Raw genomic sequence first — 138,260 nt, 5'->3', positions numbered from 1 at the left:
TTTTTTTTTTTTTTTTTTTAAATTATTTTTCTTTGCAATGCCCTGAACTTTTTACATACATCCCAGAAGACACACTTCCACTCCAGCAGGACTGAAAAATGAGGGGCAGTGCCTGACTCTGGAGGCTCAGGCATATTTAAGAGAAAGCCATAAGTTGAGGAGAAGTTAGGGTCAGAGCCCGAAAGACAAATTGGATTAGCAAGTATTGGATTAAAGGTAAAACGGAGGGATAACAAACAAGAAAAGCTGCCTGTGATCACAGGGTTTAATATATTTCTGTTCCTCTACAATCCCTTTCTTCTCTCCCTCCCCTTTTCTTTCTTTCTTTTTGAGTAAAGATCCCAGGCTTAAGACAGACTTATTAAAACTGGGATTAATTTGTAATGCTCCCCTAACCCTCGGGGTCAACCAAAGATTTGTTATCTAAAGCAAACAGGAAAAAATGTACTATAAAAACACAACGAGGGCTTTAAATCCATGTCCATGGGGCTTCTGGGAGATTTAGCTTTGTACGAAAGGTGTTATCCCTGCGATATTTCTTTGAGCACGGGAAGAAAACCCTTTTAGGACAATCTGAATGTGAGTAAATATAATAATTGCACAAAATCTTTGCAAATGTGAAGCTTTTTCCTAATAAAAAAACAGTAATAAACTGTTAGATACACCTTAAATATGCTAAATGTGTGCATTAAAGCAAGATGATTTGGTGTTTGTGGTGCTGATAACAAAAAAGGGAAGACACAAATACACTCCTCTTCCTTTATTTGGAAAATGTCCTGGTTTTAATCAGCGATGATGAGAGGTGTAGAGCGAGTGGCCCACTCTCATTAGCCTTATCTTTTTAATGTAGCCCCGGCTCAGATTGTGATCTTAATCTTATTTGGTTATGGAGGCTTCGTTCAAGCGCAAAGTCCTTTGGGGAACAAATCCAGAGATTGCGCAGAAAAGAACCGCTTTGTTTCCTGCGATGGCTTTTGGGTTTGTTCCTCAGGGTCGCGGTTCAAGGGGCTGAGTTGACCGGCCTCAGAGCTGCAAGGCCTAAACCTCCTGGTCATTTGCCCGGTCCTGCTTTGTTCCATCAAAACTCCAGTCTTTGTTCCCACCTCTGTCTTTGCCAAGCACTGTGTCTTACAAGGTCATTTCTAGGGCAGGAGTTGAATAAAATATGATGCTAACAGGTGACGCTGTTTGTTTTAGTTTAGTGAGTCTGTATTTTAACCCAAACCACAATGACAGTGACTGGTGCGGTTGATAACAGCCCTTGAGTGATGTAGGTGAAGGTTAGTCAACTGAAACACTGAATTCCTGTGTTAATAAAATGAAAAACATTAGGATCCACTTTTAGTTTGTTCCTCAGTGTTTCCATCACGCCACTTCCTGCTTTTTCATGTTGGTGCGGGATGTTGTTTGTGCAGAATCGGCCAAAATGGACATAATTTATGAACAACGGGGACTTTCCTGTCTACATCTCTATAATCTACCACAGTGTGACAGTCATAGCAATATGTTTTCATCCAAGGGCGTCCAATACCAAAGCTTCAGTGTTTGAGGCGTTAGGAAGGGTTAGGGTTAGTTACTTGCTATTTCTGCTGTGCAGCGGCGACTTCTAGAGCTTCACAGACGCCAAATGTGAAATCCATCATAGAGGACACGTCGGGGAAATTACCACTGTTTGGTTTTTGGACTCTAGATGGCGACGGGATGGGTTAACACAGTGCCATGCTTGAGCCATGCTTTGCAGAAACCCTCCATGGGGTTGGTGCTGGCTGCAGTGAACATAATGACTGAATGAACAGGTAGAGGTCTGCATGGTTACTTATGAGACTGTGTTAACACTGTTCTCACTTCACAAAGTGTCAGGGTTCGATGAGAACAGGCCCTTTAGCGATGAATAAATATCTGCAGCACCTCAGAAAACATCCTGATTAATCAGAGCTTTGTTGGTGCAATTAAGAATTAAAGGGATGTCCTGCACAAAAATCACGTTGTTATAAATCAGCTTATAGAAATAAGAACTTTTATGTTTTCTTTAATTGTCACATTTTGCTGAATGGCGTGGTTTGTTTTGTTGTTACACAGCTGATGGTGTTTGTCCTCTTGTTTCTGTCTTTGGGACTGACCAGGACAGATGAAATGGACATGAAACATGTCGACAGTGGGCGGCCTCACTGAGAACTAACCTTGGCATTGTCAATGAGATTTAATAATATTTCTGTTTTAGGTTATTTTTCCTTTTAAGAAGCCTCCTGCTGTCATCGTCTGTCCACGTGGATCTGCCTCGTTTCATCCCTGCCACAGGAAGTGTGATCGGTGACTTTTGCGTCCGTTTTCTGTGGGTAATCCTCCACAAATTGCCCTCCGTTGCAGTTTGTGTATCAGCTATTTGCACTGGATTAATGCGAGTCACTGGTGGCAAGTGTTCAAATCAATGTTTATTAATGGTTTCTTTAAGTGTTTAAAGATTAAGTCATTAACATATTGATGAAGTTTTTGAAGTTGCCCAGGGAGAGACAAGGAGCCGGAGCTGGAGAGGGTTCGACGAGCTGCTGAACCGACGCCAGCTGCTGAAAAACAAGAGGCTGAAGAAGAAGAAGAGCTGTAGGTTTCCTGAGAGCGAGGAAGCAGGTGAGAGTTTCTTCTGGTTATTAAAATTCGGCCCGTTGCACACACGTCAGTGCTCAGACACACCTGTAGATCCGGTAACATTGGCTGAATGACATTCACATGTAAACTAAATTATTACATGATGGAGTCGTTCTCCTTGAGATGTGGTTGCAGTCACGTCGGATTGATTTTACCATTCAGCGGCGACCTGCCGCAGCCCTTTGGCTCACCATGGTAATTCCCTCTCTCACCTGATAAGGCACCTGATCCATAATAAATCAATTCTAATTACTTTTATGTTTGGAGGGAAGAAGGGGGGCTGCGCTCTGCTCAGGGGACTCTGTTCACCCCACCTATTCCCATCATCCTTAGTTGTTTTCAGCCGCCAGTCATCTGCACACCTGCTATCAGTTGATCTCTGATTATTAAGTGTGGATTATTGATGGAGGGGAAGCTGCTCTATTTGGAGCTGCCTTGGTTTTGTTTCCTTGCGCTGTTTGTCTTTGGGTGTGTGATTTTGGGCCTTGTCCCCAAACTTCTCCTGGTGAAGGTTTCCCCGCCGGCCTGAATTGTAAAACTGATGGAACCTCGAAATGGGTCTGTGAATCCAGCAGGCGACCTTCTGCATTAACGCTCAGTCTGAAAGACGAGCAGGTGGACACGTCTTCTGAAAAGTCTGAGTTTCTTGCAGCTGAAAACAGCTGTGTTTAAACGCTGAACAACTTTTCAGAGAGTTTCTTTAGTTTTAGCAAAATAAAATAGCAAATCTGGCTTTTGTCAGTTTATCAAAGGGGACGTTATCAGAGTCCATAATTAACGGCAGTAACTGTACTGACATGTAACGAGGATCTCAATCTGCAAATCGCTTCAATCAGCAGTTATTGTATCTCTATTTGACGTTTCCTTTCAGGTTGTTGATGCACAAATTGAAAAGTGCTGTAGGTGAAATCAGATGAACGATGAGGTCAGATAATGTGTCCTGCCCACTTTGCCTGATTTAACCCTACTGAGTGTTTTGTGCATGTCTCAGAATAAACAGCAGTTTCTGAAGAGAAGATGAGGTTTGTTTTTACCTGAGTACAGTCACTTACTCAAAGATGGTTCTGCAGGGGCGATGCATAAGAACGGATCAGTGGAAGAGAGAGTGGTGCCTCTTCCCAGGAGAACATCCTTAATAAACCCGAGGCAGGAGAGCTCGTCTAGCACAGTAAAGGTGAATGACAGCCCCTTCAAACAGAATTTCATTTTGCTGCCTTTGACTCAACTAAACTCTGCGTCTTATAATTTGTGTTTGTAGAATTCAGGCTGTGACGACAGATTTCTCATGAAAACATGAGCAAACGCTTCAGACGTGGCTGAACGGCACATTGTGAGTAGTTTTTAAGCCTTAACGCTGAATCCTGTCACCTCAGCTTCTGCTCTGTTCAGCTCTTTCAGTATAAAACACTGAATTAGGTGGGGGTCCTAAAGGCTAAGTGCTAACTGGGCTAACAGAGGTAGAGGAGATAAAGAGGAAGCATTTTGGGATAAAAAGAAGAAGATCTGCAAAATAAAAGTAGATGAATGTGCTCGTGTTAATTAGCAGAAGCTGATTCATGGAAATATGAAGTTGGTGTTTGTTTCATGTGCAGAAAAGCCAAGAAGCCGCCGTGCAGCCTCACCCTGCCCCCACCACGAGAGAAGCCAGAAGTGATTCCTCGGTTAACAATAAGCCACCGCACCTCGGCCCTGCCATTGATTCCTCCTCCATTTATTTCTGTTTTGGTTCATGCTCAGGGTCTCTGGATTTGAAAGTTGATGCTCCTCTCTAAAAGACGGATTCATGCATAGACTCTGCTACTTTTGTAGTCTGTGGCGGTTTTATATGATAAGCTTTTTTAGACGTTCAAAATCAATATGTAATCCTGTGCAGGGGCTTATCCCTGGGACTGGGCCATTTGTGAGGCTCTTTGAGCTTTGTTACAGGTCTTCTGGCAGCTGCGTGCAGCAGATTGATTAGCTGCAGTGCCAGAATCCTATCAAACAGCCAGCTCTGATGATGGAGCAAACTCTCTCACCGCCTGTAGTTGACTGGACCTGGAGATAAGGCCGGATGACAATTCTCTCCCTCCTGCACACTGAGGACCGGCGAGGGAGTGCAGGTTGCTGCCCTCTGTTCCTCTGTGGCTCAGATGAGGATGAGACGACGCTGCACGTTCACATTTCAGGACGTTTAGCTGCGGTTCTGATCCAAAGAGACGTAGGAGGTGTAGGAGGACGTCTGAGCGTGTTCCATCACTGCTCGGTTGCCTCTTTCTTTGGTGCCGTTTACATGAATGTTTCAATTAAATGGACCTCACAGAATCATGAAACATGGGTTTTGCATCTCAGATAGTCTCATGATACTTTGTTGGAATCACAAAAAGAAGAAGAACTGCTCTTTTGAGATCTGACCACTAATATAGTCCAAAAGTATAACGTACACAACAGTCTGATTATCAGACAGACGTCACAGAATCTACGTCCACACCTCTGAACAACAAAAACATATCAGCCACAGACCAGTTTGGTCTTGGTGCCTCCATTTTTCTGTCCCTCCCAGAAACTCGTCCCATCACCTAATGTTCCCCCCACGTGGGTCAGAAAGAATCTGTTTATTCCAACAGGAGAGAAACGATGGATTAAGTGTTTCCATGTCCAATATTTTCCTATTGATCTGATTATTAAGGCTTTACCCCTCCTCCCCCCAATTTCTCATTGGAAACTCAGTCTGACCGGGCCAGACTGTTCCCCCTGAGGTGGTCACATGATCAGTTCTGATTGGCTGTCATCAGACTCCATGTGAACATGTGATGGAATTAGGTTTAAAGCTCAGTTGTCATTTTAACTGTGTGAGATCTGAGCTGCTGGTCGATTAAAAAGTTAATGGGATCCTGCATTTAGACCCGACAGATGTTTAGTTCCAGTGAAGTGCCAGCAGCCACTGGTGGAATAAAGTGACAAACATCTGCTGCTGTAAATAAACTCCTGTTTTCAGGGGGAAGCTCAGGTTTGCGTAAAAATTTCATCCTACATTGAAAAAGTACAGATTTTCCTTTCACGAGTAAAAACTAACGTGTTCAACGATCACATCTGATTTCAGGTCAGTTTTTATATGTGACTTTGTGTGGAAAGGCCTTTTGCTAAGTGTCCTTTTAAAACCAGCGATTTTCCTCCTGGATTTCTGGGACATGCCGGATGGCCTTCGATATTTTCCCTTTCTCGAGGCGGCAGCGTGATGGGGAGCAGTCGGTGCATTCCTGCGTGCTGTGCCAGCGCTCACATGGTTACCGCTGCTACATATTGTTAGAGATATCTGAATGAGCGCTGGCCATGCAAGTTTTAACGTGATTGCCCGAGGGGCAGCAGAGTGAAAGAGCGAAGAACAGAGCCAGAAAGAGGTGGGAGGGGGGGCATAATCCTAAAAGGATTGGAAGTAACCCCCCCCACAAACACACATCTAAGTAATTCCCTCCACACACACACACACCTCTGTGTGTCAGGGGGTGATGGGTACTGGATGGGGAATGGTTTCGTGGCTCTGGTGTCTGATTTCTCCCTCCTCGCCTCCCCTCCCTCCCCTCTCCTCCTCCTCTTCTTCATTGTTTGCCCCCTTAATGAGAGGGGCGGGACCACATGGCCTGTGATTGACAGCTCCACTCTGCTCTCTCAGGACTCGCTGCTGTCTGTACTGTACTCGACCCGTTTGTGCCGCAGCTCCTCAGGTGTCCTGACGTCGGCCTGGTCGCAGCAGTGGAAAATACACCACACGCTGAAAAACACTAAATCCACAAACCTTTTAAAGCTCGTCGGTGAAATGTGGCTGAGTTTGTGCAGAACGTTTGTGTCTTTTAACCAGACAACCCAAGACTAGAAAGGTTAAACAGCTGAAGTTGCGTTTTGTTCACATCACGTGTTTCAGCGTAAACAACCAAAACAACCTGTTCTGTTGTGTGTGTGCTCACCTGCTGCAAACAGAACAGCAGCTCCTAAAATCCTAAATTTCTTCACACAGATCTAATCATGAGGCTTTGACCCAAACTGAATTTGTCCAGTCTGTGTGAAGACAGACCAGGAGTCTGACTTTATCTACTGGTCTGTAGCTGCTGGGAAATGAAACACACAAGTGAGAAAACTGGCACTAACAGTCTGCGAACTGTCGCTGATAAATACGAGCCTGAGGCCTCGTTTCAAAACGGCCACAAATACACGTTTTACTTCCTTCTGTCTTTAATGCAAATTTGAGGCTTACCATGGAGAACATCTTAATGAACTTAATCAACCCCTTCCAGAGATTGTTGGTATGTCAGTAAAAAAAAGAATCTAGACAAACAGAAAAAGGTTTTGCATGTAGAGGAAACTGGATTTTTATCTAAACTACTTTCCCTTCTGTTGGTTCAGCTCATTGTTGAACCTGTTGTCTGTCAAGATTCCCCTGAAAATCACTAGTCCCAAGTAAAAAGGCTGATTTTAAGCTTGTTTCATGTAGAGACAAAGAGCTGACCGTTGGTGGCAGATTTGGGAGATAAAGCTCTGCTGTTCTGTTTGATTCAGCTCAGAGAAATAATCCCACATTAATAAACACACGACTGATAAAGAGTCCAGGGCGACATTAGTGTGTCTGTGCATCTGCATCAATATGAAAAGCTACGCACTAATGAATGAGCCTCATAAATCGAGTTAGACACAAACTAGTGCTGGATGTTGTTTTAAAAACAGCTCCCATGTTTCTGATTGTGTAAAAAAACTGATTAAAGGGCATTTTCACAGTTTTTTCTCTGAACCTGAACTAATTTATCATTGGAGCTCACTTTATTCCATTTGTCCAAGCTGTCACACCTGCACTATAACAACACTGAAGTGTGTTTCTTCAGTTTGAGTATGACCTGACTCGTAGAAGCTGTGGTTCTGTGGCTCCACCTTGAACTTCTGTTCACTACAGCTGTTTGTCTCCACTTCAGGTTGAAGCCAAGTTTCCTCTGAGCTGCACTTATCTGCTGCACCGAGTCGCCCTCATCACTACTGAGATGTGAAATACAGAAAGAATGTGGCCGCCGGTCATGTGACTGTAGGACCCACCCTGTGCACAGAAAAGCTTCACTGTCGGTCCGTGTCCACGTCGTAAACACTCATCATACCTGCAGGTCCACAGGTGACCTGAAGCTACGGTTCGTATTATTGGTTTTATATGAATAACACACTGTTGTACTTCTGTGGGCTCTCATGGTCTCCCCAGCACTGTAGCTCATTTCCACTAAAGCTCTTAGCATCAACTGCTGGGTCCAACTTTTTGTGGATGAAGGTATTTGTACTTGAGTATTTCCATTTTCTGGTACTTCATACTTGGACAATTCTTGTACTTTTTCCAGCACCACATCCCAGTTTCTTTTCAGAATCAGATAGACAATTAGCTACCCAGCGGTATATAAAGTACTTCACATTAGAAGTATATAAGGTAGTTAACATCAGCTACCCAGCGGTATATAAAGTACTTCACATTAGAAGTATATAAGGTAGTTAACATCAGCTACCCAGCGGTATATAAAGTACTTCAAATTAGAAGTATATAAGGTAGTTAACGTCAGCTACCCAGCGGTATATAAAGTACTTCAAATTAGAAGTATATAAGGTAGTTAACATCAGCTACCCAGCGGTATATAAAGTACTTCACATTAGAAGTATATAAGGTAGTTAACATCAGTTACCCAGCGGTATATAGAGTACTTCAAATTAGAAGTATATAAGGTAGTTAACGTCAGCTACCCAGCGGTATATAAAGTACTTCAAATTAGAAGTATATAAGGTAGTTAACATCAGCTACCCAGCGGTATATAAAGTACTTCACATTAGAAGTATATAAGGTAGTTAACATCAGTTACCCAGCGGTATATAGAGTACTTCAAATTAGAAGTATATAAGGTAGTTAACGTCAGCTACCCAGCGGTATATAGAGTACTTCAAATTAGAAGTATATAAGGTAGTTAACGTCAGCTACCCAGCGGTATATAAAGTACTTCAAATTAGAAGTATATAAGGTAGTTAACATCAGCTACCCAGCGGTATATAAAGTACTTCAAATTAGAAGTATATAAGGTAGTTAACATCAGCTACCCAGCGGTATATAAAGTACTTCACATTAGAAGTATATAAGGTAGTTAACATCAGTTACCCAGCGGTATATAGAGTACTTCAAATTAGAAGTATATAAGGTAGTTAACATCAGCTACCCAGCGGTATATAAAGTACTTCACATTAGAAGTATATAAGGTAGTTAACATCAGTTACCCAGCGGTATATAGAGTACTTCAAATTAGAAGTATATAAGGTAGTTAACGTCAGCTACCCAGCGGTATATAAAGTACTTCAAATCAGAAGTATATAAGGTAGTTAACGTCAGCTACCCAGTGGTATATAAAGTACTTCAAATTAGAAGTATATAAGGTAGTTAACGTCAGCTACCCAGCGGTATATAAAGTACTTCAAATCAGAAGTATATAAGGTAGTTAACGTCAGCTACCCAGCGGTATATAAAGTACTTCAAATTAGAAGTATATAAGGTAGTTAATGTCAGCTACCCAGCGGTACATAAAGTACTTCAAATTAGAAGTATATAAGGTAGTTAACGTCAGCTACCCAGCGGTATATAAAGTACTTCAAATCAGAAGTATATAAGGTAGTTAACGTCAGCTACCCAGCGGTATATAAAGTACTTCAAATCAGAAGTATATAAGGTAGTTAACGTCAGCTACCCAGCGGTATATAAAGTACTTCAAATCAGAAGTATATAAGGTAGTTAACGTCAGCTACCCAACGGTATATAAAGTACTTCAAATTAGAAGTATATAAGGTAGTTAACGTCAGCTACCCAGCGGTATATAAAGTACTTCACATTAGAAGTATATAAGGTAGTTAACGTCAGCTACCCAGCGGTATATAAAGTACTTCAAATTAGAAGTATATAAGGTAGTTAACATCAGCTACCCAGCGGTATATAAAGTACTTCAAATTAGAAGTATATAAGGTAGTTAACGTCAGCTACCCAGCGGTATATAAAGTACTTCACATTAGAAGTATATAAGGTAGTTAACGTCAGCTACCCAGCGGTATATAGAGTACTTCAAATTAGAAGTATATAAGGTAGTTAACGTCAGCTACCCAGCGGTATATAAAGTACTTCAAATCAGAAGTATATAAGGTAGTTAACGTCAGCTACCCAGCGGTATATAAAGTACTTCAAATCAGAAGTATATAAGGTAGTTAACGTCAGCTACCCAGTGGTATATAAAGTACTTCAAATTAGAAGTATATAAGGTAGTTAACGTCAGCTACCCAGCGGTATATAAAGTACTTCAAATCAGAAGTATATAAGGTAGTTAACGTCAGCTACCCAGCGGTATATAAAGTACTTCAAATTAGAAGTATATAAGGTAGTTAATGTCAGCTACCCAGCGGTACATAAAGTACTTCAAATTAGAAGTATATAAGGTAGTTAACGTCAGCTACCCAGCGGTATATAAAGTACTTCAAATCAGAAGTATATAAGGTAGTTAACGTCAGCTACCCAGCGGTATATAAAGTACTTCAAATCAGAAGTATATAAGGTAGTTAACGTCAGCTACCCAGCGGTATATAAAGTACTTCAAATCAGAAGTATATAAGGTAGTTAACGTCAGCTACCCAGCGGTATATAAAGTACTTCAAATCAGAAGTATATAAGGTAGTTAACGTCAGCTACCCAGCGGTATATAAAGTACTTCACATTAGAAGTATATAAGGTAGTTAACCTTCATTGTGCTGTTACCCATATTGACAAAGTAAAAACATGTTTTTAGAGACTGAGGACCCAGGGGTCCCCCTGATGGAGCTTCAGAAGTCCTCTGCAGCAGCTCCATCAGTCAGCAGGATCTGAAGGAGGAAACTGGTTCTCTGCTCAGACCTGAGGGAGTTTGACTATGGCCCAACACAGTTTTATCTGCGACACAGTAGACACCAGTGAAGGTGTCAGGACTTTCTGTGGTCCCTCTCTTATCTGTACTTCATCATCTCGGCTCCAGCCTGATGAGCCACGTGACTCGTGGCAGCATTACCCATAAGTCCCTGCGCTCCCTGAAGGGTTTGATTCCCAACACTGAGAAGGAAAAAAATGTCTTGTGTGTGCAAACGCATCAAGTCTCATCCTGCATGAATTTGAACAAAGTTATTTGTTGTGTGACTCGATTCCGATAAAGAAAACTACCAGACGTTTATAAGCTGCGAGCCCAGACCCAAATCACACAGAGTAAAACAGCAGGTGGGATCACACTCATAATTGTATTATATATATTAAAGATAAGAGTCTTTGCTTAGTTTTCATTGTCCCAAACCTTTTTTAATTTTTTTCTTTTGACAGAAAACCCAAACTTCCTGCAGTGCAGAATTGTCAGTTCTCACCACAGTTACAGGCCAAAACAATGAAACTAATATGTTTTTATTGTGTTTTCTTGTCTGTTTTTGAACAAAAGTTCAGATTAGAAATAATTTTATAATAATAATGGTTTAATGAGAAGTTTCCCTGCAGCAGGTGGAGCAGTGAGGTACATAACCTGCAGCCTTATTTCCATCTGCACGTCACCGTCACGTCACTGCGGCTCATTTTCTTTCCATCAGATCAGAAGCAGTTTTCTACTTTAACTCTCTGAACCCTTGGAAACTAATTTACATAAATCATATTAAACTCGTCTCCACCATATTCTAAACTAATGCGTCTAAATCTCATGTCTGCCGTTTATTTCCAGGGTCTGTTTATTTTTTAAATCTTAGCCAACAACAACAACAGAGTTTATCGCCAATAACAAATCAGCTCAAAGATCTAAATTTAGACGCACTGAAGGATCGTCTCAGATACAGCCCCGGGCCAGAGTGACTTTCAGTGTTTGGCTTGAACTCACATTACCCCGCCTGTACTTCCAGCACCTTTTAAACCTGATGGAGACCGGGCTTGTCTTTTTAAAACACATTTACCACACACGACTTTTTCTTACCTTAAAGTCCCAGTGGAGCAAAATCTTCTTCCTCATGGATCCAGTCCGACAGTAGTGTAGATCTGGATTCTCCTGGTCCATGTCTTTTTATCGTGTCCCAGCTTCACCTGCTTCCTCTGACCTGCAGCCTCAAACCATTATCAGCCTGTTGTGAGGACATTTCCTGCCTGTTTCTGTGTCTGCACGTCAGTTTTTCTCTGGAGCCTCCTGGTTTCTCACTGACAACCTGGGATTTTATGCATCATGCTTTTAATAAGCGCCAACAACACAGACGAGAAGCCTCTCCAAACTTAACCCCCACCACCTCCAACACACACACACACACATACACACACACACCTCTTTAGGCGCCTGATCCCTGGATTTACAGGCTTAGTATTAAGAAAATACTCCTGCAATTTGGGATTAGACCCCAAAAACCCTCACAACAACGACGACGAGTCCGTCCGTTTGATATCTTGATACTTGTGATCAGTCGCTGCCTTCGTTGTTTTCAGCCACAAACAATTTCAGGGAACAGAGAGGACGAGACAGCAAAGATAAATATTAATATTAATAATATTTTCCCTATAATTTTTTTATTTCGATTTTATGTTAACGAAGGTTTTACTTAAGGTCTTAACCCCTACAGGGTTTGTTTTACAGCAGATCCTTACTTGTAATAATTTCAAGTTAAATGTTGATTTATATTTATTATGTATTTTCAAGTACTGACATGTTTGTTTATTGTAAATTAATATATATATATATATATATATATAAATATAAATATAAAACTAAACATCTTGACTTTATTCCTAATTGATTTAATTGCAGTAATTCCTGACTTTGCTTTGTGTTGCAGCATTTTTTTTTTTGTTTTTTCTTCAGTATTTTATTATTTTTCTAAATTTACTTGTTGGTGTCAAAGTAAATTACAGGTTGAGTTTTATTCCAGTGAGTGTTAATAAAAACAAACGGCCTTAACAGCAGTTTGGAAGGTAAAATAAATAAATAAAACTATATTTTGTCTTATGATGTAGTTTATATAAACGTCACATTTCAGGCTAACTGTTGAAGCTAACTTATTCATTTATTAGTGTAGGAGACAAAAACTACATTTGGCGTTTGCGTGTTTTCTCCTGCCTTCCAGCGACTGTGTCCGGTCCAGCTTCTGTGCCAGTAAAAGCATAAAAACATTATTTTGTGGCTCAGGTTTGACCACAGACGTTTATTTGTCATATTTATGTCGGAAATGTGACGCTAACTTTCTGGCAGTAATGGAGGCCGATCCTTCTCCAACTTTCTCACCCGAACTTTTCTCTCGCGTCACGTGGTCCGCGCATTCGAAACGGGCGGGTCTTTCGTCGATAGGCTCGCGCTGATTGGCCGACGTCGTCGCCTGTCGGTTCTCGGAGCGCTGTGATTGGCTGAGACGGCTCAGACCCCGCGTGCTTTCTTGACTCATAGAGGCGCGGGCCCCGGAGACGAACATCAATCTCCTCCGGTGAAGAAGAGCGGCCGAGCGGCGGAGTCCGACCGAAACGCGCCTTTGTCGTTTTTTAATGTTTCTGACTCGAAATGTTCGCTTCCTGACTAAAGATCACCTGCGACCTGCACCCGGACCCGACAAACCTGAACCAGGTGCGCAGGAAACAACTTTGCTCCATGTGGATATTTCTCAAACTCTGGATCTCACTGGTTTGACTCTAAACAGGATTTTTTCTTTTAATTAAACAACAACGAAGACGCAGTAAAAGGTGAGACAGTTTAATTTAATTTATTCTGTGTATTTATTACATTTAGCTGTATAATATGCTTCCGCATATTTTATTAATAATTTAACTCACAGCTAGTTTTTTTTTTTACACAATATTTTATTTCCTATAAAGATGTTTGTTTTTTTTTTGTCTGTTAAACTTTTTAAAAATAGACTTGAATACTAAATTCCAGTTTTAATATAAAACCATATGAAACTAGTTGTTTGACATAATTCACAGCAGCACCTTAACCTTTGTGAATTCAGAGCATTAAATCCTGGTTTTATCGGACTCTATTAATTGCTGGGACTGTGTGTCCAGGTGTGTTTCCTGCGGGCCGGGCCAAGCCGCTGCCTCCCGTCCCTGACCCCTCTGATAAGGGCCCCGTGCTAATTGTCGCCCTGTAGATCTAATCTAAATTGCAATGCGGTTCATTTGCACACAGTTTTGATGCATTTCCATTGCGTGATTGGGCTCCTTCCTGCGGTGATGGGAACAAGTGGAGCTTTATTTGTGCTGTTAACGCCTCAGTCCAGGTCCGACAGGAGGCCCGCGGCTCCTTTCACCGCAGAAAAGGCTGCAGTTAGTCCGAAATGTGCGCATTTCCCTGCTGAGAGGAGCCCGTGGATTATGGAAATTCCTGCCTAAACACATTGTCTTCACCAACACTAACAGCCGTAATTAGGGCGCTTTATTAACGAGGCCGCTGATGTGTGAAGGTCTGCAGAGAAACCACAACAATATTGTCCGATAAAAGCTAAAATAGGCTGAGACGTATTTCTTATTTCATGTTATATATTCTCTGAGTTAAGACACCGCGTCAGTAAATATGTCTGTTGTTCTTTGGTCTGTTATTTGGCCTAATGGTCTGGATTTATTATGTTATAAATAAAATTGCATCCTGTAGTTTGTGATCAGGTTGGAGGAAAAAAGAACCGACCTGTGATATAAAAAGACTAAAGTGGCCAAAAAATCAGCACCAGAATATTAAAGCAGTTTAATAAAGTGATAACAAACAGCTTTAGTGAAAAATCAATAACTATATAGATAAAGTTCTATTTTCTCTAAACCCTCTGTATGAATAAATAAATAAAATGGATCGTACAGTCCAGCAGATATTTGCAAAGTGAGAAAGCGGCCTCGTATTTTCACTCCTTAGTTAAACTGAGTTAATTAAATTAATGATGAGGCAGGAAACACCCTGAAGATCCCAAAGTCCAATTTCTAGTCATTAATAACTAAATGTTAAAGGTGCTGGTCCTGCGGGGCCGAGACGTCACTTTTACTCCAGTGTTAGAAAGTTGGTAATTAAAAAAAATAAATAACTTGTAATTTAGAAATAAAAAAGTTGATATGTGTAATTTCTGAGGAAACCAAATGATGGATTGTGTTTTTCTCTTCGCTCTATTTCAGCTGGTTCCATTAATGTGCAGTCGGATCAAACTCAGGACTTTAAATATTTTCTGAAGATGCAAACGTGTGTTTTTATTTCCTGGTTATAAATCGAAGGTTCTGCAGCTTCACAGGAAAATTACAGTTTATTTAAAGTAACTTCAGTTTATTAAGGTACCGACAGAACCGGTCCGTGATTATTCCTGCCTGTCTCTGGGTCATGACCATGCGTGTGTTTCCCGCAGGGACCGAGCCGAACACCGGGAGATCCGAACCAGTTGTGTCCGTCCAGACTCCGGTCTCCCCGCCGTGTCTCTAGCATGATGTCTTATCTCAAACAGGCCCCGTACGGGATGAACGGACTGGGCCTGAGCGGGGCCGCCATGGACCTGCTGCACCCGTCGGTGGGATACCCCGGTACGGACCACACCGAACAAAACACACACTGGGCAAATAATCAATAATCATGTTTGTATATTAATTGTTCCCTTAGTGCTGCGGTGTTACTGTCAGTTTTATTGGTCCCGTTTGTTTCCTGTCGAAGGAAAATACTTCGGACTTTAAAACTTTTAATGAGGCCTCAGTCTGTGATAGTCAGTTTGACAAGTAGTATTTTATTTAGACTGTACTGCATTTTTGAAGTATATTTACAGCGTTAACTCCGAACGCGTTTAGGTTTTATTCGCTAAAATCTTTTCGTGTAAAAACGAAAAATCACGAAATAAAGAAACAAGAATTAAAGTGTGAAATGACTAAAAACCCATTTAAACTGGACTAATGGTCATTTCCGAGCTCGACCAGATTCCGGGGCTCAGTTTCTAAGTTCTGTCGGGGTCAGGCCGCTGTCAGACCCGAACTCAGTTCCCAGTGATGAACACGGATCTGTTTTCTTCCAGCCAACCCGCGGAAGCAGCGCCGGGAGCGCACCACGTTCACCCGGACGCAGCTGGACATCCTGGAGTCGCTGTTCGCCAAGACGCGCTACCCGGACATCTTCATGAGGGAGGAGGTGGCGCTGAAGATCAACCTGCCCGAGTCCAGAGTCCAGGTCAGAGCGTCACCAGGCCGCGTTACTGCGGGCCCCGTTATAAAAGAAACCAGGAGATGGGATCATAAAGCTGTAGACACGTTCCTCACTTGGCAGAGGGTTTTCTCTGCTGCTTTTTGTCAAACAATGTCCCGTTTTCTGCCTATTTAAGTTTTTTAAATGTAAAAGCCAGTGAGATAAAAGTCAGAAGTGGTTTGGAAGGGACACCAGGAACCAGGTTTCAGTTTCCTCTGCACACTGACTTAGTGGATTTGTTTTGCAGCAGAACTCAGGGGCTGGAAGTTTTGGTGCCACCTCAGGCCTCTGCATGCTTCGCTCCAGCCTGTGTAATCAAAGTGCAGATGGTTGTTATTGATCAAGCACAGACAAGTCTCTAATCCCAGGGGAGGGTTTGGCTGAGAGAGGTTTCCATCCCGGCTTCAGCGGCCGACCGCCGGGCCTGAAGCTGCAGCTGACAGGGTCATTCACCTGCACACACCTGACAGGCTGCAGCTGTCACTGTTATAAACTGTCGTGATGTGATGATGATTAATAATTATATTAACCTTTGTTATCGCTGTGGTTGGTTAACGATGTTTTTAGAAACAGCAGCACATCAGGCTTTTAGAAAACTGTTATGTGCTGGACCCGTTTCCATCCTCGGCCCCTGAAATTCATAACGAAACATAAAACTAGTTCGTCTAGTTTTTAAAAAGCAGACGAGCTCACATGAGAAATGCCCAGCCAAAAAAAAGACGTCTGATTATATAATTTCATTATGTAACTGAGGGAGTGGCACAGTCCTGAGCAGCAGGATCAGATGGTCTAAGTTACGTCGAGCAGGAAATCTTTAGTTTGTGCTTGTTCTGGTTTTACACTTTTGTTGATTTCTGGCCCTGACATGTGATGATGACCTTTGACCTCTCCTCCGCCCTCAGGTGTGGTTTAAGAACAGACGAGCCAAATGTCGGCAGCAGCAGCAGAGCAGCAACAGCGCCAAGGTGAAACCAATGAAGAAGAAGTCGTCTCCGACCAGAGAGAGTCCCGGCTCAGAGAGCAGTGGGCAGTTCACCCCGCCAGCAGCGTCCAGCGCCTCCTCCTCCACCTCCTCCTCTTCATCCTCCTCCTCTTCCTCCTCCTCCGTCTCCTCTGGCCTCCTCGGGCCCAGCCTGATCAGCACCTCTACCTCGGTCACGGCTCCGGTGTCGTCCATCTGGAGCCCGGCGCCCATCTCCCCGGCCCCCGCCCCGGCCACGCTGCCCGACCCCGTCGCTCCCACCGGCGCCTCCTGCATGCAGCGCTCCGTGTCATCCTCCGCCACCGGGGGGACGCCGTCCTACCCGGTGTCTTACAGCCAGTCGGCGGCGGCGTACAGCCAGGGCTACCCAGCCTCAGCCTCAGGCTCCTACTTCGGCGGCGTGGAGTGCGGCTCGTATCTTGCGCCCATGCACTCCCATCACCACCCGCACCACCCGCACCAGCTCAGCCCCATGACGGGCAGCTCCATGTCAGGACACCCCCACCACCACATTGGCCAAACATCAGGACACCACCACCATCACCACCACCCGCCACATCACCACCAGGCGTACAGCACGCCCGGCCTGGCCTTCAACTCCACAGACTGTCTGGATTACAAAGATCAGACGGCGGCTCCGGCCTGGAAACTAAACTTCAACGCCTCCGACTGTTTGGACTACAAAGACCAGGCTTCGTGGCGTTTCCAGGTGCTGTGACGTCCTGTTTTTCTCTTCTTCGGTCCTCTTAAGAAGTCCTCTTTTTGTTCTTGGTGGTTTATTTTGGAAGATCCTTTTAACCTGATAGTAGAGACGTTTTTAAAAAGTTCATTTGCGAACAAACTGAAGCGATGCACAGAAATCCACATCCTGAGCAGAAGGCCTCGGGCTCAGCTCTGTGGTTATCGGAGGCTCGACTCGTCCCGGATTATTTTTCTACTCAAGAGAAACTGGCCCATTTCCACCGTTTCATTGTACAGTTTCAGTGGAACCTGCGAGAGCCTGGGATCATCTCAGCCATCGGTGATCGGCGGGGATTATTCTTCAAATAACCGGACAAAGATCCTTTGAGAACGAGATAAATCTGACTCTTGAGTGGGCTTTTCTAAAAACCTTTTTCACACACATGAAGCTGCTTCGAGTTTCAGGCTGCTGATGTTCGTTTCTTTCTGATTTCCACCTTGAATCTTGTTCACAGACTCGCCGTCCGGCCTGTGGGTGTTGTATTTTGGAGATTGAATTGCAGCACTTGTTTATAAGGTGAAAGATTTTGCTATTTGTTCTTTGCTGAGGAAAGAAAATAAAAATGTGAATTAGACACGTAATGTCAGTATTCCATGGAAATGTGACAGATGTACATTCGTGTCTTTATAATAAAGTCCTGTTGAAACACAAAGCGCTCCGGAGGAAAGTTTCTTATTTCTGCAACCATCGGGTCAAGTTCAGTGGGTCTACTGTGTCTCATCAGCACTTTCCAACCAATCACCTGAACTAATTGCACTGAACTGGTTTAACTGGTTGAAAGTGTAAATAGCTGCACATTAACAAGTGGTTGGATCCAAACAACAGTTCAGAGCTGCAGGTTTGTCTGTAAACCACAAACGTCAGCAGTAAAATGTGTTTGGATTCATTTAGACCAGATAATTGTTTTATAATCTTTATTTATTCAGCGAGAGCTTTGTCTTTATGCTGCGTTCACATACACAAACGTTCACGCCTGCAGTCAGCGTGAGCTCCGGCCTTCACCTTTGTCTTCATGGGCACAATGCAACAGGCTGTTAAAGGACGAGGCCGCTGTTTTCTCCGTTAGGTCTAGTACCAGTAACAAAGCAGAGACCGTGACCAGTCGACTCGAACGTATGACCTCCAGTTTTTATTTGCCCTCCTCCGTCAGAGAAGCTACAAGCTGCTCCATCCAGGAGGTTTATCCACGTTAGGAGACAACGAGCCAAAGGAACCTGCTGCTGTTGGGGGAGTAAAGGGAAAACAGAATCCACCTCGTTGGGACCGACTGGTCGACAACTAAAATAATCAACACACACATAATTACCTTTGAAATGATTACTTGTCTCCTTCAGTACAAACTGGGTTAATGGATAAACTATTTATTACGCGATAACTAGTTTATCCCAAACGTTTGATGGCTGCACCAGAACACCAGGGTCATTTTATCATCACACTCCAAAATGACCATATGGTTTGGCAGCACCTTGCAAAGCAGCGTCTCATGGTGGAGAATGGTTTTCCACCGGTGATCTTTTCATAACGTCGCACACATTTCAAACCAATCAATTCAAATGATCAGTTTCAATATGTTCTATATTAAGACTGGTAGAGTCTAAAATTACAGATTAGTTTTGAGTCCCTGAACACATCGTGTTGTATAAAACATGCTGAGGCTCCCAGAAGGTACCAGCAGTACGAGCGTTATCTCTGGTACTCAGAGGAATATACAGGGTGTCAATAATCCAGCTCCTCCATCCCCCTGTGCAGAGGTGGACTCACAGCTGGCAGGTTAGTAAACATGTACGCCGGCGTCCCTGCTGTTTGTTTGGACGTGTCGACAGTAATATACAAGTCATTTGATCCGAGGAAAAAAGGGACAAATCACGATTTTAATTAACAGCCATCCCGCTTCCTCCAGGCTTCGCTCCTGCAGCTGGACAAACACTTTTTGGTAAACATGGCGCCCACGCTGTGTGTTTGCCTGCACCGCTTCCTGCTGGGCTCTACCAGCCTGCACCGCTGCTTCATGCAAACACGAGCCGGGATTTACCGCGTTAGGACAAACTAATCTCCAGGCCACGTTCAGCCAGTCTCTGCCTACTTTAGAGGAAGGACTCCGCTCTCTGAACAGCTGTTCTGGATGTCTCGTCATCCTGCCGGCCGATCCCGAAGGGCAGGAACTTCTTTCCCTTGCCTGTGTAGTGACAAAGCGTCTCTGCTGTTTGGCTTTGTAGTCGTCCGGAGGGTCCCTGTAACGGATCCTCTTACTGTTCCTGACGTGTCCGCGCTTCAGAAGACATCAGGTGTCCTCTCCGCTGCCCCTGAAGAAGCTGCTCTGTGAACAAGTAGCAGTGAACAAAGAAGCTTCCTGGACTTCGTGTGGACTCGCTGTGAGTGACAGGCAGGCAGTGCAGATCCAAGACATGTTATACCCAGAGTAACAGACACAAGCCCACAGAGCGTATGTCAACCACAGAGTGTTGGGACAACAATCAACCACAGGGATGACAGAAATAATACGGAACAGATGTTTAGACTAAAATAAAAGACAGATTCAGTCTGTTTTTACTCTGTTGACGCTCTGTCAAGTACCTTTGTCAACTCATCAGTGTCAGATGCTCAGAGAACAGATCCAGTTTTTAGTGACCAAGTATACGACAGCATGAAAGTCGAGGTTTTCAATGGTTTTAACCTGATCACGTGGTTTCGGTGCCTGAACCTAAGCAAAGTTTTTATGTGTAAAGCAGTTTCTGCACATCTGGTCAATACTTTGGTTTGGCTGTTCTGTCCTGACCTGTGACCCGTGTTGGCCAGATCTCACTTTGACCTGAGCAGACCAACCTCAGAGCGTCGTCAGGTTTTTATCAGTCAGCAGGTGTGTCGGGACGTTTCCTGCTGCTGAGGTATTATGTTCCACCTGCGTCAAAACCATAATGACAGTTCTCTAATTTTGGCAGTTTCTTTGTTTACACAGTGTCATTCAGAGAAATAAGTCCAGTGTTTCGTAGGAACTCAAAGGTCTTGTTCCTACAGATGTTCTGACAGGAACACGTCATCTTCTGCTCTACTGTGAGTGAAACAGGCCGCTCAGTGGAAACTCACAGAACAAAAACAATCACGCTGGAAAAGTGGGTGAGGAGCCAGTGATGAGTTATGATGTGAAGACTTCCAGCGTCTGTGTGTGTATAGTTTCATATGGAAATCCCTTTAGCATGGCGGGTAAATAGATTACGATACAGTGAGGGATTAGGGATTGCCTCGCCGCTGGCCCACTAATCCCGAGCACAGACTGTCAACAGCTCTGACATGTCCGGGACTCCTTCAGCACAAAATGGCTCCTCGGCTGTTTAAGAAGCCGATCTAGAGACACACACACACACACCCAGCGCCGCCGCCGCCGCCTCCACCTCCACCAACATGAATATTCCTATCAGGGCTGCCAGCGACAGGAAAAACAATGGCGTCCGTCTTCAAAGGGGGAGATTAGATGGTGCACGAGACAAAACCCGACTCTTTGAAGTGATTTCGCTTCACATTCCAGAAACTTTCGGGCACACGGGAAGGAAAGTTTGTGTGTTTTCAAAACTTTTGTCAGACTTTGCTTTAACAAAACTTCTGAACAGTTTTAGGGCACAAGTCACTTTTTAGGACTTTTAGATCCTCAACACGTTTACCTGCATTTGTTAGATGAGAATAAACTTTGTTTCCTTTGGAACCACCAACATAGACAGATATTAAATCTGCAGTCACAGTACAAATACCACAGAGTACAAATCCTCTGTTCCCAGTAAAAGTAGAAAAGTACCATCTTCCAAATGTATTTGAAGTATCCAAAGTACTTTCCATACTGCTGGGTAGCTGATGTTAACTACCTTATATACTTCTAATTTGAAGTACTTTATATACTGCTGGGTAGCTGACGTTAACTACCTTATATACTTCTAATTTGAAGTACTTTATATACCGCTGGGTAGCTGACGTTAACTACCTTATATACTTCTAATTTGAAGTACTTTATATACCGCCGGGTAGGTGACGTTAACTACCTTATATACTTCTAATTTGAAGTACTTTATATACTGCCAGGTAGGTGACGTTAACTACCTTATATACTTCTAATTTGAAGTACTTTATATACTGCCGGGTAGGTGACGTTAACTACCTTATATACTTCTAATTTGAAGTACTTTATATACTGCCGGGTAGGTGACGTTAACTACCTTATATACTTCTAATTTGAAGTACTTTATATACTGCCAGGTAGGTGACGTTAACTACCTTATATACTTCTAATTTGAAGTACTTTATATACTGCCGGGTAGGTGACGTTAACTACCTTATATACTTCTAATTTGAAGTACTTTATATACTGCCGGGTAGGTGACGTTAACTACCTTATATACTTCTAATTTGAAGTACTTTATATACTGCCGGGTAGGTGACGTTAACTACCTTATATACTTCTAATTTGAAGTACTTTATATACTGCCGGGTAGGTGACGTTAACTACCTTATATACTTCTAATTTGAAGTACTTTATATACTGCCGGGTAGGTGACGTTAACTACCTTATATACTTCTAATTTGAAGTACTTTATATACTGCCGGGTAGGTGACGTTAACTACCTTATATACTTCTAATTTGAAGTACTTTCCATACTGCATTGAAAAGAGGTGAAAGGCGTGAATATCTGATATTGCCCAAAGATCAATACAATCAAACGATCATTACTTTCAGAGTAAAGTAAAGCTAAAGTACCTCAGGATTGTACTTTAGCTTTAGCACCATGAAAACAGCAGATGCCAGCGTTCTGGTCTTTCAGTTGTTGTGAGGACCATAACTGTGTCCCTGCAGAACTGGAGAGCATCTTGTTTTTCGGGTCCTACTTTTGATGTATTTGCTTCCCAAGTGCCTCTCACTTCTGAGGCCGTACTGGCTGAAGCAGGACCTCTCCTTGAAACAAACGGCGATAGGGAATCTCTTTGTCGGGGCAGTGCCTAAGCCTAATCTAATGATTCAGATGACTGGGGGCCGTACTTAGGCGGATAGCCACTGGCTCGCTTCAAACGAGCCGCTATGGGTGGAAGTTTCCCAAGGATTAACACTTAAAGAAGCAGCAGAGGAAAAAAAGAAAAAAGAGAAGCAGTGCCTTCCAGGGAATCCCCATTAAGTCGAGTCTTGGAGTGCCAGAGAGGAATGTGTTTCTGCTGAGCTGTGATCCAGGTCTATTTCAGCGCTAATGGAAAAACTGGCCTCGTGCGTTTGATCCCTGACTTCTTACAAAACAACTGAAACACGCTGTTGTGGTTTAATCTCACGTCTAATGGAATCTGAGTGACTGTAGACCACTAGTATGGAGTATGTCGAGAAATGAAGACTGACTGCAGTCATTCTGGGTTCACATCAAAGTCAAACACAGTCTCTTACTCTGGCAGAAAGCACTGATGTTCAAAAAGCTCCAAGCTGTGATTTATTAAAGGTTGAGGAGTTGTTGTTGTGTTGTTTCCATTGAGGAGTGTTAACTTTAAAGCAAAAACGGAGAATCTGTAGAAAAATCTGCAACGAGATCCCTGATTCTGGACAAATCTGCAAAATCCTGCAGGGAACAGAAATGACAGCACATGTTACATAAAAAACCCAGAACCTCTTGTTGTCCTGTTTTGAAGTTTCTTGTATATTTATATAAAACTTGAACAAAAATCTTCACTAACTAACAAAAGTGTTCCCCTGATTCTGGAGTGAAAAACTATGCAGCATTTTGCTGCAGCAACAAAGAGGTCTGAACCTCCTGCTGTCCAGATCCTTGACTCTGAGGCTCATGGGTAATGTAGTATTTATAGCCATGCTAACATGATGTCTCAGAAACAAAACTGGCCACCATAGCATCAACCCAGAGATCCTCACATTACCCAGAATTTCTGTTTCCTTCCAGAGAGCACGTTCTTTAACCCTGTGGTTGTTATTGCAGACAGGATCACCTTAACTCAATCTACGACCCACTGGTGTCCATGTCTGAAGCCGACCAAAGATGAACCAGGATGTTGTGGTGTCCCTGGCCAACTGTGTTGTTGTGATCCAGTCCTGTTTCTTTCTGAAATCTGAAAGTAAACAGACTTTTCTTCTTGTTTCAATCAGAATCAGATCAGAAACACACAGTTTCAGTTGATCTTAAACTAAATTATTGTAACATGAGAACAAGTTAAGGCCAAATAAAATAGAGCGAGATGAGACAGAGTCTGGTGTCTAGTACTGCGACACTGAATATTTGAGTATTTCTGCAGCAGAGAGGACCAGACGTCGTCTAAAACGATAAAACCTTCAGTGTTTGGAGGGAGCAGAGGAATCACACCTGGACTGTTTGACGTATGAGCAGGAACTCATAAAGACCAACAACCTGAGTGTCGATACCCGATCGCTCTGAAGGTGTTTCACTAATTGAGCTTCACACAGGGAGTTTTTTTTCTTCTCTCTGTGTTTGTGGAGCTTCAGTAACGAGTCGGTGCATGTGCATGGGTGCAGGCTGTTTGAGGTGCCCTTCGGTGCTGCTGTCACCGCTTTGACTGACAGGCCTGTGCAACACAAGAAACCCGGGATTAAACTTAGCCGAGCGTAAACAAACACTGACGGTTTAGAGAAGAGCGAAGCAGCAGGCAGACTCCTGACCGACCTCACACCCCAGCATGTTGTTTCACTCCTGCACAAAGGGAGAGTTATAGAAAAGAAACAGCTGAACTCGCCCTCATCAGCACAGTCATTGGCCGAGCTACTAAATAAAGCTGCACAAGACACCCGGCCATCTTTACTCATTTATTTTCCACCTACTCCCCCCTTCGTCTGTGCTGTGTGATCTGTGACCGACATAAACATCCAGCTAAAAGACAAAAAGCCTCGTGTTGGGTCATGTTGTTGGATATTCCTGCCTCTGTAACTGGGAATTTTCTGTTCCTGAAGTTCAAAGTTCATGAGTTGCAGCATGAAGCTGAACTTTTGTGCATCATTTGAATTTTTCTCTGCACCTTCCTTGTTCCTTGCAGTGAACTGTTTTAAATCAGGAGCAGGACAGCACAAGGCAAAGCTAACACAAGGTCGACTTGTTAGCTCAGGGTGGAGCTTTAAACTGCATCTTGTCACGTTAGTCCAGTTTACTCAGGCGTCCTCGCTTAAGATCAGATCATATTCAGTCTTCGTTCAGAACTTTTTTCTTTTTTAGAACTTTTTGTTGTCAGTGAATCACCTTCTCTTATTACTTGACCTGAATATCAAAGGATTATTTGTGTTTTTGTCAAGTTCAAAGGTCAAAATATATAGATCGATATTATTATATTATATTTAATTACTAATGACTTTGACGAGCTGTGCAAAGATCTGCTGCTGTTTAAACAAACACAACTGAAAAGTAAGTAAAGTGCCTGTTGGGCAAAGAAAACATGTTCACTGTGAACACACTGTGCTGAAGTCCTGGGAAAGTTGTTGGTTTTGAAAAGTAAATGTAAGCCACGCTAGCAGCCTTAGAGTCCGTCAGTCCACTACTGACTGAAATATCACAGCAGAGACTGGCAGGATGGACGGACGGACTGATGGACAAAGGAGACAGACAGGGATCATTTGCAGGCTGTACTGGGTTCCGGCAGCAGATCTGATAGCACTGGTCTTATTCACCAATGTAACACAGGATATGCACTAATCGTATTTATTGAAGAGCTTTAGCGGCTCCCAGTGAGGAGCTTTAGTCTGAGCAGAGCTGCAGCCTTATCATTAGTACAGAGAGAAGGAGATTAAGAGCAAATTATAAAACAAAGAATTAAGATCTGAGAGCTAATCTAGATGAGATCTCCGTTAAATGGAATCAATTTAGAAAACAGCGACAACATCTGGACCTCGCAACGCAGGAATGCTAATGATCAGAAAGAGAAACACACACACCTTTTCCCTCCTGCATTGTTGAAAAGGTTCTGGTGTTGTTAACGGTATTAAAAGGTTCTGGTTAGGTTAAAGGTAGTAAAAGGTTCTGGTTGGGTTAAGGGTAGTAAAAGGTTCTGGTTGGGTTAACGGTATTAAAAGGTTCTGGTTAGGTTAAAGGTAGTAAAAGGTTCTGGTTGGGTTAATGGTAGTAAAAGGTTCTGGTTAGGTTAAAGGTAGTAAAAGGTTCTGGTTGGGTTAACGGTAGTAAAAGGTTCTGGTTAGGTTAAAGGTAGTAAAAGGTTCTGGTTAGGTTAAAGGTAGTAAAAGGTTCTGGTTGGGTTAATGGTAGTAAAAGGTTCTGGTTAGGTTAAAGGTAGTAAAAGGTTCTGGTTAGGTTAAGGGTAGTAAAAGGTTCTGGTTAGGTTAATGCTAGTAAAAGGTTCTGGTTGGGTTAATGGTAGTAAAAGGTTCTGGTTAGGTTAAAGGTAGTAAAAGGTTCTGGTTAGGTTAAGGGTAGTAAAAGGTTCTGGTTAGGTTAAAGGTAGTAAAAGGTTCTGGTTGGGTTAATGGTAGTAAAAGGTTCTGGTTGGGTTAATGGTAGTAAAAGGTTCTGGTTGGGTTAATGGTAGTAAAAGGTTCTGGTTAGGTTAAAGGTAGTAAAAGGTTCTGGTTAGGTTAAGGGTAGTAAAAGGTTCTGGTTAGGTTAAAGGTAGTAAAAGGTTCTGGTTAGGTTAAGGGTAGTAAAAGGTTCTGGTTAGGTTAAAGGTAGTAAAAGGTTCTGGTTAGGTTAAGGGTAGTAAAAGGTTCTGGTTAGGTTAAAGGTAGTAAAAGGTTCTGGTTGGGTTAATGGTAGTAAAAGGTTCTGGTTAGTTTTAGGTCTCCATGTAAGTCAATGTAATGTCCTCACAAGAATTGAAAACACGTGTGTGTTGGGGGGGGGGGGGGGGGGGGGGTGATTTGGTGACTAATTAAAGCAGAGACTGACCAACCGGGTGAAATGTCACCCCCCCACCCCCCTCGTCTCTTTGTCGTCTTTAAAGTAGCCGTAGGAGTGTTAATGATTTGACCCCCAAAGTGTCTGTTAAGTGATGGGGTGGGGGGGGGTGGGGGGGTCATTTGAAGACTGACCCTCCACTCTTGTCTCTTGCCCCCCCCCCCAGCCCCACATCCTTTCTTCTTATTCGGTCTTCTTCTGTTGTCTTCTTCTTCTTCTTCTATCCTCTTTCATGCTCCACGGCCTCGGCTCCTCCTTTTCAATCTCGGCTCAGCGGTCGACTCTTACAGGGCGAACCAGCTGGAACTGTTTCATGTTGGGGGGGGGGTTTAAGAGGTGTCTCCTTTCTGTCTTCCTTCCTTGTTTCCTCCTTTTCCATCTCTTTCCTCCTTCCTAACTTCTAACTCTGTTTCTTCTCTTCTGTGTCAAGACCGAGTCACCGTGTGAACATTTCTGGTCCTAAAAGCAGAACCAGAACTTTTGCTGATGCTGCTTTCAGCTCCTACCTGGAACCACAATTATTGGACCCAGACTATAAACACATTTTTAACGTGGCTGTGTGTGCTGTCTAAATATGAAGACTCATTAATCACTTTTCTATTGTCTGCATGTTGATCATTTTTTATTAGCTCAATTCATTTTGAAGTTCAGTTTTATTATCAGCCTGTCAGTCGGTTTGATTTGCATGAATTTGTACAAATGAGCCTTTAATTAATTGATTAATTGATTGATTGATGGACTGCAGTAGATGCTATTAGATCACCTTAAAGGAAACCAGACTGAAAACCCTAAAACTGAACCATATTTTGGTTAAATGGTCTAATGTAAACATTTATCTGGTTTTGTTTTAAACTGTTTAATTTCTGATGAGTGTTTTTATTATTATTTTTATTTTATTTTATAAAACACGCTCACAGCATTCCCACAAATAATCAAACCAACATTTATTCAATTTATTGTCAATGTAATTTAATTTCATTCTGTTTATTTGCAAAGCACCAAACCACAATACAACCATCTCAAGGAACTTTACAAAAACCCAACAAATCCCTTATGAGCAGCACCTGGAGACCCGGAGTGGAGAGGAAAAACTCCCTTTAACAGAAGAAACCTCCAGCAGAACCGGGCTCAGTTTGGACATCTGCCTCGACCGGTTGGGGTGAGTGGATCAATTTATAAAACATGTCACTTTTTTTTTTTTTCTCTGCCTCTTTCTTCCCTTTCTCCTGTGTAAAATCTAAATTCATTTTTGGCTTTAGGAGTTTGATTACAGAACAACTCACGGTTCCCTTATTGGGTTTTTGTGTGAGCTGCCACATTCAGCTGCATCTAAAGTGGAAAAGTAATTGGAGGCTTAAAGGAAAGTTGCAGCTGAAAATGTGAGTTGATGATGTTAAAATTCTGATCTTCCCTTTTCCTCCTGCTTTGGTTCCTTCCTTCCCTCCGTTCTTCCCCTGTTAGAAATGGCTTGTTAGTTCTTCCTAATGACTTTACTAATACAAATCATCTCCTGATGCTTCATATGAAACAGTTTGGGTGCCAGGTTGCAAACTTCCAGCAGACTATGAACAGTCTATTAACATTTGCAGCTCAGCCTGGATTCATGCTGGAACATTTAGAACAGTGAGCAAACAGTAAGTAAATATTAAGTCCTGATAAAAAAAAAATCCTGTGAGAGAGTTTCTTCCTTTTTCTTGTCTTACGTCCTCCGTCCTTGTTTCCAGACAGTTCTATATTTTCCTGAGCCTGGGGAGGCTGCAGGCGGTGCAGGAGCAGCAGGCTGGTCTTTGGCTGCCAAAAATGGAATTAAGTCAGTTGGCAGACTGGATAAGGAATTGGATTCTCTTCCTCTTCTGTTATCCCTCTGGACCAGATCCTGTTTCCCCCCGAGGGGTGTGTGGGGGAGGGGTGGATGTTAGTGGTGATGGAGTTTTGGGGCAGGTGGTAGGATGAGGTTAGGCCTCTGCCAGGTCGCTGTCACCAGAGAAACTCAGTGGGCCCACATCAGGCCACACCTGTCCCCCCAAACCCAGCAGCTGAAGCTGGCCGGGGGTCTGAGTGTCCGGACCGGCTGAGGTCTTCTCCACGCCACGCCGGCTTATTCATCTTCACGGGATGCAACACCTGGTCAGGCCTCCACCCAGCTGGACAACAACACTGCTGACGGGTATCAATAGAGACTTTGGAGTTTCATCCCAAATCTCCAAACGCCTGCAGCTGGCGCCATAATAGAGGAACAGTGGAGAACTTGCTGTGTGCATGGCATCCTGGGTAAATGACGAACAGCGTTATGTTGCTGCTTTGTTGTGCAGTGGGCTTTAGTGGAGCTTCAGGGGCGTGGCCTGCATGAATTTTATCTTTTCTACAAGCTAATTCTAGCAAATAAAGGCATGTGTGAAAATGCCACAATAAAAAAAACCTTCTGACGGCAACGTAACATGAAAATGGGACTCAGTCCAGATCTGGTCGCCTGTTTTCATTTGGCCAATTGATCAGTCTCCTCCTGTTCCCGACTCACTGGCTGTTAAAGTCTCATCAACGTAAAACAAGATTAAAGGTGTAAAGAAAAGTACAAATTAAGAAATAAGTTTCTTTAAATCTCTTTATGTTTTCACTCAACTCTACAGAAGAGTCTCTGAAAGTTCAGGAAATACAGTGAACTTGGTAAATACATGGACTGAGTCTAAGACCCCCTGTAGAGAGTCCATAAACGTGTCACGATGATTTATTGTTCTGACATTTTCCAAGTGAAAATCCTTTTGACTTTTGGAGAAAATAAAGGTGAGTTGTCTGGACTAGGGGATCCTGGACACAATGGGACCCCCAGCCTGAGCTCAGTCGTCCCAAACATCCGTCCATGTGAAGTTTGTTTGCAGATATTCTTGGTTCCCAGATGATGAACCTTAATAAGTTTCTGTAGTTTGAAGTGAATTGTCTTGTTTCCATGACTTGGTGATTGTCTGACTTTATTTAGCGCCATCATCAGGTCAATATTACACACTGGGTTTGCTGGACTTTCTCTTTCCCGGTGTTATGGGTTGTATGGCGTATACATATTTCATTTCTGTAAAATTCAAAGATTTGCAGAAATCAGATGACGCCTCACTGTGCATCGTCCCTCAGCTCCTTTTTGTAAAAGTATTAAACACAGCTTGTCGAGTCCCTTTGGGGGACGGGGGGTTGTTGGGGTTGAGTGGAAGGTTGGTTTGTGAAATGGACCGTCAGACCTCAAAATACATCTCCTCCTCTACTTTTTCATTAAAATGATTTTTCCATTCACCCAAGAATGATTTGGAATTTAAAGTCCTCTATAATTGGGCCTATATTTTCCCGGCCTGCTGCGGCTGTGCTTATCAGCGAGGGGTAAGAATTAAGACCACATAGGGAACCAAATAACATTTTTTAAAAGCTGGGAGACTTAAGTAGAAAATTGGCTTAGCATGCAGATAGCAAAGTCAACAATGGGAACATATATCCCAGCTCGGAGTGATTGAAGTCCCTGTCTTTCTGATGAACAAAGTGTTTGATTTTCACCACGGCTCTTACATAAACTGCTAACTTGATTTCACACCCTGGATCTGAGGCTGACAACAAACACTTTAATTAGAGGAAGATGATGCAGGGAAGGGGAGGGAGGAAAAGGTGATAGACGGTAACAAATCCCCAGCACACTCCAGACAGCCTAAATATACAGCCAGCAAAGCGAAATGGAAGATTTTTTTCTGCTACTTTTCATATCTTATTATTTTTCTCTTCATTCTCCAGCTTGGAATTGTGAATATTTTTGCATAGCTTAAAGCGCGGCTGCTATCTCGCCCAAACCTACGTGGTTCATTTGCATCGTTGAGGTTTTGCACAGGAGGTTTGGGGGTCTGGAGGGGGGGTTATGGGAGCCATTATTAGGCCTTTGTGGTTGAGATTTGGACCGGACAGTGTACCTGCTGTCCTGGCTTGTAGCTGCTGTAGCGGCGCAGTCTGACTGGCACCTTGTCGCCCTTTGAACCGAGCCTCTCCACACCGCGAGATTAGCTCCTTTCAGAGTGCCTCGTCTAAGTAGTTGTTTTTACGCTGATAGAAGAGAAGAAAGAGAAAGGGAATGAAAAAGAGCTGAACAAAAAGCACAAACCCCTTTGCACTTGATCCTGTGGATGTTATTAAGCGGCTGGACCGATCACCAGAAGTGATAAACGCCGTCCAATAAATGTGCCAATCAAGGCCTACACCTTTCTCTAGAACCCGCCAAACAAACGTCACCTTCGCTCTCAGTTTGGGGCTTTATTGGTCAGCAAATAATCAAAGAGTTTTTCCTCTGCAGGGGATTAGGAAGGTGAGGCTTAGCCCGCTGGACCAGAGACTAGCGGGAAGGCCAGGGGGTCTCCTTATCAGGGCTCGGCTGCTGGATGCAGCCCCCGCGACAGGACAGATTGCTTTCAGTGTCGCCCGTCTGTAAGGAAGAACAAAGACACACCGCCACCGCTGCCATAATGCCCCAGCCCTGATGGGACGCAGGGCTCCGAAAGACGCCTTTATATATTCATTAGGATGAGCCGTGAGATCATACCTCCACCTCCTCCCTCCTTTCTTCTCCTCTTCTTTTCATCCATCCATCTGGCCTCCATTAAACGGGGTTAATTTCTTCCTGGTAACCTGTTCCCTGTGACTGTGCAGGCGGAGGATATGTCGACAGATACACTCTGGGCCGTGTGTGTTGATGACACCTTCAGCCTCGTGCACAGACCGTCTGCGCTATAAGCCGAACAAAACCTGCGTGGTTCATAAAGAACCCACTTCCTCATTAGCAGAAACTTCTCGTGAAGGACGACGGTTGCGTTTCCCCTGAAACTGGTGCCATAAGTGACCAGTTTAGGTCTCAACATGAAGGACTGACATGATAAACAAACAACCCACCTGAACCATGAGGTTGTTTCTGCTCCTTATGTTGAGGTCTTAGATCCGTTCAGTGTCCAGTGTTACAGATTAAAACACTAAAACATTTAGTGGCAGTGATTTGATTCCAGTCTAAAGACACTCAGGGTCGTCCTCTTGTTTCTTTGTTTGTTGTTATTTATTTCAGTCGTGTCTGTGCTCAGTTGTCGTCATAGCTGCTGTGTGTAACATGCAGCCCTTCAAAATAAGACAAGAAGATAGAGGGTCTTTATCAATAACATAGAACCATCATTTGTAGGACACAGACCTAGAACTTCCTTGTGATTATCACGGTGCTTGTCTGAGGTCAGGATGTGTCATGTGACTCTATTCAACTCACCTGTTTAACCCGAAGGTCTGATTCATTTTAAAGTTACAGTCCAGAGACTCAGTCTATGGATCGACACATGCACCTCAGACGTGTGTGTGTGTGTGTGTGTGTGTGTGTGTGTGTGTTTATATGTAAGACCTTTTGTACAAGCAGAGCTGACAGGAAATCTCTGTAAACACCAGGTCTATTAATTCTCTTGCTGGCGGCCATTTTATTGCTGTCCTGACATCTCACACCAATTTGCGTCACACTAACTCCAAGTTTTAAATTACACCTCTTTTCTCCCTCTCTCTCTTGCTCGTATTGTTTCTCCTCGTCGCTGCTTTACTCTCGCCCCATCTCTCTCTCTCTGCGTTGCAGGCCCTCGGGGGTTTGGCTCAGTTCTTGCAGAGAAGAAAGGCAAAATAAAAGCGCCATAAAGGAGCGAGGAGCCCAGAGGAGACGATGTGGCGTTGGGCGGACAGAGCGGCGCCAGGCCTCGCCATCGACACACACAGCGTCACAATCCGGCAGACCTACAAAGGTTCCCCGAGCGCAGACCGAGACATGTGACGTGTCAGGTGAAAGTAACCGACCCTAGTATTTTCTGGACGCCGTCATTTCAGTGTTTTATGCCCGAAACGTTTCAGTCCTTTGATATTGAATGTTTTTAGAGAGAAAAGCTCAACCGTGAAAATTTGACTTTGCTTCAAGCACCACAGGTTTGTTGTTTCTACCTTGGTTTTATGTGTTAAAGCCAGTGGACGACACAGTGTTTCCACGCAGAGTTTGGAGTAAAACCTGTTCGAGTTCAGGAGCCTGGGACAGATGGAAACTTAGCGACTTGACTTTTCTTTTCGTTTTTTCTCTCTATTATAATTTGTCTCGTGCTTGTGGTTCTACCTTACTCACGATTATTTATAGCCCCGCAGTCTCACCCCCCCAACCCTAAACCCCTATAGGTGCTCACATGTTTCACCTACAGGACACCATCATGACCTGTGTTGTGACAACACCAGGTTTCCACACGGTCAGAGCAGAGTAAGTGTGTGTGTCTGAGCAGCTTCACAGGCCCTGTCAGATCCTAAATAATTAGTGAGAATCGTTCTGATGTGTGTTTTACACTTTATCACAGATCACTGATCAAACAGCTGATTCCATTATTGGTTTGCTGCCGTACTTTGGAAGAAGGTGTCCTGCATCTCCTGTGGATCCTGGAGCTATGGAGCATAGAGGCTGCAGATTGTCATTTCTACCACTATTTGTCCCCTAATGCAGTCAGCAACTGCTCCACAACTTCTGGGAGAATTCAGAACTCCAGTCAGTCTCTGTGTCTCCATCACCAGGTCACAGTGAGATCTCCAGGACTTCGGCCCCATCAAACCTCTAAATCAGCCTTATGATAATGAGTCAGTCAGACTGATGCTGTTGAACCTGCAGCTCTGCTAAATGTGATGCAGTGCGGAGCTATTTTTAGCCATTTGGCAGATGCTGCAGGGACACATGTGCCACACTGAGACCTTCCTAAAATGGCAGCACCAGATCACGTTTTACTAACGGAGCAGCCTGGTCCCAGCGCCGGGGCTGCTGGGTGGAAGGGGTTAATTATTTCTAGCTGTGCGTCATTTGGGAGTGATACACACCGAGTGTTATTAAACAGCCTGTTCATACTGCTCAGTGTGTAGTGGGACAGAAAGCTTACAGACAAGAACTACTTTTCCCAAGTTCCTTAGCGTCACATAGAGCTACAGTACAGTGCTGAGTGGTGTCTTGGATCCACAGGGCGACAGATGCCGTGTCCGTGCACGTGCCTGGAGTCTTGACTCGACAGATGGTTGAAGTCCTGTGAAACTCTTCTGTGTGCAGACTCGTCGATGGCACATCTGCCGGCCGCCTCGTCAGGCTGCTGCTTCTCACGTCTAGGTGTTTCCAACATGGCCGCAGGACTCGCAGGCGGGCAAGAGGTGGCATGACGGCGTGGGCGTGTCGGTACGTGTGTGAGACGACAGACTCCAAAAGGTCACACGCAGACAGAAAAGACACGAAGCCCTTCAGGACTCCTGTCCCCGAGGACGAGGGCAGAGTTGAAGGGTTGAAAAGTTCAGACATAGGGGAAGAAGAAAGGCGAGCGAGGCAGTCATGCAAAAATCTGACATGAAGACAGAATCGGGGGGCAGGGCAGGATTAGCCCGGTCTAAGGTGACAGAGGACAAATAATAGGTGTTTTACAGCGAAAGCTGAGAGGGTTTATGTTTCCCCTGGATTGAGTAATCATTTCCAGCCTGGCATTTTTCTGTACTTTCTCGACTTTTTGAGAAATGTTGTGGTTCTATATATCGTGGTGACAGGATCAGAACCAGCTCTCATGTTGGGCCTTTAGTCCTGAAACTGATGGGGCTTTCCTGCCAAAACACAGTTAAACATTTAGACAAGCTACAAAAATAAAGGTGATAAAGCTGGACCTGACAGCAGCTTCTGAACCCTCAGGAGTCCTCGGCGACTTAGGATGTTTTTGATTTTATATATGATCCTTTGTTAAAATGTGCGATAGAAAATCCTCTTTGCCCACACTGATTGGGATATGATGTCAGCTAGTATCATACACACCAGACAAATAATAAAAATCCAGTGCTGCCCCTTAACCATCCACATTACCACCCTAAGTATTAAACCGCCTGATAAAACAGGGTCAACTGACAGACCCTGAGTTGCTGCATGTATTTCATCATCATGTTCATTATACCAGTATGAGAAACACCAGCTCATTAATATTCAGATATAAAATGGGTTGTATGCAAAGTTTATTCTGTGTGAGTCTGAAGGCGTCGACTGAGTCGAGGTGACCTCATGGTGACCTCATGGTGACCTCATGGTGACCTCATGGTGACCCACAGCAGGACTCTCAGCCGAAAAAAGGAACATGATGTTTTGTTTATGTCAGACTGGAGCGAGTGTTGGACCCAGACCGACCGATGGGATCTGCCTTCATGTCAGACTCAAACATCAACAGACACAGGAAGGACTCGACACTTTCGCTCCTCCGTCTTCGCCATTAACCATTAATCAGCGTATCGACTGGCGGCTCTGGCCTCGCACCAGCACTTTAGGGCGTTTTCTATCAGTGCCATTCCAGGCAGATGGCGGAGTAAGTGTGATTGGCAGGAGAAGTGGAAGAAGCAGCGACGGAGGGGATACAGTTGCCAGGGAGCGTGGGGAGAGGGGTTGTGGGGCGTGACTGGTCTTAATTATCCCAAAGGGTTGCCAAGTGTTGGCGCCATGACAAGGTTTAGAGCCGAGCGATGGGTTTCCAGCTCCTCCGAGGAGCCCGGTGATGAGTTTTGTTTTGGGGGGAGGTTTCTGATACTGTAATGTAAGTGACTAATGCTTTCTGCAAACGGCTGGCCTGTTTGTTGCTGTCAGCCGCTCCTGACGGTTTGTGTTTTCCCAGAAACAAAGGGCGGTAAAGGGAAGCAGGCAGCGGTTGCTATCAGAGCATCGGAACAGGCTCTGAGTTTTAATCCTTGGTTTAGATGAGTTTCCCCGATCCCTCTGCAAATCCCCGCTGGAATGCGACTGCAGGCATGTCGGCCTCGCTGAGATAGGGATCGGCCGATGCGGCCTGCAGAGCGGCCTCATGGAGCACATGAATAAAGCCGACCGCCTCCACGTCGAGAAACCACAGGCACAGCATAACTGCCCGGAGAGGCACCAAAATGGCAGACGGGTGTTGGGTTTATAGGGGCGGAGGGGAAGATGGCGGCAGCATGGCGACACCAGGCCGCCTGACCCTCACCTGCCTCTGCTATCTGAGTCACGCTAAGAGGAGGAGATAACCGGGCATCGCAGGTGAGATCACCGATGCCAGGTTCAACCTGAGGTCAGGAGATGCTCCCACAATGCCCGTTGTTTCCACAGAACACACCAGCACCAACCACGCCACCGAGAAAACCGTTGAGTCGATGAAATCATGTTTCCTTGTCACGGTCTGTGTTGTTGTTGTGGCGCAACAAGGTCCTGAAAATATTGCTAATCCCCACATTGTTGGTTCACAAGACATAACAAACCCGAGACAAGGTACGGCGCTGACGCCAGCCGGGCCCGAAAATGGTCACAGTTGGCTCAGACAACCGAATGGACTTGTTTGTCCTTATAAGTTCAGCGGAGGAGCGATGAAAGCTGGAGCTCATATCCAGCTCAGCGGTCAGAAAACTGCATTCTCCACATTCCTCCTGTGTCCTGACAACCTGAGCTGCTGACAGACAGCTTCACTCAGGGCTGTAATTACTGCCAACACACACCCCTGGGGCATCTTATACTATTACACACAATTATTATCAACTACTTCCCTAAGTCAGTCAAGTCTGCACGCCCATAATGAGTATGACGACCGTACAGCTGCTAAACATGATATTTGGTCCATGTCACATGCAAAATAACAGAAATAGTCGTGTTTCAGTCCGGTCATGTTCTTAGTGAAAACATTACTATAAGCATTTATTTGTTTTTGCATCGACGACAATAATCTGTTGCAAAATCTGTCTTTCCAAATGCATTTTGGTTTTGCTGAGCTCAAGCATAAAAACTATTAATTGAAGCTGTTAAACTATTAATTGCAGTTTCATTGAAAAAGCAGATCCAGCAGTTCCTGAATTAAACCTGCACCTCTAACCTGTTTGTGTCAGGTTAAAGGTGCCGTGCAGACTTCATGATCACTGAGCGGTTCCCATAAGTGAGTCCACCCTTTTGTTTAATTCATGCACGTGTGTGAGGATGCACGTGCCAGTCGGCCAATGGTTTCATACTATTCCACTGACCAGACCACCAGGGGGCAGTGATGCACCAAGAAAACACACAATGCACAAGCAGAGGCAGAGAAGAAGAGACATGGGTGTAAATAATCCAAACTTGTTGAATGAAAGTGATTTTAAAAGTAAGAAAATCTACTGGACGTGTTTGGAGGAGGTCAAGGACGTGAGAAAACAAGCCGTGTTTGTTTGTTTGTTTACTAGAGACGGTGCTGCATGTCAACAAACAGCAGAGTAATGAGACAGAGAGAGAACGTGACTCAAACTGTTTCTAATCCACTTATCTTCATCAGGAGGAAGCAATCATGAACTCTCTTTACGTGTGTGTGTGTGTGTGTGTTGTACATGTATGTGTCAGGTATGTGGGAGTTTTTTGGCAGCGTGGGCAGGTGAGCGCCGCAGCCTTCCCCTTCCCCGGGCTTTAGTGGTGACTGACAGCTAAAGCGGAGGGCAGGGAGAAGACACAATGTGGAGTAACGAGAGCTGTGGTGAACAGGCTCGGCCATGCCGGCTCCACGCCACGGCGCTTTGTTTACTCGTCACCTGTCAAACCTAAAGAGGAGGCTGGAGTGGAAAATAGTTCTCATTAACACGAGCTGATGATTGATGTTTCCAACACGTGACGAGCCTTCACGCTCAAAACGCACAGCTGATCGGACTGGATGTTTCGTTTTTGATCACGGCTGCGCAGCATCAGAGCAGCGAGGTGCTTTTGTGATCCTGATGTTTTGGCTTCGTTTTTGCATAGTGGCAGGAAGTGGTGACGCATCATCCGTCTTTATGTACAGTCGGAGCTTTGAACGTGCAGAGGCACAAACGTTGGTACAAATGTGAGTCTGGACATTGTTTAGAAGAAGAAACACAATCAGCAGACTGACAGTCCAGGACAGACTGAAACACACCTGAAGCAGGACTGCTGAGGCCTCAGTGTCCTGTGGGGGGGGCATGTTTGAACCACTTAGCCTGATAGCCCCAGACCGCCACAACATGAAAAACTGGTTCTTTGGCTCCTTATATTCTGCCTCCAACTATAATTACAGCTGCAGTCTGCAAAGTCAGCTTGGAGCGTGAGTTTGGTTCTCCCAGTGCAGGATGCGTACACTAATTGACCGACTGACTGATTGACTGACTGTTATTTGGCAGGTTGGGACCCGCTGTGCGAATCACTCCTGGCTGCCTGATCATGCTTTGTCTGTGCCAGTAATGGCCGTGTGGAGGAATGCCACAGCTCACCTGCCTGTCAGAGGAGCCGGGCCTCACCGACTCAAGCACCGACAGGCTGCACGGTCACCTCCCTGTCCCTGCTCATCACGGGCCTGTTTACAGAAAGGGAGACGTCACCTGTTCCCATCCAGCCTCAGGTGTGTGTGTGTGTCTCAGTGAACAACAGTGACCTTTCCCCTGTGTGACCTGTGACCTCTGTGTGTGACCTGTGAGCAGAGCTCTGTGGAAAAACTCCAACCTGGACACCATGAGGACTAAAACCTTCCTCAATGATCGGCAGAAAGTCCAACGTCCAAGTCCTGTTCTCTCCTCAACAGGAAGTTGGCGATAAAGGAACTACAATGGACGGGGCACTGGGATGCACCGGGTGCAATGCATCCTGGGTGTTGTAGGATTTTTCCGCTTTTGGGACTGAGGCATCCTTTGTCACTGTTTTCTCCAGTCACAGGACATTAAGGACATTTTCACCGTTGGACACATAAAGGGCTGAGCTGGATCAATGATGGTCCGGCATCACCAGCAGAGCAGCCTCTTTCCTGTTCCTCGTGCACGTAGCAGCCTCTGCTGGCAGCAGGCGGTACGATACTGCAGTACACAGGTACAACTGTAAGAACATGTTCTTCTCATTGATGTGTGAGTTTGTTATTTTAACGTTACTAAAGTGCAAAAATACAACTAGAACGTATTCACCTCAAAATATATTTGATATTCCAACAGTCCAAGTGCAGATTGGCTCATTTCATGTATTACTGGTCTTTAAGTAGTGATGCAGTTTTCCAGCTGGTAGAACTGATGTGGACTACTGCACCTAGTTTAGGCCTTAACACCGATTCTATTTATATTTTGCTTCTTTATTTAGTTTTAGGAATCTGCATCTGTAAAGTACCTAATGCTGCCAGATATTTATAGTGGAGTAAAAATAGCACTGCAATAGCAACTGTGGTAGTACTGTAGTAACAGTGTCAGTAGTACCATGAAGTGTAAAGACTCAAGTACACACAGTACATGTGTAAATGTACTTCATTACACTGCACCACTGCAGGTCTGCATGCAGCACCAGTTCTGATTCTGCAGCACCCTGCCCTCATGTGACCCTAAACCTGTGGGTTGGAGCAGCCGCCTGGTGTCACATACAAAACTCCCTCGGCTTTTTCCCGGATTTTAGCTTCCAGCCTTTCACCTGTGATTACACATGAAGGCTCAGCGGCTATTTGCGTCCCTGCAATCTAATTAAGTGACTAGACTGCTGCGGGGGGGTGGAGGTGGAGGTGGGAGCGAGTCCCGGGCACGAAGAAGCACAAGAAGCCGTGAGAGTCGAGCTGCAGCGCGGACCGAGGTGTCTGTCTCTCCTCCTCTGTGGGTGTCCACCTGTCTCCCTCTCCCGGTAACGTTACCGTGACGGACCGAGCCGCCATTTCTCCTTCAGAGGACGCTGAGTATCGACAGCTGGGACCATGTTGACGCTGCTGACCTCCATGTATCTGGTGGTGCGGGCGGTTTCCTCGCAGGTGAGTGAAACCGACACACCGGCCGTTAGCGCGGCCACCGGGGGGACGGAGCTGACCGCGCGTCCTTGAACGCAGCACCAAAGACGAGTCCAGTTACCGGACACTAAGTTCGTTATAAATGTCTGGGATAGTGAGGTGCATTTCTGGAAACCTGCATGGGTGGACGGACGGTAACCTGGACAGGAAACAGCTGTGTTTTCACCTGGGCCTTTTCTGTCCAGGTATGAAAATGGCGGCCGGAAACCCGACACCGCCGCGTTGTGAGTGAAGGACCTGGGCAGGTCGCGTCTTTTTCAGAGCCCGTCATCTTTAATTCAGCCAGACTCGGCTCTTCTCCGCAGCTTTGGCTGCAAATGTTCAGGGCAAAGTGAAGCCAGGTGGGAAACAACACCACATCCGGCCCCAGCCTTCAAAATAAAAGTCTCGCATTTAGACTTTGTTTTCATGCGTATGTTCAAATATTAATGGGCCCTGAGCACAGATAAGACCAAAAATACAATATCTGTATGTAAAATGTTGTGTTTGTGAGCTTTTTGGTTGTTTGGCATCAATTTATAGACATTTTGCACCTCACGGGTCTTTTTAAAATATATTTTTGTAGTTTGTGTTTCCCTGTAGTTATTCAGCACGTCTTTGAACACGTTTTGCATGTCTCAAGTTTGTCTCTTTACATTAGTATTTTGCATTTCTATATTCATTTTGTTTGTGTTAATTTTACATCTTTTTACAGTCCCAGGCGTACCGAGGCCTTTATGTGCAGTTTCTTAAAGTACTCAGGCTTCCTCCTGCACATGTATCTTAATGTTGACATGTTTAATAGTAAAGGATGAAATTATTCTTTGTCAAGAGGCTGTTGCAGTTTTTATACAGCAACTATATTTATATTCGTACTTTTATTTTGAAGGCTGGGTTACCGGACGTACGTCACTCGTCCATGTTTTAGTGCTGCCTTTGCTGCAGCAGATTATCAGCACCGCGGTCAGTTCCCACCTGGCTGCCAGCAGCACAGACCTGCATCCTGTTTTAGCTGCACCTGGTGTCACCTGGTTTAATGTGACCACCTTCACTTTCATCCTCAGGTCGTTGCCTTCAGGTGACATACACGGCCAAAAGTATGTGGACACCTGAACCCTAACCTAAATAAAATTCTGCTGCTGGTAGGTGGTGCACTGTACATGTGATGTTCTGATTAAGGATAAAATGGTCTTCTTATTTTATCACAGGGTGCTCGTAAAGTCTTTTGTTAGTTTTCATCCAACACCAGTAAAGGAGTCATGAGGACATGAAAAATAAATATTTAACAAAGGTGGAAGTATCGTCTCTACAGGACCAGGAACCAAAATCTGACAAAACATAAAATGTTTAAGTGTAAACAGCCACAACAAGACAATATTTAAAGTTCTTCGATTCAATTAATTGTCTTTATTCCTGGACAGATTTGGTGTCATCAGGTAGTTTAAAACAGAGAGAGTTGCATTGTCAAGTTCTTCAAAATATTATGAAGAACCAATCTCCGATTTGAAGCCACTTGATCAAAAATTCATATCGTCAGGCATCGTGACCTGTAAATGTGAGCAGACCAGTCAGATCGGCTCTGCACAGATTTACCTCCTGCCAGGCTGCAGATAACAGGCTCAACCAGACCTGCTGTCTGGGGACTGATCTTCAGGTGACCTTTCACCTTTGACCCTGATTTAAAAATTCATCAGTCTCTCAGAATAATTCACAGATCTTAAGAAAATAATCAGTTGTTTTTCTGTTCCCAGTGGCCTTTGTGGGTTAAACACTTACTGGGACGTTGTTTTTAGAAAAACTTTTTTAAACATTGTTTAAACATCATAAATGAAAGTTGTTTTATCTTAAATGCAACAGAAGTCACGGGTGGAAAAACACTGGGAATAAAAAAACTACACTTTTTGTAGTCAAAACACCATAAAAATAAAATTCACTGTTTCCTGTCAGAAATATACCAAGCCTGTATAGAAATACTACATTTATGTGTTTTTATATTATATATATAATTATATATTTATATTTTTATTTTGTACATTAATTATTAAATATGTAATAAATATATCTAATACGTTTCCGTTACCGACCACCAGGTCCCGCCAAAGTGCATCTTCAGTTAAAACCCGTTTTCATCGAACTTTTCCTATTGGGCGCGGTTTGACCAGAGCGGTGCATTGTGGGAGAGCGTGTTTTTTTTGTGGCGTTAGCTGGACGAAAATGGTCGCGTTAGAGTCTTGACGTGACTACAACTCCCGTGGTGCGCAGGGGAGCAGCCGTTTTACCGCCTGACTGTAGAAGAGACGCATAGAGGTGACCCCTCCGTCTCCGCAGACCTCAGGCGACTTCACCCGCTGACAGAGATGGTAAGACCCGTTAGCTGCTCCCTGTCTCTTTTCTCTACATATACACGTGAAAGCCGTTTTCTCCCGGTGCAGTTTAGAGTCACTATACGTCTGTTAAGTTATTTATTATGGTTCAGGGCAACAGATGCGCTTGTAGTTGACATTGACTTAGCGTTACAAGGCGGAAGCGGCGTAATTCAATTTTAATTCATACTAATGTAATTTTTTTAGCGCGTTAATGGCGTTTTCTTGTGCCCCGAATTCTTGATCAACCAACCCAGGACAGAGCTGTCATGTGCAGGGACGACCCGCAGATAAAACACGGTGGTTGAATAAAAACGGGCAGGTGTAACGTTAGGATCTGCAGCGGAGAGTCCGGGCTCGTTTCCGCCGTTTCAACACTCGCCAATCCGCTATAACTACATTCATACAGCTGCCTCCATTTTACTTGGTGCAGGCTGTGTCGTGGCTTCAGCGTCACGTTACATCATCGGCCCATTGTTTGGTTCCGCCATTGTGGCCAATCGGTACCAGTTTCATCAGCTCCGGATCTCGCCTCACAAACCGCCGGTTTAACGAATCGTTGCCTTTCACACAAGTCGCGACTTGTTTGATTTGATATGAGGCGATTTGTGAATGTACCGGAGTCATCCTTCATTTCGGCTGCGACCCGAGTCACTGCTCTTTGTTTGTTGTGCTGAAATCCTGACCTTAGTTAGTGCAGACTCCTGTGAACTAATGACAGGAGCTGAGGGTTTGACTGACTGATTTCACACAGGCCGAATCCAGTATGAGAGTTGGTACAAAAGCTCAGGTCTAAAATTAAACTAATGTCATAGCAGCTTTAAACAGTATCTAAGGTTATTGTACATTAAACAGTGGCTTTAATTGGGGTTTGGTGGTAGATCCTCTTCATACTGAGGATGTGGTCCCACAGGAGGAGCAGGCATGATAATGTGTGTAAACCAACACCGTCACTATGTGGACGAGGTGGCCTCTGTGAATAAATTGAGCCCAACACTTCAGAGCAGCAGTGCAGGTTTTTCCTGCTTTGTTCCCTTGTGTTAATTATGTAGGTCAGTGACACATATGAATCATTGGCGTTTGTCTCCCTTGCAGGCTGAACCGATCCGTGTTGTGGTGACCGGCGCTGCTGGCCAGATCGCCTACTCCCTGCTGTACAGCATCGCCAAGGGGGATGTGTTTGGGAAGGACCAGGTAAGACTGAGCTGTGATTATGTAACCTGCAGCAGCGGATCCCCCTTCTCCAGAAGCTGATGACTGCACAGCTGTTGACTCTTACATAATGGACTCAGCAGGAATAAAGAGCATGTTTTAATGGAGCAAGGCCTTCAGCTTTCTGGAGTCCTGATCATCGTAAAGCCTTTAAAGCTTTGTTTTTAGGTCCTCACAGCTGTTTTATAGTTCATTTATCTAAAGAATCTAAGGAGGGTGTGATTAAAAGGTTCAGACTCAGCTGGAGGTGTGAAACTTTGGACTAATATTTATCAGTGTTTGTCTCTGCCAGCTCTCATTTGCTGATTTATACATGCCGAATGAAAGAGCGTGATATATCTACTTTACACAATGTTTTAAATTAAACTAAATTTAGTTTTTATCCTTGACAAAATGCAAAACAACACTACATTACAAGATTTTTAATGGAGTTTGGTGATAAGTTCTCCTTTATAAATTCTCCTCAAGGTTCTTGATGGTTCCCACATTTTATGACTCTTGCTGCATTTCTACCATACATGGAAATACTGGAAATGGTTCGGAATTTACAATTTTTCCAAACTGAGACCGACCTGGAAACGTGGGAAGGATCTGGTAAATAAAATCATGATGTGGTGCATGTGGTACTGAGCAGTATCAGAGTAGTCAGATTCCCAATACGCTGCTCTGTCTGTAAAATGAAAGTAAAGGAGAAGCTGTAAAAAAGTGGAGTGTAAAACATTTAGCTCAGTTTTAAAATGACGAAGAGAATAAAAGGTGAAATCTCATTAGTTTGATAGTTTTCTCTGCACTGACTGAGTTTGTGCCAGTGTTACTGTTTAAAACACGACCTTCATGCTTCACTCTGTGTCCTGGTGAGACCATGAAAGTCATTGAAAGGTCCTTGAGTCGAGTCGAGTGTGAAAGCAGGTGTTGACGTGAACTACACATGTTCCAGTTTCACACTGCAGGGTTCCACTTCACTTTACGTACCAACGTGTGTTGATGCAGTACCTGATTTGTTCGTTTCCTGTCTCGCCATCAGCCAATCATCCTGATCCTCCTCGACATCCCCCCCATGCTCCCGGTGCTGGATGGAGTCGTCATGGAGCTGCAGGACTGCGCCCTCCCACTGCTGAGGGGTGAGTCTCTTGATGTGTCTGTGTCTGTGTCTGTGTCTGTGTCTGTGTCTGTGTCTGTGTCTGTGTCTGTGTCTGTGTCTGTGTCTGTGTCTGTGTCTGTGTCTGTGTCTGTGTCTGTGTCTGTGCCTGGTTAGTCACCTGACAACCCACTGGATGGATTTTTGGCAGGTCGTAAATGTTGGTCGACTGTCTGCAGGTCTGGTTTCCCATAATTCCACGTTAGGATACTTAATGCACCTGTGCAGATACAAAGACAAGGTCGTACTATCAGAGGTCACAGTTTGGGGACAGGATACTTGTTTGTTGGTTTCTGTGCAAAGTCAAATGGGGGAAAGTTGACATCAGCTCCTCTGACGCAGCCATTTTGTTTGAAAACCTTTATTGAGAAGAACAAACCAGCTCAGCGGGAGCTCTGACATCAGGCCTGAACAGTTTCAGGCCAGTCAACACGTGTAGTGTCAGTTTGCACATGGTTCATATAATAATAATAATAAAGATCCCACAGCGTCTGCTCGTGTTAAATGAACCTGTGTCAGTGGAAACTGCTCTGACTTCAGGCTGGAGAATATTTTTAACAGTGTTTGTCAGACTGTGGGGGGAGGAGGAAGGAGTGTCTGAAACGAGGCTTCTGGTTGGCTGGGGGTTAAACCGCTGCAGCAGCCAATCAGAGCAGTGGTGGGACAACAATGGACGTAGGAGACGTGAACCTTGACTGAAGTCCAGGCCGATAGCATCGGGGTTATTTCCAACCCAGAGACAACAAACACATGTGATTGTCAGGATCAGTCATTTAAATAAAGAACCTGATAAAAATAGACTAATGTGTGAAAGTGAAGTTATGCAAATGGTACAAAGGGTCAAGGTTCACACAGCCTTTTTTTTTTTTTTTTTTTTAAATGAGTGTGGCTTATCAATACTAACACATCAGATAATCCTAATCAATCAGTTCAAACAGCAGAGTCTCTGTTCAGCCTCTAACTGCAGCAGGTCAGAGGTCAACCTCACATCATTTCCCTCCAGGTCTGTGAATATGACATTTATCTGAGAGCGAGTTAATGGTAGAAATTATTTCTGCTAGAAACAGTTTGCACCTGTTTGGAACAGGTGATGGAGGTTTGACCCTGTTTCTGTTATAAATCAATCACTTCCTGTCAGTTTGTTTGTTTGTCAGTCTGCTCAGGGAGGCCACAGTCCAGACTTCACACTAAAATATTATTAATATTTAATTATTAATACAGTAGCTAATGAGCGTTGTCCCTGTCCTGTCAAAACACAGAGGTCATCCCCACTGACAAGGTGGAGGTGGGCTTCAAGGACATCGACGCCGCCATCTTGGTGGGCTCCATGCCCAGGAAGGAGGGCATGGAGAGGAAGGACCTGCTGAAGGCCAACGTCGCCATCTTCAAGACGCAGGGAGCCGCCCTGGACAAGTTCGCCAAGAAGACGGTCAAGGTGACGCTTCACTCTAACTCGCTCTCTGTGTTTAGGTGATGGGTGTGTTGAACAGCGCGCACAGAGCGACAGTCCGGGGAACTGAAAGTGCTTCCACAGCATCTTGTGACCGCAGCTCTTTCCTCTGACTCTGACGGTTTGTCCGCTGTCACACTGACGCTCTGCTGCACCGCTCAGCGTCCGACAGCAGCGTCGTGTCCCTGCAGAGGCTCAGGTCTGGGAAAGAGCAGCAGGCCTCGGAAGCTGTGGGGTCAAAGTTCCTCTGGGTGTGTTGTTTAACATGGACAACACACTGTGAGACCAGCAGATCTGCAGGAGGGTCACAGATGACCCGCAGTCTCAACAACAAACTTTCATTTGGACTTTCTGTCCTAACGTTGACAGACAAAACATCCTGGACGGCCCCAAACAAACATGGATGTGGGTCTTATTTCCTGCCATGTTACCTGTTTAACTCAGTTTCCTCTGAAAACATTTACCAGAAGCAGGTTTTAGTAAAAAACTGAGATAGAAACAGACTTTTTGCATGAATTTATATTTTATGAATAAACTGCTCCTCTCCAGGCGACAGTACACTGTAGCTCCAAAGAGGGCGCTGTTTCTCAGCGTTTGTGTTTATGGAAGTGACTGATGTTTTTTGGTTTTTCTTGTCAGGTTCTGGTGGTTGGAAACCCAGCAAACACCAACTGTCTGATCGCCTCCAAGTCTGCTCCATCCATCCCCAAGGAGAACTTCTCCTGCCTGACCCGACTGGACCACAACAGAGCCTGCTCCCAGGTGTGCACGTGCACACACACACACACACACACACACACACACACACAGATCACAGATGCTCTGAGGTTCATGTGTCACAAATTAAACTGGTTGATTGTCTTTGTTTAACTGAACCAGTACATGTGAATCAGCATCAGAGGTCAACAGGTCCTGCTGGGTCCAGTTTATTCAGCTATTCACCACACACAGTCCTTCCAACAGACACATTATAGACACACTGACCCGTAGGTGGCAGTTAAGAGGCAGAGGCAGACGACACCAGGTTAGTGAACATGGAGTCATGTTCTGCTTTGAGGGAAAGCAGGTTCTGAATGTTTTGAGGAATGAAACGTATCAGGTTTATTAGAGGAGACACACGCTGAGTTTTGGTGAATGTGAACAGAATTTTGTTCGTTGATGAGAAAACTCCACAGGGCGACTCTGAACCAAATGCTAATGAATGACACCTGTCCTGTGTCCGTCCCTCTGCCGCAGGTGGCCATGCGTTGCGGCGTGTTCTCTGACAGCGTGAAGAACGTCATCATCTGGGGGAACCACTCGTCCACCCAGTACCCCGACGTCCACCACGCCAAGGTCAACAAGCACGGCACAGAGGTGTCCGCCTATGACGGCGTGAAGGACGACGCCTGGCTCAGAGGAGACTTCATCTCTGTGAGTTTGACTCTGGGGTGTCCAAGATTTATTTCTATTTTATTTTGTAGTTTGTGTCTGGTTTTAAAACCTTCTCTTCCTCCTGCAGACGGTGCAGCAGCGCGGTGCAGCTGTCATCAAGGCCAGGAAACTGTCCAGCGCCATGTCCGCTGCCAAAGCCATCTGCGACCACATGAGGGACATCTGGTTCGGCACCAAGGAGGTTTGAGGCTTATTTGGATCCAGGTCTTTAGACAGTTTGAGGATCTGTTGGTCTCAGTGTGAAAGTCACTTCATCTCTGCAGAAGCTTTTTGGATTGATCCTCAGTAAAATCATCACCAACACTGAGGTCCAGCATATAGTAAAGCTCTGACTCTGACAAGTATTTTGTGGATTTATGGAACAAAGGGAATAAATCAGTTTCTCTAAAAACAAAAATCTGTTTGCATGTCAGATGTTTGTTTTGCTGATGAGCCTGCAGGTTTCAGTGTGTTGACTGAGAACTGTTGTTTGTTTCCTGCTGACAGGGTGAGTTCATCTCCATGGGCGTGTACGCTGCTGGAAACTCCTACGGCATCCCAGAGGACCTCATCTACTCCTTCCCCGTCCAGATCAAGGTAAGGGGGCCAATCGGCCGTCAATGAACACGACTGTTTAACAAGGCTGCTCCTGAAAATCCAGTCCAGTGTTTTCCAGCAGTGTCTCCGTATGGATGCTGGTTCTCAACCTTTTCTAAAATGCAGGGTTTCCTAAATGTCTCCATGTTGTGGTTCTTTCTCTGATCAGCTCATATTGATCACGCTGGAATAAAACTACAGAAGCAAAGCAGCCTGGTAATTGTTTGGAATATAAACTAAACAGGCAGCCAGGTGGGAGTCGTCACCTCTGCTGTAACTACATGAAAAAGCTGAGCAGAAAGAGAAGCTTCTTCCTGGAAACCTGTTTTGCTGTTGAACCATTTCTTTAGGGGATCGTTGCTGAGGACTCTGTTGTTGTTTACGGTCTGAAGAGCTGAATGAGGTGAACCTCAAAGCTCAGCCCTTGACCTTCCTTTCTGTCGTGCTCCACAGAACAAGACCTGGAAAGTGGTCGATGGCCTCCCCATCAATGACTTCTCCCGGGCCAAGATGGACGCCACAGCGGCCGAGCTGGTGGAGGAGCGAGACACGGCCCTGGACTTCCTGTCCCAGTGACTGTCACCCCCTGTTGGCCAACAGCAGCACTTAGGTCCCCTGAAGGTTCGCTGCTCACGTCTCTGAAGACAAAGCCCTCCGCTCTTATAACCATCCCAGCTGGCGTCTGTGTGTTACCTCTGTGTGTGTGTTTGTGTGTGAGCGTGTTTGTGTGTCACTAGGCCACCTCCTCAGGTTATCACAAAACCTGTTTAATAATCCCAACCTGGCCTCTTCCATCTGTAAGACACCGAGAGAATGTCTCTGTTGGTAGATAACACACACTATCTGTCCAGAAACTGTAACAACATGATATCACCAATAAAACAAGGAAACTGACACCAAACTGCAGCCTCCTCCATGCTTTTTAATGTTCACATCTGGTTTACCAAAAACCCCATCCAGGGTCTGTCCTCAGCGTAATGTGTGTGAATCCAGAACCTGGTTCATCCTATGGGTCTGAGCCGTAGACCTCCATTGTTGTCCAGAAACTATTAAAAACACAGCAGGGAGCCACACCGCTGACCTGGCTCACATGGTTCTTCCTCACCCACAATGGGAGGCCTGTCTGTTTCCAAAAACCAGGTCCAGATGTTGCTGAGACCAGAGAGAAGCTGGCACAGTTTTAAAAAGTTACAGATTTAACGACGCAGGCTTCTGCACATACGTGGCTAAACCGTGTTGTTGTTTCTGAGGGCTGCCAGTAGTTTAAAGAAACCACCAGGTGTCACTGTGCTTCCTTTGTTGGAAGCCCCTGATCTTCTTCAGCAATAACCCCATATGGGCTGATAAGGCACCAGGTATCACCAGAAACAAGGCCACATGAGGAGATTCATAAGACATTTAATTAGCTGACAGACCACTATGAGGGATGCAGGATTCTCCTGGTTAATCATACATTTTCAGTATCTCGCTAAAACCCATCACCTTCTATTACATGAAGCTGAACCAGGTTCTTGATTCACACACATTACGCTGAGGACCCCACATTCATTGGTGCTGTTGGTCTCTGGATGGGATCTGGACTCGGGGACACACTGAACCAGCAGCTTCGTCTTTTAAACTTTGATACAGATTTTTAATAATCAGGTGGTTTCTGTTAGAGTAACACATTAGAGTCACACACACTTTCTTCTGGTTCCAGCCTTATTTGTTTTTCTGTTATTTCAAATATTAAATTAATAGCACTGTCAATCATCTGCACACAAATAAAGTTTTGATTAATTGATTCAAAGACAAATGTAATAAAAGTTAATTACATGTCAATAAAACAAACAAGAGCTTAAAGTGAAATAAAAATAAATTACGTCACACCATTACGAGGGGGCGGGGCATGTGAGCCGCTACGTCTGATTGACGGGAGTCTTTAACCAATCACCGCTCTACGCACATGCGCGTACGTGCTACGTCACTGGCGCTATGTAACGGTGGGCGGGCAGCACGTCAGGCTCCGCTGCAGACGCAGGACGATGAGGTTGCGTTAATCCGGGGACATCCACCTTGTTTGGTCCTGATCCTGGTCCCTCCGGGTCTGAGCGGTGGTTTGTCCCGGCCTGAGGGAGTCCGTGAGCCTGTCCCGGTACTTTGACAGTTCAGGTGGGTAGCGGCTTCTTCAGACGCACCTGTGCGTGTTTGTGCACGAAAAGTTTGTCAGAAACCAAAACCCGGTTCGAAACGACTGAAGCTGCTTCTTCCTGCGTACGTGCGTGTGTGCGCGTGCACCTGTCCCCGCCATGCACGTCACTGTATTTTATGGTGATGACCTGGTTTAAAGTCGGTTAATGTTTGAGCAAGTCCACCGGAAATGAATGTAAGTCAATGTAATGTCCCCACGAAGAATGGAAACACTGTGTGTGTGTGTTTGCACTTGTATTTCTGTCTTTGAGAGGACCATTTGGCTGGTCCTCACTTTTCAGGGTCCCATCTGAGGGTTAGCACCTGGTTTTAGGTTTAAGGTTAGAATCCGGTTTAGGGTGGGGTCTAGGGAATCTATGTCCATGTCCTCACAAAGATGGAAATACAAGTGTATGTGTGTGTTTGAAACAATAAACTCACAGAAACACACTTAAAGTCAGAGACACATTAAACTATTTGACCTATTGATTAGCCTAACGATCATTGATTAAAGGTTAAAGGGTCTGATCCACTAGAGGCTCCTGACCTTTCACCTTTACATGCAGGTGTGAAGGTCACGTTATAGAAAGCACCAAAACACTGTTACACACTTTTTAGTAACCAAATGATAATAATGAGAAACTGATGCTGGTGACACTGCAACACTGGACCCTCCCTGGGAACTACTGTTTAAAATGACTAAACCTGGGTCCACTGGATCTGCAGGGAGTCGGTCCTGATGTTGGCAGCAGTTTAAATGTCATTTCCGACTATTTGCTCATTGATTAAACAGTTTCAGCTCCGCTCTGAACAATCGACCCACTTATTGTTTCAGCTCTGACTGTTGAAAACCCAGGAGTGTGTGTGACATGCAGGTGGCACTGAGTGGGCAGGGCGATCTCACACACACACACACACACACCGGCTGTGTGTGATTGGTGTGTGTGTCTGTGGGCAGGCCTTGTGTCGGGCTCAGGCTCGGAGCCGCAGACCCGTGAGCCTCCTCTGAGCTGAGGATGAGGAGGACTCCTGTTGTTCTCTGACGGCTGCTGGCTTTTTCTTTGGGACCATTTTTAACACGTGGACTCTCTGTGAGCCGACACACCTGCCACCGAAACCTTTCCACACGTCTGCTCATTATCCTGACGGGTTTTTAAACTGTGAAAATGTCTCTGCTTGTAGCCGGTGAGTTACACCCTCAGGGAAATGTACGATCTTATGGTTTCGGCTTCTTCTGAGTGGGATTTTGTTCAGTCGGTGGATTGTCCTCTCCTGAATATTCGGTCATTTTCAGTTCTGTGCCGAGGTCGGTTTGACGTGTTGTTTGACTCGGGTGTCGGAAGAAAGAAGAGGCTTCATGCTAAAACTGTAAATTCATCTAAAAAATGACAAAACATCAGGAAAGAATTTGATGCAGATGTTTTGTCTGTTGGATTTTTACAGTGTGGAGTTTCTGCAGTAAAGGATCTGAAAACTAAAACTGACTTTTGTGTTTTACTAGTTATTAGTTTAATAAAACAGTTGGGGGGGCAGATTTAGATTTAACTGAAGGAGTTTTAGGAGTTTTTACAGATTCTGCAAAGTTTGGAAAAGTTAGAATGAAAACTAACAGTTAATTATTAAATAGATATTTAATCTTTACTGCCGATGACAGTAATTTAACCTGATAACCTTAAACCTCAGTTTTGTTTCGACTGAGGTTGTTCAAGGTCAACGTTTATATTTTCTGGATATATTCTGTGTTTTCTCTTGACATTTGATAAATCACCCAGGTGGATTTCACAGAGCAAAACGGATTAAAACCCTGCAGGGACTTTAAATCCAGATCATTTTAATATATAACGACTTGTGTTTGTTTGTTTGCAGATCTGACCAGAGGAGCCATGACCGAGTTCCAGGAGAAGCTCCGTCAGCAGCACGAGGAGTCGATGCACCGCGAGTTGGAGGCGCTGCTCACTACCTCCAACAAGGCGGAAGCAGAGGTGGGAAACGCTGCAGGAGTCTGTTCACAGACATTACAGACATTTATTGGTCTGTTCTCAGCGTCTTCGGCTCCTTGCTGTTTCTCTTTAACTGGAACAAGGTTCAGGCACAGACTGTCCTGATGAGTCTGTGCCACCAACGCCGTTTTTGTTTTTTTGGATGAGCTCTGGCCTGCTGGTCAAACATGAGGTGAACGACCCTGAGGTCCTGAAAACCAGAACGTATGACTTGTCCTGCTGCAGCCAGTGAGAAACAAACTGGAGATGTTCAAATACAGTGTTTTACTTCATAGAGAACTGAATGGGTGGCAGTACAGTAGTACAGTATTACAGTATTAACAGTAACAACGCATCACATTAACCCTTCCTGTGTGTGTCGCAGCCTAATTCTTCCTCCACTGGTTCCACAACCATCAGCATCAATACACACTGAAGTTTGTTCTGACCCAGTCCCACACACACCGTCCTGCTGTAACTCATACTCACTACAGACCAAATGTGGATCCATCCGCTGCTGAAAATAGTCCCCAGCTAATGACCCGATTCCTGCTGTTTGTTTGTGAGTTTCTGAGCTCAGACCCACAGGCGGCGTGGGAAAGACAAAGTACTGAAAGAACACGCTGTTGGTTTGGGCCAGAAGAAAAATCAAACATGAGCTTGTTGCTAAGAATAAATACTCAAACTGTTCTCTGGAGTAAATAAAACAGACCGGCCAGAAATGACCAGTGCACACAAAGGGGAGGGGGTTTTGTGGTTCCATGATACCAGATTGTGGATGTTTGTGTTGGTTTCAGTCAGTAACTGTTACATTAACCAACATTACTGATTTAAACAAACATCTCAACTGTCCTGACAGAAAATACAGGTTCTGCCGACATTTGGCACAAACACGTGAAGTTCAGAGGTGAATTTGTGTATTTGATCCTCATCACTTCCTCATCACAGGTCTCCTTATTTCGTGTTTCTGTCTGCAGAAGGTGACGATGTTTGCTTGGTTCTGTTCCAGATCTCCAGAAAGGATTTCCATGGCTTTAAGAACCTCTTCCACAGATTTCTCCAGGTCAAAGGTCCCTCGGTCGACTGGCCCAAGATCAACCGGCCGCCGGAGGAGTCGGTAAGCGCCACATAGCTGCGCTCATGCCAGCACTGCTGTTCACCAGAGCTCGGTTTCATGTTGCAGTGCTGTAATCCAAGGTCAGTGTCCACACTGAGGCTCATGCTGGCAGCTAATCCTGCTCTCTGCTGCTGCGCTGTGGTGACTGGACGGTTAGTTTTGATGTGGTTGCTGCTTTAACATTTAAAGTGAAAACCTTTTGGGCTCATGAAAACAGTCTCAGCCAGTGAAGGGGGACTGGACCATATGAGAGACATCAAGTCTGAGTCACTGGGATGTGAACGGGGCCTAAAACTGAATCAGAACAAATACACAGCAGTTAACTCAGTGTGTTTTAGTATAAATCCAGTGTAACTGGACGTCTCTCTGTCCTCGATGAATGTGCAGAACGTGGAACTGATCCTTTAAATGGTTCGACTACTGCAGAGCCTCACGCTTCACAAACCAGCTAACGAAACCAGATCTGAGGACAGAGAACATTCAGGCTAAAGCCAACTGTTTATCAGCAGGGTGACATTTGATGCACACACACACTCACGACCGGTCCATCCCCTCGGTGTTCCCAGAATTCCCGGGCAGAGTGAAATTTAGTCCTAAGAATAGTCTGACCGCTGCAGCATTTAAGAGTCCAGTTTGAGGGTGGTGAGGTCAGGCGGACGTTGACATTTGTCCCCAGTGGGACTGTGGTCTGTGGACACTCTGGGGCAGCCGCTCGTCTTCAGATCCTCACCACGCCCACAGAGTCCTAACTACCTTTATTAATGACCTTAACTCTGATGTCTGAGTCTGATCCCACAGGACAGTCTCATCGCAGAATGTGAAACACTATATCCTCAGTGTACTTATGCAGGTCACACACATGGTTTTATGTCCATCGGTTGATTCCTCCTGTCAGTTCACATCCAGCACCACCGTGTTGTTCTGCAAAAGCCAGCAGAGTGTAATATCCAGAGTATGAATCCAGAACCTGGGTTAGGTTATTGGTGTATTAGGGTTAGGGAGGTCTACGGCACAGACCGATAACCTAAACCAGGTTCTGGATTCACGCACGTTATGCTGATTACACCACATTCATTAGTCTCTGGATGGGATTTATGGAAAATTACACAAACACACAGAATCAGCAGCTGCTGCCCTTAGACAGAAGTTGAACTTTCCTGTTAGTTTCATTAGGTCTAAGGTCTTGACTTCACCCTGACCCTGATCTCCAGCTGACACACGGATTATTGACGACTTGTGCTGTGGCTGTTTGCTGTTTAATGTAACATTAACCTGACGGCCGGTGCAGCTCAGGCCTGCAGAGTTTAGTGGCTTTACATTATCAGGAAACAAAGTCCACAACCATGAAGTGATGTTGGTGCTGTGTTATTTAGTGTGAGCACGGTCTCTAAGGTCCCCACAGCTCTGCTTTAACAAATGGACAGTGTCACACCAGCTGAGTGTAGTTTATATAGAGACACACACGGTGTCCATAAATACATGTGTCCTTGCTGTGTGTCAGCCTGTGTCATGTGAGGAGGCTTTAAAGGTCGCACACATTCATTCACATGGAGTTCAGTTTGGTTTCATGCCTGGGCTTGTTCTGGTCGTGCGGTTCTGGAAAGGTGACACAGAAGAATCTGATCAGACTAATCGATGTCTGATCAGTTTGCTGATGTTTCTCTTGTTTGTTCGTCGAATTTATATCAATCAAATGTCTCTAAGTCCAACACGGTCACACCAACAAACACTTGAAGACCAAGTTTCTTTTAATTATATTTAACAAAAATTTGTTGTGCATTGAGGAAATTTAATGTTTGAAACATCATAAAAATGTGATGCATCTTTTCATGAACGTCCTGAAATCAGACCAATAGTTTCCATCAAACAAAGCACAGTGAATAAAGTAGAGCTGGTCCTGCACCGTATTAAAACACACTGAGACGTGATCTGAGGATTTAAATGTTTTCAGCTTTATTCTGTAACCTGGTACGCACCCAACTCCTCGTCTCTTTAACCCATGTCCAGATCCAGCCCTACGAGAAGATCAAAACCAAGGGTCTGCCCGACAACATCACAGCCAGTCTCAACAAGCTCGCTGTGGTCAAACTGAATGGCGGCCTGGGAACCAGCATGGGCTGCAAGGGCCCCAAGAGTCTGATCAGCGTCCGCAACGAGAACACCTTCCTGGACCTGACGGTGCAGCAGATCGAGGTAGGTCCGCCTAACGGTCGGAGCAGGAGGCAGCTGTGAAGGCCGAACCGACGAGAGTCAGTCGTCTCTTTCTCTGCTCGTTTTCAGCACCTAAACAAAACCTATAACGCCAGCGTGCCGCTCGTGCTGATGAATTCCTTCAACACTGACGAGGACACGAAGAAAATCCTGCAAAAGTACAAACACCACCGGGTCAACATTCACACCTTCAACCAGAGCAGGTACTGCACGGCCTCAGCAGCTCGCTCTGCTGTCTCCAGACCCTGACCCAGCATCACAACTAAACCCCTTACCCTGACCCTGAATCTGGCCCTAAACCTAACCCTAAACTTGATTCTGAACCTGGTTCTAACCTGAACCGTAAATCCTCAAACAGGTCTTTAAAGTGAGCACTGTGAACATGTCCCTAATTGATCTAAATTTCAAACTGAGTAAACTCTTTCCTGTCTTTTTCTTTCCAAATTAAGAGCGTGTCCACTCTGGATAAATCTGAAAGTGTCCTTTGTAATTTATGTTAAATTTTTATTTATTATTAGAATTTTTTAGTACTTCGTAGATTCCAGTCTTAACAGTGACTAATAGATAAAAAACAAACTGTAAGTAAAATGTAACAGCAGATAATCAGATAATAACATTTTGTGTTTGTGTTTGTTTAAAGTCCACATCAAAATAACAAAACAGTTCAAATATAAGTTAAAATCCTGTAAACTGAGTTCGTGCTGCATCTGTCCTGCAGGTATCCCAGGATCAACAAGGAGTCCCTGCTGCCCGTTGCCAAAAACATGGGAATGAGTGGCGATAACGCGGAGGCCTGGTACCCGCCGGGTCACGGAGACATCTACGCCAGCTTCTACAACTCCGGGCTGCTGGACAAACTCATCGCCGAGGGGAAAGAGTACATCTTCGTGTCCAACATCGACAACCTGGGTGCCACCGTCGACCTCTTCATCCTCCAGCACCTGATGAGCCAGCCGGAAGACAAACGCTGCGAGTTCATCATGGAGGTCACGGATAAGACCAGAGCCGACGTCAAGGTGAAAATGATCATCTTTAGGGTTTAATTAAGTCGTCAGATGACGTCAGGCGGGTGTGGTGATCCGCAGCCTCTCAGTGCCTCCTGTTTTCTGCATACAGGGTGGTACTCTGATCCAGTACAAGGACCACCTGAGGCTGCTGGAGATTGCTCAGGTCCCAAAGGCCCACGTCGACGAGTTCAAGTCTGTCACCAAGTTCAAGATCTTCAACACCAACAACCTGTGGATCTCTCTGCCCGCCATCAAGCGGCTGCAGGATAAGAACGCCATGGACCTGGAGATCATCGTCAACCCGAAGGTGACGAACATCGTCCAGAAGAAATGAGTTTAGTTTCAGTCAACTCACAGCAGCTCATACTTCTAATTTGAAGTACTTTATATACCGATGGGTAGCTGAGGTTAACTACCTTATATACTTCTAATTTGAAGTACTTTATATACCCCTGGGTAGCTGACGTTAACTACCTTATATACTTCTAATTTGAAGTACTTTATATACCACTGGGTAGCTGACGTTAACAACCTTATATACTTCTAATTTGAAGTACTTTATATACCCCTGGGTAGCTGACGTTAACTACCTTATATACTTCTAATTTGAAGTACTTTATATACCGCTGGGTAGCTGAAGTTAACTACCTTATATACTTCTAATTTGAAGTACTTTATATACCGCTGGGTAGCTGACGTGAACTACCTTATATACTTCTAATTTGAAGTACTTTATATACCGCTGGGTAGCTGACGTTAACTACCTTATATACTTCTAATTTGAAGTACTTTATATACCGCTGGGTAGCTGACGTTAACTACCTTATATACTTCTAATTTGAAGTACTTTATATACCGCTGGGTAGCTGACGTTAACTACCTTATATACTTCTAATTTGAAGTACTTTATATACCGCTGGGTAGCTGACGTTAACTACCTTATATACTTCTAATTTGAAGTACTTTATATACCCCTGGGTAGCTGACGTTAACTACCTTATATACTTCTAATTTGAAGTACTTTATATACCGCTGGGTAGCTGACGTGAACTACCTTATATACTTCTAATTTGAAGTACTTTATATACCGCTGGGTAGCTGACGTGAACTACCTTATATACTTCTAATTTGAAGTACTTTATATACCGCTGGGTAGCTGAGGTTAACTACCTTATATACTTCTAATTTGAAGTACTTTATATACCGCTGGGTAGCTGAGGTTAACTACCTTATATACTTCTAATTTGAAGTACTTTATATACCGCTGGGTAGCTGAGGTTAACTACCTTATATACTTCTAATTTGAAGTACTTTATATACCGCTGGGTGGCTGACGTGAACTACCTTATATACTTCTAATTTGAAGTACTTTATATACCGCTGGGTAGCTGACGTTAACTACCTTATATACTTCTAATTTGAAGTACTTTATATACCGCTGGGTAGCTGAGGTTAACTACCTTATATACTTCTAATTTGAAGTACTTTATATACCGCTGGGTAGCTGACGTTAACTACCTTATATACTTCTAATTTGAAGTACTTTATATACCGCTGGGTAGCTGAGGTTAACTACCTTATATACTTCTAATTTGAAGTACTTTATATACCGCTGGGTGGCTGAGGTGAACTACCTTATATACTTCTAATTTGAAGTACTTTATATACCGCTGGGTAGCTGACGTGAACTACCTTATATACTTCTAATTTGAAGTACTTTATATACCGCTGGGTAGCTGACGTTAACTACCTTATATACTTCTAATTTGAAGTACTTTATATACCGCTGGGTAGCTGACGTTAACTACCTTATATACTTCTAATTTGAAGTACTTTATATACCGCTGGGTAGCTGACGTTAACTACCTTATATACTTCTAATTTGAAGTACTTTATATACCGCTGGGTAGCTGACGCTAACTACCTTATATACTTCTAATTTGAAGTACTTTATATACCGCTGGGTAGCTGACGTTAACTACCTTATATACTTCTAATTTGAAGTACTTTATATACCGCTGGGTAGCTGACGTGAACTACCTTATATACTTCTAATTTGAAGTACTTTATATACCGCTGGGTAGCTGACGCTAACTACCTTATATACTTCTAATTTGAAGTACTTTATATACCGCTGGGTAGCTGACATTAACTACCTTATATACTTCTAATTTGAAGTACTTTATATACCGCTGGGTAGCTGACATTAACTACCTTATATACTTCTAATTTGAAGTACTTTATATACCGCTGGGTAGCTGACGCTAACTACCTTATATACTTCTAATTTGAAGTACTTTATATACCGCTGGGTAGCTGACGCTAACTACCTTATATACTTCTAATTTGAAGTACTTTATATACCGCTGGGTAGCTGACGCTAACTACCTTATATACTTCTAATTTGAAGTACTTTATATACCGCTGGGTAGCTGACGTTAACTACCTTATATACTTCTAATTTGAAGTACTTTATATACCGCCGGGTAGCTGACGTTAACTACCTTATATACTTCTAATTTGAAGTACTTTATATACCGCCGGGTACCTGACGTTAACTACCTTATATACTTCTAATTTGAAGTACTTTATATACCGCCGGGTAGCTGACGTTAACTACCTTATATACTTCTAATTTGAAGTACTTTATATACCGCTGGGTAGCTGACGTTAACTACCTTATATACTTCTAATTTGAAGTACTTTATATACCGCTGGGTAGCTGACGTTAACTACCTTATATACTTCTAATTTGAAGTACTTTATATACCGCTGGGTACCTGACGTTAACTACCTTATATACTTCTAATTTGAAGTACTTTATATACCGCTGGGTAGCTGACGTTAACTACCTTATATACTTCTAATTTGAAGTACTTTATATACCGCTGGGTAGCTGACGTCAACTACCTTATATACTTTTAATTTGAAGTACTTTATATACCGCTGGGTAGCTGACGTCAACTACCTTATATACTTCTAATTTGAAGTACTTTATATACCGCTGGTTAGCTGACGTCAACTACCTTATATACTTCTAATTTGAAGTACTTTATATACCGCTGGGTAGCTGACGTCAACTACCTTATATACTTCTAATTTGAAGTACTTTATATACCGCTGGGTAGCTGGCGTTAACTACCTTATATACTTCTAATTTGAAGTACTTTATATACCGCTGGGTACCTGACGTTAACTACCTTATATACTTCTAATTTGAAGTACTTTATATACCGCTGGGTACCTGACGTTAACTACCTTATATACTTCTAATTTGAAATACCTGAAACAAATGAGAAATGAAACAAATACATTTGAAGTAGATGAGGAGTCACCCAGTGCTGTGGTTTCCTACTCTCAGTGAACCCCTGAATGTCTCTGCAGACGCTGGATGGAGGACTGAACGTCATCCAGCTGGAGACAGCGGTGGGCGCCGCCATCAAGAGCTTCAATAACGCCATGGGTGTGAACGTCCCACGCAGCCGCTTCCTGCCGGTGAAGACGTCTTCCGACCTGCTGCTGGTGATGTCGAACCTGTACAGCATGGACGCCGGCTCGCTCACCATGAGTGAGAAGAGAGAGTTCCCGACCACGCCGCACGTCAAGCTGGGCAGCTCCTTCACCAAAGTCAGTCCCTGAACCTCTGCTGCTGTTTCAGTCACACAGCCGTGTTGTTGTAATGATCCTTCAATGCCACAATTAAAGGAGTCGAAAAGCGAAGGCAAATTTGTTTATACATTTACTAATGTGCAGTACATGAGTGAGATAAAAAAATAAAATGTCAACAGAAAATATAATTTATTTAGAGTGGAATATAAAATACACTTAGTAGAATGAAAACGAGTTTAGACATGAATCAGGCTTGACAGCTGTGAGTGGATCAGTTCATCATCATCGTCTGTGTTTTCTCTGTGCTGTTTTTGTCCAGTTTGGTTAAAAACACGTGGATCGTATTTTTCATTTCTGTTGTCATTTATTGACACAAAGACAAACTGAAGGACTGAGCTGTCGTCATGAGCTGGTCATGTCTGTAGTTTCCTGATGATGATGATGATGTTGGTGATGTCTGTGTTCTGCAGGTTCATGACTTTCTGGCCAGGTTTGAAAGCATCCCCGACATGTTGGAGCTCGATCACCTGACCGTGTCCGGAGACGTCACCTTCGGAAAGAACGTGTCTCTGAAGGTAGAGAACGTTTCAGTCGCGATCTGTGACACTTCACAGCTTTCATCAGATTCTTTGTTTTTTAAAAAAAAGATAATTGACGTGTTCTTCACTGAGGGAGTTGAGTTTTTGTAATTCACCCCAAATGCCCCCTAGAGAGTAAGCAATAATGAATGTGGTGTACCCAGCAAGATGTTTTCTTTGTCAGGTTTGACTAAAAGAAAACAGATGTTTCTGCATCATTTACAGACAAAGAGTCTGTTAATCAGACTGTTGTATTCCTTCCCCAGGGCACCGTCATCATCATAGCCAATCATGGTGACCGGATTGATATTCCTGCTGGGGCGATGCTGGAGAACAAGATCGTTTCAGGGAACCTGCGGATCCTCGACCACTGAGGCCTTCTGGGGGAAAAAGGCCTCTTGCACCTTTAACAGACTGAGAGATTCACTGATGAACTGTTACAGACGCAGGATTATGTTTGTTTTTGTCAAGGGTCAAAGGTCAACATCCTTGTTCCTGCTGCACCGCACGGACAATCAGCTGCTTACGAGCTTTTCAAGGAGAAACCTGCTGTTACTGCTTTAAAAACACGTCACTGCAAAGTCTGAGGCAACTGCTCGTCTTTGTCCTGTCAAATAAAGAATATGCAACATGGATCAGCTGGTTTTGTGATTTTTTTTTTTGGATTTTTTTTCTGTGTGTGTGTGTGTGTGTGTGTGTGTGCGCGCGCGTGCGTGCGAGAAAGTGAGAGAGAGACATGAACCTTGCCATCTCACGACCACCAGCTGTGCCAATACAGAGACAACCAGTAATGGTTCAGAGGTCTTTATTAACAGTGTAGAGACCAAGCTGGCCTGAATCTGGCAGCTTCTTCTTACTTTTACTTTTTATGCTCCGTCTGTTTCAGCTCGCTGCCTCATTTGTGCCAACATCTCGCTCCTGCCGTCGTCCTGCGGATCGATGCCCACGAGCTCCACAGAAGTGGTATCCAGGATGGCAATCTTGTCCAGCATCCATGCAGTCTTCCTTGTGTTCATGGCCTGTGTCATCCAGGCGGGGTATCCGCGATGGGCGTTGGTTCCACTGCCTACATGGTTTTTGGAAACTGCTGTAAGACATTCCCACTGTCACTTCCATCATGACCCCCAGCACTTTCCAGCCGCTGCAGGTCATCCCTCTGGTCGCCAAGCTGAGTTCATAGCTCCTTGCCACCATGTCTCAACTGCCTAAAGACCAGAGCTGACTCCCCACAAACAGTCAGCTGTTCACTGCTCAGCTGACTGTTCAAGGCCAAACAGGCCTCAGGACACCGGGAAATGTCCCGGACTGGAAACACACTGTGGTTTTCTTCTCAGCCTGCAAATGTTTTTGCACCTTGGACTGAAATCATTTTGTAAACACGGTCAATTAGCTGCTAAAGACTCCAGCTCCAGAGAAAAGTGGGTTAAAGAGGTAAAAAGTCTCCTTCAAGGGTCAGTTCATCCTGGGCCAGATGTTCTAATCACATCTAAAGAACACAGCTGCAGGATGAGGCGGCAGAACTGGCAACCCAGGGCAGCTCCAACGTCACATGGCTCAGGTCAAACAGAAAGTTAGTCAGAACCAGAGCAGAGCTGCAGCTGAGACGAGTCTGTTTCTGTGTGGAGGAAAATAAACTGAGCTCAAAGATCTTTGTCCACAAAACAGCAGAGACTTTGGAAACACTGGTGAGTACAGAAGGAGCCGGAACAGAGACTCTTCAGCTTTGGCTCCGAAAAATAAACTTTGGTACTGAAACATTCGCACTGGAAAAAAAAAGCCTGAGCATTAAAACTTATATTAACTTTGGGGGGGGGACTAGTCATCTGAATTTTTGTTCATAATGTTTTTCAATGCCAAAGGTTTTTTCAGTTTAACTTTTGCGCAACAGTTTTGGCACGGAGGAGGCGCGGGGCTGTGAGGGGCGTGAATCCTGCATATTCATCAGCATCAGCACAAGAGAGAGGACTGGTGCCTATGCACTGAACTTTGTGTTTAACTAGACTGGTTTAATGACATTACAGGGCTCTGAATGACTTTCTGCTTTGGTTGCACTGGGGTGCCTAACTTTTTTATTTACCTGCAACAGCACAAAATTCACAAAAATCACAAACTGACATATGAAGAAGGCAGACAGAAGCTGACATGTTTTTTGTTTTTTTATTGAAGCTTTTTGAAATTTGCTCAGACACATCTGAGCTAACACAAATTGCCCATGTGGCCATTCGTTTGAATTCTCTACAAGATACAAAATACACATTAATGTACATTATGACCAAATATATCATTACAGAAAAAGAGAAAAACATTTTAAAAATTTAAAAGAATAATAAAAAAATAACGATGATAAAATAAATAAATAAAAATAAAATAAAAATAACAAAATAAAGTTACATCACTGTCAGATTGTTATTCAGTCCTTCCACGCCAGGTTCTGTAGACCCAGCATTAATAGGGGTGGGTCCCTTGGAATCTGGACGGGAGTTCCTGGTTCATGCCAAGCAAACAAGTCATTGGTCCTATTTGTAATGAGCAACAAAAAATGTTCTCTAGTTCCTTTAGGACGCCTGTCCAGAATTGTTGTATTTTTGAGCAGCTCCAGAAACAGTGGATGAGGGATCCTTCTAGCCTTTTACACTTATTGCAGAGGTTGGAGAGTTTTGGGTTTACTTTAAGTCTTTGAGCAGGGGTCACGTGTAGCCGATGAACAATTTTAAACTGCATTTCCCAGGCAGAGTTATTGGCCAAATAGGAAGACATCTCACATATGGTTTCCCAATCAATTATCTGAATTTCTTCTCCAAAGTCCTCTTCCCATAGCACCCTAGTTTTGTCTGAGCTGTCTGTATTTGCCCTTATCAAAATACTATAAAAGATTTTGGATGCAGAGCGAGACGAGATAAGTTTGTTTAATTGGTCCTCCATTGGGGATACGCAGAGACCACTTGAACAGACTCTGAGATTTGTTGTTATGAAGCTGCGTATCTGCAGGTATGTCAAGAAAAACTTCTTATTGAGATCATGTTTTGCAGTGAATTGTTCAAAGGTCATTAACAGTTTATTCTCCATCAAATCTCCAATGACATGTATTCCTTTGTCTCCCAAATGTATTAGGCCGTCATTCATCCCTAGGGGGAAATCTGGGCTGTTATGTAGGGGTGTGAGAAGTGAAAGGTGGGAGTTAAGCCCTTCTATTTTGCAGCCTATTGTCCATATTTTAATCATATTGTCATTGTGTCATTGCAGCCATTTGCCAAAATCAAAAAAGTTCATTTTATTTCTCATTAATGTACACTCAGCACCCCATCTTGACAGAAAAAAAAAGAAATGTAGAAATTTTTGCAAATTTATTAAAAAAGAAAAACTGAAATAGCACATGGTCATAAGTATTCAGACCCTTTGCAGTGATACTCATATTTAACTCACATGCTGTCCATTTCTTCTGATCCTCCTTGAGATGGTTCTGCTCCTTCATTGGAGTCCAGCTGTGTTTAATTAAACTGATTGGACTTGATTAGGAAAGGCACACGCCTGTCTATATAAGACCTTACAGCTCACAGTGCATGTCAGAGCAAATGAGAATCATGAGGTCGAAGGAACTGCCCAAGGAGCTCAGAGACAGAATTGTGGCAAGGCACAGATCTGGCCAAGGTTACAAAAGAATTTCTGCAGCACTCAAGGTTCCTAAGAGCACAGTGGCCTCCATAATCCTCAAATGGAAAAAGTTTGGGACGACCAGAACTCTTCCTAGACCTGGCCGTCCAGCCAAACTGAGCAATCGTGGGAGAAGAGCCTTGGTGAGAGAGGTAAAGAAGAACCCAAAGATCACTGTGGCTGAGCTCCAGAGATGCAGTAGGGAGATGGGAGAAAGTTCCACAAAGTCAACTATCACTGCAGCCCTCCACCAGTCGGGGCTTTATGGCAGAGTGGCCCGACGGAAGCATCTCCTCAGTGCAAGACACATGAAAGCCCGCATAGAGTTTGCCAAAAAACACATGAAGGACTCCCAGACTATGAGAAATAAGATTCTCTGGTCTGATGAGACCAAGATTGAACTTTTTGGTGTTAATTCTAAGCGGTATGTGTGGAGAAAACCAGGCACTGCTCATCACCTGCCCAATACAATCCCTACAGTGAAACATGGTGGTGGGAGCATCATGTTGTGGGGGTGTTTTTCAGCTGCAGGGACAGGACGACTGGTTGCAATTGAAGGAAAGATGAATGTGGCCAAGTACAGAGATATCCTGGAAGAAAACCTCTTCCAGAGTGCTCAGGACCTCAGACTGGGCTGAAGGTTCACCTTTCAACAGGACAATGACCCTAAGCACACAGCTAAAATAACAAAGGAGTGGCTTCGGAACAACTCTGTGACCGTTCTTGACTGGCCCAGCCAGAGCCCTGACCTAAACCCAATTGAGCATCTCTGGAGAGACCTGAAAATGGCTGTTCACCAACGTTCACCATCCAACGTGACAGAACTGGAGAGGATCTGCAAGGAAGAATGGCAGAGGATCCCCAAATCCAGGTGTGAAAAACTTGTTGCATCATTCCCAAGAAGACTCATGGCTGTACTAGCTCAAAAGGGTGCTTCTACTCAATACTGAGCACAGGGTCTGAATACTTATGACCATGTGATATTTCAGTTTTTCTTTTTTAATAAATTTGCAAAAATTTCTACATTTGTTTTTTTCTGTCAAGATGGGGTGCTGAGTGTACATTAATGAGAAATAAAAGGAACTTTTTTTGATTTTGGCAAATGGCTGCAATGACACAAAGAGTGAAAAATATAAAGAGGTCTGAATACTTTCCGTACCCACTGTAGTAAGTTCCGTAGAGGAACTGGCCCGAGAGTTATGGCTTCTGCGCTGAGCCAAGTTGAGTTTGGATCATTTAAGTGCCATTCCAGTATATAACGAAGATGGGCAGAAAGCTGATATAGTTTAATGTCCAGGGCCGCTACGCCTCCACATCTGCTGGGTAGTGTTAAGAAGTTATATCTCAGTCTTGGTCTTTTTTTCTGCCAAATAAAGGAAATAATGAAGCCACGTAACTATTTTAGTGCTTTGTTAGGAATGAGAACTGGTAGCATTTGAAATGGGTAGAGAAGGCGGGGTAGAATATTCATTTTAACAAGGTGAACACGGCCCAAAAGGTATAAGGGACCATTACACCATCTATCTAGGTCTGATCTAATATTCTTAAAGATAGGGGCAAAATTGCTTTTATAGAACCTTTCCAGGTTTGGCGTAATCTTCATACCCAAATAGACAAAGCCCGTCGGAGACCATTTAACCGGCAGTCAAAGAGGGAAGCTACACTCTACAAATTATATGCAGAACATGGAGTAACCAGGTCCCTTAGCTCCGCCCCTCAGAGCCCTCCCCTCCACAATAAATGAGTCAGAAATCTGAAACTAAAATAAATGGACATTGAAAAACAGTGACATCGACTGAAAATCTGAATATTGTCACTGAGAAAAACGAGTTTATGAGAAATTAGTTAATCCTGTTACTTCTGTCCTCAGTGTGTAGACATGTCTGCTGCCAGCTGTCTGAGATCTGAAGACCAGTTCCTGTGCTCCATCTGTCTGGATGTGTTCACTGATCCAGTCTCCACACCATGTGGACACAACTTCTGCAAGAACTGCATCAACCAACACTGGGATGTTAATGACAGGTGCCAGTGTCCAATGTGTAACAAGGCTTTCTACATCAGACCTGAGCTGCACATCAACACCTTCATCTCTGGGATGGTTGCTGAGTTCAGACATGGAGCTCAACACAAAGCCAGCAGCAGCAGCAGCTCAGACCAACAAGCTGCCAAACCAGGACAAGTTCCCTGTGACGTCTGTACTGGAACCAAACTGAAGGCCCTGAAGTCCTGCCTGGTGTGTCTGGTCTCCTACTGTGAGACTCACCTGGAGCCTCATCTGACAGCTTCAGGCCTGAAAAGACATCAGCTGATCCAGCCTGTGGACAACCTGGAAGGCAGGATGTGTAGGAAGCACGATAAACCTCTGGAGCTGTTCTGTAAGACCGACCAGACATGTGTCTGCACGACCTGCTCTGTTTTAGACCACAGGAAACATGAGATTGTTCCTCTGAAAGAAGAAGGTGAAGGAAAGAAGGCAGAGCTGGGGAAGACACAGGCTGAAATTCAGAAAATGATCCAGAAGAGACGAGTGAAGATTGAGGAGCTCAAAGAATCAGTGAGGATCAGTAAAGCAGCTGCAGACAGAGAGACAGCAGAAGGTCTTCAGGTCTTCACTGCTCTGAAGGAGTCTGTTGAGAGAGGCCTGGAGCAGCTCATACAGGAGATCGAAGAGCAACAGGAAAGTACAGAGAAACAGGCTGAAGGTTTCATCAAAGACCTGGAACAGGAAATCTCTGAGCTGATGAAGAGAAGCACTGAGGTGGAGCAGCTCTCACGCTCTGAAGACCACCTCCACCTCCTCCAAAGCTTCTCCTCCCTGAAAGCTGCTCCACCCACCAAGGACTGGACAGAGGTCAGAGTCCGTCCTCCATCACATGAGGGGACTGTGGTGAGAGCTGTGGCTCAGCTGGAAGACACACTCAGTGAACACATGAAGAAGCTGCTCACTGAGGCTGAGCTGAAGAGGGTCCAGCAGTTTGAAGTGGATGTGACTCTGGATCCTCATACAGCAAATCCTGAACTCATCCTGTCTGATGATGGGAAACAAGTGAGTCACAGTGATGTGAAGAAGAATCTTCCAGACAACCCAGAGAGATTTTCTGTTAATGTTAATGTCTTAGGAAAGCAGAGTTTCTCTTCAGGCAGATTTTACTTTGAGGTTCAGGTTAAAGGAAAGACTGAGTGGGCTTTAGGAGTGGCCAGAGAGTCGATCAAGAGGAAGAGAGACATCAAAAGAAGCCCTAAAAACGGTTTCTGGACTATATCGTTGGGAGATGGAAATGAGTACAAAGCATTTGCTGACTCTAGAGTCCGTCTCTTCCTGAGGTCTGGTCCTGAGAAGGTGGGGGTGTTTGTGGATTATGAGGAGGGTCTGGTCTCCTTCTATGACGTAGATGCTGCAGCTCTTATCTACTCCTTCACTGGCTGCTCCTTCACTGAGAAACTCTACCCGTTCTTCTGTCCCTGGATTAATGATGGTGGTAGAAACTCTGCTCCTCTGATCATCTGTCCTGTCAATCAAACTGTCTGATCAGTTTATGATGAAGATTTGCTGCCAATAGAAACATTTATGAATCTGTAGCTTTGACAACCACTGTGCACAGATATACCAAAGGATTTCTACTACAACACTGGCACAGCCATCAATACTATGGCAATGGATTAGAAACCAACCAACCAACCAACAATGACAGGCTGATTATTCTTCTGTCACATCAGTGGCCTCTAAATAGGATCAAACCTCAGAGTGAGAACGTTCCAGAGGAAAAGATTCACTGGGATTTAAGGGAACACGTGTTCACGTACAGTCTGAACCCGTTTCCATCTGAATATGGTTCATGTCTTTCTTTGATGATTTCTATCAATCAGGGTTTTTCCAACAGTATCAGACTCTGGCACAGATCCAAGTGTTTTTAGTCCAGTTGGACCTTCAGGAGTTTCTGACGGCTGCTGGAAAACTGGTTTTGCTGCCACAGAAGAAATCACTTCATGATGAAACCAGTTTTCTGTGAAACTCTGTGATCTGATAACTGCACCGACTGTCTGCAAGTTTCACTGAGAGGCTTTTGGAACAAAATCCACTGTGATGGGAAATGATTTTTATTATTCTCACTTGTTTTCTTGATTGTACTTGTATTCACAGTTTTCATTTACTGGCTGGATCATAGACTTCACTGAAGACACCACAGATGTCTTGTGTATTTACGTTCATATCTTATGTTTTATGTTCTCCCTAACACTGTCTCATCTAGTACGAAGCAGGACGCTGTTTACCCAAAGGGGCACAGTGTTCCCAAGGTTGTTGGGTGAGGAACATCTGGGAGAAAGGTTCCTCAGGGATGTTAGAAACAGACGTGTAAGAAAGCACAGCCAGGGTGGAGGGTAAACTACGGAATGAGAATATAGGGTTTTGGAATAGAGCCTTATTAGGGAATGACCTTTGTAGTAGAATATGGAAGTAAAGGGAAAATGACCTGATTATGTGAGTGATTCTTTGCATTTACTTTGCATGTCTGTATAAGTGGTGGCCTCAGCCCAGTAGGAGCTGAGCAACTGGGGATGTTACTGATTGATTATGTTCTGTTCTGTTCCTTTCTTGTTAGAAATAAATCTGAAGACAGTCCGTCTACCACTCTCTTTATTGGTTACCCAAAGGTTTTTGTCACTACACCATCAACCAAGATATTTTTAATATTTCTATGATGTTTGAGTTTTGTTCACGTGAACAATATTGATTTTTACATTGAGAGCAGATCCTGAATAAAGCAGAACTCTGTAAACTTCCAACAAAACATGGAAAGAAACAGAAAAAACAGCTGATACACAAGAGAAGCCTGAAAAATAAACACCAGGAGGAGCAGAAGCTGAGAGAGAAGCTGAAGGAGGATGTGGAGGAGCCGACAAGTTCTAACCGTGACAGCAAACTAAAGCTGGCAGCAGAAACAAGGAAGAACCAGAGCCAACTGAGAAAAACCTGAAAAACCAGGACCTTCTCCAAAATCTGTTCCAGGTGAGAGACAGAAACCTGAAGCAGGAAAAGGAGCTTCAGGCTGAAAAGTCCAAACTTCGCCTGCTCCAACAACAACTAGAGGATCAGAGGTTCCAGGCTGTGAAGCAGCATTGAACATTGTTTTTAAAGATGCACTAATAAATATATTTCATATGAACAATGGATCATGTGAAATCATGTGAAAGCTCAGAGTGATCGACACACAGAGACTTTTAGCCTCTTTTAGCTCCTGGTTTTGGTTTGGCAGCACGTTTCCTGCCTGGTTCAGTCTGGTCCCTGATAAATCCACTGTCCACTACCTGCTCAGCAGCAAACAGCAGACGGACACAGTTACAGTGACTCAGGAGCTGATTCAGACATGAGTGTCTCAGTCTGTGAGCTCTGTAGCAGCCAGATGTGGGTCCTCCCTGAGTCCAGCAGAGGTCGCCATTACATCAGAGGGAGGAGAGTTGGTTAAAGGCATGGACAGACTGCACACACCTCTCTACCTCCTCCTCTGTTCTACAACAAGAATGACATGAAAACATCAGAACATCACAGGACAAACACTGAGCTGGACTCTGCTCTGATGATGGGATTCAGGGCTGGACCGAAACAATAATTCAGGCCTGGAATCTGACTCCATCCCAGGCCATGCTCTTCATACAAACCACCAGACCTCTCATTTTGGAGGCTAACCTACTTGTTGATGGGACTAGTTCTAAATTTGGCCACTGTGACATTTGGGAGGAAGGTTATTCAGATTAGGAAACACAAACATCTGGGACTGACCAACCAGTAGAGTCTATGTCAACACTGAGTCGGGAAGGTCTGTCCCAACAGAGAAAAGTGGGTTAAAGAGGTAAAAAGTCTCCTTCAAGGGTCAATTCATCCTGGGCCAGATGTTCTAATCACGTCTAAAGAACACAGCTGCAGGATGAGGCGGCAGAACTGGCAACCCAGGGCAGCTCCAACGTCACATGGCTCAGGTGAAACAGGAAGTTAGTCAGAACCAGAGCAGAGCTGCAGCCGAGACGAGTCTGTTTCTGTGTGGAGGAAAATAAACTGAGCTCAAAGATCTTTGTCCACAAAACAGCAGAGACTTTGGAAACACTGGTGAGTACAGAAGGAGCCGGAACAGAGACTCTTTAGCTTTGGCTCCCAAAAATAAACTTTGGCACCAGAAAAAACAATCCTGTCACAAAAAATAAACTTTGTCATTGAAATATCTGCACTGAAAAAAACTTTGGCATTAAAAATTTTAATACTGAAAAAAATACTCGAGTTTTTGTTGATATCAGTGTTTTTCAATGCCAAAGGTTTTTTCAGTTTCATTTTTCTGTAACGGTTTTGCCTGGGGCTTGTGAGGGGCAGGGCTAAGGAGGGCGTGATTTTCGCGTATTCAGCAGAATCTGCACAACATGGAGAGGACTGGTACCCGCATACTCAGCTTTGTGTTTAACTAACTGGACTGGTTTAAGGACGTTACAAGGCTCTGAATGACTTTCTGCACAGGAGAGCCTAACTTTTTTATTTACCTGTAACAGCATAAAATTTGGTTGGACCAGAATTTTTCACAGCATGTTTAATGTCACAGTTATACATTTATTGGTTTACTTTTGTCATTTCTCACAGTTTCGTAAATCATTGTAAATAGGAGTGATGGTACACATAATGGTCCTGGAATTGGTCCTTATCTGAACTACAGCAGAAACACTGAACTGAAAATTAAATTATTTTCAAACTAATTTTAAAAACAAGATTAAAAAGTTGTTGACAAATGAAATGGTCACTCACACACAAATTAGTTCAACTTTTCTTTAGGTCTAAAGGAAATATGAAGAAGGCAGACAGAAGCTGACACGTTGCTGCTGGTACTTTTGTTTTCACCTGTGTGCAGTCCGATCTTCCTGTCACATTAGGAAAAATTTAAAAAGGTGACGAACATTTATGACTGATGCTGATTAGCATACATAATTACCTTCTACATTACCTGCAACGGCATAAAAAGCCTCCACCATGGACTGCACACTTAGGTGACCAGGAAAAAACAAGAAAAAAAGAAAAAAATATTTATGTACATTTTTCTTATTGTATTGTAAACAACATTTTCCCATAAAATTATTTGTCCTGACTAAATCAATCTATTAAGAACAGGTTGAATAAGCCAAAGGGCCCTCTTGAATCTCGCAGTAGGCTACTCTTCGTTTCCTAAATGCTTGTCTTATCACCCCAGTTTTGCAGGATTGCTTGTGTGAAAACGGTGCATCTCCATAGTTGAATGGACTTCCTGTTCTAACATTGATTGTTGTGGAGGTTTTTTTGTTTACAGTGGCTAAACCTGAAAATAAACTTGCTCCTGTGTGGGAACAAAATGATCTGGCTAACCTGTTAACCCACATATGAAGAACAGGCCTCAGCAGGTGCATTAACGTTTGGCAAAGCCTTTTATTTTGAACAGGCAGTCAAAGAGGGCAGCTACACTAGTTATTGTGACTTTCTGTGTCTGTAGTTCAGGTTAATGTTTGGATCTTTTTCATTAGACTTATTTAAGAATTAGTAAAAAGGAAGCTTGTCTGCAATACTGTATGTGATGTAACAATAATCAGTGGTTTGGGAACACCAGCTGAATTCATGCTGGTCTAAGGTCATGCTAGGCAGCGAGAGTCGTCTATGGCAAAACATCCTAACATTTAATGGGACCACACTACTGTCTGTAATTACATTTGAGATATTTATAATAACATTTGTCATAGTCAGATTTATATTTTCACTACTCAGACTGGTCCTTAAACACATCAACTATAACATTCTTATTAATAGAAACTGTACTTGAAGATGTTTACAGCAGAGTATTTAGAGTGAACTGTGAGACAAGAGCTGTGGTTTGTTCCTTAATATGCAAATTATATGCAGAACATGGAGTAACCAGGTCCCTTAGCCCCGCCCCTCAGAGCCCTCCCCTCCACAATAAATGAGTCTCAGAAAACTGAAACTAAAATAAATGGACATTGAAAAACAGTGACATCGACTGAAAATCTGAATATTGTCACTGAGAAAAACGACTTTATGAGAAATGAGTTAATCCTGTTACTTCTGTCCTCAGTGTGTAGACATGTCTGCTGCCAGCTGTCTGAGATCTGAAGACCAGTTCCTGTGCTCCATCTGTCTGGATGTGTTCACTGATCCAGTCTCCACACCATGTGGACACAACTTCTGCAAGAACTGCATCAACCAACACTGGGATATTAATGACAGATGCCAGTGTCCTTTGTGTAACAAGGTTTTCTACATCAGACCTGAGCTGCACATCAACACTTTGTTGTCTGGGATGGTTGCTGAGTACAGACATGAAGTTCAACACAAAGCCAGCAGCAGCAGCTCAGACCAACAAGCTGCCAAACCAGAAGTTCCCTGTGATGTCTGCACTGGAACCAAACTGAAGGCCCTGAAGTCCTGCCTGGTGTGTCTGGTCTCCTACTGTGAGACTCACCTGGAGCCTCATCTGACAATGTCAGGCCTGAAAAGACATCAGCTGATCGAGCCTGTGGACAACCTGGAAGGCAGGATGTGTATGACGCACAATAAACCTCTGGAGCTGTTCTGTAAGACCGACCAGACATGTGTCTGCATGCTCTGCTCTGTTTTAGACCACAGGACACATGAGTTTGTTCCTCTGAAAGAAGAAGGTGAAGGAAAGAAGGCAGAGCTGGGGAAGACACAGGCTGAAATTCAGAAAATGATCCAGAAGAGACGAGTGAAGATTGAGGAGCTCAAAGAATCAGTGAGGATCAGTAAAGCAGCTGCAGACAGAGAGAAAGCAGAAGGTCTTCAGGTCTTCACTGCTCTGATGGACTCTGTTGAGAGAGGCCTGGCGCAGCTCATGAAGGAGATTGAAGAGCAACAGGAAAGTACAGAGAAACAGGCTGAAGGTTTCATCAAAGAGCTGGAACAGGAAATCTATAAGCTGATGAAGAGAAGCACTGAGGTGGAGCAGCTCTCACACTCTGAAGACCACCTCCACCTCCTCCAAAGCTTCTCCTCCCTGAAAGCTGCTCCACCCACCAAGGACTGGACAGAGGTCAGAGTCCGTCCTCCATCACATGAGGGGATTGTGGTGAGAGCTGTGGCTCAGCTGGAGGACACACTCAGTGAACACATGAAGAAGCTGCTCGCTGAGGCTGAGCTGAAGAGGGTCCAGCAGTTTGAAGTGGATGTGACTCTGGATCCTCATACAGCACATCCTGCACTCATCCTGTCTGATGATGGGAAACAAGTGAGTCACAGTGATGTGAAGAAGAATCTTCCAGACAACCCAGAGAGATTTTCAACCTATGTTAATGTCTTAGGAAAGCAGAGTTTGTCCTCAGGCAGATTTTACTTTGAGGTTCAGGTAAAAGGAAAGACTGACTGGACTTTAGGAGTGGCCAGAGAGTCAATCAACAGGAAGGGAGACATCATACGAAGCCCAAATGATGGTTTCTGGACTATATGGTTTGGAAATGGAAATGAGTACAAAGCATTTGCTGAACCTCCAGTCCATCTCTCCCTGGAGTCTGGTCCTGAGAAGGTGGGGGTGTTTGTGGATTATGAGGAGGGTCTGGTCTCCTTCTATGACGTAGATGCTGCAGCTCTTATCTACTCCTTCACTGGCTGCTCCTTCACTGAGAAACTCTACCCGTTCTTCTGTCCCTGTAATAATGATGGTGGTAAAAACTCTGCTCCTCTGATCATCTGTCCTGTCAATCAAACTGTCTGATCAGTTTATGATGAAGATTTGCCGCCAATAGAAACATTTATGAATCTGTAGCTTTGACAACCACTGTGCACAGATATACCAAAGGATTTCTACTACAACACTGGCACAGCCATCAATACTATGGCAATGGATTAGAAACCAACCAACCAACCAACAATGACAGGCTGATTATTCTTCTGTCACATCAGTGGCCTCTAAATAGGATCAAACCTCAGAGTGAGAACGTTCCAGAGGAAAAGATTCACTGGGATTTAAGGGAACACGTGTTCACGTACAGTCTGAACCCGTTTCCATCTGAATATGGTTCATGTCTTTCTTTGATGATTTCTATCAGTCAGGGTTTTTCCAACAGTATCAGGCTCTGGCACAGATCCAAGTGTTTTTAGTCCAGTTGGACCTTCAGGAGTTTCTGACGGCTGCTGGAAAACTGGTTTTGCTGCCACAGAAGAAATCACTTCATGATGAAACCAGTTTTCTGTGAAACTCTGTGATCTGATAACTGCACCGACTGTCTGCAAGTTTCACTGAGAGGCTTTTGGAACAAAATCCACTGTGATGGGAAATGATTTTTATTATTCTCACTTGTTTTCTTGATTGTACTTGTATTCACAGTTTTCATTTACTGGCTGGTTCATAGATTTCACTGAAGACACCACAGATGTCTTGTGTATTTACGTTCATATCTTATGTTTTATGTTCTCCCTAACACTGTCTCATCTAGTACGAAGCAGGACGCTGTTTACCCATAGGGGCACAGTGTTCCCAAGGTTGTTGGGTGAGGAACATCTGGGAGAAAGGTTCCTCAGGGATGTAGGACATGGGTGTTAGAAACAGACGTGTAAAAAAAAGCACAGCCAGGGTGGAGGGTAAACTATGGAATGAGAATATAGGGTTTTGGAATAGAGCCTTATTAGGGAATGACCTTTGTAGTAGAATATGGAAGTAAAGGGAAAATGACCTGATTATGTGAGTGATTCTTTGCATTTACTTTGCATGTCTGTATAAGTGGTGGCCTCAGCCCAGTAGGAGCTGAGCAACTGGGGATGTTACTGATTGATTATGTTCTGTTCTGTTCCTTTCTTGTTAGAAATAAATCTGAAGACAGTCCGTCTACCACTCTCTTTATTGGTCACCCAAAGGTTTTTGTCACTACACCATCAATCACGGTCCACACACTCACACACTTCGATCTGGGACCAAGAATTAAGAACAAAAAAAAACATTTCAACACAAACGTTTCACATCAGGTCGGACTCAGCAGCACGACTCACAGAGTTTAGTTCAAAGATGGTTTTTAATGGCATCAGCCAACAAACAGACGGAGGCAGAAAACTTGGTCCGAGGAGGAAACAAGGTCTTAGGACGGCAACATCCAGTCAAACAGGTTCAGAGCACAGAGTCTGTGAAACAGGTGAGATTCAGGTACACGAGGACAACAACACAGATAAAGGCTGGAACACTGAGGCCACTATGATTCATAAGACTCTCTGGGAAATGACTGCTGGGAAACCTGAGGCACGAACAGAACCCAGAAACCTTCAGCAGACTCACAACTGCAGCACAAACACGACAACAGCGACACAAAGCTTCACTGAAGACATGAGCAACAACAGTGTGAACATGGAGCTCCTCTACAGGCTGGAGAGACAAACACAGCAGGCACAGACTCTCCATGCAGAGGTGGACACGTTACAAAGACAAGTCCAACTCTGACAGCACACACAGTTTCCTCACAACACCTGGGCACAGGTGGAGGAACTGAAGAAGAAACAGAAAAAAGAATCAAACATGAGAGAAGCCTGAAGAATAAACACCAGCAGGAGGAGCAGAGGCTGAGAGAATAGGCTGGAGAAGGTGGTGCAGCCCAGGAACAAATCCTGCAACAAGCTGCAGGCTCCCAGCATGGGAGGAGGAAGATGAGGAGGAGAACAGAGTTGAAGAACAACATTGAGGAGCCGACAAGTTCTGCCCGCAACAGCAAACTAAAGCTGGCAGCAGAAACAAGGAAAAACCAGAGGTGACTAAGAAATCTGAAGACACAGGATCTTCTCCAAAATCAGTTCCAGGTGAGAGACAGAAACCTGAAGCAGGAAAAGGAGCTTCAGGCTGAAAAGTCCAAACTTCACCTGCTCCAACAACAACTAGAGGATTAGAGGCTCCAGGCTGTGAAGCAGCATTGAACATTGTTTTGAAAGATGCACTAATAAATATATTTCATATGAACAATGGATCATGTTAAATCACGTGAAAGCTCAGAGTGATCAACACACAGACACTTTTAGCCTCTTTTAGCTCCTGGTTTTGGTTTGGCAGCACGTTTCCTGCCTGGTTCAGTCTGGTCCCTGATAAATCCACTGTCCACTACCTGCTCAGCAGCAAACAGCAGACGGACACAGTTACAGTGACTCAGGAGCTGATTCAGACATGAGTGTCTCAGTCTGTGAGCTCTGTAGCAGCCAGATGTGGGTCCTCCCTGAGTCCAGCAGAGGTCGCCATCACATCAGAGGGAGGAGAGTTGGTTAAAGGCATGGACAGACTGCACACACCTCTCTACCTCCTCCTCTGTTCTACAACAAGAATGACATGAAAACATCAGAACATCACAGGACAAACACTGAGCTGGACTCTGCTCTGATGATGGGATTCAGGGCTGGACCGAAACAATAATTCAGGCCTGGAATCTGACTCCATCCCAGGCCATGCTCTTCATACAAACCACCAGACCTCTCATTTTGGAGGCTAACCTACTTGATGATGGGACTAGTTCTAAATTTGGCCACTGTGACATTTGGGAGGAAGGTTATCCAGATTAGGAAACACAAACATCTGGGACTGACCAACCAGTAGAGTCTATGTCAACACTGAGTCTGGAAGGTCTGTCCCGGCAGAGAAAAGTGGGTTAAAGAGGTAAAAAGTCTCCTACAAGGGTCAGTTCATCCTGGGCCAGATGTTCTAATCACGTCTAAAGAACACAGCTGCAGGATGAGGCGGCAGAACTGGCAACCCAGGGCAGCTCCAAAGTCACATGGCTCAGGTCAAACAGAAAGTTAGTCAGAACCAGAGCAGAGCTGCAGCCGAGACGAGTCTGTTTCTGTGTGGAGGAAAATAAGCTGAGCTCAAAGATCTTTGTCCACAAAACAGCAGAGACTTTGGAAACACTGGTGAGTACAGAAGGAGCCGGAACAGAGACTCTTCAGCTTTGGCTCCGAAAAATAAACTTTGGCTCTGAAAACAAAACCCAAACTAAAAAATAAAACACTGACATTGAAACATTTGTCCTGATTTTGACATTTGACAATTTCAGACATTCTGAAATAAAAACTACATCTTTTCTTTTTGTTCAGGTCAGTGTTTTTTATTTTGATGCCAAATGTTTTTGTCAGTTTCACTTTTCCGTCACTTTTGGTGCGGAGGGAGGGCTCTGAGGGGGGGCTAAGAAGGGCTGGACCAATGAAGTGGTCACACACTCCTTGGTGGAAACATCTGTGTCCGTCAATCATAAATGCCATGAACAACTTCAGCAGGCTTCCTTTTTTAAGGTGGCTCCAGTCATCACCATGAACTGAGCACAGACAGTATTGAGACATGAGCAGCCTCAGTGTGTTTATTAAAGACAGTTGAAGATGTTTTCAACACAGGAGTCAGACTGAACTGTGCTTCATACTTAATATGCAAATGATAAGAAGAACATGTAGGAACCAGGTCCCTTAGCTCCGCCCCCCAGAGCCCAATGAAAAAACATCAACCAAAGCTGAGGAGACTAATTTTATTATTTCTTTATTTTTTTCCAAATACAAATATTTCAATGTCTGTGTTTTGTTTTTAGTTTGGTGGAGCGTTGTCACCTGAGGATTCTTGATGTTGTTCACTTTCCAGTTCTTCCTGCCATTCAACCTGTTTGTCCCTGACATCATTATTGTCAGACTCCTGACTACTTTCTGATCCAGTTATGAGAAATGAGTTAATCCTGTTACTTCTGTCCTCAGTGTGTAGACATGTCTGCTGCCAGCTGTCTGAGATCTGAAGACCAGTTCCTGTGCTCCATCTGTCTGGATGTGTTCACTGATCCAGTCTCCACACCATGTGGACACAACTTCTGCAAGAACTGCATCAACCAACACTGGGATATTAATGACAGGTGCCAGTGTCCAATGTGTAAAAGGGTTTTCAACCCAAGACCGGAGCTGCACATCAACACCTTCATCTCTGGGATGGTTGCTGAGTTCAGACATGGAGCTCAACACAAAGCCAGCAGCAGCAGCTCAGACCAACAAGCTGCCAAACCAGGACAAGTTCCCTGTGACGTCTGCACTGGAACCAAACTGAAAGCCCTGAAGTCCTGCCTGGTGTGTCTGGCCTCCTACTGTGAGACTCACCTGGAGCCTCATCTGACAGCTTCAGGCCTGAAAAGACATCAGCTGATCCAGCCTGTGGACAACCTGGAAGGCAGGATGTGTAGGGAGCACGATAAACCTCTGGAGCTGTTCTGTAAGACCGACCAGACATGTGTCTGCACGATCTGCCTTGTTTTAGACCACAGGACACATGAGTTTGTTCCTCTGAAAGAAGAAGGTGAAGGAAAGAAGGCAGAGCTGGGGAAGACACAGGCTGAAATTCAGAAAATGATCCAGAAGAGACGAGTGAAGATTGAGGAGCTCAAAGAGTCAGTGAGGATCAGTAAAGCAGCTGCAGACAGAGAGACAGCAGAAGGTCTTCAGGTCTTCACTGCTCTGATGGAGTCTGTTGAGAGAGGCCTGGAGCAGCTCATACAGGAGATCGAAGAGCAACAGGAAAGTACAGAGAAACAGGCTGAAGGTTTCATCAAAGACCTGGAGCAGGAAATCTCTGAGCTGATGAAGAGAAGCACTGAGGTGGAGCAGCTCTCACGCTCTGAAGACCACCTCCACCTCCTCCAAAGCTTCTCCTCCCTGAAAGCTGCTCCACCCACCAAGGACTGGACAGAGGTCAGAGTCCGTCCTCCATCACATGAGAGGACTGTGGTAAGAGCTGTGGCTCAGCTGGAGGACACACTCAGGAAACAGACGAAGAAGCTGGTTAAAGCTGAGCTGAAGAGGGTCCAGCAGTTTGAAGTGGATGTGACTCTGGATCCTCATACAGCAAATCCATGGCTCATCCTGTCTGATGATGGGAAACAAATGCACTGTGGTGATGTGAAGAAGAAACTCGAACGTAACCCAGAGAGATTTTGTGATGAGCCTTCTGTTCTTGGAAAGCAGAGTTTCTCTTCAGGCAGATTTTACTTTGAGGTTCAGGTTAAAGGAAAGACTGACTGGGCTTTCGGAGTGGCCAGAGAGTCGATCAACAGGAAGGGAGAAATCCTACTAAGCCCTAAATTTGGTTTCTGGACTATATTGTTGAGAAATGGAAATGAATACAAAGCTGCTGCTGACCCTTCAGTCCATCTCTCCCTGAGGTCTGGTCCTGAGAAGGTGGGGGTGTTTGTGGATTATGAGGAGGGTCTGGTCTCCTTCTATGACGTAGATGCTGCAGCTCTTATCTACTCCTTCACTGGCTGCTCCTTCACTGAGAAACTCTACCCGTACTTCAGTCCGTGTATTAATGATGGTGGTAGAAACTCTGCTCCTCTGATCATCTGTCCTGTCAATCAAACTGTCTGATCAGTTTATGATGAAGATTTGCCGCCAATAGAAACATTTATGAATCTGTAGCTTTGACAACCACTGTGCACAGATATACCAAAGGATTTCTACTACAACACTGGCACAGCCATCAATACTATGGCAATGGATTAGAAACCAACCAACCAACCAACAATGACAGGCTGATTATTCTTCTGTCACATCAGTGGCCTCTAAATAGGATCAAACCTCAGAGTGAGAACGTTCCAGAGGAAAAGATTCACTGGGATTTAAGGGAACACGTGTTCACGTACAGTCTGAACCTGTTCGGCGAATGGCAAACAGTTTATAAATAATAATTTTAGTAAGTTGCACCAATCCATTATAGTAAATACAATTTATAGGAAAAAAAGCCTAAATATGTAGAAAAGACCACTATTGTCACTCCACTGTTTTCTCCCAGCAATCTTTGAGAACAGAATAGCAAAGGTTTTTAACAATTAACATGATTTACTGTGAGATACTTCGATGAAACATGTTTTCATTTAGAAAAAAACCCTCAGATTTACAGTAACGAGTAGTCTTCAAGCTGTTTGGGTACCGAGTTGTGTTTTCCTTGATTTGTGCAGTCGTCTTTGGTAATTAGCGTGACAAAATATTTGCAAATGAAATCTGTTTTACTATCAGTCAACTGTGTCCCAGAGGGAACAATGCAACATGATGTGGACTCAGCTTTGAATGCAATCTAGTTAAATCCCAAATGTGTCCCCTGAGAACTGGAATATGATGGTGATTAATGAGAGGCTTTTATTCTGGTGACAGGTGAACACAAAAGTTCCCAGCTGATGGTTTATGGTGGTGGTGGAGAAAAGTAACAGAAAAAGGAAATGTGGACATTCTTAATAGAACTTTCACAATAAAATGCCTTTAATGCTGCAGTTTTAGTTTATCACAGATTTGTAGTAAATGCATATTGTTTGAGCAATTATTTTAATAAAACTTTTTTATTTCAATAAAATATGAGCCACAACTGTGCATATATTTATAGACTGTGATGCAGTTTACTCCTGTAGAACCTACTGTTTCTGGTAAATAAGCGTGTGGAGTATTAAATGAGAATTAATATGTAATATCTGCTTTATATTGGATGTCTTACTGATTCATTGATTATCTGTCATATAAATGTGTTTTAGTTTAACTTCCACCCCCCCTAACTTATTCCTCATTTTCCAACAGTTAAATTGCAGAGTCTTGTCTATATTTCTCAAACTAGCTATTCTGCACAATGAGTACTTTTACCTTTGTTACTTTAAGTATATGTAGCTGTTAGTTTAGTATTTTTACATACAGGTATTTCTACACTCTGTAACTGCTACTTTTAATTAAGACTATGGCTCTTTTCAAATTACATTTTTCATTTTCTTCAAATTTATGATATATGGTCGATGCACAACTGCAGATTAAACTACACACATTTTATAAATGAGCTAAAATCGGTGCAACATTAAACAGCTCCAGCAGTAAAGTTAAATGCAGCAGTAGTATTAATCCAAATACGTAATATATAACAGAAAAAATGCAAAAGTCTGCATAACCAGTACTTTTACTTGATACTATACAATTTCCACACTGATATGTATAATGTTCTGGATGTAAAGTAAAGGTAAAGGTAAGTAGGTAAAGGATCTAAGTTCGTTTTTCACCTCTGCTCCTGATGTGAATTAATTTTAAAATCCAACAGACAAATGTTGTCGTTTTATTTTGAAATGCGCACCGGAAGTAGGTGCCGCGGGCCGGTCCAGGATGAAGTGTAAACGAAACTTCACTGAGATTTGGTTCAGTTTTGTCTTCAACGGATTAAAACTCTGTGAACGGACCGGAACACATTGAGTTGGCTCACTCACTTTGCTGCTCGGGTTCCGTTAACCCAGTCGGTAACCGGGACGGAGACACTCGGGACACAAAACTGATTTTGATCGATCGGTAACTTCGGTAAGTTTGTTGTTTATAAATAGTTTGTTCTGTTACCGACACAATCAGTGTCATGCTAACAACGAGCTAACTAGTTAGCTAACGAATTAGCCACTTTTTGGTGCAAAACCTTTACCGACCGACCTTAACCAACTAACTACTGTAATAACGTCGTGTTAATAACTTTATTTAATATGTTTACATGCAGTTTCTAAACGTCCACATGATAATTAAAGTTAAAAATGGCAGTTTTTTTCGTCTAACGCCAACATTTCGACGTTAACAGGTTCATGTTAGAAGTTAACGTTAGTTAGTTGTGGTTTAGTTATATTTTAACTAATGTAATGTATTTATAGTATTATGTTTAGTATTGACACACACAGTATCATCACTGTAGGTAATACTATAATAATCTTATTATTTAAAGTTCATTGTTTTCATTGTTTCCCATAATGTGTCTGTATTTCATGTTTCTGATAATAAATTATAAAATGTAAGTTATTGACCCACTAAATAATAATTATAAAATAACTAAGGCTGCAACTAGTTAATGAGTATTTTTATTATCAGTTAATCCTTTTTCTTCTTTTGTGTATAAACGTTAAAGATAACAAAGAACCACAGCAAAAATGATCAAGTAACTTGTGAATTCTTCACATTTTATTTAAATAATTCATCACTTCTCAAAACTGAATCCTGAATTTGAATTGATCCATTTAATTTAATTATAAATACCAATATGAACAAAGAAGACAGACATGACATGCATAGTATAATATAGTCACTAACTCAGAAGTTAAAGTTAGTGCTGATATTTGTTGTGTATGAGTGTAGGGTAATGTGTAGGATGGTGGTTGTCAGGCCGGTCTGTCTGGGTCCCTGCAGCCCAGCTGGCCCCTTTTGTTCTGGCCTAACAAACTGATTAGCATGCACCATCCTGCCGGAGCATCTGTCCCCACAGATGCTGCTTTTGTTCCCCATTTAAAATCTGAAATTTGGCCCCTTTTTGTCCAAGTGTCCGCTCTCAATAAAAGCTTATTGACATGTACGACTGTTGACCTAAAACCTGGAGAAAGTTCAGTCTGGGAGGATTAAAATAGAGCAGCCTGGGTGATAATGACTAAAACCAATATCACAATATGAGAACATGGTCTCCTGCAGTTTTTCCTAGCGGGGGGGGGGTGCACCTGTAAAAAACCACATCAGAAACACATTTATATAATGTACCATCCACCCCCAGAGAAACACCATCATATAAAATACACCACTTGTTCTAATAAGAAAAAATATTTCAAGCGTCAGGATTTACCACTTCAGCTAATTGATTTATTTGAGGGAGTGAAAAAAAAAATTAGTCAAACTAATGTGAACATCATTAACTAATTTAGTTAGTGTTTTATCACTAATTTGATAAAGCTGTGTTTTCTCACAGTAAAACCTCGTGGGGTCTGTTGTCATGGGGGAAGTGGGTTATTTCTGTGTTTGGTTGTATGTGTTGGCTCACGGTTAGTTCCTCTTCGGGCTCTCAGTGAGCTGCTCTGTGTTTGGCAGCTTGGAGCACTGATAGTTACCAGATAACGCTGGTGATGTTTTTGTTAGAGGGTCTGTCTTTTACTGACCTATAAAATATCCGTTGCTCTTTGTCACTCTCACTAGAGAAGGTTTTTCCAGTTATTTGAGCTGCAGGTTGGTCTGCTTTGAGGCAGGTTAGCACTGGTTAACATGGTGATCTAAACCCGGTTTAAAGCACTCCTTATTTGTCACACTGGGAAACTTCATTTAAGCCCAGAGATAAATGTCTAACACGCTGTATTAACTTTGTGGTACAGGACTCCAGGTGACGTTCGTGAGACCTGCCGTGTTGATGAATAATTCAGAGGATGAAATTCACCACCACTGCATCTGTCAGACGGACTGTCACAGAGTCCTTAAACAAACCAGCTTTTATTTTGACGTCTGCCTCCGCTCAGCATAGAGTTCAGTTCAGTTGTTGTCTGGCTGGAGAGATATCTGGGGAGATATTACTAAACGAGAGCCTGACATTGGCTGAGAGTCTGCAGTCAGCTTTTATTTTTACAGTCAACACTGCATTGCTTAGAAGAAGAAGTCACTCGAGGGAGACTGTTATGTGACTCAGGTGGGTTCTGAATGTCGGTTCTATTTTGTTAATCGGTTCAGATTTGTTAAGCTGCAGCACATCCATGACTGAGGCTTTCGTTCAGCTGGTCTCTTTGGCTTCTCTCTGGTGCTACAAGCGTCGACAAAGAAAACAAAGACCGTTTGACGTCTCTCAGTCCTTACTACCCTCCTCAGCATAACCGTCATGGCTTAGAAGTAATAATTCATTCAGTTTGTATTAGCGTGGCTGTCGTGTATATGAGCAGGTTTAGAAGCCACATTCTTCATTATCAAGCTGAAGTTCAGTTTGTTACTGTGCGAAGTGAAGACGGTCCACTTTTTACTGGATGTCTTCATTCCTCCAAGAATTTGGAGTTGACCAGCAGGTTCAGATTTGGTGAAATGCTATTGATCCCATCCCTGTTGCTCCTATAAGTGAAAGAACTGTACAACATATGAAACATTTACGTTAGGAATGTAAAAATAGGAAGATTATTCAAATGAAATAGGAAAATGATTGTGGACATGCTGGAAGAGCCTGGACCCCATGAAGCTTTGTGTCGGTCAGAAACTGTGAGATCTGAGTCACAAGCGAAGGATAAAATCAGCTTTGAGCTGTGGCGTGATTCACTTTGCTGTCAGACCTGGGGGGGGGGGGGGGGGGTCAGTGCACAACCTCTCTGTCACGACACGAATGAGACGCACAAAAGAGCGGCTGTTTCAGACGAGTGAAGTCACTTCAGAAGTCGGTGTCCAGTAACAGGAGGAGAATGGGGCTCTGTCCCCCTGATGCCCCTGAAATGAGCTGTGGTCAGGGTGGGGGCTGGTCTCTTCATATGTTTAACGATAAAACTATAAATGTCTTCAGCCCAGGGGACAGTTCCCCAGGATGTTTGTGTTTGTGTAAACGTGAGATGCAGACGCAGAAGTAGAGCTGAAGCAGCACAAACCTCCGACACTCTGTGGGAAAGTCTGTGTTTCCTGTGCTCGCTGGAAAACTTAGAATTGCAACATGCAGCAGCTTCTAGACAAGCACAGAGCCTGTAAAATATTATATATATTATATTATATTCAACAATATGGTTTGTGTTGGGGATGTTACCTGAAGTGAAGTGTGTCCTGAGGGTGGGGGGTGCAGCTCATAGGTGTAGTCCCCCTGGTTTGAAACACTCCAGCACATGGTAACTTAAAGAAATGAATGTCATCATCGCTGTCTCTTTCTCGTTTATCTCTCTATCGTTATCACCTACTTGTCACACCTGATGCTTCTTTGCTGGTTTTATTTCCTGTCGCTCAGTTCCTCTGTTGCGATTTTATCTTGAGTGTTGTTGAGCAGCTTGTTTGTTTTGGACAAATATAACCTGTAAACATGTGGATGGAAAATGTTGTTTTCACAGTAAAAGACTTTTTCACATTGAGGAAGATTGAAACCACAATGCTAAGTCTATATATATATTGTTGGTGATTAGCAGAAAATCATCTCAGCGTTTGCTGCTTACAGCATTTTAACCCTTTGACCTCGTTACCTGTTCACCTGGGCCTCCTCTCGCTCCCTGCTCCCAGGATCATGTGTCTTCCATCTTGAACAAACCCTGATCTCTATTTTGGTTATAAAATCAACCGGTTCATAACAGTCGGTTGTATAAGTCGTAGATCTGTGATGACGTGTCGTCTTCTGGCTTTTGACGTCAGAGCTGGTTTGTGAATGAATGCTGGACTTGTTTTTTAATAACATGAGACCCAGTGTGCTGCTAAGTGAGTCACTCTGTCACGGACATGAACGCCCCTGTTTTACACCTAACAACCCCACTCAGTGTGCTGGGCTCAATACATACATTGTCAGCCCCGGCTCTCGGCACAAAGGCCGTGTGGGTGTATTGTGGTAATGAATGGTGTTGTGTCGAAGCCTTTGTGTGTTTGTATGAATGTCTGAAGAGGGTTTTTAGATTTTAAATGAAATATCCAAAGTGACGCCTCCGCTGTCAGGATGTTTGCTGAAAAGTAAAGTTTATTCTGCTAAAAAACCAACTTTGTTTGACGTCCTCTGAACTGACTGTGTGTGCAGGTGGCGTTGGTGTAGCTGGGCTGATGGACACGCTCTGAGGGCAACAGTAGGAAGGGTTCTTCACAAGGCTGCACAGATGTTTTCGCGTGGTCAGGAAAACATCTCCACCTCCCCCGCCTCCACCAAAGGGCCTGTCAAGTATGGAGAGCTCATTGTGCTCGGGTAAGATGTTCACTCATGAGGTTTCACCTCTGTGAGTCAAACCTTCTGAGTCACCACCGTGGAGCTTTACAGGATTGTATCAGCCCCGTGACTCCGTGTGTGTGTGTGTGTGTGTGTGAGTGTGAATCCAGAACCTGGTTCAGCTTATGGGTCTGTGCCGTAGACCTCCATTGTTGTCCAAAAACTATTAAAAACACAGCAGGGAGCCACACGTGTGTCATCCTGACAACAGCACCCACATTTGTCTTACATGGCCTGTAGTTAAATGACATGTGGAAACTGGTGGAAACTGAGAGCTGTACATTTGTACAATAGAGGATAAGAGACTTTCACAATCACAGTGGCATTGTGGGGAAAAAAACACTGGCTTCCGTTATCTGTGGGTCGCTGCAACACAAAGGCACAAAAACATGAAGCAGTTCCTCAAAAAGATGATTCTGAGATTTCTCAGTGTGATAAAGGTCAAATACAAGCAACATCACTGTAGGCTGTAGCTTGTAGCATTGTGCTAACTTACCTTAACGTTTAGATGGAAGTTTTATCGCCGCCCTGACACAAAGTCCACAGACCTTTTGTTTGCTTTATTTATTACAGAGCCCACAAGTAGAACCGAACAGTCTGGGACAGTCTGGGACAGTCTGGGACAGTCTGGGACAGTCTGGGACAGTCTGGGACAGTCTGGGACAGTCTGGGACAGTCTGCAGCTGACAGTTAAAGGGCCAGACTTATAGTAGATTTATCCTGGTCATAAAGTTTAATTTTGAGAAAACGGAGGTTGTGTTTGGTGCCACGGTGGAGTCAGGGTGGTCTGAGTTTGTCTAAGAAAGGAAACACAGTAAGTTTGGACTATCCAGGGAAAGAATGGTTCAGTCTGGCCCTGCAGATAACCTGCAGCCCAGCCGATGGCTGATTTAAAGTCCTGTAACATTCAGAGTTTTCTTTTCAGACTCACCCACTCAGAGACACTGTAACACTGTTCATAGTGTTACCAAATTAATGGAGTTTAATTACGTCTCAGGTGGATAAGTTGGAAACCACATATCAACATCCTGCAAAGCTTCCTGTTAAAGAAACATTTGGAAAATATTCCTGTTGGATGAATCTAATTTACAGAAGAGAGTCACGTTGCAGCAGCAGGGACATGTGTGTTTATCTGACTGAGTCCAGAGTTTGGTATTTTGGACTAACCAGTCGATTGTTAAATACACAGCCTCGTGTAGCGTCAGTACGTTCAGGGTAAGGACTCTGTGGATCCGTCTGTTTTCAGAAGTCTCTCCTCTTGTGTGCTCAGGTGTAACGGATCTCTGCCCAACGGCGACAAGGGGAGGCGGAAAAGTCGCTTCGCTCTGTGTCGCAGAAACAAAGCCAACGGTGTGAAACCCAGCACGGTGCACACATCCTGCACCCCGCAGGCTGCCAAGGTGACACTCCCATCAGCCCCGGGAAACCTTCACATGTTGTGTACAAACAAAAGACTTGAGCTCTTATATTTCAAGGCAGCTGCATTAAGCAATGGGGGATTTCAGTACGTTTGGTGTCTTTATGGATTCTGTTTCTGCAGGATAGACAATGATTCTTAAACACTCTTACTGTTACAAACTTCATAAAAAGAGCATTAGACAATTTTTCATACTTTAACCAGGCTGTAATCTGTTCTGTTCCTAAAGGCTGTGAGCAGCAAGGAGCAGCACAGCATTTCATACACCCTGTCGCGGGCTCAGACGGTGGTGGTGGAGTACACCCACGACAGCAGCACCGACATGTTCCAGGTCTGTATCATCCACGACACCTAAAGCCTTCCTCAGTGATCAGCAGGAAATCTAATGCACAATGCATCCTGGGTGTTGTAGGATTTTTCACGTTGGAAGTTTTTGGGAATAAAACGTCCTTTTTCACTGTTCATTAGGGTCATTTATAATGTTCCTTTAAAAACCAAACCAACAGTCTAACACTGTCTCTAATTCCAGATCGGTCGTTCTACAGAGAATCCCATTGACTTCGTGGTGACAGACACGGTGCCTGGTGGTCAGGGAAATGAAGACGGTCAGACAGTCCAGAGCACCATCTCCCGCTTCGCCTGCCGGATCATCTGCCAAAGAAACCCACCGTATTCTGCACGCATCTACGCCGCGGGCTTCGACTCCTCCAAGAACATCTTCCTTGGGGTATGCGGACCTCACCAGTGCTGGTTGTCAGCACCCCTGTTCTGTGTAATGACAGAGGTTTACATTTTTTATGTCTTCACAGGAGAAAGCAGCCAAGTGGAGGATGCAAGACGGTCAGATGGACGGTCTGACCACCAATGGTGTTCTGGTGATGCACCCACGCCATGGTTTCAGCCAGGACTCCAAACCCGGCCTGTGGAGGGAAATCTCAGTCTGCGGCAACGTCTTCATGCTGCGGGAGACCAGATCGGCTCAGCAGAGAGGCAAGATGGTGGGTCACACAGCGAACACGTGTGCACTCAGCAGGTTTAACAGAACAGCAGCGACACAGCAGCTGTGACCTTTTGTGTGTGTGTGCGTGTGTGCGTGTGTGTGCGTGTGTGTGTGTGTGTGAGAGGAAATGGGTCAGCCACACTCAGCTGTTTCCTTTCTGAACAGGGTCACATAGTTGACTCAGAAATTTCCTAGAGATGAACTTTATCATCTTTACACATTCAGTGTTTGTATTTTATGATGTCACCTGATTCAAAGTCACATTAAAAGATCAAATAAATCTGGTTGTCAAAAATGAGGAATAATCCTGGTCCATTAAAAACACTGTTAAACTCCATCAGCCCGTCAGACTGAGGCCTCGGGAGCCTCAACAGAGGACGAGCTCTCACCGTTGTAAGAGAGTCTGAGGAACAGTTCTAATGGGAGGTGCTGATGCGTGTCACATTTTCAGAAACATGCTGAGTGAGAGGTTGACAGATCAACAGGAAGTCATGTCAGACGCTTAAGGGGAAATAACAGCAGTTTGGCCTTGAAGCAGCAGATTCTGTGCAGACAGATTTCTGTAAAACGTCACAGAAACTGACGCAGGCACCTGCAAGTTGTGTTCGGTTACATTTACCTGTTTACTTCTCAGGCTGGATTGTCCTGTTTTTTGTCATCATGGTTTGACCCTGTAATTGGCCTGTTACTGATGAGGACCAGTGAGTCTGTATGCCCATATATTTACTGTACATGATACAGTTGAAGCTTGTAATAAATTACTGTTTACCTTCTGGCCTGCTGTCGCGGCTCGGACTCCTGGTCCGCAGCAGGTTTTTATCGGTCAGTTCTAACAGCACACATGAATTTGAAAGACGTTGTGCGATTGACGTGTTTGATTCCTCGTGTCGTCCTCAGGTGGACTCTGAGTCAAACGAGCTGGTGGACGGCTCGCTCATCGACCTGTGTGGTGCTACGCTGCTGTGGCGGACGGCCGAGGGCCTGGCGCACACCCCCACTGTCAAGCACCTGGAGGCGCTGCGGCAGGAGCTGAACGCCGGGCGGCCTCAGTGCCCCGTGGGCTTCAACACGCTGGCCTTTCCCAGCCTGCGTCGCAAGGACGTCCTGGATGAGAAGCAGCCCTGGGCCTACCTGCGCTGCGGCCACGTGCATGGTTACCACAGCTGGGGCGGGCGCCGGGACCCCGAGGTGGAAGCGGCGTGTCAGGAGAGAGAGTGCCCCATGTGCCGGGCGCGGGGCCCCTATGTCCCTTTGTGGCTGGGCTGCGAGGCGGCCTTCTATGTGGACGCGGAGCCCCCCACCCACGCCTTCGTCCCCTGTGGTCATGTCTGCTCGGAGAAGACCACAGCGTACTGGGGTCAGATCCTGCTGCCCCACGGCACGCACACCTTCCACGCCGCCTGTCCGTTCTGCATCGTGCCGCTGAGAGAAGAGTCCAGCTGCGTCAGACTCATCTTCCAAAGTCCGCTGGACTGAAAATCTCTCGCCTTAACACGGACAGAGCGGCTGGGAACGTGACATTTTTTACACCTTATTTCTTATACATTAATTTAAGTTAATTTGGACCAGTGCAGATGCGTCTCTTGGGTTGACTTCAACTTGTGTTTTGAATATCGTGTGTGACTCAGGCTGCAACATCTCCCTGTGGACACAGCTGCCTGGAACATCTGTGTGAATATTTGATTTTCTTTACACTTAATTTATTCTTTTACGTCTTAAGTGCTTTTAGTTTTTCCTGTAAATCAATGCAGAGTTTAACTTTCTGACCCTTAACACTAAGACTGATCCTCAGTTTGGTTTGGAAGCTTTGGGTTTTTAAGTGCTAACTATATTCAACTGTGACACAGTCCGACCTAAAATCACCTCTGCAGATCTGGAATATCATCTTTCTGTGAAATCAAGTGACCTTTTCTCTCTGAGGACAGAATAATGGAGTTTTAATGCTTTGTATCGTAACCTAACGACTGTTTGTCTGGGATTCCTGTGGAGCTGCTGCCTCGCACGCATTTAAATTGATCTCTAATTTATTTTCAACATTATAAAGGTTTCCTAAAGACGTGAACCTACTGTGCTCGCTACTCAACAGGCCACAATGACCATGAAGGTCTGGGATGGACATTCATGATGACTTCAGATATTCATGAGTATTTCTGATGACACCTAGAGGCCTCTCTGATCTGGTTCCAGTAAATGAACAGTTTTCAGTGACCCAGTGACCTTAAACCTCGTCTACTGTTTGATCTGTGTTCTGCCTTTATGTCGTGTCTTATTTATGTGTGTGGCCCTGACAGCTATGCAGCCACTGTGACCACCAGTCATTTTTGTACCAAATGAAAGCAATAAAACACACTGCTGGTGTTTCTCCTGCACTGTTTGAATAGAAATACAACAAATGACAAATCGGATAAATTAGCAGAACATTAGGGAACTGACCACAGAGACACAGTGAGATTTACCAAGACACTTTCTGATTCTGATAGAGGACATAGAACAGTCCAAAGAGACACAGGTAAAGTTCAGTCCAGGGGTCATACATATTACAGGTGTGGATATTTATCTCCATATGCTCCTGAGTATCTGCCCCTGGGTTTGGGGCCTTTGGGCTGCTCTGCCTGACTGCATCCAGTAGATGGTGTGGTCTTACAGAGCAGTGTCAGCTGTGGGCAGCTGGCGTATCAGGGGGCAGTAGGGACAGTAAGAGACAGCAGGGGGCAGTAGAGGGTAGTAGGGGGTCAGTGGGGAGGTAGCAGGGGGCAGTAGAGGGTAGTAAGGGTCAGTGGGGAGGCAGCAGGGGGTAGTGGGGGGGTCAGTGGGAGGCAGCAGGGGGCAGTAGAGGGTAGTAAGGGTCAGTGGGGAGGCAGCAGGGGGTAGTAGGGGGGTCAGTGGGGAGGCAGTAGAGGGTAGTAAGGGTCAGTGGGGAGGCAGTGGAGGGTAGTAAGGGTCAGTGGGGAGGCAGCAGGGGGTAGTAGGGGGGTCAGTGGGGAGGCAGCAGGGGGTAGTAGAGGGTAGTAAGGGTCAGTGGGAGGCAGCAGGGGGCAGTAGAGGGTAGTAAGGGTCAGTGGGGAGGCAGCAGGGGGTAGTAGAGGGTAGTAAGGGTCAGTGGGAGGCAGCAGGGGGCAGTAGAGGGTAGTAAGGGTCAGTGGGGAGGCAGCAGGGGGTAGTAGAGGGTAGTAAGGGTCAGTGGGGAGACAGCAGGGGGCAGCAGAGGGTAGTAAGGGTCAGTGGGGAGGCAGCAGGGGGTAGTAGGGGGGTCAGTGGGGGAGGCAGCAGGGGGTAGTAGAGGGTAGTAAGGGTCAGTGGGGAGGCAGCAGGGGGCAGTAGAGGGTAGTAAGGGTCAGTGGGGAGGCAGCAGGGGGTAGTAGGGGGGTCAGTGGGGAGGCAGCAGGGGGTAGTAGAGGTAGTAAGGGTCAGTGGGGAGGCAGCAGGGGGCAGTAGAGGGTAGTAAGGGGCAGTGGGGAGGCAGCAGGGGGCAGTAGAGGGTAGTGGGGGGGTCGGTGGGGAGGCAGCAGGGGGCAGCAACGAGCCGTTTGTCTGAAAACAGAAAATAAACCATGAAGAAACCATCGCGGCTCCTCCCCCCGCAGTGCATTATGGTCGGTGTACCGGTTGTATCTGTTGCCGTGGTGTTCCTCCCGGTTCCTCCAGTGTTCCTGTGATGGTGAAGAGGAGAAAGCCCGGCTGCTGTGCTTCATACGACAGGTACGGAGGCGGCTGAAGACCCGAAGCCAGTGAACCTCCCGGGTTTGTCTGTGTCCGGGCCCTCCCGTCAGCTAGCTGCCCGGCTAACCTGTTAGCATTAGCCGGTCTACGTGTAACCTGCACTCGCTGACAACATTAGCTTTAGCTTTTAGCACAGTCCCCAGTTATTGTGTGATTTTTCAGCGACATCGCGGAAATTAAATGTGATTTTCTGTGGCTGTTGTTGCCGTTTGGTGTTGGCTTTACTGTCACCTCGGCAGGTTTAAAGTTTAACAACCGCAGGCAGCGAATAGCACCGCAGCTAAGCTAAGGCTAGCTCCTTAGCTCGTTAGCTTCTGTTCCAGAGCTGCGACTTGACATTTCAGCCCAAACTGAAGCTGTTTGATTATTAAATGAAATAAACCTTCATGTTTCACTATTAAAACCTTCGTGTGTCAGTATGAAAAGGCGACAGCTGCACGGGGCTGTGCTGCTAACGTCAGTCGGTTCAATAACTTTTGTTTATTGGACAATTGTGAAGTTTGTTTGTTTGTTTATTTGTTTGTAGTTCAGACAAGAAACATCAACAGTCATATCAAACAGAACTAATCACTAATCCATACATGTATTGATTGTATTTGGAATGAATGGGAAGTACAGACACTTACAGTACAGACGTGACTGTAAATAAATCGTGTGCTGAGATAAATAATGGTTGGAATATATTTTATTTAAGATCAATATGATTTTTGAGTTTTACTGTCAGAACTAATAAAAACTAAACTCAGGCTCAGCCACATGTGGATGGATTATTTAGGTTTTCAGTTCACGGCAGGATCGAGTCTGTGTTGCTGGTCTGGTCTGTTTTGTGCTTGTCGTCTTTCTAGCAGTAGAAAAATACTGTTTGAATCACTGACACTGAATCCTGTTCTTGTTCTGCTGTTTTGTCTGAAAGAACAAATAATTCCTGTTGCAGATTAAGTGATTTTTTTGTTTTTTATCCTGAAATTGTGTCTGGACAAAATACAGCAAATAATGAGTTTTAATCCAAGACACCTAATTCTCCAAAGCAGTCTTCTCTCGTGAGTTAGGGGGCGGATGTTGAGCTGGTTGAGGTTTTGTGCTTTTTGTATTTTATTCCTGCTTCTAGAAGTTGTTTGTTTGTGAAAGCAGAAGTGGCTCTGTCGAAACAACGAGGCTGCAGCTGTTTGTTCTGTTCGTCGGTGTGATGGGATTAACAGCTGAGGGTTTTTTGCAGATCAGACAACATGGCTTTGTCTGTGTGATCACTGCCAATAAGAAGAGAAATGTTGACAGTTGATTGAAAATTGATTAAACATTTCTGTCTAAAAGAGCCCAGAAAAATACTAAAGTAAAATTTACAGTCACATTTAAGCACTAAGGCTAAATGTGACATTTTGAGATATGTTCACTAAAACTGTCAAGTCAAAAGAAAACAGTAGAAGCAGCGAACACACACGAGCCAGAAATTTTTGGTATTTTGCCTCAAAAAATTCTCTAAAGTGATTAATCGCTTGTCGAGGCAGGTTTTTCTGTCGAGCAACTAAATCAGTAAATCAGCACCATGCAAATACACAGAATCTGTTTTTGTTGAATAAATTATTCCTTGTGTGTGAATAATGTATTTTAAAATATAAATTGTGTGATCTTTGCTTTTACTGGGAATCATTATACTGATTTTATCTCAGTAGCTGTAAAACTGCAGACATGTTTCCCAGAAGTCATGTGGGTTTTTTTTTTTTTTTTTTGAATTTATTAATTTATTGCTTAGAGAGTGACTAAAACGATGATTTGAGTAGTTGTTGATTATTGTTGTAGCTGACTAGTCTGGTTCAGTTTGTCGTCCTCGTCACAACCTGCAGAATGAAAACTAAACTTAAACTTAAAAAAAAAAAAATCTAAACTTTGCAACTTTTTCTGTGGCATAAAAAAAATCTCCTCATTGCGAAACTTTAAAAAACAGATTTGGGGGATTTTTATATTTTAACGTTTATGACTCATGAAGTCCAGTTTTCAGAAGTGAACGGAGCGGCTGAGCTCTACAGGTGTGACTCGCTGGTTGAACTGCGGTTGAACTTTGAATCGGTGGCTGCCAACGCTCCGACACCTGCTGCACCGGCCAAACGGTTCAAACTGCAGCAGCACAGGTGTCACTTCCTGTGCTTCAAAACCTAAAAGCAGCCTGGAGTCTGCTGTATTTGTATTTATACAATTGTATATATGCAAAAGTAAAATGAGATATAGAAATAAATGAAATGAAATATTCTATATATACAAAAATGTGTACAAAATGTATTTGAGTACAAAAAAGGGTGTCAGGGAACTAGAACATGTTGCACATAAGACATTGCACCTAATAAGATTTTACACTTGTTATGGAATTGCATTAAAGGCAAATTACAGCCACTCTGTTGGACTTTTTACCTGTATCTAATGTGTGTGTGTCTGCGTGTGTGTCCAGCTAGCCTCCCGGGAGGTGAGTCCCGATGCGATGGCGTCCAGCCACAGCTCCTCCCCAATGCGTCGTCCCGGCGGTGGAGGCCGAGATGGGCTCTACCACAAGGAGCGGGACGCCTCCCCCCATCACTGCCGGCCCGTCCGGTCCCTGCCAGACGTCTGCCCCAAGGAGCCCACTGGTGGGAGACACCTGCACTCCTCAGTGCATTGGCACACGTAGATGTGAAATCTAAGACTGATAATGACATAATGTCAGAAAATACTGAAAAATGACTATTGCAGTTTCCCAGAGCAAAACATTTTGTCCTACAAACCTCCCAAACCCAGATTATTGTGATATAATGAAGTATGATGTTGTGGTTTTTACCTTTTTAACAGATTTCATAGAGTTAATAATTTTCTCTTTGGACTGAGACATCGCAGTTTGTTTTAAAATTTAGCAGAATTTGTTCAGACCCTGACCCGGTTCCTCATGTGGTCCCGCAGGTGAGGGGCGTGGCCTGTGCGACGGGCCGTCCGTTGTGGCGGAACACGACCGGTGGACGGTCTACAGCTCGAAGGTGAACCTCCCCGCGGCCCTGAACGACCCGCGACTCGCCAAACGGGAGTCTGACTTTTTCACCAAAACATGGGGTCTGGACTTCACAGAGTCTGAGGTGATGCCCTCGTTCTACCTGCCCAGCATCAGCAGGGAGCACTTCGCGCCCTACCTGCAGGAGATGGCTCAGGTAACACCCACAGTGGAGCGTTTCTGACGGGCGGTTGATGTTTTTGGTTAAAGCTGCTGTGAAGAGGGTGCAGCTTCGTGTGACGCGTTGGGCGTCTGTCTGTCACGTTTGTGTTCAGGTCACCTGACACTCCTTTGCTGTGGGCGTGTCAGGAATCCTGCTGAAGCAGTTTCAGCTGTTTCTCTTTTTAGCAGCTCAGTTTCTGACACACAGTATGTTCTTAGATTTTGGATTCATTTGTCCAGGTTTCAATGTTGAAAGGCAGAACAGTTTCAAAACAGGTGGTGGGAGGAGCCCTACCTGTGTCCACCTTCCCTTTTTCATTCTGTGCTGTGTGTCAAAGATGATTTTTATTGTGATTTGGTGTTCGGAAGTCTTTTTGGCTGATCTCTGAGTTAGGTCAGTGTTACAGGCATCCTGCAGATTCACTTCTTGAAAACCAGACATAGCTGTGATGTTCCTGGTTCCTAGTTAGGAAATTCCACCATGTGTCGTTCTGTTTTTATTCCTCTCTGTGGTTCCTGTACTGTCTAATGACGTCTGATAAAAGTGGGTCAGTGTCCGAGCTGAGGAAGCCGACTGACTGTGGTGGCACCTTTCATTGTCACGCTCCGCCTTAGACCACCTTTGTACACCTGCTTCACACATTACAGTGGCTGTAACTGTCCAGTCGGTTTGAAAGGACTTGCTTTGTTTTTGCCAACACACCAGTGAGAAGTGTTTGTGAAGCTTCACCCTCTGCCTGACTCTGCAGTGTTGTCCTCCAGCCTCTTTGTGATCCTGTTGTGGTCTCTGTAAAACTGAACTGGTTCGCCACACATGCACGTATTTCTGGGAAACGCTGCATTTCCGAGCCCACAGGAAAACCTAAAGGAGCAACAAACACTGAGGCTTCTGCTTCCTGCTGCTTCGCTGGACAATATGTCACTGATTTGTTGCTCAATAAACTCATCAGAAATGTCTCACGCTGGAATGAAAACGAATGTGGGACACATTTTATTTTTGGTAGTCCCTTTTCTCTCAGACTATTCCAGATGGAATAAATGAGCACGCTGCTTTGTTCTCAAACCTTTTTGTCACAGCAGTTTTTCTGACTGCACTTCCCTTGTCCTGCTGTGTGAACATTCTGTTTGCTAAATTTATACCTCGCTCAGCTTTAAGATGTTTCCTTACTTCTATTAAAAAGGACAGAACAGCTTCGAAACTTTATGAAAAACAGGTTTTTACGTAACTTCTGTTTGAGAGAGGTTTTTGGCATGTCAGGAAATCAACAGGAACAGGCTGCTGCAATTTAACCAAAGCTCAAACTGTCCAGTCACGTTCATCGTCACTGTGCAGAGTAAAGTTGTCATCCAGGTTCTCTGTCTTGTTGCTCTGAGTGACAGGCAGGTGCACGTAGGTGGACCGGTTTTGTCCAGGCTGTCCAGCTTTAGGTTTCACTGTGGCAGCCAGTCCAGCAGCCTTGACAGTTTCCTTTTTAAACAGCTTCTTTCTGTTCCTGCAGATGTCATTGTCATGTTCATTTCCTTCTTCGAGTGTGAGAACGACATCTCAGACAATGAAACCGTGTCAGTCGTTCCTCTGGTGGTTCCTTATTCACCTCTGATTGGACTGAGGGACGTGACCTGTGCAGGACTTTGTCTGTTGTTTAGCGCCACCCTCAGGCCTCCCTGCTCATATTTTATATTTTTAATTTATCAAATATTTTCTTTCTGCTGTGCTTTGACCTTCACGTGCTGCTACTGTGGTTAAAAAACTGACCCAGGAATCTTTTGTTTCTGTTTTTAGAGAGAAAGAATCCATGAGCGCTGCAAAACGATCTGTCCCAACAAAGACGACGTGGACGCCGTCTCCAGTATCACCACCAACCACGGTATGAATTATTAACCAGCTGCTGCTACTCTTCGGTCCATAAAACACACCCAGGATCCAGGACATCTACAAACCCCACACTCCATCCGGTGCTGGTTCACAGCTGGTCTGTCCTCCACAGGCCAACATATGTCGCATGTTCGTCAGTAATCTGATGAAGACTAGTTGAATTCTGGCCTTTGGTATTTTTAACACACTTAAATGTGTAACATTAGCATCGTAACAAACACGTGAACAATGCAGATGGAAATATGCGACTCACATGTTCAACACACTTTGTAGTTGAGGATTGAAAATCAGATGAAACACAAACGGCTGATTGAGTTTGACGTCTGATCTTTTCTTGTTTCCTCCAGACAAGTCCAGGGCGGAGCTGGAACAAGTCCCGAAGGTAACACGTTGATCCGAGTCTCTGCTGGTGCTGTTTGGTAGTCAGAGTGTCAGACAGTAAAACTTCTACTTGTTAATTTTCTACTCTGAAGTGAAAACAAACCAAAAGGCCACCCAGAGGTGCCCTAATCAAGTAAACCTCAGTCAGGTTTCTCTTTGCTGTCTCCACGGTGACCTTGTGTTTACCTGTGCCCTGTTTCAGATCTTCATGAGGCCGGACTTCGCTCTGGAGGACCCAGCCACCTTCAACGCTGTCCTGCCCTGGTCCCACTTTAACAGCACCGGAGGGAAGAGCAGCAGAGACATGGCGTCCTCCAAACTGCTGCAGGAGAAGGTGAAGTCACATGTCTTCCCTGCAGGTCACGCATGGGTCACTGAGATCACGTGACGTGTGTGTGTGTTGTGTTCAGATATTAATCACAGTTTGTGTGTGTCTGTTCCCGTCCAGCTGAGTCACTACCTGGACGTGGTGGAGGTGAGCATCGCCCGGCAGATCTCCCTACGCTCCGAGGCGTTTTTCCACGCCATGTCCTCGCAGCACGAGCTCCAGGACCGGCTGCAGGAGACGCAGCAGGCTGTCGCCACTCTGCGGAGCCGGACCGCCGCCATGGATCGCGTCATGTGCCAGGGGCCTCTCCGGGCCCTTCGCACTGCTCTGACGCGCAACAACTGTGTGAAACTGCACAACAAGCTGAAGCTGATGGCAGCCGTGCACCAGACGCAGCCCACCGTGCAGCTGCTGCTCTCCACCTCCGAGTTCGTTGGAGCGCTGGAGCTCATCGCCACCACCAAGGAGGTGCTGCAGCAGGAGCTGCAGGGAATCCACAGCTTCAGGTGAGAGAGGGCAGGTGTCTGCAGGTGTGTTCAGGCCCATAGGCTGCCTTTATTAGGCCGAGGGAGGATGACGAGATGTGTTTAACCCTTTTATGGGTCAGACGTGTTGGTTAAATCGTCACCTCAATAAATGACTGAGGCAGAGGTGCATCTACTTGTTTTACTTTGAGAGAAAAACAGTTTTCATGAGTTTTTTTGACTTAGAAACAGACAAAAGTAAAAGACAGAATCAGGTGGCGACTACAGACGTGTCAGTTTTTACCTCTGATGTGTATTTTTAGTTTACAAAGATTCTGTTTTCGTCGGCTCTTGTCAGCAGGGGTGCTTAAGTCTGATCTTAGTGAGAGAACAGCAGGAGAGAAAGAAACAGCAGTGATGAGTTTCCTGTTTATCAGGCAGCTTTACATAAAGTGTCAGACCAAACCACAGATGATGACTGTGTGTTTGTGCCTGCAGACATCTGGGCTCCCAGCTGTGTGAGCTGGAGAAGCTCATCGATAAGATGATGGTGGAGGACTTCAGCATGTACGCCCGCAGCGACCTGAACCGCAGCCCCAGGGACGAGCCGCAGGTCCTGGAGAAGGTCAGAACACACCTGGTCCTGCTCTGACCGAAGACCCAGAGCGTTAATTCATCTGTTTGTTACTCACACTAAAACACCAACATCTTTGAGAGGGGGCTTAGAGAAGTTAGGATAAAGGATACCTGCTGTATTTCCACTAAAAGTGACTCTATAGCTGGATTTTCTGTCACTGCTTCTACTGTGGAGCTTTGGGAAAACAAAATAGATGCCACAGCTGCTTTTTAACACCAGATCTTAGTTTCCCTGAATCTCCACAATGGAGCTGTTGATAGAAAACGAGCAGCAGGTTCAAACAAATGAAACGTTCTCATATTTTAGTCTGACAGGTGTTCACACATACAGAGACCTGCTGCTGTGTTGATCATGTGATTTACCTGCTCATGTTTCTGGAACTTGCTGTTGTTCAGAGCTGGTCAGTGTGTCAGAGACCGTGTCTGCATGTGTGACAATATTAAATGAAGAACTACAGCTGGTTCAGGTTTATTCTGAAGAAGAGTCACAAGATTAGTTGTTTTCTGTATTTTCTCTGTTGAAGTCGAAACCTGTTCGTTTGTCGGGTCAGAATGTTTTGGTCACAAACACACATCTGTTCTTAGAGACTCTGAGTTGTTGTGTATTTAACGGATGCTGTGCCCATCACAGGTCCTCATACCAAACGCTGCCTCACAGAAGGTGGGACACACACACACACACACACACACACACACACCTCTAAGATGAAACAAAATCATGTCTGCTGCTCAAATCAGGGTCACTCGGGTGTATCTGTGATAAATGAGGATGTTGGGAGCTGTGAGTGTTTGTTTTAATGTGCTTGGAGTGCCAGATGGGTGGGGTTAACCTCCTCAGACAACGGGGGTGGGGTCATGTAGGCTGCTGAACACTCATTTCAACAAACGTGAGTGAGAATCTGATGTGGTGAATCCAGCTGGTCTCCAGGCAGGTTAAAAAACACGGAGTTGATTTGATTGATGCTGGGGTCTAATCTTTGACTTCAGGCTGGGCAGAAAATCCATTTGAGTATTTTTTGCTTTTGAAGCAAATTGTAGTTTAAGTCTGTGTTTAAAAAATCTAGTGAAATTCTTAAATACATGAAAAATATAATTTCAATAAAGAGAGGGATGATTTGTTTAGATTTAATGTAGATGAAATTGCGTGTTTTAATTTTGCTTTCAGCACATAAAGCTCTGCTTGTTGTGGACGTGTGACCCAGCCTGAACTGTTATTGATCGGGAAGATGTTCTTTGATCCGGGCCTGTGACAGAAATCCTGACTCCTGCTAAATTAAAGCACGTGTCTCGGTTCTGCTGCTCGAGGAGATCCTGAATATCTGTGTTTGTGTGTGTGTTCAGGAGCGTCTGGAGTCGCTGGTGTTCGGTCTGCTGAGGCAGAGGAAGCTAGACTTTCTGGATATTTACAGTGATGAGATGATCTTGGCTGCCAAGGCCATGGTCGCTCAGGTACGACTGTGGAAACACGGGAACACATCTTCATTATTGTGTAATGTCTTTATTTAATCTTTAACGTTTGTGTTCGCAGTGTGTGACAGAAAGTGTTTTGCACATGGAAGAAATCGACACCGAAGTCGTCACTAAGTAAGTGGACGCACGCAGGACTAGAGGTCGAGGGGTTTGCAGGTCAAATCAAATCAAGCAGGTGTCGAGGACTAAGGGGAACGACGCCTCCTCCTTGCAGCACAATGAGCTACAAAAATGTGTGTGTGTTTCTTAAGGGTTGCTGAGCAGATGCGTCTGATGACGTTCCCTCAGTGGTTTGAGCTGCTGGAAAACGTCTTTGAGAGTTTCCTTCTGTTCTTACAGAGGATCAAGGTGAGTCCAAACTCTGCACCTTCACCAAATATCCAGACCCGACTGATCCGCCTCTTTCAATCCGGTGTAGTTGAATGTAGTCCTGAAAGTTTCAAAGCACAGAAAAACTACACCTGAGCGTTTATGATGTGTGACCAGCATATGAAACCAGCTCGTGTAAGATCACAGGTGTGCTAGCAGCTCTGTACCACATGTGTTGGTTCTGTTAGTGGAGCGTAGGCGTCGTCACGTGCTGAGACTCTAAAAACATACGACTGATAACGCCTCTTATGTCCCTGCTGTCTGTTCTGGTGTTCAGGCAACTCTGAACGTGATCAGAAACGTGGTTCTGGAGGTTCTGGACTCAAACCAGAAGAACCGGCTCCTAGAGGAGGCCCGCGTCGGCCCTTCAGCTCAGGACTCTTCCCAGGGCCTGTCACTCCTGCAGGGGGAGGCTGAGGTGGCTTATCTCACCCACGAGGGCCTGTTCATCAGCGACGCTCTGAACGAGGCCCAGCAGCAGGCGGGCTCCAGGACCCAGCAGAGCCGGGCCGAGGCTGCCGGCAACGACTCGGCCTCCGGGAGCACAGAGACCCCCATCATCAGGGAGCAGAGCTTCATGTATGTTACTGTCTGCTTTAATTCATTAATCTATTCTTTTATAATTGAGTCAGTGTAGAACAGCAGTGGTTAGAGACTCAGACTGTGGAGCTGATGTCACCTCATCAAACCTTAGAATTTAATGTCAGTCCCAATGGATCTGTGTCAGACTCTGAGTGTGTTTGTGCTCAGGTCCGGTGAGAACATGATGCCCACTGACCTCGAGCTGAACCGTGTGCTCAACAACATCCAGGATCTGCTGTACACCGCCTCCGACGTCAGCCACGACCGCTGTGTCAAAGTCCTCACAGCCAGAGCCAAGGTGCCACGCACTGCACACCTTAGTGGTTATTTACCCAGAATTCTCTCTTTAGAGTCTCAAGTCATCCTAAATGCCCCTGAAACCAGGAAGAAATCAGGACCATCACGTTTTCTGTTTTATTAGTCATGTTGACTTACACTGATCCTGGAGCAGCTGTTCTACATCAAAGCTGTGTTTTGTTACATATGAATGTTTTTTCACTCCAGAGACGTTTCTGTGGTTACATCTGTACTCGAGACAGAAACTAGACATCCTGTCAGAAAGGAAATAAAACCAGTTTCTCACCCGTACCAGGAGAGACATTCAGCATCATCTGTCTCTAACGCCTTTACTCGTCTGAACTGCAGCAGAAACTTACTGGTGTCAGATTCACTGTTGGTTAAACGATGGTCAGAAACCATGTTGTTGTTGTTTGGGTTGCTGAGACTGAAAATGTAAACGTCTGAGAATGAGGATTAAATTCCGACTCGATATGACGTTGTCTCCCACAGGACGGCTCTCTGGAGCGTCTCAGCTCGGCGGAGTTCGTTTGCCTCTCGCAGGCCGTGGAGGGTTTCGTCAGGGACACCGAGGAGCTGTGCGGCCGCCGCAGCGTCTCCCTGAGGGGGGCGCTGCAGAGCCAGGCCAACCGCTTCGTCCACCGATTCCACGAAGAACGCAAGACCAAGCTTAGGTAACCTGCAGCTCGGATATGTAGTGTACCTGTGTTTTCAGTTTGGACCTACAGTCTGCACCCATGTCTGTGCACTAAAGTCACACTTTGGGTTTTTATGAAGCTGTGACGTGACCTACAGCTTCATGTGGGGCTGATTTATTTTAAAACATGACAACAGATGCATCCTGATGAAGTCTGCTAATGTGGAAAGGGTCAGGAGCTGCAGAACTTCAGTCCTGAGTTGATGTCGTTCAGTTTGGATTTATTCCTGTGAACCAGCCCAGGACTGAAAGCAGCCAAGTGTCAGGTGTGTTTCTGTGTCCTGATGGTGTTTGTGGTTGTTTTGTGTCCTGGCAGCCTCCTCCTGGATAACGAGCGCTGGAAACAGGCAGAGGTTCCCGCTGAGTTTCAGGATCTGGTCAACTCCATCGCTGACGGCAAAATAACACTACCTGAACGCAAAACCCCAGGTATCCAAAAACCTCAAACCTTTCTGGATGCCACCTCCTCAAAACACTCTGCTCCTGCTCCCAGAGACCTCTGCCCTTTGTAGTCCACCAGGCTCCAAATCACAGTGAATGTATAGACAATAAGTAGTTGTTTTGGTCTCGTCTGTACCAGCTAAAGCCTCATCACTGACACATTCGTTACCTGGAAACATGAGCCATAATCTGCTATTTATAACGAGGAGACGTCACTTCTCAGAGCAGGCACCTTCATTATGAGTCAACTTTCTAAAAACTTCACTTCTTTGTTTTGTTTCTTCCTGCAGCCCCAGATGACAGGAAGCCCACAGAGTTTCTGCTCGTCAACGGGCAGAAATACGCCGTCGTCGGGTCGGTGCACAACAGACCACATCTCACAGTGTCACAGTGGTTTAGCATCGTTTTGAACACAAACTCTGAAGTTTAACAAAAGTTAAATTTCAATCAACCCAAAATGAAAACACTGTGTTTGTTTCTCTATGTCTTCAGGACGGTTCTGCTGCTGATCCGGATCTTTCTGGAATACTGTCAGTGTGTCAACGACATCCCGTCCGTCGCCACAGACATGCTGACCCGTCTGTCAGACCTCCTCAAGGTCCGAACCAGCACGAACCCTCAGTGTGACTGTTAAAATGTTTCGGTCTGTGCTTCACTAATACTCGGCATATGTCTCTGCAGCACTTCAACTCTCGGAGCTGCCAGCTGGTCCTGGGAGCCGGAGCCCTGCAGGTGGTCGGACTCAAGACCATCACCACCAAAAACCTGGGTGTGTAAGAGCAGCTATGCGCACACACACACACACACACACACACACACACAAACAAACACACCTCAACACATGGAGCTTTTAACTGTCCAGCTAATCTGAAAATCAAGACACAAAGTTTGCCTTATCTAATATGCAAACTGTCTGTCACTGTCTGTCACTGTCTGTCACTGTCTGTCACTGTCTGTCACTGTCTGTCACTGTCTGTCACTGTCTGTCACTGTCTGTCACTGTCTGTCACTGTCTGTCACTGTCTGTCACTGTCTGTCACTGTCTGTCACTGTCTGTCACTGTCTGTCACTGTCTGTCACTGTCTGTCACTGTCTGTCACTGTCTGTCACTGTCTGTCACTGTCTGTCACTGTCTGTCACTGTCTGTCACTGTCTGTCACTGTCTGTCTGCAGCGTTAGCTTCCCGCTGCCTGCAGCTGGTGGTTCACTACATTCCCATCATCCGAGCTCATTTTGAGACCAAACTGCAGCCCAAACACTTCAACGTGCTCAGACACTTCGACCACATCACCAAGGTAACACACACTTTAACACACAACAATAGGTCTACACACACACACACACACACACACACACACACACGCATGGATATTTCTTCATTAAACCGTACTAAGCGTAATGAGTGCAAAGGTTCTGGCTCCTGTTGCTGAGGCTGGTTGTTGTTCTGCAGGACTACAACGATCACATAGCAGAGATCTCGGCCAAGCTGGTGGCCATCATGGACAGTCTGTTCGAGAAGGTTTTATCCAAGGTAAGTTGTCCAGACTTTTAAAACCCCAGCAGGGAGCCACACACGGTCCTTCCTCACCAGCAATGGGAGGCCCGTCTTTTTCAGGAAACGTTTCATGTGATGATGATGATGTTGTTTCCTCAGTATGAAGTGAAGGCTCCCATGCCCTCGACCTGCTTCAGAAACGTCTGTAAACAAATGGCAAAGATGCACGAAGCCATTTATGAACTTCTACCTGAAGAACAGACGCAGGTGAGACTCAATATGACTTTTTCAATGTGTCAGAAATATTTTCTCATTATGGACACAAACATGTTCCCGTTTATTTATCTCAGTAGCTTTTCCATATGTTGTTTCATGTATTTCAACGTCAGAATTCTTAAAATGCAGCTGATCACCAGCCTCAGTTTGAATTAGAGAGGGAGCTGTCGACCAATCACAGCCGACAGGTGTGACAGGTGTTGAGTGATTGTTTTCTGTGCAGATGTTATTTCTAAGGATCAACGCCAGTTTCAAAATGCACCTGAAGAGGCAGCTGTCTCGACTTGGGGTCGTCAACGATGGAGCACCACAGCACGGGTAACACACACACACACACACACACACACACGAGTTAATGAGTGCACGATGCTTCTTCAGTCCGACTGAAACCGTCGCTCTGAGTTTTCGGCCTGTTGTGTCCTGGTGCAGGTTGGTGGTGGTGGACGTGGCTTTCTACACCGAGAACTTCCAGGCGCTGAAAAGTCTCGAGCGACTCGACCTGAACATGGCAGAGATCTGGGAGCAGAAGAGGTGATGGAGGACGGAGCCCGGACGTCCAGGACCGACCTGCTCGGTGACGGAGGGGCCGACCTCAGGGGCCCACGGCGGCCGACTGAGAGTGGAGGAGGCCCCGTGGGACCAAAAACTACGAGCTGCAGTGCACCGGGGCTTCCTCGACAGCTCCACCTAAAGACTTCATGAAGTAACACACAAGCCTCCTTAAAAACTGCAGCCACCTCATCTCACTGTGTGCAATTCTCCAGAGTACTAGTAATTTATTAGAGTTTAAGTGGGACCGCTGGGACTGGACAATGTTTAAGAAATGGTGGGTAATTTATTTTTCAGTTGTCTTGAAAACATGGGCTTAGCATCAGCGCAGAAACCCAGTTTCTCTGGTGCTGGTTTGGCAAACTCTTGCAAAACGTTCACAGCTGAGAATTCAGGGTTCACGGGACAAAACGATTTATTTTGGAGAACTTCTGCTCCTTCCTGTTCTGGAGGAGTCGACAGGGTTCCTTCGGTGTTTTGCTTTTTCCAAACCTGTTTTTTTGTTTCGTTCTCTGTAGTGAAGGATTCTCAAACTTTTATACTGTTGTGTTCAAGGCCTGGAAATCCAGACCTGGAGGAACCCTGACGGAGCAGGAGCCGACAGAACCGTGTCACATGAAGAGTTGATTTCCTGACACGTTTTAACCAGTAACATCCAAACTGTGAAAGCATCAGACTCTCAGCTACGACCCGTCGTTACCAAAGTGAAACAGTTTCTGTTTTGGGAAGTAAACTTTAATTGCACTTCTCTCCTTCAAACAGTCCAATTAGCTTCTTCATCAGGCCTGTGATGATCCAGAGACACAGCTGAATTCGTGTTTTTAGAGACGCACAACATGAAGCATGAACATCAGTTAACTGAACTTTCTGCTGTAGTTTTTTTTTAATCCGCATGAGCTGTTTGTTTCCTCGGAGGCTGAACAGACAGAACGGAACAGAAAATCTGACTCTTGTTTTTTTTTTTTTTATGTCCAAACTGGATTTCCTCCAGGCTTTTATCAGCGGAACCTCTGAGAATCAGAGCCGCAGCACGTGAAGTTTAATTCGCTCGTTAATCAGACGGTGCTTTTCGCATCAGAAAACTGTCTAAAACAAAATCCAGATTTGGGTTGAGGCGGTTTATCTGGTGTGAACTGGCACCAAGTAACGTGTGTTTATCCTGTTCTATTCTGCCTCATTTACCTGAATGCAGGTTGAGGGATTTGTGGGTAATGAAGTCTTAAAGATCCTGTACAGCCATGGTACCTGACAAAGGTGCTTTCAGGTGCTCAGCCAAAGGCGACTGACAGGCAGCAGGTGTGACGTTGAAGCTCAGGTGCGGCGCGTTCGACAGCGTAGCTCCAACCGCCTGCATGGGTCAGAACACCTGTGCAGGTGTTTGTGCCTCCTCCTGCCACGTTTGGCTCCAACATCAGGTTTTCTGTTCCTGACTGAAGTTCAGCTGCTCTGAGCTCCAACCAAACAAAACACCTGTGCAGCTACGGTCACATCACCACCTCCCCTGCTGGTCCATGAACACTACAGGCTGTGAGGTCCCGGTCGGGTCTCATCCACCCAGGCAGCTTCTCTCTGGTCTCCCTGCATTAACCAGCCACACGTTAATATCAGCTTCTGGACAGTTAACTCAGGCTCTTGGGAAAACGGATCAAACAATGACGCCACAGCTGTTCCCAGCTTCTACACAGAGCAGACCCGTGTGAGCAAACCCTGCCGATCCACCAGAACCGAGTTCAGGCGGAACCGAGTCGGAGTCAGGTGGCAGGTGTGACGTGACCGCAGCTTTCCTGTCTCAGCCGAGAACAGAGAGCATCAGCCGACATCACTGGCTGCTTCAGAAGTGCCTACTCCACCTCTGAGCTCTCCACTACAGTGTGCCTACCATACCACTGTGTGTGTGTGTCTGTGTGTGTGTGTGTGTCTGTGTGTGTGTGTGTGTGAATGAGTGTGAGAGTGAGCAGCATGTCTGAGAATCCAAAATGTCTTGAATCCTTCAGACCTGATGTGAATAAAACGTGAAGATGAAGTGACTGGTTTCATTTTGTTTATGTGCTGCACATTTTTAACTCTGAGTCTCGTCGAACCGTCGAACAGACCCTCAGACAGACAGACCCTCAGACAGACAGACCCTCAGACAGACAGACCCTCAGACAGACAGACCCTCAGACAGACAGACCCTCAGACAGACAGACCCTCAGACAGACAGACCCTCAGACAGACAGAACCTCAGACAGACAGAACCTCAGACAGACAGAACCTCAGACAGACAGAACCTCAATATGGAGCGAAGCTTTAGCTGGTTTTCTGCAGTCGGGTCATTTTAAGGCAGCGACTGACTTTACTGCTTCACCATAAACAGACTTCAATGTGACAGCAGAGCTGAGCACAACCTGCTGCTCAGCCTCAGACGCTTTATTACAAAACCAAACTACAGTGGATCATTTGGGAACATGCAGAGCAGGAAAGAAAACAAATATATGTCAAAAGTAAAAAATCTGTTTTCAACTTTGCATTTTTCTAATTCTAAAAGTTTCCATAACTAAAATGAATTAGTTTGTATTGATTTGTTTCTGGTTCCGTCTATACGACAGGCAGAGGATGAAGTTATATTGAAAATAAATTATATTGAAAATAAATTATTTCAGCTTTGACCTTAATCGGACGTAAAGTTTCCACCAGCGTTAACATCTAAAGCTGCTTCATGTGAAATCTGTACATTATTGATTATCAATAAGCTTTAATCAATCAGGTGTAGCTAATGATCACTGTGGTGTGTAATCAATAACACAGCTTCATTCAACTAAAATTTTGAAAGCAGTTTCCAGTTTATGTTACCTGACCCCAGTCCAACCAGTCCCTCATGCCCAGTTTCCCAGTTCCACCACCGGAAGCCCCGTTTCTTTTCCTTGAGTCCTAGACCCGGCCTGTGAGGAAAGGAATCAAGGACAGAGGAGCCAGGAAATATGCCTTACTGCCTGTTACCTGCCTGTTTTTACTACATTGGTCTGACGTCAACATCCAGGCTCTGACGTCAACATCCCGGCCCTCCCACCTCCGGAAGCATGTGCTGCCGCGCGCGGGCTGTTAACGTCTCAGTGTTTGATTCCGCACAGCACCGATCCGGTCCACCTGCCCGTCCGACCCGAGATCAACCCGCTCCGAACCCCAGGTGAGCCCGGTCCGCCTTCTGGACCAGTTCGACTGTTTAAATTGTCCAGTTTTCAAACGGAGGTTTGAATGGGCGCATACACGTGTCGGTGCGGGAGAAGGCGCCTTGATTCAAGTTCACAGGCGGGTTAATAATCAGTTAATAATCATTGATTAGATAATAATTAGACTTTTTACTTCATGTTAATAAGGAAATGATTATTATTGGTGTCTCAGATACTAAACTATAATTATTGATCTAATATTAAAGATACAGGTGATTCATTACAGGAGTTTATAGTTTTAATAACATGTTGAATTCACGTGTCTTTAATACATTAAAAGTTGTTAGTGTTGAAGTACTGAGATACTTTACTGCAGTAACATGAGAAATACTACAGTGTTCCTAGTAAAAGTCCTGCATTCAAAGTGTTACTGCAGTAAAAGTACCAAAGTATCCGAATGTACTTGAAGTATCCAAAGTAAAAGTACTCATTAAGCAGAATGGCCCATTTCACATGAATGGATCTGTTATTATTGATTCTAATTATTGATGATTATTGTGTTTGATACAAATACGAAGGATCATATCTGATAAATAATCAGAACCGCTCACACACTCATACACACTCATACACACTCTTAGCTGCTATTACAACAGGTGTGTTTACCTGGTCTCCTGTAAACTCCTGTAAGCACTTTGAATTGCGTAGTGTATGAAAGGTTCTATACAAATAAATTTGCCTTTGCCTTTAAACATCCAGGTGACTTCCTGTCTTTACCTGAGCAGTCGGCTTCCCCTCTTTGAGAGACTGTGGACACATGGTCATTTGCAAAGGAGCCAACTGGTTTCACTGGTCAGACTCGGGGACAACTGGCACTGGTTTCAGGCAGAAGTTCTGCCTGTAGCAGTTTCAGCTTTGGGCCATCGGCTTCGTTTCCTGCACAGTTTAACATGCTGCTTATTATTTATTGTCTTTGAGCCGGTCTGGATCGGATCATGTTCCCCACATCCAGCGAAGGGTCTGTGTGGCCTGTTTGGTCCACACCATGTTCGGACCTAAACAAACGAACCAGACAAGAACGAGGCTCCTGAGAAAACTGTTAAAGTTAAATAAACAAATCTCAGACTCTAGAAGTCAGTGAGACCAGGTCTCTTTACTATGTCACAGCTGTTGGAAACATTAGCAGAGACACTAAAGCTGCTGCTTCTCTAAAATCTTCTCTCGACTTTAGTGCAGAAACGTCAGGATGTTGAATGAGAAGAAGCAAAGTCCACCTGCCGACCGGTGAGTCCATGATCTGGAATAAAGTGCTAATAGTATTTTCCGAAAACCCGTGGACACGTCTTGACCCTAGTTCAGGTTTTGAAAGTGTTTTTCTGTTTCCACAGTGGCCAGTTCGTAGCCTCCATCGTCTTCTTCCTCGGTCTGGGGACTCTGATGCCCTGGAACTTCTTCATGACGGCCTCTCAGGTTCCCCTCATCACTACACCTTTCATTTCTTAAAGCAGGTCCATGTGTCTCCTGGAGGCAGAGTTTTAGTTTTTAATTATTTTCAATTATTGTGACAAAATTATTATTTCAAACTGTCCTGAAAAGCAGATGAGTGAAAACAAGTTAATAAGAAACTGAAACTGAAACGCTGTCACATCGTTATTGTTCTGTTTTTCCTTAGTGTCTCTGAGTGTCTTAATGTAGTAAAGCGGTGGAACCCTTTGTTCCTCTCTGACAGTATTTCAACGAGCGTCTCACGGTTCTCAACGTCACCTCCAATGGCACATGTGTCACCACACCTAAAAACTACAACTATGACAGCTGGATGGCCTTGCTTTCCCAGCTGCCCCTGCTGCTGTTCACCCTGCTGAACTCCTTCCTGTATCAGTGGTAAGTCGGACTCCGCCACATCCCAGATGCTGTTTTTCTCTCCTAGACCAGATGTTCCCACAGTCTGAACAGACCGAACCAGATGTTCCCGGATCAGGTCCGGGCCACTTGCACATGTGGTCCCAGATCCACAGGGGGTAAACCTCGGTCTTCTCTTCCGTCTGCAGGGTCAGGGAGCGCATCCGTGTGGTCTTCAGCCTGATCGTCATCTTACTCCTCTTCTCCCTCACCGCCGCTCTGGTCAAGGTGCAGATGCAGCCGGACGCCTTCTTCTCTGTCACCATGGCAACCATCTGGTTCATCAACAGTGAGTTATTATCAGTCGGTAAATGTGTGTGAAGTGTTTCCGATGTTTATGTCGTGATTTTCTCAAACTGATCTTCTGGCTCTTTATAAGCCTTGTTTTCATTTATAGGTCATGTGACTCGTGTCAGCTGTGTTAGTTTTCTGATGTGCTGACGTGTGTGTGTGTGTGTGTGTGTGCAGTGTTCAATGCGGTGCTGCAGGGCAGTCTGTTCGGCCTGGTCGGGCTCCTTCCTCCTCGGTACAGCACTCTGTTCATGAGCGGCCAGGGTCTGGCTGGGATCTTCGCTGCGGTCGCCATGCTCTGCTCCATCCTGAGTAAGTACTGAACCTCCCAGCGAGAACCTGCCGTGAGCGGGTACTGGTACTACCTCAGTGGTTCGACACCTGGACCACCTGTGTGGTCTGGTTTTCATGCTGCGGTCGGACTCGACAGCTTAAAGGAGCTGAACGTGGTTTGAGACCAAATACAGATTTGTGAGTTAATCTCAGTCTGATAAACATCTTAAAGTCTCATCACATTTGGAGTCTGACCACGTTTCAGTCCGTCCAGCTGAAACTGTCACGTCCATGTAAGTCGGCTGCTTCTTCTGTGGCTGTAAATGAAGCTGAAGTGTCGGCTGGTCTGCAGGTAACGCGGAGAAGCGCTCGGCTGCGTTGGGATACTTCATCACTCCGTGTGTGGCCACCCTGGGGACTCTGCTGTGCTACCTGCTGCTGCCACACCTGGTGAGGACCCCACGGCCATACCCGGTCCTCTGAGAGTCTCAGAAGGATCTGGGTCCACTGTTCAGTCTTGTCTGATACTCAAAGCAGCCACAGTGAAACTCCAACTTGGGTAAATGTGGTTTATGGAGGAATAAGGTTTTTGTTTCTTCTCCTCTGCAGGAATTTGCTCGTTTTTACCTGAGCAGGGGAGAGTCTGATAACGTGGATCAGTCTCAGGAGTTCCTCAGCAGCTCAGGTCGGTTCCTACGCCTCCGTGTGAGACACTGATCAGCCCTGAGGGTTTTACACAAAGTGACTGACGTGTTTGTTTTATTTTCCGTGAAGACAAAAAGCTGAGCAGCAAAGAGCTGGAGGCCAGTGAGTCTTTCAGTGAGGAGGGTCGGGAGCGCTCGTCCGTCCTGGCCGTCTTCAGGAAGGTCAGGGGTCATTTCTTCTGCTTGTACTTCACAAACCAGTTAAGATGATTGTTACATTGGTATATTACTAGAGTTATATTTTTATTTTGTGCTTCCTGTGTGGGGGTTACTCTGAGCGTCGGCAGTAAAACACTCGAGTCTTTTCTGGTCTCACGTCGTTTTTGGTGGTTTCGCTTCTCAGTTTCTGCTTCCTGTGGTTCTCAGATCTGGATGATGGCCCTGTGTGTGACGCTCGTGTTCACCGTCACCCTGTCTGTGTTTCCTGTCATCACGGTGCGTGTGCAGACTGTCTACAAGGACAACGCTGCCTGGGGTGAGGCACCACTGGGGGCTGATGGGAAATGTAGTTTTGGTTTGTGGAAATGTTGACGAATGAGGCAACAGGAAGGAGGAGCCAAACACAGACAGAGGCAGTGGTGAGGTAACCAGCAACAGTAACCAAGAAAACACAGGAGAGCCAGGACCAGGACCAGGACCAGGATCAGACAGTTCCCATTTGAATTGTTATTGAACAACCTGCTAAGCTACTGTAGTTTGTGCAGTCTGACGTCCTGCTCTCGTCTCCACAGACAAAGTCTTCACCTGTGTTTGCTGCTTCATCGTGTTTAACGTCATGGACCTGGTCGGCCGCAGCGCCCCGTCTCTTTTCCAGTGGGTGAGTGACGCCTCATCTCGTCTCTGCTGCTTTTCTGTCTTAGCTTCATCCCACTGACACTTTTGCTTTGTATGTTTTAAAGTGTTGAGTCTAAACCAGTTCTAGGAAAAGTCTGATCCAAAAACTTAATGGACTTGATGATTTATACGTTTTCTTCTTCTGCAGTTGATCTTGAATTGAATTTGAACGTACGTTTAGAAACGTTCCCTTGAGAACTTAAATTCAGCAGATGCTCTTTGTCCACCTTTGATTTATACTGAAGCTGATTCAGGCGTTTTAATAAAACCTTTGTTGCTAACCCCGACTCTCTGTTTACTCTAGTAACTGATTATTGATGAATTCTTCTTCTACTCCACGTTGCAGCCGTCGAAGAGGAGCCCTCTGTTTCCCGTCGTCGTCTTGTCTCGTCTGGTCTTCATCCCTCTGCTCATGACGTGTAACGTCAAGGACTCCAAGCTCACCGTCCTCTTCAGTCACGACTGTGCCTTCGTCGTCATCATCGCCCTGTTCGCCTTCTCCAACGGATACTTGGCGAGTCTCTGCATGTCCTACGCGCCGCAGTGAGTCTGCAACAGGAAGTGATATGTCGCTGTGTGTGTGTGTGTGTGTGAAGTTGTACAGATACAGTACATTTGTTTGTTTGTTTTTTTTTTTGTTGTCTTTGAAGGAAACACAAAGTTACGGTTCTTTCAGTTTTTCCTTCCGTCTCTGCTGGTCCAGGTCTGACCTCTGACCTCTGTCATACAGACCAGATCTCGACCTTTGCAGGAGGTTGGCAGATATTACCTGCAGGTTATGAGTAAAGGTTCTGGCTGAAGTTGATGTTTCTGTCTTGGTCTCCCCTCCCTCCTGCCCTTTAATAACCCCTCCCTTTCCTGTCACCTGATACCTCTCCGTCCACCTGCTCACCTGTTCCTCGTTCACCTTGTCCCACAGTCTGTCCATCCTTACTAACCTGCCAACTTCAAACTGCTGAGCCCTGAAAGTCTTGAGTTGTGGATTTGAGTCCAGAATGACCATAATTCAGATTCCTGTGTGTCGTGGTGGACGTGCTGTGACCGTGTGCGTCTGTCCTCCAGGTTGGTGCGCTCTAAGGACGGCGAGACGGCCGGGTCTCTGATGCCCTTCTTCCTGGTGCTGGGTCTGGCTCTGGGAGCGTCTCTCTCCTTCCTGCTGGGAAAACTGGTTTAGACGGCTGGGAGGAGTAAGACCTGCTGAGATTTTATCGATCCTCATTTGGTCATTTGGTCACAGGTGGTGAAGCCTGAGCTTCGTCGTGTTGAGGACAAAAGGGAGAAATAAAGCACTTAGGTTTTTTTAACTTACATTTTAAATTTGAATTGAAGTTTCTACTGCAATATTATTATTACTATTTGTTTTTTATATATGTCTATTTTTATTATGACTGTCATGTTAACGTTATTTCAGTCTGAGTTCAAACATCAACTCAGACTTTTATTATTTTGATTTGATGAAAATGGATTTTTGATTAAATTAAAACCAAAAGTGACGTTTCCAAACAGATATGAAGAGCTGATGTCCTGAATCCTGTTGTTATTATGTTTCAGAGCCTGTTGGTCACTGGATGTTTGTTCACTTTACAGTTTATGTTTTTATTTTTAAACTGTATTTATGGGGACCTTTTTTTTTCTGCTGGACCTGTTTGCACTTCAGACTCTTGACGCCTTCAGAAGCAGATGATATTTTCTTATTTATATTTTCTATGATGCATTATTGTTTTTTCATAAACTTAGTCATTTCCTGTGTGCTTTCATAATTAAAAGTGCTGAACGAGTCAGGTCTGTCCTGGATTTATTGGCAGGTTCAAAACATGGGTCACTTCAGTCCACATCAGCCTGTACCTGGTCCGACCAGTTGTGATGTTCACATCCAAAGTCTGAGTGAAGACCTGGTTTTATGACTCGGGTCACTAAATACTCGCTGCTTCCTGCTGACACAGTCAGTAATTATGTTTTTAGAGAAGAGAAATAAATTATGTTTCAAATATCTTTGAAATACTCGGCACCAACAGGATGTTCGATCCCTGGACTCACTGGTCCACATGTTGAAGACACTCAACCCCAAGTTGCCCCCGATGGATGTGTGTGTGTGCACAAAGCATCTGAGTGTATTGTGTTTCTATACAAGTATAAACTTCGTGATACAAAAATATAAATAATTTTAGTTGATTTCTAATAATTTAGTCTGTTTTCATTTAGCATCACTTTGTGTTTTAATAGTTTTGTGTCATTTTCTGTTTCCTGTGATTCAGCATCTTGTAGTTTAGTATTAAATTATTCAGCATCAGCCTACATGTCTGTGGTTATTAGCATCTGTCTGTAGTTATTAGCACCTGTCTGTGGTTATTAGCATCTGTCTGTAGCTATTAGCATCTGTCTGTGGTTATTAGCATATCTCTGTGGTTATTAGCATCTGTCTGTAGCTATTAGCATCTGTCTGTAGCTATTAGCATCTGTCTGTGGTTATTAGCATCTGTCTGTAGTTATTAGCATCTGCCTGTGGTTATTAGCATCTGTCTGTAGTTATTAGCATCTGTCTGTAGTTATTAGCATCTGTCTGTGGTTATAAGCATCTGTCTGTAGTTATTAGCATCTGTCTGTGGTTATTAGCATCTGTCTGTGGTTATTAGCATCTGTCTGTGGTTATTGTCCATGTGTTCATTTTGTGTCAGTGATGATTTTACATCTTTCTGTTTTCTTCTGTTTGTCAGTTTGTGTCTAGAATATTTGAGCGTCGTGGTTTTGGATGTTTCTGTCTGACTGTTGGCTTTAACACTAGTTAGTAGTTAATATATTAGACTCTATGTTTCCTCCACACTGTGGGCGATGACGTTTGTAATGCAGGTACAGCAGAAACACACCGACTCTCTACACTCGGTGCACGTGGAGCGTTTTGTTCTGCTGTTTCCTCCAGCTCGGCCTTTTCCTTTGACCTCATGTCCTGCTTCCTCCCTTTCTCCAGCTCTTTGTGGAGACAGAGAGGAAAAGTGGCGACAAGGCAACAACTGAAGCATGAAAGAAAACATCACCACAGATAAAACATTTCCAGAAGGAGCTTCGTACCTCGACCACATCTGGTGAGTGTCTTCGTTCTTGTCAGATGGTTTCACCAAAATGCTGCTGAAACAAACCTAAACATGGAAATGACAAAAACTGTCAGTGAGCAGCTGTTTCAGGAAATCACTGAGAGTTTAAAGGGTTTGGACGGAGCTGGAACCAGTGGGCTCAGAGCTAGAACCAGTGGGCTCAGAGCAGGAACCAGTGGGCTCAGAGCTAGAACCAGTGGGCTCAGGACAGGAACCAGCGGGCTCAGAGCAGGAACCAGCGGGCTCAGAGCTAGAACCAATGGGCTCAGGACAGGAACCAGCGGGCTCAGAGCAGGAACCAGCGGGCTCAGGACAGGAACCAGTGGGCTCCCATGGATTTTGAGCAGAGCCAACTTTTTCCCTGAACTAATACTTTGACAAGAATCTACAGCCTGTCCTCAGGTCTGTGGGGCTGAGCTAAATGCTAACATGCTGATGCTAACAATGTATAATATTTAGCACAGTCAGTGGTAAAATCTACTAATTAGTCCATCTGAGACTGAACGTTGGCAGTTTTGCAGGTTTTTGGTCATAAAGCAAATTTTTGGACTAATCAGGTGAATGATGATTCAGGACAGTTGGAATATTTGACTTGTTATTGGATAATATTTGTCTTCTAGACGTCACAGTGAAGATTGTTTTAAAGCTGTTTATTTGTTTATGGCTTGTCCTTTTGTTCGTCCTGTTAAAGAAACAAAATCCCATTAACTGGAACAGTTGAACCTAAAACTGGATGTTGAAAACTGTTAGCTTAGCATTTAGCTTGTTGAGCTCATACCTTGTTAGGTTTTGATTCCTGGGTGTGTTTACTGAGCTGCTCAGATAGAAAACAGGAACTTCAACACATGTTCATACTTTGTACAGTGGAAGCCAAACATCAAGGTGCAGTGAAATGCATTATGGGTTCACAGGTTCAAATGAGCTGCAGCTGCATGACCCCAGTGACGTGACCTTTGCCCTCTGTTATCAGACACGTAGGTCAATATATGGACTATCCCACAAACCCTTTTATTGTTAACAGGAAGAACCAGACAGTCTGTTGCTGTTGGAATAAATACAAGGTGTTTCTGCTGAGAAACGTTCACTGACCTGAAGCAGATTAAGTTTTGGGGTTTTGCCTGAAGCTGCAGCTTCACAATAGACTCAGCTGTTCCTGACCTGAGAGGCAAAGGCATGCAGGGCAGCTGATTAGTGTGTGTGTGTGTGTGTGTGTGTGTGTGTGTGTGTGTGTGTGTGTGGGAGGGTAATGAGGCAGGTTGTGGGTTTTACGTCAGAGTCAGATCCAGACAACAGGAGACGTTGGAGGCAGAAAAACTGGCCCTGCAGCTCATTTCTCTGCAGTTTGTTTCCTGCAGGTCGACATGGCTGAAACACACAGAGTGACGACGCAGGGCAGGAAGGTGAGTTCACACACCTGAGCCACGTTTACACCAGAGGACACACTGACTGAGAAAACTGCTCTGAGTCTGGTTATTGTTCGGGTTTCACACTTTGACAGAACTTTGCTGGTAGCCTCAAACTGGCTGTGATAAGCCGCAGAATTACCAAAATAAAAGCCTAAGGTCTGTACGGAGCAACATATGGTACACAATAGTACACAATGTACTGGTGGAAGTACTCAGACCTCTACTGAAAATACTAAAAGAGTAAAGTACTACAGTGTAAAAATGATCTGTTACAAGTAAAGGTTCTCCATTCAAGAAAGTACTGAAAGTATTCACATCGACATATACCTGAAGTACCAAAAGTAAAAGTCAACAGGCAGAAAGTTTTTCATATATTTCTATGTGACTGGATGTTTCCATTGAAAACTTCAAATACAGTATTTGACACATTATTGATGCTGCTGCCAATCACGTATTATGTAGGTCCAATCCTACATAAGTACTGCATTAAAGAAGTAAAATGAACCCAAAAACATCTTGGACAGGGACTGTTGTACTGCATCATTAGTACTTTTACTTTTGATACTTTAAGTGCATTTTGGTGATCACACACTTTTGCTTACATAGGATTTGAATGCAGGATTTCTACTTGTAGTAGTTTTACAGTGCGGTACTGCTGCTGTTGAAGTACCTGAGTATTTTCACAGTGCGGTACTGCTGCTGTTGAAGTACCTGAGTATTTTCACAGTGTGGTACTGCTGCTGTTGAAGTAACTGAGATGGGTACCTGACAGATTTTTTGACCAGGACTAGACTTAGTTTAGTTCTGACCCTGTTAAAGGGTAAAACCTCAGTACATGAGTGTCTGAGCTAAAAGGTTCAAACCATCATGGCTGAGAGGGACGAAGTGTTTCTAACCCAGTTTTTCAAAGTGTTTCAGTCAAAGCCACAACGAGGACAAAATACATTTGCTCTGTCCTCCTTGTTTCTGGATGACAGGACAGTGGGTGAGGAAAACTGAGGTGAGGCAGACAAAGACAGAAAATACTCTATTTGTTTTTGAGGGACTTAGAAAACCTCAGGGACCCAGACAGCTGCCGTGTGGGCCGCCCCAGCAGTCGGAAAGTCTTCGGTGTGTTGACTTGACCGAAGCAGCAGGTTTGTACTTTGGACTTTCTCCGTGTTACTGAGCATCTGACAGCTGCACATTAGGGGTTGGATTTGATTGGGTCCGGATCTGTGTTTGGAAGCTGTTAAAGTGCTGGTTTGTGTCCACACTGACGTTATTCAGAATTTGTGTTTTTTTTAAGTCTTCACTCTTATTGTTACACTTCACGTGATGAACATGAGCTGCTTTTATTTTGAAGGCGAACCTGAGTCTTCACACGTTGGTCACATGGTGCGAGAGTCTCTGTGGTTGTGTCGACTTTATTCAGTCACTTGTCACAAGTCAACAACATCAGGCCCCAGATCAGATGAATTAAAATGCTTTTCCTTCCTCCTGCCAGAGATGGACTGTTCCTCAGAGACACGGGGCTGATGGGAGTAAAGCCGGAGCTCGCTGCTCCGACGCTCAGACACATCTGGTAAGTTTTAAGTTCATGACCTGAAAATGAAAATGAGTTAAAAATGCTAAAAGTCCATAACCAGTGTGGGCAAATAAATCCTGACATTATATTCTAATATATAATAACATCATATATAAATCACAGTCAGCAGCAAAAATGTATCTTAGAAATTAGAACATAATTGTCAACATTATTAAATATTGTGTGTTTTTCTTGTAGTTTTTTTCAATTCTACATTTTATTCTCGTGTCTTTGCAGCATTTTTCTTCAAATATTAAATATTTGTTCTCAAAGTCTCCCCTGGTTCTCGTTTCCTTCTAAATGCAGCATCTTCCACTTTGTGTGTGCAGGCTGTTCCTTTCAGAGGTCATATCTCAGGGGGGATGCAGCCGGGGAAGAAGGTTGTGGTGGTGGCTGTTGTCGACTCCCGTCCTGACAGGTCAAACCTTCTTTCCCCTCGATATCAATAAAACCTGATTTGATTTCGTCCTCGTTCCTTCCACTTTCCCGCAGCAGGATCAGATCAGATCAGATCAACTTTACTCAGGAACGTTCAGGAGTCTGACAAGTCAGTTGTCCAAGTGGTCTGATGACGTCCTGGTCTTTCCTCCAGTGTCGTCAGGCTAAAGTTCCCACTGGATCAATACTTTGATCAATACTTTGATCCATCGGTTGTTCTGAACACACATGGGCAGATGATTAGTCAGTTCTCTCAGCATATTTACGCTCAGTGAACAAATGGACCAAGTGTCATAACGTCTTATAAAACCATCAGAACCTAAACTATAACAGGCCGATCTGAGTCACAGAAACTGACCTGAGAACTGTCACGTGTTGATGTTTTCCTCAGTATCAGAAGTGACAGTTGTTACAACAGGCTACCTGAGGCTTTATGGACGCTACATGTTGGTGTATAAATAAATCAGTTTGTCAGATTTGTGTTTGTTCGTTCCTCCATCAGGTTCTACGTCGCCCTGACCTGTGGTTGTGGAACAAACAGGGAGCCTCCGCCTGACGTGGCTCTGGAGCTCTGCGTTCGATTCCGAGACCAACAAGTCCTACGAAGGGCCTGTGTGTCTGGATCGTGGGGCGACGTGGAGGGAGCCGTCCCCTTCTTCCCGTTCATCAGGGACCAGCCGTTCAAGGTGACAGTTCAAGGAGACAGTTCAAGGAGACAGTTCAAGGAGACAGTTCAAGGTTTCATTTGGTGCATCTGCTTTGTTCTGATGCTGGTACTTTTACTTTTGATACAGGATTTTTACTGTTATTTCTACTTCTACTGCAGTAACAATCTCAGTACTTCTTCCACCAGCTCAGACTGGGCCCCCACTGCTGTAAAATAAATAAAAACACGTATATATATTTTCAAAAACCCTAAAATCTTCAGAAAACTGTAAAATCTGAGTCCATTAGAGACCTGACGACATTTGACCCGGCTGTTCTGAGTGAGCTGTAATGTTGGACCATCAGTCTGTTGTGAAGTGACCAAACATCCACCTGTGTCTCTGCAGCTGGAGATTCACTGTGAACACGGTCGGTTCCGTGTCTTTGTGGACGGACAGCAGCTGTTTGACTTTTCCCACAGACTGACGTCACTCAGAGACGTCGACACGTTGTGGATCAAAGGAAACGTCACCGTCACCAAACTGGCTTAAGGTGAAAAACTAACCAGTCTGACCACAAACATCTGTCAAACATCTGGACCGGAACTCAGTCTGAGTCCACATCCCAGGCCTGGGTGTTTCCATCAGACCTGCTGTTTGACCCATGTCTGTCAGGCACATGGACCAGGTGTGAACCCCCTGAGCTCCTAAACTGCCACCATGCACAGACCGAACTGACGTGAAGAACAACAACATAATTTGTGCTCAGGTTCCTCCAAAGCTGCTGGGTTCCCATATGTTCCTTCCAGTTTGGCTCCATCAGAAGCTTCTCCATAAATGTCCAACCAATGTGAAGCGTCCTGGTCTCTCCACTGCCCCCCCTCCTCCGTGTTGATGTTTCCCACACTGAATGATGACGACAGGCGACATGTGCAGAGGAGGGAGACGTTAAAACGACCACATGGATTCTGATCTGACCGTTCTGACGGAGCTCGCACTCTCACACATCGGACAGGAATCGGATCCAGGACCACATATGCAGGTGGCCCAGATCTGGTCTGAGAACTGATCTGGTTTGGTCTGTTCACACTGTGGGAACATCAGGACTGAGTCAGTGGAGGGAAAACAGCAGAAACTTCAGCTGTGAAACTTCAGAAATGACCCATGAACCATCATCATCATGTGAACGTCTTGTTTTTATTTGTAGATCATGAAACATGGATTTATCATCAATACTGAAGCTTTAAATCAAATCTGACAAATTAACATCATTAAAAAAACATTTACATTTAGTTTTTAGCTTCAGGTCCAACATTTGTGTGTGTGTGTGTGTGTGTGTGTGTGTTAGTTACCACTGATTTTCTGATGTGGATTTTAATATGATGTTAATGAGGTACAATAACACGTATAGAGCTAAAGCATTGTGTTATTATACTGTTATTTTAGAAGAAAAAGTCAGAATAAAGTCACAGTTTTATAAGAAAATGTCCTAAAATCTAATTCTTCTTCTTCCAAATATCTTCAATGATTGAAATGGATTTAATTTAAGGTTTATCAGTAAATTGAAATCATTGAAATCCATTTCTATGGAAGGACTCCCACAGCTTCAGTCATGGAGCCGACTGGGAGAATTTCCTCATGTTTACAAGAAAGTGCTAAAGAAATAATTTCAGTACGTGAACTAGACGTCGGTTGCTGTTTTCGTCAGGTTCTGCCTGGGATAAGACAGGAAGTCCAACACAGAGTTTAATCTGGAGACACAAAGAGCAGCTGGACTGCTGCTGTGCCACAAAACTGACCTTAAGATCACAATTTAAATGTGGTTAAAGACCATGAACAGTATATTGGAGGAGCCGCTGCTGTCTGAGACAATACTTTGTCATCTTTTAGAAGCATCAAACCATCCTGATGCATTTGAACTATATCCACAGGACTCAACACCCACTGAAGCAAAACCTCCTCCAGGTCGGACCCTGTGGTGGACGAGGTATTTAGATCCTTTACTTTGGTGAAAGTCCTGCATTAAAACCTTATTGAAGTCAAAATATATTGAAGTATTATCAGCCAAATATACTAAATGTATCAGAAGTAACAGCAGGAAACTGGTCGCTGTCAGTGTGTTACTGGTGTATCTGATGTTTGTGCTGCATTTATGTACATGTTAAACTTTACTGCTGTAGTTGTTACACTGTGCAGCAAAACCATGTTTAGTTTAGTGACACTGCATTTTCCAGCTGATCCCAAGTGTTTTCTATTTTAAAGAAGCAGCATATTTATCCTAAAGCAACATTCATCCTTCCATTTATCAGAAAAGATGGAAATCACCAAATCTGAAGGTGAATCATTTCAAAGACACGTGTGTTTGTGCAGCAGCATGAAGAACTTTAGGGATGTGGTGCTTTGTTTGTGTTGTTTGTGTGTGAGGTGTGGGACCATCCTCCGCCCCGTGTCCTCTGGACTAACGTCCCACCGCTGAACCATATTCAGATGGAAACGGGTTCAGACTGTCGATGAACACGTGTTCCCTTAAATCCCAGTGAATCTTTTCCTCTGGAACGTTCTCACTCTGAGGTTTGATCCTATTTAGAGGCCACTGATGTGACAGAAGAATAATCAGCCTGTCATTGTTGGTTGGTTGGTTGGTTTCTAATCCATTGCCATAGTATTGATGGCTGTGCCAGTGTTGTAGTAGAAATCCTTTGGTATATCTGTGCACAGTGGTTGTCAAAGCTACAGATTCATAAATGTTTCTATTGGCGGCAAATCTTCATCATAAACTGATCAGACAGTTTGATTGACAGGACAGATGATCAGAGGAGCAGAGTTTTTACCACCATCATTATTACAGGGACTGAAGAACGGGTAGAGTTTCTCAGTGAAGGAGCAGCCAGTGAAGGAGTAGATAAGAGCTGCAGCATCTACGTCATAGAAGGAGACCAGACCCTCCTCATAATCCACAAACACCCCCACCTTCTCAGGACCAGACCTCAGGGAGAGACGGACTGAAGGGCCATCAAGAGCTTCATATTCATTTCCATTTCTCAACCATATAGTCCAGAAACCATTTTTAGGGCTCAGTGTGATTTCTCCCTTCCTGTTGATAGACTCTCTGGCCACTCCTAAATCCCACTTAGTCTTTCCTTTAACCTGAACCTCAAAGTAAAATCTGCCTGAAGAGAAACTCTGCTTTCCTAAGACATTAGAACCGGTAGAAAATCTCTCTGGGTTGTCTGGAAGTTTTTTCTTCACATCACTGTGACTCACTTGTTTCCCATCATCAGACAGGATGAGTTTACAATATGCTGTATGAGGATCCAGAGTCACATCCACTTCAAACTGCTGGACCCTCTTCAGCTCAGCCTCAAACAGCTTCTTCGTCTCTTTCCTGAGTGTGTCCTCCAGCTGAGCCACAGCTCTCACCACAGTCTCCTCATGCGATGGAGGACGGACTCTGACCTCTGTCCAGTCCTTGGTGGGTGGAGCAGCTTTCAGGGAGGAGAAGCTTTGGAGGAGGTGGAGGTGGTCTTCAGAGCGTGAGAGCTGCTCCACCTCAGTGCTTCTCTTCATCAACTCAGAGATTTCCTGTTCCAGGTCTTTGATGAAACCTTCAGCCTGTTTCTCTGTACTTTCCTGTTGCTCTTCGATCTCCTGTATGAGCTGCTCCAGGCCTCTCTCGACAGACTCCATCAGAGCAGTGAAGACCTGAAGACCTTCTGCTGTCTCTCTGTCTGCAGCTGCTTTACTGATCCTCACTGACTCTTTGAGCTCCTCAATCTTCACTCGTCTCTTCTGGATCATTTTCTGAATTTCAGCCTGTGTCTTCCCCAGCTCTGCCTTCTTTCCTTCACCTTCTTCTTTCAGAGGAACAAACTCATGTGTCCTGTGGTCTAAAACAGAGCAGAGCGTGCAGACACATGTCTGGTCAGTCTTACAGAACAGCTCCAGAGGTTTATCGTGCTTCCTACACATCCTGCCTTCCAGGTTGTCCACAGGCTGGATCAGCTGATGCCTTTTCAGAACTAAAGCTGTCAGATGAGGCTCCAGGTGAGTCTCACAGTAGGAGACCAGACACACCAGGCAGGACTTCAGGGCCTTCAGTTTGGTTCCAGTGCAGACGTCACAGAGAACTTGTCCTGGTTTGGCAGCTTGTTGGTCTGAGCTGCTGCTGCTGGCTTTGTGTTGAGCTCCATGTCTGAACTCAGCAACCATCCCAGAGATGAAGGTGTTGATGTGCAGCTCAGGTCTTGGGTTGAAAACCCTTTTACACATTGGACACTGGCACCTGTCATTAACATCCCAGTGTTGGTTGATGCAGTTCTTGCAGAAGTTGTGTCCACATGGTGTGGAGACTGGATCAGTGAACACATCCAGACAGATGGAGCACAGGAACTGGTCTTCAGATCTCAGACAGCTGGCAGCAGACATGTCTACACACTGAGGACAGAAGTAACAGGATTAACTCATTTCTCATAACTGGATCAGAAAGTAGTCAGGAGTCTGACAATAATGATGTCAGGGACAAACATGTTGAATGGCAGGAAGAACTGGAAAGTGAACAACATCAAGAATCCTCAGGTGACAACGCTCCACCAAACTAAAAACAAAACACAGACATTGAAATATTTGTATTTGGAAAAAAATAAAGAAATAATAAAATTAGTCTCCTCAGCTTTGGTTGATGTTTTTTCATTGGGCTCTGGGGGGCGGAGCTAAGGGACCTGGTTACCACATGTTCTGCTTATCATTTGCATATTTAGTATGAAGCACAGTTCAGTCTGACTCCTGTGTTGAAAACATCTTCAACTGTCTTTAATAAACACACTGAGGCTGCTCATGTCTCAATACTGTCTGTGCTCAGTTCATGGTGATGACTGGAGCCACCTTAAAAAAGGAAGCCTGCTGAAGTTGTTCATGGCATTTATGATTGACGGACACAGGTGTTTCCACCAAGGAGTGTGTGACCATTTCATTGGTCCAGCCCTTCTTAGCCCCCCCCCCCTCAGAGCCCTCCCTCCGCACCAAAAGTGACGGAAAAGTGAAACTGACAAAAACATTTGGCATCAAAATAAAAAACACTGACCTGAACAAAAAGAAAAGATGTAGTTTTTATTTCACAATGTCTGAAATTGTCAAATGTCAAACTCAGGACAAATGTTTCAATGTCAGTGTTTTATTTTTTAGTTTGGGTTTTGTTTTCAGAGGCAAAGTTTATTTTTCAGAGCCAAAGCTGAAGAGTCTCTGTTCCGGCTCCTTCTGTACTCACCAGTGTTTCCAAAGTCTCTGCTGTTTTGTGGACAAAGATCTTTGAGCTCAGTTTATTTTCCTCCACACAGAAACAGACTCGTCTCGGCTGCAGCTCTGCTCTGGTTCTGACTAACTTTCTGTTTGACCTGAGCCATGTGACGTTGGAGCTGCCCTGGGTTGCCAGTTCTGCCGCCTCATCCTGCAGCTGTGTTCTTTAGATGTGATTAGAACATCTGGCCCAGGATGAATTGACCCTTGAAGAAGACTTTTACCTCTTTAACCTACTTTTCTCTGTCAGGACAGACCTTCCAGACTCAGTGTTCACATAGACTCTACTGGTTGGTCAGTCCCAGATGTTTGTGTTTCCTAATCTGGATAACCTTCCTCCCAAATGACACAGTGGCCAAATTTAGAACTAGTCCCATCAACAAGTAGGTTAGCCTCCAAAATGAGAGGTCTGGTGGTTTGTATGAAGAGCATGGCCTGGGATGGAGTCAGATTCCAGGCCTGAATTATTGTTTCGGTCCAGCCCTGAATCCCATCATCAGAGCAGAGTCCAGCTCAGTGTTTGTCCTGTGATGTTCTGATGTTTTCATGTCATTCTTGTTGTAGAACAGAGGAGGAGGTAGAGAGGTGTGTGCAGTCTGTCCATGCCTTTAACCAACTCTCCTCCCTCTGATGTGATGGCGACCTCTGCTGGACTCAGGGAGGACCCGCATCTGGCTGCTACAGAGCTCACAGACTGAGACGCTCATGTCTGAATCAGCTCCTGAGTCACTGTAACTGTGTCTGTCTGCTGTTTGCTGCTGAGCAGGTAGTGGACAGTGGATTTATCAGGGACCAGACTGAACCAGGCAGGAAACGTGCTGCCAAACCAAAACCAGGAGCTAAAAGAGGCTAAAAGTGTCTGTGTGTTGATCACTCTGAGCTTTCACGTGATTTAACATGATCCATTGTTCATACGAAATATATTTATTAGTGCATCTTTAAAAACAATGTTCAATGCTGCTTCACAGCCTGGAGCCTCTGATCCTCTAGTTGTTGTTGGAGCAGGTGAAGTTTGGACTTTTCAGCCTGAAGCTCCTTTTCCTGCTTCAGGTTTCTATCTCTCACCTGGAACTGATTTTGGAGAAGATCCTGTGTCTTCAGATTTCTTAGTCAGCTCTGGTTTTTCCTTGTTTCTGCTGCCAGCTTTAGTTTGCTGTTACGGGCAGAACTTGTCGGCTCCTCAATGTTGTTCTTCAACTCTGTTCTCCTCCTCATCTTCCTCCTCCCATGCTGGGAGCCTGCAGCTTGTTGCAGGATTTGTTCCTGGGCTGCACTACCTTCTCCAGCTTCTCTCTCAGCCTCTGCTCCTCCCCCTGGTGTTTATTCTTCAGGCTTCTCTCATGTTTGATTCGTGTCTGCTGAAGGTTTCTGGGTTCTGTTCGTGCCTCAGGTTTCCCAGCAGTCATTTCCCAGAGAGTCTTATGAGTCGTAGTGGCCTCAGTGTTCCAGCCTTTATCTGTGTTGTTGTCCTCGTGTACCTGAATCTCACCTGTTTCACAGACTCTGTGCTCTGAACCTGTTTGACTGGATGTTGCCGTCCTAAGACCTTGTTTCCTCCTCGGACCAAGTTTTCTGCCTCCGTCTGTTTGTTGGCTCATGCCATTAAAAACCATCTTTGAACTAAACTCTGTGAGTCGTGCTGCTGAGTCCGAGCTGATGTGAAACGTTTGTGTTGAAATGTTTTTATTTGTTCTTAATTCTTGGTCCCAGATCGAAGTGTGTGAGTGTGTGGACCGTGATTGATGGTGTAGTGACAAAAACCTTTGGGTGACCAATAAAGAGAGTGGTAGACAGACTGTCTTCAGATTTATTTCTAGCAAGAAAGGAACAGAACAGAACATAATCAATCAGTAACATCCCCAGTTGCTCAGCTCCTACTGGGCTGAGGCCACCACTTATACAGACATGCAAAGTGTTACGCCCCAGCCTAGGGGTTGCCGGAGCGTAACACGATTGTGGAGTTTTTCTCGAAACCTCTTCCACTCTCAACAAATACGGAAAAATACGAAGTACAATTAACAAGAAATTTTATTCTGTTGAAACACAGAATACGATACAGAATGGTCAAAACAAACACAAACGCTAATTTAGCCCTATTCAAACAAAAACGCTCCGTGAGCCCTATGATACTATACGAATACTGGAAAACAAACACAAACGCTAAATATAGCCCTATGGTCTCAAACAAACAAAAGATCAAATAACAAAAACACTAATCAGCCCTATAACAGCTAATCCAAAGAAACAACACAAAATCACAGGTCGTCAGCCTGGAAACTCCTAACACAAACAGGAGAAAACAAAACACAAAACGTAGCTTAAATGTCTAAATTCTTAATCGAAAACAACGAAAATATCATCAACACAAAATCTTCAAACAAAACAACTCTAATCTTAACTCGAAATCGAAATCTTTAGCAAATAGCTGGGAATGGCAAAGGTGGGAGAATAGCTCTCTCGAACAACAGTCCGTGGTCTTCTTATGGTCCTTCCTGGAAGTGTTGGGCCAATCCCGGAAGTCCAATCCATGGCTTCCTACGTCCACGCCCACTTCCGCATCCGTCACACACACACGAAATAGGGAGGGGAGAGCCAACAACACACCAACACACCTGATGACCCCTAGGGTCATAACAAAAGTAAATGCAAAGAATCACTCACATAATCAGGTCATTGTCCCTTTACTTCCATATTCTACTACAAAGGTCATTCCCTAATAAGGCTCTATTCCAAAACCCTATATTCTCATTCCATAGTTAACCCTCCACCCTGGCTGTGCTTTTTTACACGTGTCTGTTTCTAACACCCATGTCCTACATCCCTGAGGAACCTTTCTCCCAGATGTTCCTCACCCAACAACCTTGGGAACACTGTGTCCCTTTGGGTTAACAGCGTCCTGCTTCGTACTAGATGAGACAGTGTTAGGGAGAACATAAAACATAAGATCTGAACGTAAATACACAAGACATCTATGGTGTCTTCAGTGAAGTATATGAACCAGCCAGTAAATGAAAACTGTGAATACAAGTACAATCAAGAAAACAAGTGAGAATAATAAAAATCATTTCCCATCACAGTGGATTTTGTTCCAAAAGCCTCTCAGTGAAACTTGTAGACAGTCGGTGCAGTTATCAGATCACAGAGTTTCACAGAAAACTGGTTTCATCATGAAGTGATTTCTTCTGTGGCAGCAAAACCAGTTTTCCAGCAGCCGTCAGAAACTCCTGAAGGTCCAACTGGACTAAAAACCACTTGGATCTGTTCCAGAGTCTGATACTGTTGGAAAAACCCTGACTGATAGAAATCATCAAAGAAAGACATGAACCATATTCAGATGGAAACAGGTTCAGACTGTACGTGAACACGTGTTCCCTTAAATCCCAGTGAATCTTTTCCTCTGGAACGTTCTCACTCTGAGGTTTGATCCTATTTAGAGGCCACTGATGTGACAGAAGAATAATCAGCCTGTCATTGTTGGTTGGTTGGTTGGTTTCTAATCCATTGCCATAGTATTGATGGCTGTGCCAGTGTTGTAGTAGAAATCCTTTGGTATATCTGTGCACAGTGGTTGTCAAAGCTACAGATTCATAAATGTTTCTATTGGCGGCAAATCTTCATCATAAACTGATCAGACAGTTTGATTGACAGGACAGATGATCAGAGGAGCAGAGTTTCTACCACCATCATTATTACAGGGACTGAAGAACGGGTAGAGTTTCTCAGTGAAGGAGCAGCCAGTGAAGGAGTAGATAAGAGCTGCAGCATCTACGTCATAGAAGGAGACCAGACCCTCCTCATAATCCACAAACACCCCCACCTTCTCAGGACCAGACCTCAGGGGGAGACGGACTGGAGGGTCAGCAAGAGCTTCATATTCATTTCCATTTCTCAACCATATAGTCCAGCAACCAAATTTAGGGCTCAGTGAGATTATTCCCTTCCTGTTGATCGACTCTCTGGCCACTCCTAAAGTCCACTTAGTCTTTTCTTTAACCTGAACCTCAAAGTAAAATCTGCCTGAAGAGAAACTCTGCTTTCCTAAGACATTAACATAGATAGAAAATCTCTCTGGGTTGTCTGGAAGTTTTTTCTTCACATCACTATGACTCACTTGTTTCCCATCATCAGACAGGATGAGTTCAGGATGTGCTGTATGAGGATCCAGAGTCGCGTCCACTTCAAACTGCTGGACCCTCTTCAGCTCAGCCTCAAACAGCTTCTTCGTCTGTTTCCTGAGTGTGTCCTCCAGCTGAGCCACAGCTCTCACCACAGTCCCCTCATGTGATGGAGGATGGACTCTGACCTCTGTCCAGTCCTTGGTGGGTGGAGCAGCTTTCAGGGAGGAGAAGCTTTGGAGGAGGTGGAGGTGGTCTTCAGAGTGTGAGAGCTGCTCCACCTCAGTGCTTCTCTTCATCAGCTCAGAGATTTCCTGTTCCAGGTCTTTGATGAAACCTTCAGCCTGTTTCTCTGTACTTTCCTGTTGCTCTTCGATCTCCTGTATGAGCTGCTCCAGGCCTCTCTCAACAGACTGCATCAGAGCAGTGAAGACCTGAAGACCTTCTGCTGTCTCTCTGTCTGCAGCTGCTTTACTGATCCTCACTGACTCTTTGAGCTCCTCAATCTTCACTTGTCTCTTCTGGATCATTTGCTGAATTTCAGCCTGTGTCTTCCCCAGCTCTGCCTTCTTTCCTTCACCTTCTTCTTTCAGAGGAACAAACTCATGTGTCCTGTGGTCTAAAACAAGGCAGATCGTGCAGACACATGTCTGGTCGGTCTTACAGAACAGCTCCAGAGGTTTATCGTGCTTCCTACACATCCTGCCTTCCAGGTTGTCCACAGGCTGGATCAGCTGATGTCTTTTCAGGCCTGAAGCTGTCAGATGAGGCTCCAGGTGAGTCTCACAGTAGGAGGCCAGACACACCAGGCAGGACTTCAGGGCCTTCAGTTTGGTTCCAGTACAGACGTCACAGGGAACTTGTCCTGGTTTGGCAGCTTGTTGGTCTGAGCTGCTGCTGCTGGCTTTGTGTTGAGCTCTATGTCTGAACTCAGCAACCATCCCAGAGATGAAGGTGTTGATGTGCAGCTCAGGTCTTGGGTTGAAAACCCTTTTACACATTGGACACTGGCACCTGTCATTAACATCCCAGTGTTGGTTGATGCAGTTCTTGCAGAAGTTGTGTCCACATGATGTGGTGACTGGATCAGTGAACACATCCAGACAGATGGAGCACAGGAACTGGTCTTCAGATCTCAGACAGCTGGCAGCAGACATGTCTACACACTGAGGACAGAAGTAACAGGATTAACTCATTTCTCATAACTGGATCAGAAAGTAGTCAGGAGTCTGACAATAATGATGTCAGGGACAAACATGTTGAATGGCAGGAAGAACTGGAAAGTGAACAACATCAAGAATCCTCAGGTGACAACGCTCCACCAAACTAAAAACAAAACACAGACATTGAAATATTTGTATTTGGAAAAAAAATAAAGAAATAATAAAATTAGTCTCCTCAGCTTTGGTTGATGTTTTTTCATTGGGCTCTGGGGGGCGGAGCTAAGGGACCTGGTTCCTACATGTTCTTCTTATCATTTGCATATTAAGTATGAAGCACAGTTCAGTCTGACTCCTGTGTTGAAAACATCTTCAACTGTCTTTAATAAACACACTGAGGCTGCTCATGTCTCAATACTGTCTGTGCTCAGTTCATGGTGATGACTGGAGCCACCTTAAAAAAGGAAGCCTGCTGAAGTTGTTCATGGCATTTATGATTGACGGACACAGATGTTTCCACCAAGGAGTGTGTGACCATTTCATTGGTCCAGCCCTTCTTAGCCCCCCCTCAGAGCCCTCCCTCCGCACCAAAAGTGACGGAAAAGTGAAACTGACAAAAACATTTGGCATCAAAATAAAAAACACTGACCTGAACAAAAAGAAAAGATGTAGTTTTTATTTCACAATGTCTGAAATTGTCAAATGTCAAAATCAGGACAAATGTTTCAATGTCAGTGTTTTATTTTTTAGTTTGGGTTTTGTTTTCAGAGGCAAAGTTTATTTTTCGGAGCCAAAGCTGAAGAGTCCCTGTTCCGGCTCCTTCTGTACTCACCAGTGTTTCCAAAGTCTCTGCTGTTTTGTGGACAAAGATCTTTGAGCTCAGTTTATTTTCCTCCACACAGAAACAGACTCGTCTCAGCTGCAGCTCTGCTCTGGTTCTGACTAACTTTCTGTTTGACCTGAGCCATGTGACGTTGGAGCTGCCCTGGGTTGCCAGTTCTGCCGCCTCATCCTGCAGCTGTGTTCTTTAGACGTGATTAGAACATCTGGCCCAGGATGAACTGACCCTTGAAGGAGACTTTTTACCTCTTTAACCCACTTTTCTCTGGAGCTGGAGTCTTTAGCAGCTAATTGACCGTGTTTACAAAATGATTTCAGTCCAAGGTGCAAAAACATTTGCAGGCTGAGAAGAAAACCACAGTGTGTTTCCAGTCCGGGACATTTCCCGGTGTCCTGAGGCCTGTTTGGCCTTGAACAGTCGGTCTGAGCAGTGATGGACCAACCAGCAGGAACAGCTGACTCCTCACAGTCCGCGCGTCAGACGCCGCCTCAGGTGAACTTATTTCCGTGTCCATGGTTTGATTGAATAGACAGATTTTCAAAACTGGCAACAAAACACAGTCTCGGTCTGTTCACACGAAAACTGTTGTTTCATTCATCCAGTCTAGAGAATAAATGTTTGTCTGATCCGTGTCTCACAGCCCAGTTTGTGTTTTAATGACACACAGTCCATTATATGGGTCTTTGGGCCCGGTTGGTTGTTAGGTCCCGTTAGCTTTAGTAGCTGGTGCTGACCCACCGTCCTCTGCAGTCACAGCTCCTGTCACACTGCTGAGCTTTCACTGCTGTTGTTATCCAGGAGGTTTTGCCTTTTCAGCCAGTAAAGTCACTCATTTTGGTGTTTTCTGGATCCCTCCATGTATACATTATACCTCGTCACATCAGGCCCAGTGACCCCTGACCTCTTCAGTTATGACAGCCCAGTTTGATTGGCTCTGACTGGTTTTAGGCTACGGCAAAATAAAACCTGTTTATATGAGGTTAGTGATGTGAAAGCTGAAAACGTCCGTCCATCAAACAGGATGATGAAGTAATTTTATCCAAGGAACTAACATCCATGTTATTATGGTCTGTAGATAAAGCAGTTGGTAGGACACCAGAGGAGCTCCCTCTGCAGGACTCTAAGAGCCTTTATCAAGAATGTGGAAGACAAAGCTAGACGCCACCTTCAAGATACTGAAACATCTCACCTGTTGCTGGACAAAGCTGGACTGAAAGACAACAGAGACACGGGTTGTAAGATGCTAGCAGGCAGGGCATACATGGAACGCCATAACTAAGTGGCCGGTGTAGTGCACAGGAACATCTGTGCCGAGTATGGGCTGGAGGTCCCAAGGTCAAAATGGGACACACCTCCACAATTGGTGGAGAATGACCAAGCTAAGATCCTTTGGGACTTCCAGATACAGACCGACAAACTGGTGATGGCTAACCAAACAGACATAGCGGTGGTGGACAAACAGCAGAAGAAGGCCATAGTGGTAGATGTAGCAAACCCAAGTGATAGAAACCTCAGGAAGAAGGAACATGAGAAATACCAAGGGCTGAAAGGAGAACTAGAAAAGATGTGGAAGGTGAAGACAACAGTGGTTCCCATGGTGGGCTGTGACCCCCAGACTGGGAGAGGGGCACCAACAGATCCTAGGAACAACATCAGAGCTCTCTGTCCAGATCTTAGGTGTTTCAGGGTTAGTGAATGCATTACCTCTCTAAGTTCAGAGGAGTGTGTGTATACATATATTTGCTTTTTCTACAAAACAAACACTGAAGCTGAACCAATGTCAGGAACCAAAATAAGATTTTCAAAACAAACACATTTATTCATTTTCTGAGTTTCCAAATTTCACAACAGACCAGCCCAATTAAAAAGACTTATAGTACAAAAACATAATTTACACTGTGGTTACATTTCCTGTTCTGATCATGTTTGATTTGATTTGATAAAGTTAATGAACCTGTGAAACAGGAGCAGCCTCATTAGAGCTTTTCTTTCATCAGCTGAGAGTAAAACCAGAAACTTGCTGTTTAATTGTCACTGGAACAGGAAGTCATCAGAAGGTTTACAGTCTGAGTACTTTTACCACCACTGGCATGAAGTCTAGCCTGTCACTGAGCTGAATATAATAATTTAAGCCTCCAAACGTCCATCAGGTCCATGTCAGTGTTTATATAGGAACAGTATGATGTGGTCTGTGGGTCTGTTAGCTGAAGACAGGAAGCAGCTCTGACACAAACGTCAGGGTCGGCCGGTGGAGGAACTGTCATCATCCAGCTGCAGGTGTCCAGAGGCTGTGCTGGTCCAGATGTTGCTGCACAGCTTCCTCAGTCTGACAGTTCGCTTCAGCATCAGCTCGCCCTTCATGTCCATGTGTCGCGGCTTTGTGAGCAAGATTTAAACAGAATAAACAAAAATACATTGGCTTTGTTCTGGTGCTGCTCGTGAGGCTCTGCAGGGCGGAAACTTCTAGAAAGATTTCCACCGCATGGCAGACAGGATGGTGTGGAGGAAGTAGAGTAAAGTCGTCACAAACGAGAAAACCTGAGGAGACACGGAGAACGTCATGAAGCCATGATGGTGCTGGAGGAAAGGTCAGAGGTCAGCAAGCTCATCGGGGTTCAGCTCCAAACCAGTTTCGACTGGTATTATCCCATTAGCCACAAAGTGTTAAAAAGTGGAGCAACACTCTCTGCGATGAATAACTTCATTTTAAAAATCATGTGGTCGCCTATGACGACACAGGTGACGCCCCTGAGCCAGTTATTAGCACTTTTTGTCTTTTTGCTAATTTCAGGATGTGATTGGCTCAAAACCACGTGACCACATGACCATCCACCCCCCAGAGCATGTGAATGTATATGATTAGGGCCACAAGCTGAAACAAGTTGTTCATCACACAGAGAGTGTCCCTGGACTTTTTACAGAAACCTGCCTTTGACAGTTCTGTCTGTTAAACGTAAATCTTACGCTCCGACTCTGGTGTGTTCAGGTGCTCTTGAGATATTTAAGACAAAAACATCAAAATTTCATCGCTGTTCATGGAATTTCTTGAGAATAAATCTGAAACTGTCTGAAACTTAAATTTCAGCTGACATTCACTGAGAAACAGCTGCACAGAATCTGGACCAACATCTGTAAGCACTTATTCACACCTGCTATTAATGAAAACTCCCATTTCCTGCTTTCGGACAGTTCAGGAATTTTGGTTTGGAGCTGGAAAAAAAAAACCCAAAACAACAACCACATATTTTGTTTTTCTGGACTCATCCAGGAGACTCTTGTCCCTGTGTGGTTTTGTTTTGTGGATTAGATTTTCAACATGAAACAGCCAGACTCACCACTGCAGCGATGTCCAGCTTGTAGTATTTATCGACTAAGTCTTTCATAGCCAGGGTGATTGTGGCCAAGCTCACGGAGGCGCTGAGGTAGAAGAAGGCGGCGATGAAGTGATACAAGAAGTCCTGATGTGGGAGGAGGAAGAGGAATGAGGAAACATGGGAAAGGTGACATCACTGACAGTTATGTGGTGAATGCGACATTCATTGTCTGCACTGGCACAGAGTCAAAACACACAGTGACACTGTTTCACGATCCGGATTGAAGCTGCTGCGTCACTGGAGGAAATCGCATTATCTCTCATTTTTCTCTAATTAGATTTAAAAACTGAAGTTCCTGTAGGAAATATGTTGAAGTTTAGTTTGTGCTAGTGATTACTCTCCCTGACAGGTGAAAATCAGTTCCTCAAAAGAAACTGGTTCTGATCAAACTTTACCACTTCAACCAAAGGTTAAAAGTTTTTTTCAATACAGTTTTCCACAGCTGTAGGACAGTCAACCAAACTGTGGAGTTTAGCTCAGGATTCATTCCTACAGTGTCTGTGTTTTTGGTTCTGCCTGTGAGTCTGGGCCCAAATGCTGGTGTCCTGAAACGCTTCAGGAACTGGCTGCCTTTGCTAAAATGTGTGGAGGACTTACTGCTGTAGCCCAGCTCCCTTTGTTGTTGTGACCCCCGCAGGCGAACACCACCATCCAGATGAAAGTTACCACGAAGCAGAAGACGGAGACGAACATGACCCAGCCCAGAGGGTTTGGAGGGGAAACATACGTGCTTGCCACCAGGATCCACACCAGACCGCCGAAGACCTGCAAGGAGGGACGCCACATGAGAGGAGACCCCAACACAACTTAACCCACTGTGACTAATTACTGTCACCGATTAATGGCTCGTTCATTTAGATGTTCCATCTCTCAGATGATGAATTTACTGGACATTCAACCTGATTCACCAACAGCGTGAGGCTCCCACAGACCAATAAGCTGAACCAGATTCTGGACTGACACAAATCACACTGGATAATAAAAACACACCCCTGTGTAAATGTGTGTAAATGAGTGACTGAAGCCACATTACATGGCACATTGCTGGAATGTTTGTGGTTATGTAAAGATGATTGAATGGATTAGACATCTGACTTTTTGCAGCGTGGCAGATGATGTGCACAGATTACATTGTTGTTTTTCATGGTTTCTGTTAGCTGAGGTGTCTCTATTATTTTGTCCACCCTGTATTTCCAGCCTGGCCAGCTTTCTAACTGCCTTTGTTCGCTCTGCACCTGCGATGACTGACAGGTTGTATTATTCATGAAGCTCCACCCTCCTCCACCTGCTCAGGTGTTAATGTGTGAGCTGGTCTGGAAGTGGCTGCAGCATTCCTCCCACAGGGCGTGACCTTCCTCCATCTTTCTTTCACCTCAGCTCTGATCTGTCCATCGTTCTGCTTCTTTACAGGATAATATCTCGTCTGTCTGAGACTGACAGCCGTGACCTTTAACCTTCACATGCACATACTTAACTTTGTTTTTTTGCAGCTTTTCTGATGTAGGAAAACTGTTTTCCTGATGCCTCTACATTAACAGTAACTCTGCCACTGTGGGTCTTTTAGTTCCTGGAAAGCCCAGTCAGCACCAGGTTCCGGCCCTGAGCTGTGATTTCTAGGAAGATTCTGGTTTTTGCAAACGTGAGTTGGTTTGTGCTGAAATAAGCTCCGTTAGCTGCAGTCTGAACTTAGACTCATTCATCATGAGTCTGGGCGTGTTGGATTTATGCTGTGTCAAAGCAATGAGTCTGATTTTCAACAGACAGTTTTTATGACTCACTGAGGCCAAACTCAGTGTGAAGGTCGTGTTGGGGTCAGAGGTTTGGAGGCTTGATTCCATGACAGAAATGTGGAAATCACTAAACAGCTTGTTACAGTAACATTACACAGCGGAGTCATGTCATGCAATTAGTCTAACAGGCAAAACATCAACCCACAAACAAGGGTGTCAAAAGTTCAGTCATGTTCTCTCTTCAAGTTTCACTGGAACTGAAACGTGGTGAAATAATTTCACCTGTCAGACTGGTAAGACTGACAGCAGGGAAAAGTTCAGAGGAAAGATTTAACTTGAGTAAACAAATCACACTGATTTGGAGCAACACTCTGAAACTAACAGCTTCCATGAAGCACTTCTGTTTTACTGCACATCTGTCAGATTTACAGATGTGTTTTCATCTAAAACAATCCTGTTCTGGATGTTTGCGTCTGTGTGTAAAAGCTGCGTAAAAGGGACCACACCATGCTCAGCACACAGAGAAAACCTGTTTCTTACCAGTTCTGGCAGGTAGAGGATGTCGGGGATGGTCGTACATATTCCGGCCCCGCTGGGGAGGTGCTGCATGGTGACGGTGTTAGAGGCCATTCTGCTCCTGCTGCTGCTGCTGCTGCGCTCAGACTGAAACGGGACTCAGAGCTGCTGCGGTTTAAACCAGGAGGTGCCGACCAGAAAAACCGGAATCCCAGTCAGCCGGGCGGTGACACGCCCCCGGGCCCACATCCTCCTTAGCTGCTCAGAGGGGCTGCTGGTATGGCTGAGCTCTGCTGCAGGGGATGGAAGATCAGTGTGACTTATCAATGTTTGATCAGCCGGACTCAGGTCTCACCATCATCACCCACAACAGCAGCTACAACAACAGCATCAACAACAACAACAGCATCAACAACAACAACAGCATCAACAACAACAACAGCATCAACAACAACAACAGCATCAACAATAGCAACAACCAAAGCAGCAGCGACAGAACAACCTGGAAGTGGATCCTTTGTGTAAAAGTAGTAAGACCAGTGTTACGTGTCTTATCTGCGAAGTCATCCAGGTTGTAGTACATCTGAAGTACTGCCGCGTGTTGTTGAAGTGAAGCACAAAATGCAAGTACAGTACAAATACCTCAAAACTGTACTTTACTGAGTAAATGTACTGAGTGACAACAACAAACTCAAGAGGAGCAACAGAAACACTGATCATTATGATTGTATGGTAATGAGCTTATCATAGCTAACAGGAGGAGTGCTAATAGTATTATTATGTTATAGCAGTAACTTGTTTATATAACACGTGTGGTATCAGTGTGGTTGCAGTGTATGAATCATATACGAATACAATGCTTCAGTTTGTGGCCTGCAGCCTTTCACACCTCACACTGTAAACAACAGAGCCGTGGAAACATCAAGCAGCTCATCTGGCTGTCGGACAAACACCTCACATCATCACCGAGCCGGATCTGGTTACCTGCCGTGTGTCATCCTATCCTCCCGCCTGAAACCTGCTCCCAGTGGAGTCAACGCTCTGTCGGGCAGGACGACAACTCACGGGACCAAACCAACACCCAAAACATGAGTCCAAAGTACAGACCCTGTGCAGTCCGAGTTAAAACACTGACAAACAGCATCCTCGAGTTCATTCATGCGTCTCAGCGGCAGAGAGAATAAACGTGTGACAGTTCAGTGGAAGTCAGATCTGCTTCATGCAAAGCAAAGCAACCTGTGTCATAATTACAGGGAACACTTATGCACAACATTTGAAACACTACACACTAATGCTATAAATCTAATCTGACCTTTTCCCACTAACAGGCTGATTAAACTATGAATACCAGAGCGAGTTGTTACATCACTGATGTTCAAAGCAGCGTTAACACTGATAAGTGTGGTCCTGTCTCCATCCGGTCTGTGGCTGTATCTGCAGAGCTGCTTCTGAGCTGACGTGGTTTTAGCAGCGTGACTGGATGGCAGTGTTTATCAGTCACTTTGGTCAAGACTGAAATATCTCACAAACTATTGCAGGAATGACCATGACATGTGGTTCTGAGGTTCTTGTTCCCTGTAGGATGAACTGTAATAACTTGGGTAATCCTCAGATCTTTCCTCTAGAACCAAGAGCAGGTCAACATTTTCTCTCGTTTGACACTGGCACAATGTTTTGTGGTTTCCTCCGGCACCTGACATTGACCTTTGAGGTTCTGAGTGACATATTTTGGATGGGTGGATTGTCATAGAACTGGTTCAGACATTCACATTCCTCTAAGGATGAATGGTTTTAACTCTGGTGATCCTCTGACTTGACTTTCAGCTAAGCATCAGCAGGCTGTCAGTGCCACTGTCAGCATGTACGTCGAGGACGTTCCTGCCAGAAAATATGGAAACACAGCATGGGAACACAGAGCATTAAAACATGTAGCAGCAATATAAGCAATAAAATCCACACATGCATTTACATGTAGAGTTGAGAGTCGTGCAAGTATCTGTAGTACGTAGGTGTTGACTCAAAACAGGAGGGAAGCAGTTTTGTCCTTCACTGAGATGTTAATATCAGGTACACTTCAACTTTATTCAACATAAAATAACCTTAAAAATGACAAATGGCTAAAAAATAACCTTAAAAATTATAAATGATTTTAAAAAATAAGCTTAAAATAAAAACAATGGCCCAGCCTAATATAGCTCCTGCTAAAAAAAGCACCATTGTGTCTGATCTCAGGTGATTAAAAAAGGCCCAGAATGTTGTTGCCAAGGTAACGAGGACACAAATACACATTTAAAAATATCCGTCATCATCTCGTTGGATGGGCTTGGTTTCTAGTCATCACTGAAAGACAGACTATAAAAGCGGAAA

General features: G+C 44.6%; 13 protein-coding genes across 19 annotated transcripts; 10 read left to right on the top strand and 3 right to left on the bottom strand.

Annotated features, from left to right (window-relative positions):
- Positions 1-15,093: 15,093 nt before the first annotated feature.
- On the top strand, positions 15,094-17,536 carry LOC113128373 (homeobox protein OTX1 B). 2 transcript variants are annotated; one of them, XM_026303663.1, is made up of 4 exons: positions 15,094-15,190; positions 15,670-15,821; positions 16,739-16,884; positions 16,978-17,536. In XM_026303663.1, the coding sequence occupies exons 1-4, from the start codon at positions 15,094-15,096 to the stop codon at positions 17,534-17,536; spliced, it is 954 nt and encodes a 317-aa protein (XP_026159448.1). The 2 variants fall into 2 exon arrangements, with proteins under 2 accessions (XP_026159448.1, XP_026159447.1); XM_026303662.1 differs by having other exon boundaries at positions 16,739-17,536.
- A 21,357-nt stretch (positions 17,537-38,893) lies between these two features.
- On the top strand, positions 38,894-48,301 carry LOC113128764 (malate dehydrogenase, cytoplasmic). 2 transcript variants are annotated; one of them, XM_026304307.1, is made up of 9 exons: positions 38,894-39,212; positions 42,686-42,784; positions 43,827-43,923; positions 45,200-45,375; positions 46,030-46,152; positions 46,627-46,803; positions 46,892-47,005; positions 47,311-47,400; positions 47,854-48,301. In XM_026304307.1, the coding sequence occupies exons 1-9, from the start codon at positions 39,159-39,161 to the stop codon at positions 47,974-47,976; spliced, it is 1,053 nt and encodes a 350-aa protein (XP_026160092.1). In that variant the 5' UTR covers positions 38,894-39,158; the 3' UTR covers positions 47,977-48,301. The 2 variants fall into 2 exon arrangements, with proteins under 2 accessions (XP_026160092.1, XP_026160093.1); XM_026304308.1 differs by lacking the exon at positions 38,894-39,212 and adding an exon at positions 41,457-41,587.
- Positions 48,302-49,390: 1,089 nt separating this feature from the next.
- LOC113128799 (UTP--glucose-1-phosphate uridylyltransferase-like) lies at positions 49,391-60,705 on the top strand. Of its 2 annotated transcripts, none has more exons than XM_026304370.2 (10): positions 49,391-49,551; positions 51,436-51,551; positions 52,558-52,665; positions 54,673-54,858; positions 54,946-55,079; positions 55,595-55,892; positions 55,993-56,190; positions 59,268-59,510; positions 59,963-60,067; positions 60,337-60,705. In XM_026304370.2, exons 2-10 carry the CDS (start codon positions 51,453-51,455, stop codon positions 60,442-60,444), a joined length of 1,479 nt encoding a protein of 492 aa, XP_026160155.1. In that variant the 5' UTR covers positions 49,391-49,551; positions 51,436-51,452; the 3' UTR covers positions 60,445-60,705. The 2 variants fall into 2 exon arrangements, with proteins under 2 accessions (XP_026160155.1, XP_026160154.1); XM_026304369.2 differs by lacking the exon at positions 49,391-49,551 and adding an exon at positions 50,558-50,754.
- Positions 60,706-61,580: 875 nt separating this feature from the next.
- Positions 61,581-74,578, top strand: LOC113128633 (E3 ubiquitin-protein ligase TRIM21-like). Its single transcript, XM_026304097.1, has 3 exons — positions 61,581-61,755; positions 65,592-68,047; positions 74,265-74,578. Exon 2 carries the CDS (start codon positions 65,601-65,603, stop codon positions 67,248-67,250), a length of 1,650 nt encoding a protein of 549 aa, XP_026159882.1. The 5' UTR covers positions 61,581-61,755; positions 65,592-65,600; the 3' UTR covers positions 67,251-68,047; positions 74,265-74,578.
- Positions 69,579-74,578, top strand: LOC113128630 (E3 ubiquitin-protein ligase TRIM21-like). Its single transcript, XM_026304092.1, has 2 exons — positions 69,579-69,824; positions 71,815-74,578. Exon 2 carries the CDS (start codon positions 71,824-71,826, stop codon positions 73,465-73,467), a length of 1,644 nt encoding a protein of 547 aa, XP_026159877.1. The 5' UTR covers positions 69,579-69,824; positions 71,815-71,823; the 3' UTR covers positions 73,468-74,578.
- Positions 74,579-75,479: 901 nt separating this feature from the next.
- LOC113128631 (E3 ubiquitin-protein ligase TRIM21-like) lies at positions 75,480-80,037 on the top strand. Its single transcript, XM_026304095.2, has 2 exons — positions 75,480-76,628; positions 77,454-80,037. Exon 2 carries the CDS (start codon positions 77,463-77,465, stop codon positions 79,104-79,106), a length of 1,644 nt encoding a protein of 547 aa, XP_026159880.1. The 5' UTR covers positions 75,480-76,628; positions 77,454-77,462; the 3' UTR covers positions 79,107-80,037.
- Positions 80,038-80,881: 844 nt separating this feature from the next.
- Positions 80,882-90,190, top strand: LOC113128632 (E3 ubiquitin-protein ligase pellino homolog 1-like). Its single transcript, XM_026304096.2, has 7 exons — positions 80,882-81,059; positions 85,222-85,383; positions 86,675-86,804; positions 87,051-87,152; positions 87,351-87,548; positions 87,631-87,819; positions 88,719-90,190. Exons 2-7 carry the CDS (start codon positions 85,298-85,300, stop codon positions 89,295-89,297), a joined length of 1,284 nt encoding a protein of 427 aa, XP_026159881.1. The 5' UTR covers positions 80,882-81,059; positions 85,222-85,297; the 3' UTR covers positions 89,298-90,190.
- Positions 90,191-91,398: 1,208 nt separating this feature from the next.
- On the top strand, positions 91,399-104,653 carry vps54 (VPS54 subunit of GARP complex). 2 transcript variants are annotated; one of them, XM_026303551.1, is made up of 24 exons: positions 91,399-91,520; positions 93,982-94,156; positions 94,464-94,705; positions 96,494-96,578; positions 96,934-96,968; positions 97,170-97,301; positions 97,416-97,801; positions 98,258-98,384; positions 99,027-99,056; positions 99,737-99,844; positions 99,924-99,979; positions 100,117-100,213; positions 100,512-100,813; positions 100,985-101,114; positions 101,606-101,787; positions 102,127-102,239; positions 102,542-102,605; positions 102,744-102,849; positions 102,933-103,020; positions 103,425-103,546; positions 103,702-103,782; positions 103,906-104,013; positions 104,246-104,340; positions 104,452-104,653. In XM_026303551.1, exons 2-24 carry the CDS (start codon positions 94,012-94,014, stop codon positions 104,555-104,557), a joined length of 2,940 nt encoding a protein of 979 aa, XP_026159336.1. In that variant the 5' UTR covers positions 91,399-91,520; positions 93,982-94,011; the 3' UTR covers positions 104,558-104,653. The 2 variants fall into 2 exon arrangements, with proteins under 2 accessions (XP_026159336.1, XP_026159337.1); XM_026303552.1 differs by lacking the exon at positions 99,027-99,056.
- Positions 104,654-107,615: 2,962 nt separating this feature from the next.
- LOC113128862 (equilibrative nucleoside transporter 2-like) lies at positions 107,616-113,499 on the top strand. Its single transcript, XM_026304461.1, has 13 exons — positions 107,616-107,737; positions 108,957-109,004; positions 109,109-109,190; positions 109,450-109,601; positions 109,769-109,908; positions 110,088-110,222; positions 110,536-110,633; positions 110,793-110,868; positions 110,958-111,049; positions 111,254-111,362; positions 111,619-111,704; positions 112,068-112,264; positions 112,784-113,499. Exons 1-13 carry the CDS (start codon positions 107,631-107,633, stop codon positions 112,893-112,895), a joined length of 1,434 nt encoding a protein of 477 aa, XP_026160246.1. The 5' UTR covers positions 107,616-107,630; the 3' UTR covers positions 112,896-113,499.
- Positions 113,500-114,684: 1,185 nt separating this feature from the next.
- On the top strand, positions 114,685-119,607 carry LOC113128325 (galectin-related protein-like). Of its 3 annotated transcripts, XM_026303572.1 has the most exons (6): positions 114,708-114,801; positions 116,066-116,210; positions 117,703-117,780; positions 118,113-118,201; positions 118,724-118,907; positions 119,274-119,607. In XM_026303572.1, the coding sequence occupies exons 1-6, from the start codon at positions 114,737-114,739 to the stop codon at positions 119,415-119,417; spliced, it is 705 nt and encodes a 234-aa protein (XP_026159357.1). In that variant the 5' UTR covers positions 114,708-114,736; the 3' UTR covers positions 119,418-119,607. The 3 variants fall into 3 exon arrangements, with proteins under 3 accessions (XP_026159358.1, XP_026159357.1, XP_026159356.1); XM_026303573.2 differs by having other exon boundaries at positions 114,685-114,801; positions 116,152-116,210; positions 118,724-119,407; XM_026303571.2 differs by having other exon boundaries at positions 118,724-119,407.
- Positions 119,608-120,130: 523 nt separating this feature from the next.
- On the bottom strand, positions 120,131-124,310 carry LOC113127972 (E3 ubiquitin-protein ligase TRIM21-like). The gene is made up of 2 exons (XM_026302950.2): positions 124,129-124,310; positions 120,131-123,299 (listed from the first exon to the last, which is right to left on the bottom strand). The coding sequence occupies exon 2, from the start codon at positions 123,288-123,290 to the stop codon at positions 121,647-121,649; it is 1,644 nt and encodes a 547-aa protein (XP_026158735.1). The 5' UTR covers positions 123,291-123,299; positions 124,129-124,310; the 3' UTR covers positions 120,131-121,646.
- A 1,857-nt stretch (positions 124,311-126,167) lies between these two features.
- Positions 126,168-130,752, bottom strand: LOC113127971 (E3 ubiquitin-protein ligase TRIM39-like). Its single transcript, XM_026302949.1, has 2 exons — positions 130,265-130,752; positions 126,168-129,438 (listed from the first exon to the last, which is right to left on the bottom strand). Exon 2 carries the CDS (start codon positions 129,427-129,429, stop codon positions 127,786-127,788), a length of 1,644 nt encoding a protein of 547 aa, XP_026158734.1. The 5' UTR covers positions 129,430-129,438; positions 130,265-130,752; the 3' UTR covers positions 126,168-127,785.
- A 1,301-nt stretch (positions 130,753-132,053) lies between these two features.
- Positions 132,054-136,027, bottom strand: LOC113128354 (myelin and lymphocyte protein-like). Its single transcript, XM_026303625.1, has 4 exons — positions 135,918-136,027; positions 134,245-134,412; positions 133,609-133,731; positions 132,054-132,811 (listed from the first exon to the last, which is right to left on the bottom strand). The coding sequence occupies exons 1-4, from the start codon at positions 136,005-136,007 to the stop codon at positions 132,737-132,739; spliced, it is 456 nt and encodes a 151-aa protein (XP_026159410.1). The 5' UTR covers positions 136,008-136,027; the 3' UTR covers positions 132,054-132,736.
- Between the last annotated feature and the right edge of the window lie 2,233 nt (positions 136,028-138,260).

Source organism: Mastacembelus armatus, chromosome 1, assembly GCF_900324485.2.
Source record: "Mastacembelus armatus chromosome 1, fMasArm1.2, whole genome shotgun sequence".
Taxonomy (NCBI): Eukaryota; Metazoa; Chordata; class Actinopteri; order Synbranchiformes; family Mastacembelidae; genus Mastacembelus; species Mastacembelus armatus.
The sequence above is the reverse complement of the archived record's forward strand: the minus strand, read 5'-3'. Positions and strand labels throughout refer to the sequence as shown.

Bases quoted from the DNA above. Each gene is read 5' to 3' on its own strand.
- LOC113127971 (XM_026302949.1), bottom strand. From the start codon at position 129,429: ATGTCTGCTGCCAGCTGTCTGAGATCTGAAGACCAGTTCCTGTGCTCC.
- LOC113128799 (XM_026304369.2), top strand. The intron at 52,666-54,672 runs GTAAGCGCCACA...ACCCATGTCCAG, and splicing joins ACCGGCCGCCGGAGGAGTCG to ATCCAGCCCTACGAGAAGAT. The intron at 60,068-60,336 runs GTAGAGAACGTT...TTCCTTCCCCAG, and splicing joins GAAAGAACGTGTCTCTGAAG to GGCACCGTCATCATCATAGC.
- LOC113128354 (XM_026303625.1), bottom strand. From the start codon at position 136,007: ATGGCCTCTAACACCGTCACCATGCAGCACCTCCCCAGCGGGGCCGGA. The intron at 134,413-135,917 runs GTAAGAAACAGG...CCCTCCTTGCAG, and splicing joins TCCTCTACCTGCCAGAACTG to GTCTTCGGCGGTCTGGTGTG. The intron at 133,732-134,244 runs GTAAGTCCTCCA...CTCCCACATCAG, and splicing joins AAGGGAGCTGGGCTACAGCA to GACTTCTTGTATCACTTCAT.
- vps54 (XM_026303551.1), top strand. From the start codon at position 94,012: ATGGCGTCCAGCCACAGCTCCTCCCCAATGCGTCGTCCCGGCGGTGGA. The intron at 96,579-96,933 runs GTATGAATTATT...TGTTTCCTCCAG, and splicing joins CAGTATCACCACCAACCACG to ACAAGTCCAGGGCGGAGCTG. The intron at 103,783-103,905 runs GTAAGTTGTCCA...TTGTTTCCTCAG, and splicing joins TCGAGAAGGTTTTATCCAAG to TATGAAGTGAAGGCTCCCAT.
- LOC113128862 (XM_026304461.1), top strand. From the start codon at position 107,631: ATGTGCTGCCGCGCGCGGGCTGTTAACGTCTCAGTGTTTGATTCCGCA. The intron at 110,223-110,535 runs GTAAGTACTGAA...GCTGGTCTGCAG, and splicing joins CATGCTCTGCTCCATCCTGA to GTAACGCGGAGAAGCGCTCG. The intron at 111,363-111,618 runs GTGAGGCACCAC...TCGTCTCCACAG, and splicing joins CAAGGACAACGCTGCCTGGG to ACAAAGTCTTCACCTGTGTT.
- LOC113128325 (XM_026303571.2), top strand. From the start codon at position 114,737: ATGAAAGAAAACATCACCACAGATAAAACATTTCCAGAAGGAGCTTCG. The intron at 114,802-116,065 runs GTGAGTGTCTTC...GTAATGAGGCAG, and splicing joins TCGTACCTCGACCACATCTG to GTTGTGGGTTTTACGTCAGA. The intron at 118,202-118,723 runs GTCAAACCTTCT...TTCCTCCATCAG, and splicing joins GTCGACTCCCGTCCTGACAG to GTTCTACGTCGCCCTGACCT.
- LOC113128764 (XM_026304307.1), top strand. From the start codon at position 39,159: ATGTTGACGCTGCTGACCTCCATGTATCTGGTGGTGCGGGCGGTTTCC. The intron at 46,153-46,626 runs GTGTGCACGTGC...CCTCTGCCGCAG, and splicing joins ACAACAGAGCCTGCTCCCAG to GTGGCCATGCGTTGCGGCGT. The intron at 46,804-46,891 runs GTGAGTTTGACT...TTCCTCCTGCAG, and splicing joins TCAGAGGAGACTTCATCTCT to ACGGTGCAGCAGCGCGGTGC.
- LOC113128373 (XM_026303662.1), top strand. From the start codon at position 15,094: ATGATGTCTTATCTCAAACAGGCCCCGTACGGGATGAACGGACTGGGC. The intron at 15,191-15,669 runs GTACGGACCACA...GTTTTCTTCCAG, and splicing joins CCCGTCGGTGGGATACCCCG to CCAACCCGCGGAAGCAGCGC. The intron at 15,822-16,738 runs GTCAGAGCGTCA...CTCCGCCCTCAG, and splicing joins TGCCCGAGTCCAGAGTCCAG to GTGTGGTTTAAGAACAGACG.
- LOC113128633 (XM_026304097.1), top strand. From the start codon at position 65,601: ATGTCTGCTGCCAGCTGTCTGAGATCTGAAGACCAGTTCCTGTGCTCC.
- LOC113128630 (XM_026304092.1), top strand. From the start codon at position 71,824: ATGTCTGCTGCCAGCTGTCTGAGATCTGAAGACCAGTTCCTGTGCTCC.
- LOC113128631 (XM_026304095.2), top strand. From the start codon at position 77,463: ATGTCTGCTGCCAGCTGTCTGAGATCTGAAGACCAGTTCCTGTGCTCC.
- LOC113127972 (XM_026302950.2), bottom strand. From the start codon at position 123,290: ATGTCTGCTGCCAGCTGTCTGAGATCTGAAGACCAGTTCCTGTGCTCC.
- LOC113128632 (XM_026304096.2), top strand. From the start codon at position 85,298: ATGTTTTCGCGTGGTCAGGAAAACATCTCCACCTCCCCCGCCTCCACC. The intron at 87,153-87,350 runs GTCTGTATCATC...CTCTAATTCCAG, and splicing joins GCAGCACCGACATGTTCCAG to ATCGGTCGTTCTACAGAGAA. The intron at 87,820-88,718 runs GTGGGTCACACA...TGTCGTCCTCAG, and splicing joins CTCAGCAGAGAGGCAAGATG to GTGGACTCTGAGTCAAACGA.